The sequence below is a fragment of the Pinus tabuliformis genome, chromosome 4_2 (genome assembly GCF_031772625.1).
Source record: "Pinus tabuliformis cultivar Carrire ecotype Pingquan chromosome 4_2, CPIR1, whole genome shotgun sequence".
Taxonomy (NCBI): domain Eukaryota; kingdom Viridiplantae; phylum Streptophyta; class Pinopsida; order Pinales; family Pinaceae; genus Pinus; species Pinus tabuliformis.
In genome coordinates this window covers 1,091,091,264-1,091,235,442 of record NC_142304.1, presented here as the reverse complement: position 1 = coordinate 1,091,235,442, position 144,179 = coordinate 1,091,091,264, and the positions used below count along the sequence as shown (strand labels likewise).

General features: G+C 36.1%; 2 protein-coding genes across 4 annotated transcripts; both read left to right on the top strand.

Annotated features, from left to right (window-relative positions):
- Positions 1-42,091: 42,091 nt before the first annotated feature.
- On the top strand, positions 42,092-43,167 carry LOC149173441 (uncharacterized). Of its 3 annotated transcripts, none has more exons than XM_089427938.1 (3): positions 42,092-42,275; positions 42,381-42,450; positions 42,675-43,167. In XM_089427938.1, the coding sequence occupies exons 1-3, from the start codon at positions 42,207-42,209 to the stop codon at positions 42,776-42,778; spliced, it is 243 nt and encodes an 80-aa protein (XP_089284064.1). In that variant the 5' UTR covers positions 42,092-42,206; the 3' UTR covers positions 42,779-43,167. The 3 variants fall into 3 exon arrangements, with proteins under 3 accessions (XP_089284064.1, XP_089284063.1, XP_089284062.1); XM_089427937.1 differs by having other exon boundaries at positions 42,092-42,280; XM_089427936.1 differs by having other exon boundaries at positions 42,093-42,275; positions 42,381-42,549.
- Positions 43,168-65,830: 22,663 nt separating this feature from the next.
- Positions 65,831-138,385, top strand: LOC149173440 (SUPPRESSOR OF GAMMA RESPONSE 1-like). Its single transcript, XM_089427935.1, has 7 exons — positions 65,831-65,979; positions 75,913-76,051; positions 136,258-136,444; positions 136,581-137,053; positions 137,372-137,707; positions 137,805-137,902; positions 138,009-138,385. Exons 1-6 carry the CDS (start codon positions 65,972-65,974, stop codon positions 137,868-137,870), a joined length of 1,209 nt encoding a protein of 402 aa, XP_089284061.1. The 5' UTR covers positions 65,831-65,971; the 3' UTR covers positions 137,871-137,902; positions 138,009-138,385.
- Positions 138,386-144,179: the final 5,794 nt, after the last annotated feature.

The window sequence follows — 144,179 nt, the reverse complement described above, 5'->3', positions numbered from 1 at the left end:
GTATGAATAAAGCAGATCATAGAAAAACAGTTACAAGGCAGCCACAGTAAAAGTTTCAAAAGGCTACTGATCTTAAAGTTCTTGACATTTCACCAGGAAATGCCATCCCCATGTGAAGCCACTGTTAGGGTCCTCTAATAATAGGATTCGTAATTTTGAATTGGCTATGATTAGTCTTGTAATATTGTACATACTTTTTCTTTCTACAAAATGTTTTCCCATGTTAAAAATAAAATAAAAAATGTAAAGAGGGTAAGTCTTAAAAGAAAAATCAAAGGACTAAAAGAAAAGGATCAAAAAAGAAAACAAAATATGAACCCCACCAAAAGAGATAAAAATAGATTCTGAAAGTTATGCAAATTCAAATGCCACTACTTTTTACTTTGCCTTGCAGAATAAGATTGTGTGCGGCTTGACAAAAATGCCACAATCCATGATGGTCAAATAGTTTAATCTTGATTCATTCATGCTTTAAATTTTATCGTGATAGATAGAGAATAAATATCTAGCCAAACTGTTTAATCTTGGCAGATCAGTAGTTAGGTAGAGAATAATAATGAGATCGTCAATTTAATCTGAGCCATTGGAAGTTATAAGATTAGAATTAGATAGTTTGCTTATCAAAGAAAAAGAAATAAAGGGTCAGCAAACTTAAATGTACCCAATCAATGAAGATAAAATGCTAGGGTAAATAAAGGGTAGGTAAAAGAGGTTTTGGAATGCATAAGGTTGCAAGCTCAAATGCACCTTCATCATGCTTAATCCTATGTTTCATGTGCAGGAGGAACTATCAAAGAAAAAGGACATTCACAAAAGTCATATATTACTTTGGGTATTTACCCTAAAAAGTTCTATATAATTTTGGGCCTAAATACTAAAGCTTATTCACTAATTTCCCCTCATTTCATTAAACCCCTACATGTCTAGTTTATTAATTTCCCTTCATTACCCCTTCATTACTTTTCATTCCCTAATGTTTTTCCCTTCTTGATTCCTAAGGACCCTTCCCTTTCATTTCCTCTTATTCTAATACATTTCCCATTTCCCTTTACATTTCCCCTTTCCCTAGACATTTCCCCTTTAAAAATCATTCTCTCCTTATCAATTTCTCATTTTTCCTTGAAAACCCACTAAAACCCCCTTATCCTAAGTTTAAATAATGTATCAGGCCCCATTGAAAAACCCTCCCCGATACCCTTTTAACTTATGTCCCTAGTGTATTTCTTCCTGGGTCCCGCATTTTATTAACCCATCGCATATATTAAATCTCGTAATTGCTTTTTAATTAATTACATTTCATTGTAATTAAAGTCGAACCCACTCCCTGACTCAGCCCCTTGTAAATCCGTCGTGATAACCCTCCAATCACCCACTTCCAGATCCAACGACCCATACCCATATCACGTGCTCCCATCGTCTGACTGTTAAAATCCCAAAAGCACGTGAGATTCACGATTTTGCCCGATCACCATTTTGCTACGTGCCAGCCCCACGTTGTATCGTGTGCTCTGAAAAAAAATACCACCGTACACTGAAAAGCAATGCGATAAGCCATAATACCGCCTCCCCGCACAAAAGGAAACCGCCTAATGTTCATACATTAATCCCGCGCCCAAAAGTTAACCGCTATTGGTTAAAAACCAAAAAGCTGCCCTTTTTACCCTTTTCATTGTTATTCTGTTACCAAGCAACCTCTGTCAACCAATTCTAAACCCCAAAGCTCTGCTCAACCATTTTAACCCCACTTACAACCAGAAGACGCTGCAGACTCCAATTTGAAGCAGCACAAAGATAATTCAAGCCTCAGAAAGCCTCCGCTACTCCCACAGAACCCTGACTGCACACCAAATCTTCGATTTCCAGGTATTCTTGAAAGAACTAGAAAGGTCCTCTGCTTAAACTCTGCACAATATTTATTAAAATTTAATCAATTGAACTAATTTAAAAACCTTTCCAAACTAAAAGAACCCCACTGTGCATCCAAAAGCCCTTTTCTGCAAACTGTATTCACCTTCTGCACTATTCCAAAAGTTTTGAGCTTACTCCTTAAGCCAGATAAAGGTTAATTCAATAAAATAAGCAAAATTATGGCTTCCCAAAGCATTCTGAATGAAAAACTCCCGCAAACCCCTCACCTGGATATTGACCACCTCCCATTGGCCGACTGAGATTTTCAAATCAAAGACACAGTTTCCCCAACCATCTATTGAAACTCCACTGCTAGAGTAAAAACAAATTCCTCAACCACAGTGATGATATTTAGTTATGGGAATTTCCCAAATACTTGTTCCCACAGGTATACCAGTTCCCTGAAATCATCCACCTATGCCAACTCTGTTATATCCCAAGCCAAAGAGCCATAGTCTCTCCTAACAAGCAATTTTATTTACAATCACTGCAGAGTCAATAAACAAAATGTTGCAGGGCCAACCAAAGCCAAATGAAACCCCATTTTCTATTAAAAACCTACTTGAACTATACTTGAAGTTGGACCTTCCCAAGAGGTCTCAAAATTTTTAGGCTTTCATCCTCGAAAAGGTTCATATTCCTACAGACAGTCCTCCATACTCTGCCACCATTTTCTCTGAGAGGGCCAGACAAATTGTAACCATGCTCTCTTGTATTCTAGGATATACCACTAATGAGCATGTAGATGAGCCTATACTTGCTTTCCTCTCTATTTTTTTCCCAGGCAAGCCTCCAACTACAGTTTTCAATTTTGCCTAGTTCTTAGCAGACAAAATCTATGATCAATTGATCAGATTTCCAAATGAAAGAGTATTCAAATACTCTTCAATATTGTTCTACATGTTCCTATATTTCCAATCAGACAGGTTTCCATTTAATATCCAAACGTTGGACATGAAGGGCCATCCTAGATCTGTCATCTTTTGGACACCCTTAATCCAAAAGTATTCCATTGTTTTCAGCTACAAGGAGTTCATTGAATCCTTTGTTCATCCAGTTATTAATGTGCTAAGCAGTAGCAATCAACCCAAGATCAATGATGAGATAAAGAGAGTTTTGCAGTTGTCTAAAAGCAATAGAATAGGACACTGGTATTTATACCAAGACCACACTGAAATTATGATATATGGATGCCATCTCACTCCCTATAATTTGCCCCAATATCTCCCCATGAAGATATTTGCATTAGAGTATATCAGGCAGATTATAAATTCAAATGATGTGAATTTTCTATCAGCTAGGAAGAAAACACAGTTCAAAATAAAAAACTAGCTTGGTCCTTTTATCTGTAATAATAGGGAGGCTAGAGAAGAAGCAGAAAAATATTTATAGGAAATGAAGTTCAGTAGTAGTTTCAAATGGCAGTATGACCCTTTAGGAGTCATAAACAAACTAAGACTCAAGTTTAAATTGAGCCCTTTCATGCATGAGTCCAGGCCAGACATTGAAAAATATGCCAACCAGTCAGAGTGGTTGGAAAACACCTTGATAGATATGGAGAAACAGATGGATACTAGTTCCATTCTACATACTCCAGCCCTACAGGACAAAAATGCAAAAAGGACCAGGGAAGAAGGTTCTTGCTCCAACAAGGATACAATAGATGACAGATTTGAAATCATGTACAGGAAGAAGCCCAAGCTAAATCCTATAAATGAGCAAGAAGAGATAGTTGAGACAGTTGAGACACTTCAAATCATTGATACAGGTACAGTGCTCAGAGAGAACACAGCTCCAGCAGTTTCAGAGGAAACTCATCAGCCTTCCACCTCTAATACTCAGAGTATTCACAAGCAGCTTAGTATTGAAGTCTCTTCATCCAGCAAACTAGTGGATAAAGACAAAGATATAAAGGAGAAGTATAAAGAAATCAAGTTGAGAAATGAGGCATTGAAAGTTGAAACCTATGCCCAATATTTCAAACAGACTCCTAGCAATCAGAATAGGTTACTTTCAGCTTTTGACATTAAAACAAGTAAAATGCAAATGACCTTTTTGCAACCTACAGTACAACAGCCTAAGTCATTAGCAGATTACAAAAAGACAGAATTTGAAGTTTTGGCCAGGGATGTTCATCCCATAGATCAGATTGAATTTAAGCAGGAGAAATGATATACTCAACAATGACCAACAAGGCTATGAGTGTACAAAAATTTCAAAATTCTCTAGACAATATCACAACACAGTTTAAGCTAGAGAAAGCATCCTCACAAGCAAAGGATAACATAATCAAGTCACTAGAAGACTTGGTTATTGAGATTGGCTATAATCCAAATGACATCAAGGCAGCAGAAAAGCTCATAAAAAAGAAGAATGAAGACATCTGCATTGAAGAAGCAACTAAAATTGCCTCCTTCTGAACATCCACAGACCAAGGAAGTTCTAGAGAACCAAAGCCAGAAAGATGAGATGATGGACCTCATTCTTCAGTTAAATGCTCAGTTAAAATAAATGGAGAATGAAATGGACAAGTTAGTACAGGAGAAACAGGCTAGCATTGAAACAGCTATTCCTAGTGCTATTCCTATAGTTACTACAACAATTCCTTCTACTCTGGCAGCTTGATTGGCCCCAACAGCTCCAGTAGCTACATCACAACCAACTGCACCAGCAACTACATTAGCAATAGGTTCAACAACAACAATAGCTCATCCTAGCGATGAAGCAAGTAAATTGATCAAATCCATGGAAGATATGTTCGTCCAAACCACTAAAATAAATAGACTTGAGGAACAAACAAAAAGTCTAGAGGATGAAAAGAAACTGGCTCAAATCATGCATAAGAATGAAGCTCATAAATCAAACAAGTTGAATGAAAGGATACAGAAATTAGAGAAATAATTGACACTGAAAGAGCCACTAGCCCAAGCAAAACAACTTTTACAGGCCAATATTGTTGACTCAATCAATGATATTTGGCCATCCATACAGGTGATATTTGAGCAGAGTGATTTGGTCAAAGTGTTGGCATTATGATACAGGTGTTGTCCTTGATGGCAACTCACTCAGAGGTATGATACAGGTGTTGTACTTAATGGAAACTCACTCAGATGACAAATCATAGTGCAGCAGGTCAAGAGAGAGGTATACACAGGTTAACCTTGATGAAAGTGCATATACACGGGGGTGAGTAGAACAGAAGGCGCGTATACGTACACACGCAGGTTCACAAAAGGAAATGCACATACATGTTGGAAAACTAAGTTTTGGTTCGTGGCATTTGGTCCATGGTATTTTGGTATTGGTCCATGGTATTTGGTCCGAAGTGTTAATCCCAAGTATTGGGTCCAAGGTATTGGTTCTACATGGTTTTGGACCATGGTATTGAGAGAGGCCTAAACCTATATAAGGAGAAGATCATTAGGCCAAGGTGGGGTAAGTGTGCAAGTGATGAATATCTGATGAAGTGTGAGATCTAGTATGCTGGTTATGGGTTTGTGATGTTGTGCTTGATCTAAATCAAGGATGCACCTATGCGGTTGATGATGGATGATGGATCGAGATCATAAGGCTTGGAATGTATTATCATTATGTGGTTTGATCATGGATAGACTATATCTAAATTATTGACGCATGTTTTATTGTATGAATGTTATGATCTGGGTATGACTGACTTCTGGAATTGCTGCAAAGTTCTGAGTTAATATTTGCAGATGTGTACGCAGGTTCGCTTTGGTAAAAGAGCATATGTACGCCAGTTTGGTTCATCGTAGTAGCGTATACATTATGAAGTATGATATTTGAAGTTGCAGTTGGGTCTGGTTGTTATGACAGAGTTCTGTGTTCTGCTCTGTGCTCTAGTTACTGTGTTTTGACGACAGGGTTTCAGTGATTCAGTATTGGGTGATTCAAAGATTGATGATGCAAGTGTAGTTGATGATTGTATTGCAGTGGTGATTGTTTTGTATTTATGGATCCAGTATGAAAATTTATGAAACGTGGTCCCTAGAAGAAAAGAGAGGATTGTAGCCTTCTGTAGGCCAACGCCTATGTACTAGTAAATATATCGGCTAGTACAAGAGCCAGGGGGTTGGAGCTCCCTTCCAGTAGTAGCTGGAGAATGAGAGAAGGTTGTAGCCTTCTGTAGGTGGGTTCCTACATACTGGTATGAGTCTGCGCCAGTACAAGATTGTAAACAGGTTTTTCTTATACTAAAGAAAACAGCAGCAGGTGGTTTTTGTCCCGCATTGGGTTTCCACCTTATATCATGGTGTTCATGTGTGCTTCTTATGTGTGATGATCTGTTCTGTTTTTAATGCACTTATTTACTGTTTATATGGTTAATGAAGTTCTGATGCATTGATTAAAGGTCAGCATATAATGGATTAACTGAATCATAAGTTTACTGGATATGCGTTAGTTGCACTAAACACAGTTGCGTATACACGCGGGTTCCCTTAACTGAAGTAGCATATATGAATCTGAGTATGGAAATGAAAAAGTTATTGATTTTCTAATACTGATTCACCGCCCCCCCCCCCCCCCTCTCAGTATTATTTCCAACACAAAGAGGCTAGTGAGGCAATTCAAAGGGTTAGAGCCAAACTTGGAAATATGCTAGAAGAAGCCTCAAGAATAATCCATTTCCTTAACTCAAAGAATAAGTATGAACTGCAGGAGCTTGGAATAGCTGACAGAACTAGGACCATACTAGAGGTAAAGAAGGTAATCACCAAGAGGAACCTGATGACACAACTTGAGGATAAATGCCAAACAATGGAGCTAGAAATAGCTAGGTTTATGGTCAAATTTGATGCTTTGAGGCAGAAAGGTCTGCCTAATCCATTGGTAATTAATGACAGGTTGATGCCACATGAAGACTATGATAAGAAAATCAGAGAAGTGGCAAAGGAACAAGCCAACAATTCCTCTATGAAAGGGATGCCTACAGGAAAAGTCCTTTACCAGACTTTTGAGAACCTCTTTTACCTCCAGCATGAGGTAAAACATCTTTTTGTAAACAAGCCCACTTTTGCAAAATACATAGAAACTGATGAAGTCTACAGAAGAATAGTAAATATTAAATTACCAGATGCAGAGACTTGGGAAAAGTTGAATGATTTACTATAAAAGTCCAAGGTAAACAGTGAATACAGAGAAGTGAAAGTAAAACAACATATTAGCTCAATCAAAGAGTATCATTCAAAGGCAGAGTAAAAGGATAGCCAACGTAGAGCAACAGAAAAAGAGAGAAAGCAACCAAAGATCAAAACAACAAACAACAAAATCAGTAAAAGAAGGGACAACTAGCCTTTTAGTCTCCTAGGTGTCTCTATCTTCTTGCATGAAGATATTTTATTTTCCTTGAATAATTCCTAAAACAGTTTAGGATATTTTGAAACAGTTTTTTGTATAAATACTTCATAATTCGAAGTATAGTGTGTGGATTGTTGAAAATTTCTATAGTTATTATTGATCTGAAAACCTGAGGGTTTATTGTAACATTTAAAGTTAACAGACTAGACTGAGTAATAAAGGCATTGCATTATAGGATTCATGTGTTGGGCCACTTCAGTGAAGTATCTTTCATTTGTTAAATTGTTATTTTCTTAAGTATTTCACATACATACATGTTTTCCAATTTGAATGAAATAACTAGAATGTTACTATAGAATTTGTTTAAGTACACTCTGTCTTGAACAGTTATTCATTTTGATGTTTTCTTCTAATATCCAAGGTAGGGAATTATTCATTGCTCCCTAGTTTCGATTGACCTCTTTCATTTCCTTCATTATCTGGTTTGAGGAATCATTAACTGCTCCTTGACCCCGATTGAAAAACCACTTCACCATCTAGCCTAAAAGATCTGAATTTACTCAGTTACCTTGCCCTGTGAGCACTATCTTTAGAACTTGATTCAGTCATGTTTTCTTGACATTTGGACTCCATAGCCCAATGGCAAAAAGACATTTATCTATCCATCTAAATCAGTGATTCCACCACCAAATTAAATCAAAGACCAACCAAGCCTAAATAACTAGCCTAAGATCAATTAATCCAACAAAGTTAAATCATAAAGAGAGAACCCTCTTTGAGCATTAGGAAGGCTAGATCCTGATCACAAAAGTAGGTTTGTGGTTACCTCTATCATTTCTTTAAACAAAACATGACAACCCTAGGGAAATTTTAGAGTGATAACGCACTCGATGCATTTAAGGGCTATTTTCCTCCGTTGTAAACATTATGACATTTGAATTAACCCGCACAAATGTGTGTTCTGTGTTAGTTCTGGTTGACTCCTCAGTTTTTTCATTTGAAAACAAGGAATTTGTATTGATCCCATGAAAGTGCAAGCAATCATTGACTTGCCTGCACCTTCTTCTCTTGTTCAGTTACAAAGACTCCAAGGGAAAGCTAACTTCCTACGGAGGTTCGTTCCTAATTACACTGAGCTGACCCAAGGATTCAATCGATTACAAAAAAAGGGGTTCTCTTCCATTGGGACGACGTTGCTCAAAAAGCGTTTAATGCCCTGGAAGATGTACTGGTTCAGGCATCTCTTATGTACCCCCCTGATTATCAATGCGATTATTTCTTGTATCTCGTTGCTGCCATTTCTACTATAGCAATGGTATTGGTCCAAGAATATGATATAGGGATTGAACATCCTATTTATTATCTGAGTTGGAACCTTAACAATACTGAAATCAGATATACTCACGTAGAAAAGTTGGCTTTTGCGGTTGTTCAAGACATCCAAAGGTTTCGCTATTACTTCTTACTCATGAAAACTATGGTCATTTTGGATTGCAACCCTATGACATATATATTGTCACGTTAATTTATGGGGAGAAAGTACTCTAAGTGGATTGTTATTCTCCAAGAGTTCTACCTGGAATTCATCAAATCCAAGTCGAATAAATCCTTAGTTTTCGCAAAGCTAATATGTAGTCTTCCTTCCCCTATTTCTGAATATGCATCTAAAGATTCTATCCCCGATGAGTCATTGTTCCTGATATTGTCATCTAACCCGTGGTATGGATATTTTCTGATCTATCTCTAGACCCAGACTTTCTAACCTAATACCTCTCACTCCGAGCAGCGACGTATTCAATACCAATCCCTAAAATATGTTATTATTGGGGACACCCTTTACCGTCGTGGTATTGATATGATCTTACGGAGGTGCCTCAACCTTAAAGAGGTCAAGAAATTCCTTAATGAATTCCACTCGGGGGCATGTGGCAGAAATTTTTATGGTTGTGTTACCGCGCAAATTATCTTATGCGTTGGTTGCTTTTGGCCTACTATCTTTCGCGGTTGCATCCTCGCCATTGAAAAGTTTCGTGTGTGCTAGATATACGATTGTAAGGTCCATGCACTACCTACTCCATTGCATCCCGTTGTAGTTGTTTGTCGCTTTTTTAAATGGAGTATGGACTTTATGACATGTAACCCTCATTTGGTCGAGGGGCATGGTTATATTCTTGTCATTGTTGACTACTTTACTAAGTGGGCTGAGGCGATGCCTACATTTGAAAACACAAGCGAAAAGACTGCATACTTTTTATTCAATCGCGTTATTGCTAGGTTTGGTGTTCCGCAAGAAATATTTACGGATCACGGGAAACATTTTCATAATCATATGATGACTGAACTAATTTCTAAGTTGGGACTTTCACATGAAAGTTCCACTCCCTACTATCCTTAAGCTAATGGAAAGGTTGAGGCTATTAACAAAGTTCTTAAGACTATGCTTCAACGTATGGTAGGGGTCAACAAATCGTACTGGCACTTGCTTCTTTACACTGCCTTGTGGGCATACCGAACCTCAGTTAGGACTGCTACCAGATTCACACCCTTTTAGTTGGTTTATGGTCTAGAAGCTATCCTTCCCGTCAAATGTGAAATTTCATCATTAAAACTAGTTGTCGAACTTCTTCCTCCCACTTCCATAGAGGAGGAGCATCTTTTACATTTGATTTTTTTGGATGAAACTCGGTGTGATGCTGCTTTAGCCAACGAAGCTCATAAAATACGCATCAAGGTGCAATATGATAAAAATGTCAAGCCTCGTGTTTTCTGAGAAGGAGACCTGGTTCTCTTATATGACCAGGAGGCTGATAAGTTAGGTCCAGGGAAGTTTCAACCCATGTGGTTAGGTCCATACATTGTCAAGCGAGTCCTTGCAAAAGGGGCCTATGAGTTAGTATATTTTGATGGAGTTCCATTGTTTTAACCTCATAATGGGTTGTACCTCAAAAAATAATCTGCTTGATCCCATGCGTAGTACATTGTGTATATATTGTTTATAGGTGTGTTGAGTGTGTTTGTAGTGTGCCTTTCTAGGTTTCCTTAGGTTTCTGTTGATCCATTTTATGTTTGGTTTGTAGATGTCAACTTCTCTCAAACCATATATTGGTTATGCTGATGGTTCTAGTCGTAGTACTCAGAACCTATCCTCCACAGCATGGGCTATATTTTCTCCAAAAGGCAAGTTAGTGATCATGCAAGGGATTTTCATTGGTCTCTCTACTAACAATATCATTGAGTATAGCGCAGTGGTGGAGAAACTATATGATGTTATTTTACATGGTATCCATCGTATAGTCATCACGCTTGAATCACAGCTCATAGTACTACAACTTGCTAATATTTATTTGGTGAGAAATCATGTCGTCCTTCGCATGGTTTTGAGAGTACGTCATATGATATGATATGAACATATTTTGATTTCATATGATATGAACATATTTCTAGAAATATAAACACATTAGTAGATTCCCTTTCTAATTACATTTTAGATAGACATTTGCAACGAATGTAAATATATTTCAATTCACATCACATCATATTAAAAGCACAATAGGAACTAGGAAACACTGAATATATATATATATATATAGATAAAGTTTGGTTTTACAAAATTTGTGCCCCGAGACACATATGGCTACATCTCCCATATAAAAAACTACATGTAAATGACTAAGTAGACAAATCAATGGTGCTCATGATAAAATGACATTGCACGAGCTATCTTGCATAGTAATCGACCAATACGGCTAGGCACTCCGATAGTGTGTCATTAAAGTCGCATAGGAATATGGTCGACATCGGTCTCATCAATTCAATTTTTCAGCCCCTCCATGTGGCACTCCAACTCTAATAGGATCTCATCTACCTCAAGATCTCGTAGCGCATTCCATCCTACCACAACAACATGTACTGGTTCCACTGCCTCCTCATGTGGTTGTCTCTCTGCACGACGAAGATATGCAACACCCATTGGTCAAAATGATCCCACATATACATGAAAACATCAATAGTTTAGTCTCAAGAAACATCAAAAAAAAAATGTCAAACTTCCAAAAGCTTAAAATGGTTGAATTTTATATGTAGCATCCCATTTCTCGCCCTCAGGAAACATGAGCTCGCAATCATCACAAAAATCCATCCTTGCATAGGGATAGTCTCTAATCATCATGAATTGTTTACGTAGCCACCCAAAGAAGGTTGGTGAGAATTTGATCACCAACAGACCTGCATCTCAAGCCACATGATCTATCCACCTTTTCATCTGTGATACCCTCATATCGATAGGTTTGAGTATGATCTGTTGAGGTTGAAGTAATGGTACAAGTTCTAGAGAAAAAGAGACTAAGATCGAACCATAGCTGAAGTTCTTTATCTTCCCCTCTCTTGCTTTAGTCAGTTGTTCTTTCATATTGACCAGTTACATATATGATTTACTTGCCACATGTATTGTTGAGCTACTTGCTAAACTCTAGATAATGAATAGGATCATTATCAAAGGTAACTGGGTCACATATTTGATGACGATCTTTCCATCCTTAGTTGGCTGGGCTCGAGGTCTATAATAGGTGGTGATATAACCTTTCACTGTCTCCCCACCACTTCTTCCACCTACAAGAGAGATGGGGGCACCTCTTGTGGATAAACCCTTCATAAAGTAGATATCCTCTACCTTTATCTCGAGCAGTTGTTCCCCAAACCCGAATGCTTGTGCCTGAACATCCCATGAACGAACAAGGTATTTCAACAATTCCATTTGTTGCCTCATACTAGGAAGCCAAAATAATTTTATCAATCCATAGTTTTTTAGCACCTGGATGGTAGCAGGATCATTTGTTGCATTTAAATCTTTTTCCTCATATTCTCTTTCTCTCAAAATGAATGACATTTTGTGCTAATGAACACTTGAAACATCAACAAGAGATTCATTAGGCTCCTTTTCATGCAAAAAACTTGACAAAATTTGAGGGAAAACTCATAAACAAGTGGGCATTTTACGCCCAATGCACCCTAGTAGTGCAAGACAGAGCATTGCACCTCCCCCAGCAATGTTAGCCTGGCTAAGTGCATTGCATATTTCGATACTGGGGGGGTGCGTTGGTCCTAGGGCATATTCTTAAAACCCGAGGGCCCTCAAAACCTCAAAAAAATTGCATGAAATTACAAAATTGGACCATGAAAACAAAGAGAAGGGTTTTAGCTCCTACCTAGAAGTGACAGTACTTGGAATGATCCACCGGATTGGCTACAATTAGCTGCACAAAATCGAGGTCAAAAAGGGCTCATGACTCTCACTGATAGAGGTAAATGTGAAATGGTGAAATGAGTAGTCATTTTGAGTATTTATGGACATTTCTCGCATTATTTTATTCATATTTAAGCTTTTGACCTGAATATGCTTCATTTTTACTATGAAACATGTATGTTTAATCCTTTTTGTAATGTTTTGAGTAGATCGACAACTATTAACAGGTTTTTACCACGATTTAAATAGGTTATTTTGACCAAAGAGTATACTTTTATCTCTTTTCTGGCTCTGTAAACCTATTAAAAAGGAACCCCTTGGAGTCCTCTTTAAGCTCTTTTCAAGACTCCCAAAATATGAAAATATTGTCGAGCACTTGTCTTTTCAAACTCGTAAAAGTAAATGAAAAGACGTCTACTCAGTATAATTTTAACCCTTTTCTGGACTGAGATGAATTATTTACGAAAAGGGAATACCTTAGTCAAACATGGCTAAGAGGTTCTCTCGATTATTGTTTTCTACCTTTTAAAACTTGAGAGACTATCACGAAAAGGGACATATGGAGTTTTATTTTTCACCTCTTTTTCAAAATCTCTAAACATGAAAAAAATGTCAAGTTTTACCTTCATTGGACTCGTTAAAACATAAAACAGTGATGGACTTGTCGAACATGACAAGGCCAAACCACACCTTCTCTGGGTTCATTAAATATACTCTAAGGGATTCATCCGAAGGGTGAACTTATAGATCAAGCATATGTTATCCTCCTCAAGCTTGTTAAAAAGTAAAGAGGTATTGACCATGATGGTTAAGGAAATTCGGAAAATAGGGTATTCCATTTGTTAATGACAGCGAGTCACTCTTAAACAAGACACTCTTCCACTTCATATTCTCGGTTGTTGGGTTGGGTAATCTACTTGTCTTTTGGTTATCATACCGTTTTTAGAGCTTCCATTTCGGTTTTGGGTCAATGCCGCCAACTCCATTCAGTGTTGTTGTTGTGTTCAAGAGAAGTCATTCAGTTGATATCTGTTACAATACTCTTAAGCCTTCATTCCATGTTTGCCTTTCCTAATCCAGTTTCGTGATAACATCATTCTATCTTAATTATGATATTTGTTTCATGTCATTGATGGGGGATACATCAAGGCCCTCCTGCAACGGGTCGCTTCCTGTCGACATCAGCACATTATCCAAGAAGTTTACTTATAAACACCCCTTGGTATCTCGATGCTTGCATACATCAATAGCATGTTTCCTCGCTCTCGACGACAAGTTTACATCAATGGACTTCGACTGAAATATTTTGTGTGATGTTCACATCAAATCATTTATTCACACCATATGGATTGTACTGTAGTACCTTGAGAGCCATTACATCATCGGTGGTTTCTCTCGTGTCTGTTAACGGATTACATCATCAGCCAGTAATCAGATGGTTTCTACCATGTTCGACCTCAGCTCATTGATTCACATGGTTAGACTCATACCTTGGTTGGTCGTGTGAAGGAAATAGAAGAACCCAAATCTATTTTCATCCATCCAAGCTGGGATTTTAGGATTATACAGAGATCACAATGTATGATGGCCATGATCACACAGGAAATCATCTAGTCATGGTTCCACCACTTGTCATTTGTAGACGTGATTTTTTTATCCTTGTACATGTTATGTTAGCTTATGTGCTGAGTATATGCCTCCCTTAGCAACAAAGATGTCATGATGTAAATGTATTGTAACAAATGAAGCTTGCCAATTGTTATTGATCCTGACTTGTCACAAGGTAAAGCACTTCAGTCATCATTCATCATTTCTGAATTTATCCTTTAGGGGGCACTCTGTTATAGGCCATTTTGTCACATCCGATCAATAGGCCTCCTAATGGGATCAACCAATGTCCTATTCCCCCTTGTCATTATCATTGTACAAAGCCCTAAAAATGTACCTTTCATTTCCTAGATTTTATGCCCTAAACTGCATCATCTGAGTTAGTTTTAGGACCAACACACCCTGGCCTCTTACTGGACAGTGTTCACCTACAGGTTGCTCCACTATAGCCTGCATTGATCACCTACATGTTTCTCCCCTTTGCACTTGTATTGGTTCTAGAAATTCGGGAGAAAAAAAGAAATTTCAAAAGCCTCTTATTCCAGAAGCTTCCAGAATTTATTACAACTATTTACGTCATATAAACCATTTGGATCCTATCTTACTCTACTTTGGAGTTTCCATCCCTTATCCTTCGATCCCATCCTCCCATCAAAGGTGGATCTAAAACCTTAGATTGGTAATTGGATAAGAACTCCCAACTTACCCCACTCCTCTATATATTTACAACCTTCCATATGCAAGGGGTCGGATTTTGGAGAGTGATATTACCCTTATGTTTATGTGGTGAAAGTTTTCATTTCATGCATTTAGGATGATTGGAGGTGCACATTGTGACAAGGAAAGAACAAGTCAGCCTTGGACAATCTCTTCTACAAAATCAACACATATTTATGGTTGCAAACTCCTTCTATTTATATTAATGCAAAGAATCCTATGTTTTCCTATATGTGATGTTGCTATTTCATATATTTCAATACCATGTTGATCTACTAAATAGAGTATTTATAATATACTGCATAAATCTCATAGTTTCTTGGCTTGTGTCATCTAACTGAGCAAGTTCTAATTTTGGCAATCAAAGTTGTAATTGGAGCATTCAAGCTAAAGAGGGAGAGAACCTCGCGACGGATTCCAGGTAGGCTTCATACCATCATCTATTTACTTTAAGGAAAGCATTGTATTCCTTGTCGCTTTGTTGTTCTAGGTTAGCCACCAAACCTAGGGGAGATACTTTTGTCCGCAATCGTAAATCCTGCATAACATGCATATTGAAATATGTGATCTATGACACACATTAAACTTTTCTTTGTTATTAATATTTTTTAAATCTTATATACCAACTCCATTTTAAGAATGAAATAATTTATGCTTCTCCCTAGCAATGGAAAGTGAAAATATAAATAATTTTCAAATTAGAATTAATATGGATATTGAAATATTTTATTTATGGTTAATAGTAAAATATTTTTTGTTATTAATTAATACATATTTTTGATGGTGCTTCAAAAATCATAGCAAGAATATTCCAAGGGATCCTTGATGTTTACTTAGAGATTTCAAGAGGATTGGTAAACAAAAGAAAGATCTCTATGACTAGAATTGTTCTAATGTAACATTGCAGGAGATTGCATCATCTTTGGACTTCTTGGTTCAGATTGAGTGGAAATATTTCAAATATCTATGAGTACCAATATATTTAGGTATGAATTTAAAGGAAGATTAGGAGGAGATCATCCAAAAAATTAAGAAGAAAAGAGGAAGTTAGAGTGCTTTTTGGCTGAATATAAATGAGAAAATAATATTAATCAAGCGATTCTTATCAGCTCTGTCGATTTATTTTTGTTTTGGGGTTCTAGCTCCGAAAAGCATTCTCAACCAAATAGAAGGTGGTTCTTTGGATTGTCGTAATTGGTGCCCAAGCAAAACATTTCATTATTCAGTCAAAGAAGGATATAATCTTTTGATGCATAAGCTCTCACACCCTTCTCCCTCGAAGATTTGGAACAATATGGAATATAGATGTGTAGGAATTTACAGGGTAAGTTCCTCATACAGAACACCAAAGGAAATCACTCACAAACAAATCACGGATCAATACACCAGAATTTTTGATGTGGTTAAAACCCTCAAAAAGGGAAACAGTCCACGGCCTGAGCCAATGCCGCCACTTCAGGCAATTTATTAATAAAAGAATGAAAATTTACATAAGCTTCTCTCTTGAACGATTACCCTACAAATGACCCTCCAGGATATTTAAATAGAGATCATGGACCAATCTGGTGTTAAGCCACGGATCAAGTGTCGATAATACCGAGGAGAGAATGAACCGTCGGATCACTACATATCCTGACCATTGGATTGTAAGTTATAAAAGTACATAGTAAATAAACACACTTTACCTAACTCTACACTAGACCAAGTTATACTTAATTATTTCCTATGTGTCGAAATATCCTAACATCCCCCCTTAAGAACAACTTGGGATAGGATTGAAGGATGTAAAAATATGACACAATAGGAGAAGGAAGGAGGTATTAGAGCCTATCCCCCCTTAGTGACAACTTCCTGAACTCCAACCATAAATCGAAGCTCATTAAACTTCGCCTCTGTGAGAGCCTTTGTAAAGATGTCTGCAACTTGATCATCTGTTGAACAATATTGCACTTCAAGAACATGATGGTGAATGAGCTTTCTGATGAAGTGCATGTGCAGTTCAATGTGTTTTTTGCGCTGATGTTGGACTAGATCTTTGCATAGTTGAATGGCACTTTGATTATCACACCGAAGTGTAGTCAGATGTTGTTGCTGAAAGCAAAAATCTGATAGGATCTAACGAAGCCACAGGGCTTCCTTACTAGCTTCTACGACACCATGATACTCTGCTTCTACTGAAGAAAGAGAAACGACACTTTGTTTCTTGCAAGCCCGTGTAATAGGTCTTGAACCAAGAGTGAACACATAACCTGCAGTAGACTTCCGATCATCAGGGTCACCAGCCCAATCAGAATCAGTGAAACCAACCAATAGAGGAGATGCTTCTGCACTGTAATGAATCCCAAACTGAACTGTACCTCGAACATAACAAAGTATTCTTTTAGCTGCTTTCCAATGACTTTCATGTGGGTTTTGCATAAACCAAGCAATAAGGCCAACAACAAAGGAAAGGTCAGGACGAGTATGGGTCAGATACAAAAGTTTTCCTACAAGTTGATGGTATAAGGTAGCATCAACTTCAGGGGAAGTACAAGTGACTGAAAGTTTGGCTCCAGACTGAAAGGGAGAAGGGGTTGGCTTACAATCTTCCATGTGAAAATGGCGTAGAAGATCACATGCATACTTGGACTAAGAAAGGGAAATACCTTCCTTGGATTGCAAGACTTGAAGATCAAGAAAATAATGCAAGTGTCCTAAGCCTGTCATTTAAAACTTCTTTTTAAGGCTGGACTTCACATGGTTTATAAGGTTAGGATCACTACCAGTAAGGATAAGATCATCAACATAAAGAACAAGAATGATAAGAGACTTTCCCACTTTCTTGGTGTAGACATTATTGTCAAAATGACACCTAGAAAATCCAGTTTCTAAAAGAAAGCTATCCATTTTGGCATACCAAGCCCGAGGGGCTTCCTTGAGACCATAAAGGGATTTCTTAAGCCAACATACAACGCTATAGTATGTTTGTATAAAGCCAGTAGGTTGTTCCATATAGATTTCTTCATGCAAGTCCCCATGCAAGAACGCAAATTTAACATCCATCTGATGGACTTCCCATTTGAAAGAGGCAGCAAAGGAAAGAACAAGGCGGATAGAGTTCATTTTGGAAACAGGAGAGAAGGTTTCAGTATAGTCAATGCCTTCAACTTGTGAAAAACCATTAGCAACAAGATGAGCTTTATGTTTATCAACTTTTCCATTTGGTCCATACTTGGTTCTGTAAACCCATTTGCATCTAACAAGTTTTTGTCCCTTTGGAATGGGAACAAGATCCCATGTATAATTTGCTAATAATGAACGATATTCTTCATTCATAGTTGTGTCCCAATCTGGATGGCCTAAAGCTTCTGCAAAGGTGTCAGGACCATAATTAGCTAAAGCTTGAGCTAGTAAAGAAGAGGATCTATCGAACTAAGAATGTGTACGTCACTGATCTGTAGGATCACCGGTAAGAGCACCTACTACATCCCGAGTAGCACGAACCCATTTTGGAAGTTGAGGAGATGAAGGAGGATCCTAAGAAGGTAGGGGAGGATTGTCATCCTCCCTGTCATCATCTGAAGAAGAAATATTTTCAGAAGTAGAAGGGATAGAGAGAGTTGGCACATCCGCCAAACTAGGCTCGTAGGCCGATATATTTTCAGCAAACTTTACATCTCTTTTAATGATAACGTTTTTGGACTTAAGTGGGATAAGTCTGTATCCTTTGACATCTTCAGAATATCCAAAAAAAATACATTTTTCACTCTTAGGTTCTAAAGCTTTATGTTTCTCATCTAGAATATGGGCCCATGCTTCACTTCCAAAAACACGAAAGTGACTTACATCTGGTTTAATTGAGCCCCATGCTTCTTCTGGAGTGATATTATTTAAAACCTTAGTAGGAGTGTGATTTATTATGTAATTTGCACAGTTTATTGCTTTCGCCCAAAAATTTAGACTAAGTCCCTTAGATTGAAGCATATAATTAGCCATTTCCTTTAAGGTGTGATTCTTCCTTTCAGCTACACCATTTTGTTGTGGAGTATATGGAACAGTATGTTGCATTTGAATTCCATTCTCAGTGCAAAAGTTGATGAATTTGTCGTTAACATATTCTCCACCATTATCAGATCTTAGATTCAGAATTTGATGTCCAGATTATTTTTCAACAAAGGCCTTAAAGGCCAAGAACATGTTAAATACTTCACTCTTGAGTTTTAAGAAGTATGCCCAAGTGTTTCTGTAGAAATCATCAATGAAAGTTAAGAAATACTTGTAGCCAGAGAATGAAACAACCGGAAGTGGACCACATAAATCACTATGCACAAGTTGTAAAGGGGCTGAAGCGTGCCAAGAGGCATGCTTTTTTATATATTCAATATGGTGTGTGATGGATGATGTTTCCCATACTTCGATATTTCACGCTCAGTTGCTATCTTTTGGACGTAAATATGAGTTTTCAGTAGGAGTTGGGTCAGGTTTGATTGTTGTTCCAATAACTGGAAGTGAAGTTACGTTTGATCATTGAGAGTGCGATCCGACCTTTATGCGTTTCCGGAACTTCCATACTCCCGTGCTAGTTACCCATTGCTTATTACTATTTGTAGGTGCTTATACGGAGCTGTACCAGTGAGCTATTACGCTTGGATCGTAGAGACTACGCGAGCTACTTATGGTGTGCTTTTCAAGGTTATCCCTTTCTCGAGCCTATCAATCTCGTAAACTAGTATTATAATTGCTTTGATGAATTACTTTAGCCCCTTAGCCCCGATACATTCTAGGTACTATACAAACAAAGCTGGACCAGAAAGTGAAGCTATTGACGGGAAAAGACTATAACCACAAGACTACACCCTAAAATGATATGTACTAAAGCACTTTGTTTTTTCCATACCATCATATATGCGGCCATTGCCAATTACTGAGCCAAAATCTAGCACAATTCTAATGGCTTTATACAATAGCCAGCATGGTCTAAGCATTATGTGATAGTGTCCCTATCACTTCAGTGCATTAATACGTGTTCTTAGTAAAGTAATAGACAGCTTCAGTAGCACCAATTTCAGTAGCATTTGACCCAGAACCAGCAAAAGATCCGGTTTAAGGTGCAGAAGCCAAGGCGGAGTTATAGATATTTGAATCACCAGTGAATGTACCAGTGCGAGTTCTTGCTTCCCCGCGAGTCAAGTATGGGATCTGCACATGTTTCTATGCTCAGACTTGCCCCAGACGTATCCATTAATTGATACCGATACATCTATATCCGTATCTGCAGCACATCCAAAAGAAAAAGTACCTACCGTGTCCAAAACACAATGTCTATCATCAGGCATAAACTGGTTATTCAATTGGATAAACTGGATCTCGACCTGGAGGGAAGGGTGCTCTACCCCGGTGGTACCTATACCTCTATCCTTGCCTTTGTTGACGGAGAAACTGCTTTTCCACCTTCTACTCCAACTGGATCAGAATCTGGCCAGAACAGGATATGAAACTACGTGTGCATATGGGTCTGTTACTGGCTATGCTGCTTGCTTTAGTGCTGCTCTCTCAGGGTCAAAAGGTGGACAAAGTACTACGTATTATGCTAGTTTTCGAAATGTCATTAGTACTGGAGCCGAAACGACTGATGCTCGGTCAACTACTCCTCGATCCATAAATGCATATGAAACCCTAACTAGTGGGGCTTGAACTATGGACTCTACTATTGGATGATCTGGATCCTGGCGAGGTGCTGTCTATTCTACTGTTAGCTTCGAACCCGCGACTGGTGGTTATGGATCCACTGAATCAATGGTTGCTTCTGACTAAACTCGGTCAACTGCTGGCTATGCTCTCTGTGCTACCTTTGCTTCTGTCTCCGTCTCTGTAACCTCTGCTGGGCCCTGCTCCTGCTTATGTAACTTAGTAAGCTGCATCTCGAACTATTGCTGGTGGAACTACTCGCTTTGGTTCTGCACCTGACAAAATGGTTCCCCCCCGGAGCTACTGCTGCTGGAGATACTTTTAGTCTACTGCCGGTACTGGATCTGCTGGATATAGGTCTGGATCTGCTGGATATAGGTCTGGATCACGCTTACTAGCAGCAGGCTCTGAATCTCGCTTACAAAAAGCATAAACTGGCGGATCTCGTTCTTTACAATCATAATATCGATCTCGATCACAAGCATCATAAGTAACTGGGTCCCACTCATCATAAGGACCTTCCTCTCGAGAATCTAAGTCTGGATCTTGATCTTGTAATGCCTCTGGCTTTGGTGCTGGTGCTTTCACTGGATCAGCTACTTTACCGACTGCTTCTTCATCTACTGGACCAACCGCTGAACCATTTCAAGGGGCTACTTCTGCACCACGACTGCTGCTACTGAGGCTATTGGTGGATAAGTGGGATCTACTGCCGCTAGCTATGGGTATGGCCCTGGAACTACTGACTCTCGTACTGGTGCTGCTTATATAGATAGCTATGATGCTCCTATCTCTGCTACAACCTATTACCTATTACCTCGTACTTTAGGTAATAGGTTCACTTTAGGTAATAGGTGCTGATGGCTCTGTGCTGTACATCATAGTTTTCAGCACATAGGCGAATGATTTCAGGAAACACATTTACAGAGGGGAGACAGTAGTATGGCAGGTTTGACTCCCAGATGCCATATGTATCACGACCAGTCAGGTAGTCCTCTCTCAACTGTCTGAACGTCTGCAGAAAGTCTCTGTTTCCCACATAGTCTTCAATGAGGTAGTCTTGGTCAACAAGAGATAAGGACTGCAAGTCTTTATTGGGTGGATTCAGAGGAGCAACATTGAGAGCTGTGGGTGCAGGGGCAGCCATTATATGATTTGATTTTGGAGTAACAGAGTGCAATGGTTGACAAAGCTTTTTTAAGAGCTAGAATGATTGGTCAACTGTGGACACAGTCTAAAATGTTTTTTATAGTGAAAGAACAGGCTTGCTTCTGCAGTCTTGGTAGGTTCACAGAGATTGTGAATTGCTAGGGGTGAATTGCAGAGGGTAATTGAGATTTTCTTTGGTGAAAGGTTGCTGGTGTGTACACCTGGCAAAAGGGAACAATGACGGGCACCTCGAAGGTAATTTCACAGTTTTTACCCGCAAATTGACTGTTTCGATGTCGAATTATGGAGCTGGGGAAATGCAGGTTACCTTGGTTCACTTTAGGTTCAAAACTATCCCAATGATGTTTTCCGAGTACACATCTAGAACAAACACCATCTCTACAAAATACCATTGGAAGACCTATCACCATATTTTATTTACATAGATTCTGGAGGGAGCGATAGTTCAAGTGACCAAATCACTCATGCCAAAGTTTGCTCACTTCATCATTATGAGCAACAAATACCGAGAGAATATTTGGTGACCCAAAGTTGTTAAACTTATACAACCTTGTAGAATCATTAGCAATGCCAATAGCTAAAATCTGTCTAGGATCTCTTAGGTCCTTAATTACAACATCCTGAGGTGAAAATTCAATGATTTTACCTTCACCTGAATGAGTTATCCGATATACAGATAGAAGGTTGCAGGATAAGGTTGGAACACATAATACATCATTGAATTGACCATTGTCTATATGTACAGTTCCAGTCCCTACAACACTAAGAGATCTATCATCACCAACATATATATTTTTGGTGTTACAATCATTTAAAGAAGAAAACATGGATTTGTTTTTGGCCATGTGATAAGAAGTTCCAGAATCAATGAGCCACTCATGAGAATGAGAAGAAGAAGATACATTTAATGCATATCCAGACCGATATGCTTGACAACCACATCCAGAAAGTGTTATTCCTGAATATGAAGTTGAATTTGCTAAGTGGTCCAAATGGATGTTATGCTTCTTCATTGCTGCCTCCAAGGCTCCCATCTTCTTAAAGCATTTGGATTCTAAGTGGCCATCTCGATTACAAAAGTGGCAATGTTTATCAGTCTTCTTCCCTTTGTTTTTATTTGCCTTATCACTTTGTTGAAATGATTTTTCATTTTGAGACTAAAGTGGCTTAGGACCCTTGTTTGGTTTAGGACCATTCTTTTCAGGATACGACTTCTTAGGATTCTTTGAATTTGGTTGTTGTTGGGCGGCTAAGGCTTTCTTAAAAGAGTTTCCAAGATTAAGAAGACCAAGATGTAAGAGTTTTTCTTGTTCTCTTATTAAAGAATCACAAAAGGCATCAAAGGAAGGGGACTTGTAGTCCTGTCCTTGAGAAATGAAGGCTTCTCTTGTAGAATGGAAGGTGGAAACAAACACAGGGTAGGCTGGTCCCAACTTAGTAAGAATGGAATAGATAAGGTTACCATCTTCTTTCTTAACCTTAACACCTTCCAAGAGAAGTCTAAGGGTCTTGAACTTGGACAAAAAATCTTAAATGGAAGAAAAATTATTAGGGTCCAATGTAAGCAACTCATTTTCAAGTTGATGGGCTCTAAGTTCATTTTTAATTCCAAAAACTTTAGTGATTTGTTTCATTGCTTCATTAGGAGTATCAAGTTCTGTGATATGGAATCTAAGGTTTGGAGAAATAGACATCCCTATCAACCCATGTGCTTGATATTGCCTATTTCCCCATTTGACTGCCTTATCCTAACCTTCCGGTTTGGTTTCTTGGCCTAAGGCTATTCTATAAAGACCTTTACTTCTAAGTAAATCCACAATGTAGGACCACCATTGGAATTAGTTGGTGCTATCAAGAATAACTTAGCATGGACTTTCCATTTCAACAAAAAATGAAGCTATAGATGCCAAAACTAAGTGTTCCAATGGAAATATCTCGAAAATCTAGGCTGATTTAAAAAAAAAAACGGCTTTCGGATGAAGAAGTTATGGCTCCAGATCTTAAAAATGATGTAATTAGGGCTACCAAAAACCTTTTCGCGTCAAACAAAAGGGGTTCCTCACTGGAACAGATGCTCCTAACACAATAGAGCAGTCCTCTCGGCCCGAAAGTAGTCAGTAACAATAGATCTGGAAAACGACAGTCAGATGCAGTTCTACCGGCTTCAGATTTGGATCACCAACGGATGCAGCCCTCAAATAGCTCTAATACCATGTAGGAATTTACAGGGTAAGTTCCTCAGACAAAACACCAAAGGACACCGTTCACAAGCAAATCACAGATCAATACACCAATATTGTTGACATGGTTAAAACCATCAAAGAGGGAAACAATCCACAACCTAAGCCAACAAGGTCACTTCAGGAAATTTATTAATAAAAGAATGAAAATTTACATAAGCTTCTCTCATAAATGGTTACCCTACAAATGACCTTCCATGCTCTTTAAATAGAGATCATGGACCAATCGGGTGTTAAGCCACGAATCAAGTGTCGGTAATACCGAGGAGAGAATGAACCGTCGGATCACTACATATTGTGACCGTCAAATTGTAAGTTACAAAAGTACATAGTAAAGAAACACACTTTACCTAACTCTACACTAGACCAAGCTATACTTAACTATTTCCTATGTGTCGGAATATCCTAGCAAGATGCCATCCCAAAGGTCAATTCCTTTTGTTGGACATTGATACATGAGAAAGTTCTCACTGCAGAAAATCTCAGACACATAAACATTCATGGCCCTTCGAGGTGCGTATTATGTAAATGTGAAGAAAAATCAATTTATCATTTATTCCATGTTTGATCTTTCTCGTTTTTTGTATGGCAATTGGCCTATGAAAAAGTGCATTCTATATTTTCCATCCCTTTAAGTTGGTAGGAAATGTTTAAAACCTAGATAAACATTTGCCCAAATGATAAGATTCAATCCTCCATTGCCAAGCATGCCTAGGCATCTCTTCCAAAAAATTTGTGCTCGACTATCTGGTTAGAAAGAAATAAAGTCATTTTTAAAGATGAATCACCTTTAGTTATTTGACCAACTTCCAAAACCTTGTCTTTGCTCTCTGAGTCTATTTCAAAGAGAGGTCTTGAGGCTTCTGATATCGATGACTTATTTGATTTGGAAAAGAGTTGGATAAACATTTATGTCGCCAGTTCATGTTTTTAGCTTCAATGGTCAGTCGAATGCAGTGAAAGTTCAATGTTTAAGATTGGGAAATATGAGTTCCATTCCTAGAAAGGTAGTCAGTGTTCAACCATGTTATTTTTTTACAGTGCTTTGAAAGAGAACCTAGGGGTGGTAGGGGTGGGAAGGGTGATCTACTGCCCCGAAGAACATGAAGAGATGAGATTTGCTTGGGGCTTAGGTACAACATCAAATAATAGATTCGAATTTCTAACACCGTGGAAAGGCCTAGATATCACTAAAAATAAGGGAATAAGAGAGCTTAAAATACTAGGGGAATCGATTATCGTTATTAGAATGACCACTAAGGCATCCTTTTCTTGTGACTCTTCATTTCCTCCCCTCGTGAGAAGAATTGCGTTGTAGTTGAAAAAAATGAAGAAGTCTCTCTATTGCATATACTTAGGCATGTAAAAGGAGATGCTGGAAAAATGACAAATCTTGAGGTGGAACTCGAAATTGGAATTCTCTAAATTAATGAGGGGGGGAAGTGATTCACCCTGATGCCTTAACCCACATTTAGGTTTTAACCCTATACAGAAATTACCTGCATACGAATTCTAAAACAAAGAAAATAAACAATGCGAGAGCATAACACATAAAACACATATACACAGAGATTTTCCCCTGGATCCCAAAACCAGGACTACCAACTTGATTTTTCATTATGTTCCTTTCAATGTTGCAATACATATTTATACATGTCGAAGCATCCAATACCATGGACCAAAAACCATCGTGTCCAAAACCATGTGTGAAAATCATGCACAAAACCATAGGTAGGTCCGCCCAACCTAATATAGGGTCCAAAAAAAATAATTCCCGAGGCGCCACCCGGGACTCCGTAAAGGGGGGCTACCCGCCCCCTCAAACCCCCCAGTTCACTACGTCGAAAGAATATAACACAACCCAACACCACCATGAATTAATGTGGATAGAAAGGCCATTATAGTTGGAAACCTCATGAAAAAATAGTTTAAATCATTTCAACTCCACATGCACAAAGCATGTGTCACGTTAATTAAGGAGCGTCCACTTGGAGGTGTTAATAAAACTAGATCACTACGTGGTAATCTGTCGTACCCAGTGCTCTATTCCAAGTTTGTTAAGACCAGGATAATGGAAAAATGGACGACCTTGATCCTTGGTGCTATTGGACTTCACCTGGGCTCATTAATGTTGTAGAGTCGAACACATCTCCTTTCTTTGTCATTCTTAAATATGTTGGAAGGAATGTTGATCTAGTGCCTCGTGAAGATCAAGTTCGCAACATAATCATGCATCATTGGAGATTGATTTAAATGGAGACATGGCATTCATTCTTGGGAGAAATGACAAAGATCGGCTATTTAAGTAGGCATCTTTTGGAATATGGTCGAGCATTCATTCTCGGGAGAAATGACAAGGACTGGTTATTTAAGTAGGCATCTTTTGGAATGTGGCCACCTCCTCCTTGTTTATGTTAGTGTACTCATCGCATTTGTTCAAACCTGGAGCAATTGGCTATGGCATCGGAAGAGGGTCAAACCCCGAAGCTGAGTTGGTGCATTGGAAGAAAACTGTGGAGCTATTGTTCAAATTGTTGATGGGAAGGGTGGAGCTTCTCTCCAAAATGTTGGATCTCATGGAGAGCAAAAGAGAAGCAAGAGCCACCTTGGCAGAGGCAAAAATCGAAGGGCTAGAAGCAAGTGTTGAAAGAAAATTTGCAAGGCTGGAGGTAAAGCTAATTTCTAACAACATAGAGGTTTGAGGCTTCGATCTTTTTGCAGATGTCCAGGAGCTCGTGTTTGGCAATGCAGGATCTGGTCCTGAGGAGCAGCAAGAGCAAGCTGGTGGCGCTACATTAAGTGCCAGAATGAGCAAAGGAATAGAGGTGATTCGAATTGGAACAGATGAAGTTGGGCCTTTAAAACCCGTTTAAATTCCCGATTGTCAATGTAATGCAAATTTGATTTGTTTTTGGGTCAGTTTTTCAAAATCTATGGAAGGTTTCAATGTAGAATTATAGTGCAGAGGGCCCGTAGAGGCAAAAAGACTTTGTTATACATTTACTAAAATGTTGAAGCAACAAAGATAACATAAACAAGTTTTGTAGCCATATATGTAAATGGTTATGACCATGCAATCCAACTTATGTAATAGAAATCTAACCCTTCTGTTTAAAAAGTAATAATAACAATAGATTTGTATTTTAAATATTACATGTAAATTAAACATAAAATTAATTACACATCATGCAATATGAATAACATTATTTTCTATCACCTCCATATTAAGCAGTGAAGAAATTATTCTCATGTTAAAAAGTAATTTTTTTCATACTTTCAATTACTTTATTTCTCTATATAAAATTGATATAAAATTAAAATAAAAATTGAAATCTTTTATTTATGACCCACCTTCATTTTTTTATTATTATTATTTTTAATTTATTAATATAAATATTATTTCTAAATGTAATAAAATACCGACCTAACAAAAATTATATTAAAAAACCAACCATATATATGTCCTTTTTTAATTTAGAAATGGAAAACAATATACAAATTTTTAATATATGACAAAAAGTTGAACATAAATTTTAATATATGTAAAAAAACAATCTCCCTCCGATTCCGTGTCCGTACAGAATTAAATATTACATTTATCTGTCATTTGATTATACTTATTATTCCTCCGCGAAATAGTTATCAAAGTATCCCATTATCATGACAATTACATTGAAAGAAACGAGTGGAAAATAACAGCAGTTAACACTTTTCATGCTTTTATAGTCATTAGGACAAAGAAAGAAAAAATTAAAGTTTTGAAATAACACCAATAAAAAATTTCATGCTTTGAAATTTTGTGCTTTTATAGTCATTAAATATAAAAAAGTTAAGTAAAAATAAGGATAGAGTCCGGGAGGAAAATGAAATGGAAAGGAACATTGGTTAAACATTTTAAAGAAATTAAATAAAGGAAAATGGAATAATAATAAGTGGAAATAAAAGTAAAGATAAAAATAAACTCAAAACAAAGGGAAGGGAATCATCATTTGTGAAAAAGTTAGTGAGAAATCTTTTTATCTCCGGGAGAAAAAATAACAAACAAATGGAACCAGCCTTTTCAATCCATTATCATTAAATATTAAATTTTACCCTTTTATAAAGTTAAGTTGAGCCAACATGATCCAATTTCCAATAACAAGGGAAGCTTTACAAGTAAAGAGTGAGCTTACAAAGAATTAAAGTTTGATTGTGTTTATGATCAGATGAGTTTTGAGATGTTTAATTTACTAAAACTTAACCACCATGATGATAGATAGTTATATTTTATAATTTAAATAAATTAAAAATACAATATTTTATATTGTTTTATATTATATGAGGTTGTATTCATAAAACCTAAGGTTGATTTACAGGTTGGGTTTGTATTCATATAACACAAGGTTGATTTACACGTCTATCATTATTGACCAGATATAAACCTATTAAGTAAAATACTATGGAGGACTATTCCTATTATTATTTATAAATATATTTATTTAAATTTGTAATTTGTAATTATTAAATGTTGAGAGGATTAAGTTTGGAGTCAAGATAGATTTAAGTTGATATTCTTGTATTTCATAATAGACTTCTTTAAATTTTTAAATAGATTTTATCATAACAAATATTATGGGTTGTCAAAAATTGGAACCCAAAATAGCTAACAATAAATTCTTATTATAATATATTTGTCACGTGTTTCGAATCAACAAATGCGGTTCATCATCAGGACAAGTTGATATAGATCACTGAAGCCTCAACTCAATAATAAATTCTTAATTTAATTAATTAATTTTTATTTAACTAAATCAAAATGTTTAGATAACTTAACATAACATGCTATAACAACATTTCTTTCATATTCCAATGGAAAATGCCAGAATAAAATTATTTCGATTTTAAAATAAATAACAAAATTTAAAAATTATAATTTGTTTTTTAATTTAAATATTCTTATAAAAATATTAATAAAAACTTTGCTTAATTTATTGTGGATCACAAAAAAACCTAAATACCTAAAATATATAGTCATCATAACTGGGATAGTCATCATCCTTGTTCTCTATGCTGACGATATTGTTCTTCTCGCAAGGTGCCCATCTGATCTTAATAAGCAACTTAGGCTTCTTAAGGATTTCTGCTCTACCATGGGTATGATTGTTAACATTGACAAAACAAAAGTTATGATTATCAAATCCAAGAAGGACACTTCCGCTAATTTTATGATGACAATAATAACTTGGAGGAAGTGTATTCTTACAAGTACCTAGGAATTGATATTCATCACAATCTCAACTAGAATTATATCATTGAGAAAAGGATTAGTGGGGGGTGGAAAGCTTATTTTGGTCTTGAAAATAATTGTAAAACGGGAAACCTCGTAATGTGGGATAAAAAGAAGTTCCTCTTTGAAACTTTAGTCACTCCTGTTATCTTATATGGATGTGAGGTCTGGGGTTGCAGCGTCTCTAGAGAATCCTGGAGAAAGATTGAGCAAATCCAGAAGCGTTTCATAACGTATAACCTGAAAATTAAAAGCAATACACCCTATCTTATTCTCCTTATAGAAGTAGGTCTTTCCCCAATCGAGAGCCTAGCTATGACTAGGCTTCTGTTGTACAAGCACAAACTCAATAACATAGGAGATCATAGACTTCCTAAGCTAGCTTTAGAACATCGAGGATGAAAACCACTTCCTCTTAGAGTGCCCCGCGTACAACCACATTAGATCTCAGTTTCATAATCTTTGTCGCAATACTGACCTTCCTAGCCTTTTACGATGTCAAAATTATAGTGAGCTCGAGAGACTTCTCTCCAAGCTTTTTGAGCATAGGAATAAAATCTTAAATCAAACTAAATAATTTGTTTCTTTAGGCCCAATAGACCAAAGTTTGGTCTCAGTGGACGTTAACCATCATCATCATCTAAATTAACATTTTAAAAATTAATATCTTCTTCCAACCAATTATATAAAATTCTTCAAAATTTAAATATTTTTATATGAATATTATTAAAATTTCAAAAATTAATAAAATTTCCTAAAATTTTAACATAAAATTAAATTTTTCCATATTTAGCTTCTCTCTTTACTTCACACAGATTAATCTTTACGTTAAAAAAAATTATTCATCAATAAACATAGGAAAGTTTACCTAAGTTTATCTTTAAAAAAAGTATGCACACAGTATATAAAATTGTTTTTTAATCATACCACATATTTAAAATCCAATATTTTTATAATAGTTATTATAAAATTGTTTTTTAATCCTACCACATATTTAAAATCCAATATTTTTCTAATAGTTATTAACATTCACATATATATTTATTTATTAGACATTAAAAATTCATTTATTTGCTTAAATTTTCTCTATGAGAAACATTTTTAAATTATTATAATTTTAATGAGTTGAAACTTTAAGAATATTGGTATTGTAATAAATATTTTGCAATTGAAATTTAATGTGATATAATGTAAAGGACATTTAAAAAAATTATTTTTCATTTTCAATTTTATTTTTTAAGTAGATTTCTCTCTTCCTACTTAATTCAGGGAATAGGTATATAGTACAAGATATTTCAGGATAATCTACATATATCTTCAACTCTCTTACTGTCACAAAGATACACATTCTTTTGACCTAGTGCATTTGATGAATTTTCTAGCTCCTCGTTTCACTATGGAACTCATGAGAGTTTGTTCTTACTTTAGCAATGTCGATCACGGTTTATCTAGTGTCTTAATTCTTGCCTATTCTCTAATTTTTTTTATTGCACCACAGTGACTCTTTAAATTTAAATGCAATAATATTTTAAAAATTATCTTTATTTTGTAAAGTGATCTCATCCTCCATGCCTCGATGATTTAGTAAAAACTTTGCATCTTTATGACAACTTTGCTTGAACAACTAATGGTTTTGACTAGATTTTGAAGCAACCTTAGGAAGCCCCTTGTCTTCCATGTTGTTTATCTTATTCTTGTATATTAAGAACCTAGTCATAACCGTGCTCTTAATGGGGGAAAGAGTGAATTTTGTGAGGAAGATGGGATTGGTGTATTGAGTTTAATTTTAAGATTGTAAGTTATAAATCTCTTTTGGATTTATTTTATTCTTCTCCACGATTCTCTAGAGATATTGCAACACCAAATTGTACAACTATATAAGTAAAGGAGTGATAAGAGTTCGAAAAATGAATTTCTTCTTATCCGAATTGGTTTTCTAATTTTACCACTATTTTCATGTCCATAATAAGTTTATACACTTCATATATCATTTTTCTCAATGCTTATAAGTTTATATAATAATAAGAAGGATAGAAGAAAGAGAAGTGGAACATAGATTTAGAGGTAATGTTGGATAACAAATTTGAATTGTTAAAAGAGAAAGTAGAGAATATAATATTAGGGTTTGAGACTCAACAAACAGAAATGGAGGCTAGATTACAAGATATGGAAAAACATAAGCAATTAATGATTAAAGAAAACTACAGCTCAAGAGATGAGATTAAAGAGTTAAAAGAAAAACTAAATAACAATTTTGGCCCTAAGTAGTATTTAAAAAAATGATATCAAACTCATCAAAAAGGAAATAAATCAGCTAATTGAGCAAGAACATGAGCATGCCAAAAGGGTCTTGAATCTCATAATTACTGGTATGAAATAGCAAAAAGATGACAACACGCTGGAAATAGTAAAGAATAACTAAAAAATAAGTCACAAATTGAAACAACTTATCTCATAAAAGTAAAGAGATTGTGAAAGATACTCCAACCGAAAGATAGATTAATTCATGCCAAGGTAAGTTGTATTGACCATAAATTTGGCATTCTCAATAAATTTCCAACCTTAAAAGGGTCAAGAATATTTATAGACTATGACAACATTCCAATAGATCAAGTTGAGTTAAGGAAGGAGGTTCAAAAGGTAAATGAAGACACAAAGTAAGGAAAATGAGCAACAATTAGAAATAGAAAGCTATTATCAAGGATATAAACCATAATGATAATTTTAAATGGGAATTTGGAATACTTTGTATCCTTTTTGGAATTGCCATGGCTCTCCATGGAATAAAGGTCTTATGTTAAGTTGGATCCCAAGTGAAATTGATATTATATTTCTCGTTGAAACATGTGATAATTATGAGTATAAGATCCCCCACGTAGATGTATTTGTCTTGTAGTTAGCATGGCGCAAGAAATCTTATTGTGGATTAATTGAAGGAATAGTTTGTATAAAAAATAATGTTTCTCCTCATACTTGGCTTCACAAGATTGACCCCTTAAATCAATACATTTGGATAAAAATCTCTAACACTAATGCTAGAAGAATTTATATTACAATTTGTTATTTTGTGTCTATTAATTCTGTATTTTAAATAATAAAAGACAATCTAGATAAAAGAATGCCATTATAATACCTTAGAACAAGATATTCATAGTTTGAGGAATGAATGTAATATCCTCTTGCTATGAGACTTTAATGCTAGAACTACAACTAACTAAGTTATTTATCTAAGGAATTATTCCAACCCTAATGTTATATGGCTAAACGAGGACTTTGTTTTATCTAGTAGATAAAAAAGAAACTCCGAAGACCTAATTGAGAATTTATTTGGTACCGAGCTAGTCAAGCTTTGTAGTTCTCAAGACCAAATAATTTGAAATGGTGTCATTAAGTACCTAAACTCCAACTAAATGACTTGAGTTCATGGGCTTTATAGTAGCATCATGGATTGCATGGTATGTGGTATCTCCATTTCCAACCAAATAGTAAATTTTGACCTCATAAATGACCATGAGCCTAACTCTAATTATATACCTTTAACCTTAACTCTAAACTTTTTCATGCACAAAAACCCCATACATGAAAATGTTGAGAATCAAAGGCACCTACATTTTCACAAAGTAAAGTTGATCTCTAATTAGAGGATTTAAATAGGGATTTAAACTTCTTAACTTGTAAGGACAATATAGAAGACCTTTATCATAAATTTGTAGAAAATGTTAGGCATAACCCAGTTTTAGTTTCAGGAATCACATCAGTTTAATACCCAACCCAGTATAGATTTATGTTGTTGTTTTTAAACACGAATATTTGCTCATGAAACACATAATCCTACTCTACTCTTTCACTTTCACTAAGAATAAATGCAACAGTCACACAAATTTAACATAGTGAATTTTTTATCCAATGACCTTGGAAAAACCTCAAAGGCAAAACCAAGGGATATTTTATTTATTATTAGGGAATTTATTATATTAGTTAATGATAGTAAGCACAATGAACTTATCTCCTTGAATTCATGCCGAGAATTCCTTGGAAACTATGTTGTAGTTGCTCCTCGATTGTTGTGCCCCCTTGCTCATAAATTTGTGCCAACTTCAATATTGTATGGCAACAATGAATTCCATTGTCAATTCCCTCAAATATCATGCCCAATAACCTTCAAATTTATTTCCAAACTTTCTCAATTTTTGTGTTATTGTATCAGCTTTGATCACTCCGTTAGACACTCAAAAATCATTCCCATAACTTCTCAAAATTTATGCAACAATACCTCAATTTTGGTGCCTAGGATTTGATGCTTTGACAACTTGAATAACAACACCGCAACTTCTCAATTTTCATGCATGAGTCCCTTGAAAATCATGCAACTTTAGTCTGCAATAACTTCCTTTGAAATTTGCGCTAGTGCGATGGCAGTGTACTATAGGGTACCTTGAAATTCATAGTATTTATCCTTGCTCCTGTACTTGTTGTACTTTCCTTAATCTGCCAACTTTTTCCTATCAACCTCCTTTGCTCCTTCTCTCCAATTCTCATGAAGAAAATTTTTAAATGGTGCCTTCTCTCCTTTGTTTTTTTCCCTTTTTTTTCTCATTAAGAAGAGAGACCCTAACCCTAAGATCTAATGGTTTAGATTAGATATTGGCGAATTAGATCAAGGGTGGAGATCTAATTTCTCATTGACCCATGAGCTATCTTTTCCCCTTAGTCCCCTTTTCATTAATTACTCAAAAGGTACTTTATGACTTTAAGTTTATAAAGTCACTTTATGGCTTTAATTCTCTTAAAGTTGGTTTATATTTATAAAGTAATTTTATGATTTTATTTCTCTTAAAGCCACTTTATGACTTTATGCCTTATAAAACTCACTATAAATTTATTTCACATAAAGTTAAGTGAAGGGGGTCACATTAGGACACTCTTTCATAGGCTAGACACCAAGCCTTAGGAACACTAATCCTTGGCGCTCTTTTTCCAATGCTCCCTCTTACCAAGGAAAGTGTTTCTCATGACTCTGGTTACTTGTCTCTAAAATAGAAATGCTCACCTCTTGGCAAAGACTTCATGAGAATATCAACCACCTGCTCATTAAGAGATAACTACTCAAGTTGTACCGCCCCTCTGTGAACACAGTCATGAATGGAGCAACACCTGCTCCCAATGTGCTTTGACCTATCATGAAACATTGGATTCTTTGTGAGTTTAATGCAACTCTAATTATCACAGTAGATCACTGTAGGCCTCGACAACTGACCAAATAAACACATCAACATCTTGCGAAGCCAAATGGCCTCACAACTGGCTTGACTAGTTGCCATATACTTTGCCTCAGCAGAACTTAGTGCTACCTACTATTGCTTCCTGCTAAACCATGACACTATAGCCAAACCCAAACTGAAGCAACACCCAGAAATAGTCATCATGTCACCAACACATCCTACCTAATATGAGTTTGTGTAGCCAGTAAGTTTGACTCCATCCCCTTGAACATTGTCCAGACTAAAATCCATTGTTTTGTAGGTACCGCAACACATGTTTCGCAACCACCCAATGCAACCCCTAGGCTCCACCATGAACTAACTCAATGTATTGATTGTGAAACAAATATACAATCTAGTATTGACCAAATACATCAATAAACCAATCAACTGGTGATATAAAGTGGTGTCTACTAACTTGGAATCAAAAGCATACAAATTCTTCTAGTTGGTAATCATAGACATGACCATAGGCTTGCAATCCTCCATATGAAATATGCTCAATATGTCCACTATGTACTTACCCTATCCCAGGAAGATATTCCCATCCTCCTACTAAACCGCTAATCCTATAAAATAGTGCATTAGTCCAATATTGGTCATCTCAAACTTTGAAGTAAGGTCTCTCAATGCCCAAATGAGTCTCTCATGTCATGTAATAAACAAATCGTCTACATACAATACAAGAATGAGTGAATCCTCACCAACCGCAATGTAATATATGTTCATATATGCATCCCTCTTTTAAAACACATATATTTCAAGTAGGAATTAATCTGCGAATACCACGTTCTTTGTGCCTAATTTATCCCATACAAGGCCTTCTTCAACCTACATACATGAGAATCTCTCCCATGCACCTCTCCCATGAATCTCAGTGGACATCACTACTCTAATCGAAGTGTATCAAGCCACTGGTGTGAAGGTCACCTAATAGTCAACTCCCTGTACCTATGAGAACCCTTGTGCCAAAAATCGAGCTTTGGACTTCTTTGTACTGCCATCTGCAACACACTTGATCTTGTAGAGCCACTTGGATGTCACCATTGACTTCCCATCAGGTATCCACACTATCTCCCACACATCATTCTTCATGATGGAAGCATACTCTTCCACCATGGGATCCCGACATACCTGCTAACCTACGGCCTCCTCCTAACTAGATGGCTCGGTATCCACAATGCCGCTCACCATAGCCAAATAGCCACTAAATCTCTTTGGTGTTATGGTCTCCCTAATTGACCACTTGGGCTTTCCGACTATCTCTTGGGATTATTTCAAGGTATGATGAAGTCATCTTGGCTTCCTCTTCCCTGAAGTAGCCTCCAACATTGGGGTGTGAATATCCTCCTCATAAGTCTGAATCCTTGAGGATGATGCCTGTGTGGTTGGTGGTGAACCTATACCCTAAGAACCTATGCCTTGTGACCTTGTACCCTACGGACCAATCACCCCTAAAGCCTGTGATCCTACAGTACCCTGTGAACCTGTACTTAATGATTCCATACCTTGTGATGGACTTCCATGCTAAGGAGTTGGATTCTTTACCTAATACATGTCTCATTACATCGTCAAGTCTCTCTCTTCTTAAAATCTCACATCTTGCCTCGTAACAACCCTCCTCTACACATGAATACATATGTGGTAGGCCTTTGAGACCTCACTATACCCCACAAAAATTCCCTTCTCAGTTGTGGGTTCTAACTTTGTCCTATGCTCCTCACAGACATGTGAATATGTCATGCACCCAAAAATCCTAAAATGTCCAATCCTAGGCTTCTTTACATAAAAATCCTCCTTAGGAGTCTTGCTCCCCAACACTTTATGTGGATTCATGTTCCGTAGATACACTGCAATGTTGCACACCTCAAACTGTAGAAAGAATGGTATCCCTTGATAATGGAGCATGTCTCTCGCTGCCAAAACTAGGGCCATTTTCTTCCTCTATGCAACCCCATTCTGTTGTGGGGTGTAAGGAACTGTCAACTCCCTTGATGCTCACTATAGCATAAAAATCCTTCATCTCATTAGAGGCATGCTCACCCCCATTATCGAACCTTGACACCTTGATCTTCTTCCTTGTTTGGTTCTATATTAGAGCTTTAAGCTCTCTGAACCTCTTGAAGACTTAATCCTTGGTCTTCATGGAGTAGATTCATGTCTTCCTCGAGTAGTCATCAATAAAAGTGACATACTACTCACATCTACTTAATGATAAGGAAGACATCAGACCCCACACATAAGATTGAATCAAGTAAAGTATCCTGGCTACCCTATTATCACTATTTCGTAAAGTTGTCGTGGTTTACTTTCCCAAAGAACACCCCCTACTCACATCTTGGTGCTTTGTATTGAACTCTGGCAATCTTGCGACAATCTTCGTCAATACTCTTAGCTCCCCCTAGAGCAAGTGGGCCATCCTCTTGTGCCATAACTAGCACAAATCATTGTTGATAGTGGTCAAAACCAATGCTCTAGTAGGCTTAAACATGAACCTATAAAGTTTCCCATGGTGGACTCCAATCACTCTTGCAGAAGTGATAATGGATCCCTTAGGATACATAATAACTTGCCCATCTCTGAACACCACCTCATATCCCTTGTCCTCAATCTTGGACACTGATATCAGGTTCTTCTTCAACCTTAGAACATAGAAGACCTCCATCACACTCAAGGGAGGTTGTGACTCCCTCTAAAAGGACATGGTCCCAACACCAACTGCTTTGATTGTGGAGTCATCTCCAAGCACCACCTCTAGATCCACATCCCTCTCTATAGGACCTATAAAATGCTCCCTGATCCCTTTCAAGTGACATGAAGCTCCAGTGTCAATGTACCAAACACTAGAGGATATGACACTTGTAGCAAGGCCTACAACTAAGGAAAAATCCCTTTCAAATTTGGTGGAAAACTCATCCACTTCAACTAACACTGCAACACCCTTCTTCTTCATGTTGGGACACATCACTAAATAATGTCCCATCTTCTGACAAGCAAAGCATCACATTTTTCTCATATCCTTATCCTTATGTTTACCCTTGTGCTTGGCCCCACACGTGGATCCCTTCTTGGCCTTCTTGTTGCCCTTTCTTGTTAGGGCCTAATTTCTCCTCATCTTTCCCACCACGCTACTTGACACTCTTGGCATTCCACCTTATCTCCTCTTGATCAGAATCATCCCACATTCTTCCCCAATATGGAATATTCTCCCAAGAAGTCATTCCATCAATGAAGGCATCCCAACTCGGTGTAAAACCACTCATGGTTGATGTAGCTAGTTTCTCATCAAAGATGGTTTCACCCACAGTTGCCAACTCATCTCTTACTTGGGTGACCATGGTGAGGTATGAGGATACAATGTCGGCTTTAGTCATCTTGGTTGGCCTAAGTTTTTCCTCAAAGCCATCTTCTTGTTCTCATTGATGCTTTGGAAAAGTTTATATAAGGTCACCCACATCTTAAAGACATAAACCTTCCTTGAAATATGGGGAATAAGGTGGTCCTTAATAGCGTCTAGATGGAGTCTTTTGGCTCTCACATTCCTCTTGTTGAAATCATCGAGTAGTATTAGATTTGTGGGGGATTTATTGTACTCTCTACATCCCATAGTTCAAACTCTTAAAGCAACAATACAAATCTCTCCTTCCACAGGCTAAAAGCTTCAGCCCCACTCAGCCTATCTTCCACCCTCGACCTTGTTTCCATGACTTCCAAAACCCAACACGGATTTGTCCAAAGGGTAAACTCAACTCCCTCTCAACCACACAAACCTTTTTAAGCTTATTGTTTTGTCCTTGTTTCTCAACATTTTTCAATAGATCTGCTTACCACAACTATGATACCATGTAGAAAATTGTATGCCTAACCCAATTTTAGTTTTAGGAATCACATCAATGTAATGCCCAACCCAACATAGATTTATGCTATTGTTTTTAAACATGAATATTTACTAAAGCATGAAACACATAAGCCTACTCTACTATTTCACTTTCGCTGAGAATAAATGCAACTGTCACACAAATTTAACACAATGGTTTTTTGGTCCAATGACCCTGGAAACACCCAGAAGGGAAAACTAGTGAGAGAGAGGAATATTTTATTTATTATCAACGAATTATTTCAACAATTAATGAGAATAAGCATAATGAAATTATGTCCTCTAATTCATGCTCATAATTCCTTTGAAATTGTATTGTAGTTGCTCCTCGATTTTTGTGCCCTCTTGCTCAGAAAGTTGTGCCAACATCAATACTATCTAGCAACAATAAATGTTGTTGTTTGTCCCCTCAAATCTCATGAGAAATAACCCCTCAATTTTTTCCTATACTTTACTGATTTCCACGTTGTTGTAGTAGCGTTGACTGCTATGTCAGACTCTCAAAAATCATGCCCAAAACGTCTCAAAATTTGTACAATAGTAACTCCAATTTCATCCTTGAGATTTGTTGTTATGACAACACAAAAACAATGCTACAGCTCAAGAATCGTGCAACTTCAATTTGGCCTTCGAAATTTGTGCCGATATAGTGGAAGTCTGCTAGAGGGTACCTTAAAATTCTTATGGTTTGTCCTTGCTCATGTACTTGTTGTATTCTCCTTCCTCTACTAAATTTTTCCTCTCAACCTCTTTTGCTCCTTCTCTCCAATTCTCATGAGGAAAATGTTCAAATTATGTCTTCTCCCATTTGCTTTTCCATTTTGTTCTCTCATTAAGAAGAGAAACCCTAACCCTAAGAACTAATGGCTTAGATTAGATCTTAGTTGATTAGGCCAAGGGTGGAGATTTGATTTTTCATTGACTCATGAGACCCCTTTCCCCCTTAGTCCCCTTTTCATTAATTACTCAAAAGGTACTTATGACTTTGTGTTTATAAAGTCACTTTATGATGTTATTTATCTTGAAGTCACTTTATATTTATAAAGTCACTTTATGAATTTATTTCTCTTAAAGTCAGTGTATGAGTTTATGCCTTATATACACACTTTAACTTTATTACCCACAAAGTTAAGTAAAGGGGGTCACACTAGGACACACTTTCCTAGGTGAGACACCAAGCCTCGGGAACACTTGTCCTTGGTACACTTTTTCCTAAAAACAATCACTACAACCCTCTCTACATCCATTAACAAATTCCATATCGAGGTATCATGTGAAAAAAAAAAAACAACTAACTCTTATTATGATTATGATTGTAAAATTGCTAGAAAAGCAATTAGGGGTGCTTTTTAAGGAACCTTTGAAACTGAATAAGATAAATATGTACAAAAAGGAAGAAAAAGGTACCATATAAATAGAAAGAAAAAGTTGTTGTTGCACCTATCTAAATCAAACACAAGGAAGTTTTGGAGAAAAATCAATTCATAAAGCTCGGGAAATTAATATGATTCCATTTAAGAACTATAATTCCTACCTTAAAAAACACTATGAATCCCCTAACACCATGGACACCATTTTGAATGTTCCTATACAGGATGAAATCCTTTTAAGGAAGACATAGAGTTCGGAGTGATGCATTCATAATTGTAAAAGCTAAGAACATTGAAGGCTACTAAGATGACAATTTTAAAATACAAGGGCCCATCCTCATCCCTCACACACACAAGCTCTTCAATTTGGTATTGAAGTAAGGCTTCCTTAAGCCTTGGACACAGAGCCTCATTGTACCTATATTTAAAGTGGGGATATAAATGTTTCTTCTAATTATATGCCATTGTGATTAACCCCATTTTAGTAGCCTATATGAGATTATTTTGGTAAAGAAAATTAGCTTGTCGCTAGAAAGCCATGTTAAAATATTTAAAGGCCAAGTCGATTTTAGGAGATATCATTCTATGGTATACCACCTTATTTCTCTTAGCGTCCTTATGGAATAGTGTCAAAATCATTAAATTGATCTCCTTTGTTGTTTTGTTGACTTCAAAAAAGCTTTTGATGCCATTCCAAGGACAAACCTTTTGAAGAGGTTGGAAGAGACAAAGGTGACTATTGATTTGAGGGTTGTTGTGACAGAGTTATAAGAGAATGTTATATCCAATCTGTATTTTGTCAACAGGACAAAGATATTTGTATCATTTTGATCCCCCCATATCACCCCAAATATGGTCTAATCACAACAGATTTAGGTGTTTAGGACCACTAATGGTTGGTCAAAAGCAATTAGCTACAATATCAGAGTCTAACAAGGGTGACCCTTGTCCCATACCCTTTTTGAAATACACATTGATAAGTTAGAATAGTGTTTGGAAAAAGTAGGTTATTTTGTGCCTACTCTCATTGGTATAGTATTCACACTTCTTTACGTTGATGATATTGTTCTCTTAGCAAGGAGTCCTTACCATCTTGGAAAGCATATGAGAATCCTTCAAGATTTTCGTTCCAAGATGGGTATGCCGGTTAACATTGATAAAACAAAAGTCATTATTATCAAATATAAAAGACTCACATATGATACATTCATATATGACAAAAACAAGTTCGAGGAAGTTTCTTCATACAAATATCTTGGAATTGATAACCATCACAAGCTCAACTAGAATTATAACATTGATAAAATGATAAATGGAGGATGGAAAACTTATTCTGGACTTGAAAACAATTATAAGTCAACAAATATTTCGATAAGGGATAAAAACACTCATCCTTGAGACTTTCTTTGCCCCTGTTATTTTATATGGATGTGACTAGGTGTCTTATGTATAAGATGAGATCAATCAACATCAAGGAAAGAGGCTTCTTAAAATGTATTCTAACACTAGCTAAAACCACTTTCAACTAAAGCGAGGATGGCATAAGAATGCCCAATCTTAGGTAGACCACCAACAGATAAAGGAAGAGATCATTATGGAAAATAAGGGTAATGTTAACAATATTATTTCTTTAAAAATGTAAGGAGAAATCATAGGGTGATAAAGAGTTAGAGGGGAAAAAGGATACCAAGATATTATGAGAAGGTGATCAATTCAAATCTTAAAAATCAAAAGTATCTATCTATCTTGACAAATGTAAAGAAGAAAATAATCATTGCTAAAATAAGAGCAAATTCTCATGAGCTCCATGGCGAAATTGGGTGTTGGTTAATTCTCAAAACACCATAGGATGAAAGTGTTTGTCACCTTTGTGACACTAAGAGGGTTGGAGATGAAGATCACTGTCTCTTGGATTCTCCAGCTTATTCTCATATTAGATCTAAATTTCAAAGTATTTTTCACACTACCAACATTTTCAATTTTTTTAACTCAACAAAACAATTGTGATACTGGTATGCATCTCTTAATGCTTTTAAAGCATATAAATAAAATTCAACAAAGTCTAATCATTCTGCTTTATGACCTTTTTCATTACAACCATACAATTTTTCTTAAGATCTCTATTTTTTATTTCTCTAAATACAACTTATGGAACAGACATTTCTAAGCAAATCATTTACCCGATCATAAACAAAATAAATAACATTTGATTTTTACCACCATGCAACCAATGTAATTTGCGGAATTTATGGTTGATGTGACATTATTACATTGGTTTTATGGCACACAGTAGGAGAACCTCGAGATATTGCATTCCCTCCAATGTACAATACACATTAATCAACAACAATTTAATCTTTTTGGTACACGACTCTAGAAAGGTCATGTGACCCAGGACACTTGGCATCTCCTACGTTGTGCGATCAAAGCTTGTGGATTCAACGGTCCTCAGCAACAAGGGTTTGTTGTGGTAACCAACTCCCCTGCTCTGCCCCGCGGTCGAAGTCATTTGGTTTTTTCTGCTTTCTGGTTTGGTTGCTCTGCAACAGAGTGTGTGTTTCTCCATGACGATGAGGGTTTCTATTTACCAGAACCTCGCTCATTTGCAGGCTACTACATGCGCTATCCCTTGGGTAATGTATGCATTGTTTTTTCTCTAGATTATGGTTATTGTTATCAATGTTTTTCTTTTCCAGAGGTGCAAGTATGAGTTCTAAGTAGATTCTTGAACCTTGTAGGTGGTTCCTACTGATGTCGGCTCCTTACGTTTCAATGGAGATGAATCCAGAAACAAATGTCCTCACCCAGGTAAAGATTGTGTTTACTATCAGAGTTTTGGGTTATGTCTCTTTCGCCAGAGAGAAAGGGGTTGTGAAGCTAACCCGAAGTTCTTGGTTAACGGTGTAGGTGAGAATCACAACTCCATAACCACTTCATAGGTATTCTAGAGTTAATTGTTCATGTTTTATTTTACCATTCAGTAATAATGCTCGGTGAGGTTCCTCCTAACTCGGTTCTGAAACTGGTTGCAGGTACACATTCTCCCCAAACATTCCTTCTTAGCGATTCGGCCTCTGGAGCAGCGTTCTCATATCTCTTTTCTCTCTGCTGCCATTCAGGTTGGTTTAAAAGTTAACACTAAACCCTCCAGGGATTTTACCATTCAATAAGTCCTCTGGTTGCCTATCTACTTAGCATGTGGTTGTCTGGTTGTAACATTGCCCTGGTTTCCTGGGTTGTTGTGTTTTGGTGGCCTTCTCGCCTAGGACACGGATGGGTGACCCAATCTTTGTTTTAATATTAAACTTTGAACACATACTGGGCTTATAATTTATTGACTCCTTCTGTTATAAAGATTGTCGTAATACATTTAAATGTTAGTATGAACATAAGTTTTCCATCATTCCCCAACTGAAGTTTTTGTTCGTTCTTTCAAATTCTAAAGATGACCTGCAAATATAAACTTAATGTGTAATTTTCCTCAGGAGATGGTCTTTGTGTCAATGGCAAGGGTTTTGAATTTGTGAACATAATGGTTTCATGTATAAAATTATGGTGATGGTTTGGTTAATAATTATTATCGTTTCTTTATTTCGAATACCCTGCTTGAAATGTTATATGGAATGTTCGATTATCTCATAATGGTGCCTTCTCCTTGCAAGGTCTGTGTATTGTTTTTAAATTATGTTCTATATGCTTTAGATGTTGCAACATGCTTTCCTTCATTGTTTATATATGCATATCCAGTCCATCGATTTATAGTTGTGTTTATGCTATGATTATTGAGAATAACTAGGTTCGCTCTTGACTCTAATGTTCAAGGCTCACTCATTCTCTACTATGTTTTCAATTATGCAGTTGTTTGGTTCTTATGCGACTATTCAGGATCTTTCTGAGTTTTTGATTCACGTCTTCCACTCGCCATGTGAATTGTATCACGTCTGCCTTGTAACTAGCGCACACACCGCGTAGTAATTAACCTTCGTTTCAAGTACATAGTCTTATCAATTTTAATCTAAGCCATAAAAGAAATAAATATTGGTTGCGAAGCACATAATGAATTAACAATGATCTTTGTAGTACTCATTTCATCTGTTTATAGTAATCTAACAACACTAGAATTACCAATTTTATTAATCATTAAGACATAAAAAGTTTAGGTACTTATCTGTTCACTGTCTTGTAGCCAGTAGTTCCTCTTCGGGAAGATCTCACCACCCAGGCGCGAGTCTGGAAATTACATCCAGACTCTCCCCCGAGCTCTTCCTCCTCCAAATAGTAGTTATGAGGTTTGTCTCAGTCTAGGTATCTTGAAGCATCAAGACTGTCTGTCCAGCATCAAGTCACATACCCTTATGACTGTATTCCAGATTTCCCACTAGTTTATTCCACCCAGCTCAAGGAATTTTTGATGGCAACACTTTGCCCTTTTTGACCAATCTGATCCTTTCCTCTCCTAAATTCTCCATCCCCCTAGGCCTTCCTCGAATTCTCATTTCGAGAAGACAAGTGAGTAACCACCTTAACTGTCTCAAGAGGTTAACAACTATTTTTCAGTTCTTGCAAAATGTTTTAATTCTTATTATGCATTATTTGTAAAAATGTTCTGGGCAACCGAGCCATAGTTCTTTAATGTTCTTATGAGCATATGATGACAAAATCATAACAGTAAATAAAAGTAATAAATAAAATAGTAACACAAGTTAAATGTCCATATAACGTGAGGTGTTACAACTTATAAGACATGAATAGATCTAGAATCTCACAAACCCATCTATCTATATAAGTTTGAGTTGTCAAATTTGTAGTTCCATTTTTTTTTACCATATTTTAAACAAAATTAATTGGGGGTCTCGGGCCCGGGACCTTGCCTAAACAGCTGGGAGGGGCTGGCCTCCCTGCCTTCCTGCCGGTGAGGGCGGATCGAGAGCTTGTTCAATAACTAATGGTAGAGCTAGTTTCAGTTGTACCTAAAAAAACATAAAACATTTAAACTAAATTAATTCTCACATTTTAAAAATAAATAATAAATCACATTCAAATTCAATTTTAATAACATTAATTATCATCATTAAAAAATTTAAAAAGTTTAATATATATTTTATATTTCTATCTCTTAACTAAAATAAATGAAAATATTTAAATAATAATTAAAAATAGCCTTGCTCAACACTTCTCTTACTAAAGAATTTGAAATTTAATATAATTTTTTTAAGACAAATACTTTTACTCTCTACCACTTTTAATATAGATATTAAAAATATATAATATGAAACAAATTTATAATATATGAATATTTGGAAAAAAAAAAATATATATATATAAAAGAATGCAATAATATTATGATAAAATGAAACCATCTTAACTCTTCCCATTTTCTTTTTGAAAAATCAAAACACAGTCAAATTTCATTATTTATCACACAATACAATAACCCTAACCCTAACCTTTAAAAAAAATAAAAATAAAACAATCCCTTCTTTATCTTAGAAAAATAAATAAATAAAATCATAACGCATTGGATACACAGAGATCCCAAACCTAGCCAAATTGAGAAGCCTCTCCCACCACCCAAGCTGAAAATCAATTTAACTACCATCTCCACGTCGCTTTCTGATGTGATTAAAAAATTAAAACTTAAATTTTTAAAAAATGCAGGGCAATATAAGTAAGGACCTAAACTTAAATTTTTAAAAAATGCAGGGCAATATAAGTAAGGACAGGTCCAGGACTACATAAAAAAGGGGTAGGGTTGAGGAATAAAGTGAATTAGAAAGTGGTCAAGGTAAAACCATTTAAAGAATTTTTATAGAATTAACGCAATAAATGAAACAAAGTAATTAGCACGTATGGTTTAATTTAAATATATTTTAATTAAACTAAAAAATAATAAATACAAATTTTTTATCACAAAAATAAAATATTAAATAGCAGTTGTCTATAACGCGACTTTTTGAAAGCTTTTCCGGTCGGTTTTTCCGGTCGAAATCCGGCAGGAATTTATTGGAATTGCAAGTTTGATAGCTAGTTTATGCACAATGAAAGCGTCCCAGGGGTTTTCGAGGGCAGGAATTTATTGGAATTGCAAGTTTGATAGCTAGTTTATGCACAATGAAAGCGTCCCAGGGGTTTTCGAGGGTGCTGAATCCAAATATGTAGTTAAAAAACCATTTTAACTGCAACAAATTAAGATTTAACCTCAATTTCTTCCGCCGGATTCCGTCACCCGAATCTCCAAAAAGTCGCATTATAGACAACTCCTATTAAATATTGTAATGGGGAATGTTATTACTATAAATAAGAAAATATGATTAATTAATATTGTTTATATTAATCTATATATTTTAATATATTTTTATTTTGTATATATGTTTTATTTTTTTAATATATATAGTTTTTATAATTAAATTTATTAAAATAATTTTTAATATAATAATAAGTTATTTTAAATTAAAAATGCAGAGCAGAAATTATAATTCTTGAAAATAAAAATAATAGAAAAAGGAAAAGAAAAAAAATAAATTAAAAATTAGTAATTAATAAAAATGGAAATTACTAAACAATCCATAATAAAATTTCAACCAATCACTTTAAGCATAAATAAATTTACATAATAATAAAAAATACATCACAAATAATAATAAAAAATAACCAAAAATAAATTCTTAATATTAAACTTGCCATAAATGAAAAAAATAATATTAAAAAAAAAATAATATTATGAAACTTTAAAATTAACCAACTAAATGGAATAATAACATTAAAAAGTAATAAAAGTAAAGTAAAATATAAAATTACTAATCATAATAAATGAACAAAATTTTCTTTTCCAACGAAGTTAGTTAATTTTTTTAATAATTAAAAATAATATTTTTCTAACGGAATGTTTCGTAAAAATCATTGTAATTTTTTAATAGTATAAAAAGCTAACCTTTCCGAAAATTAAGGTCAAATTTCACCCTTTATAAATGTGAGCCGGGCCCCATTCTGACCTCAAATATCACTATCACATATACAAATTTCTATTAAATAGAAGTTAAAAGGGTTTTATCTCCTGTAACGAGTACCGGTAAATAATTTTTTTTTAGGACTTGCTTTGCGTCAAAATCGTAATTTTATAACTTGGGTAAATTAGATATAACCTATTTTATATATATTATATCGGGTAGAAATTAGTTTTATATTTTTATTGTAACTATTTTCATGGTCATTAATAAGTTTTTTACTAAGATAATAATTTTTTTTATTGTTAATATGATAATGATTGTAAAATTGTTGGGAAATTGATTAGAGATGCTCTTAACTAACCCTTAAAGCTTGAAAAAATAAATATGTACAAAACTCTTATCAAAAAACCAAAATATCCTATATAAAAGGGAGGCAAGAACATCTTCTTCAACTTTTTAAAGTTGAGCCCATAAAGTTTTGGAGGAACTTTATTATTTCTAAAATGAAAGAAAATGATTTGATCCCTAAAAAAACTAGGATATCTATCTTAAGAATCTTTATGATTCCCGTGACACCATGCGCATCATCTTGAACACTCTTATAAAGGAGGATATCTTTTCTTTGGAAGACTTTGGGTTCAAGATTAAGCAACTCACTAATGGGAGAGCTACGGACATTGAAGGGCACCAAGTTGAAATTTTCAAAATTGGAAGGTTTGTCCTCATTCCTCATATACACAAGCTCCTACACTCCTATAAAGGAGGATATCTTTTCTTTGGAAGACTTTGAGTTCAAGATTAAGCAACTCGCTAATGGGAGAGCTACGGACATTGAAGGCCACCAAGCTGAAATTTTCAAAATTGGAAGGTTTGTCCTCATTTCTCATATACACAAGCTCCTACACTCCTATAAAGGAGGATATCTTTTCTTTGGAAGACTTTGAGTTCAAGATTAAGCAACTCGCTAATGGGAGAGCTACAGACATTGAAGGCCACCAAGCTGAAATTTTCAAAATTGGAAGGTTTGTCCTCATTCCTCATATACACAAGCTCCTCAATTGGGTAGTGAAACAAGGCTTCCTTAAGCGTTGGAGGCAAAGCCTTATTGTGCGAGTCTTTAAAAGTGGGGATAAAAACATTCCCTCTAACTACATGACCATTATGATCAGGCAAATTTTAGCCAAGTTGTATCGTCTCATTTTGGAAAAGAAGATTAGTCTTTGGCTTTAAAGCCGTGGTAAAAGAGCTAAAGGGAAAGTTGGATTTAGGAGACATCACTCAACTATATACCATCTTGTTAGTATTAGGATCATTACTGAGGAATGTTGCAATAATAAAAATGATCTCTTTTGTTGTTTTGTTGACTTTAGAAAATCTCTCGACATTGTTCCTCGGGATATGCTATGGAAGAGATTAGAAGAGATAAAAGCCCCTCTCGAGTTGAGGGTTGTTACAACTAGGCTATACAAGAATGTTATTGTCAATCTTAGGTCCACCGAGGGTTGGTTAGAAGAAATTAAATGCAGTATTCAGATTAAGCTATAAGTTATAAAATTCTCTTAGATCTGTTAAATTCTCTTTACGATACAACTTTATAACTTTCTCTTAACTTTAAAACTTGAATATTGATATAATTTAATGACTAATGAATGTTTTTTTTCTGAATTGAGACTAATTCTATTAAGAAAAGACATATGGTACATACAGAGCTTACAAAGAAGCGAAGCTAAGGAGCATGGGAGCCGAAAATGATATGAGATCAACATCGGTCCCAGAGAGCAAACACGGCATGTGCATAAGAGAATAGAGAGAACAGAAAAACGAGCTGGTCTAGGGAGTCTACCCAGCATGGGCAGAATCTTCCAATCTACATTTTTTCCCTTTCTTTTTACTGACTTTGACCCAACCATTTTGATCTGGCTGGACCAGAACAACTTGTAGACAGATCTGAGCTGAAGGAGGAGACTCCTTATCTGAATCAGAAGGCGAAGACTCATGAGTACGTTTCTGCGACAATAAGGGCGCAGAAGGATCCTTGGCGCAGGCAGAGGGAGAGTCCTCTGGGTGCTCTAAATTCTCCTCTTCCGCTTCAATGTCATCCTCATCAGAGCTAGAGGACTCTATGTCATCCATAGGGGGACGAGCACAAGGTTTCCAACTCTTGGATTTGGATTTGCGAGTGAGATTCTTCTTTTTGTCGAGGAACGCTGCACATGAGTTCTGGAGATGCCCCGTTTGATGGCAGTGGCGACACCTGAAGGCTGTATTCTCATAATCCAAAGTTTGCGTCCAATGGAAGTCCCCGACTTTGAGGATGATCTGATCCGGCAGCCCTTTGCTAATGTCTATTTCCGCACAAATTCTGCCGTAGGTATAAATTCCAGTCTCCCCCCTTGAAGTATCTGTTGCCAGGAAGCGGCCTAGGGTGTTCCCGATTCCTTGAAAGACAGCGAAGTGCCAAAGATGCGCCGGGAGATTTGGGAGCCTGACCCAGATAGGGAGCTTTGAGATGACTGCAGTGGAGGGGTCAAAGTCTGGGAACCATGGGGAGAGGAAAAGTCCCGCTGAGCCCCAGAACCATGGGCCCCCCGTTAAGGCTTTCTGGTAATCTTCATTGAAGGCTAAGACTACAATAAAGAAGCCTTTCGAGCAGAAGAAGACTTTGCAGTATTTGGTCCAGTTAGAATGGATCCACTGATATAGATCAGCAGTGCGTGGCCAAAGGCCATTAAATCTGCAAATGAGGGCTGATTCTGCATATGTCTGGTGTTGGTCATCCAGAGATGGATGATTGATTTCAATGGCAGGGGTTTCCTCCATTTTGTCCACCAAGAAAGGTTTGGGAGCCTCGGTAGATTGGGCAGATTCCTTGGCCGGCTGTGCATGTACTGCATCTTTGTAGGAGAAGCCCTTGGAAGCAGATGATTGCCCAACTGCACCTCCCCGAAGTCGGAGTGATAGGATCACTGTGGCATTTCTTTCAATATTATAAAAGGAAAGAGGCATATTGTTGTCAAGCTGCCTACCTACAAAGAGGAGCCGCAGAAGGGAGGAAGGGATCCCCAACCTCTGTTCAAGAATCTTTGAGAGCTGGCGCACTGTAAGAGATGGCTGGACCTCCAGGAGCAGGGTTTTGCCTGTTAGAAGAATTATTTGAATTTGAAAACTCGCTTGCTGGAGATTGACGCCTTCATTAATAAAAGCAGAGATAGTCGAGCCCTGTTTTGAGAGAGAGGGCTTCACTCTGACAGATGGCACATTCTGTGCTAGTTCCTTTGGTTCCTGTTCAGAAGGGCAAGCTGTAAATCTCTCAGAATTTTCCTTGATTGAATGTGCAGCTCCCCTGCAGCGCACGTTTGTGAGATCTGGAGAAACATGCTCATGCAAATCCGCCCCTGAGCCGTGTGAGTTATGTCGGCGATCTGAAGCCTTTCCAGTACATTTCTTTTGGTCGGAGAAGGAGACCAGGACCCTGTTTTGATACAAATCTGGGGTAAGCATTTTGTCAAACACTTGCCCCTCATCCTTGGTGGTTCCAGATTGAAGAGGTTTTCGAGGTTGGTAATGGATATCCAAACTCCAAAGGACCCCTACTCTCCAGTTCCTTTCTCTGTGAACCTTGATGGTTGCAGCAGCTACAAGGGCAGTTATAGTCGAAACAGAGAAGTTTTGAAGGCGTAGGTTTGCCCTTATGCGCGGGAAGGCTCTGCCCACAGACTCGCCAGCCCCTTCTGTCTTCTCCCTCATCGATACAAAGATCTTCAGGGGTTCCCCGCCTTGATCCGCAAAGGTTATCGCTGTCATCTCCTTCAAGCCTGCAAAAGCCTGAAAGTTAAAAGTGTCGGCGTACAGAGAGGAAGCTTGCGGCATCCTCCAAACGACGCCGTTGAAAACATTTCGGTGGCCAATGGACCAGTCATCAGAGCTTCTAGGGCGGGGGAGGGGGCCAACAGGCCTTGGATCTTCGGAAACCTGAGCGGATGCCCAGAGTGCGACAGATAGGAAAGGGGCGGCGGCCATGGTTGTCGAAACCCTAGGTTCAGAAAAATCGCCGGGCGTCTTAATCGAGAGGGACCGGCCCAACAAGATGTTGATGTATATCTTAATGACTAATGAATGTTGATAAACATCAATACTTCGTTTTTCCCATGTAAAAATCTTTATACTTATTGTTTCATTAAAACCAAAGTATAAAATTATTGTTTGTTTACAACCTCCTAGACATTTATGCCAAGAGCTATGGAATTTTACCAAGGTGTTGTCTACCAAGGCCACAATTTCGCTCGGATGGTGAATTTATCGTCGGAATACGGTAAAAAAATATTTCACAAATCTGACTATGGTAGTGTTCAAATCGTTTTTTCATAGTGGGAATGAATTCAACACCTTCAAGAACCCCTGAGCACACAAAATTGTGAAGTGTGACAATCACAACCCAAATTTTCAAAAATTTATGCCGAATTTTCTCAAAATAATGTCGGAATTTTCATTGTGGCCTGTTTAGACTACACAATTCTACCAATCCAGAAACATAAAACAATCAAACACAAAAAGAACCTGCAAGTTCCCAACGATTATAAACACTTCAGTTTAGAAAATATTGTTGGCATCCACCCTAAGGACATCAATGACTTTCTCTATTGTAACAACCCTTGGTTGATTTTCCATGTAAAAAAAATAAGACCAAGGTCATGGGACACATATTCCAAGTTGAATGATGAGTGAACATCACGTTGGGGGTCACTTGTGGTTAATTAATGGCTATGGAAATTGGCAAAGGGCAAAGAAACAATCATTGACATTTAATTAAGGAAGTAAAGAAAAATATGAGAAAAGGGAGATGAAGAGACACAAATATGCATGCAAGGGAAATTAGAGAGAAAATGAAGGAAAATGATGAAAAAGGTAAAAAGGAAAGGAAGAGACTAGACATCAATGATAAAAGACACCTCATAAATAGTTGAAAACTTTTAGCTCAACTTTTTATCAGTATCAAAAATCAAACTCCAAGAGGAGAAGGAGAAAGCACTTGGACAAGCAAGCAAGGGAAGTAAGAGGAAGTTTGGACAATGGTAAGTAAGGACATAAATTAGTTGTGGATTGTAGGTAACAATGTTCATGTGAGATTTAGCATGTTGAGATTCGAATGCATGGTGCATGCATTGGTTATTTGTTTATGTTTGTTGCCATTGGCATGGGATTTGATAGGATTGGCAGTGGTTTCATCTTTTCCTTGCCATTTCCTAGATAGTCATGGTGTTGTGGGTTCCTTGTTTTAGTTTAAGCTTTAGATGGTCAATAGACTTGGATCCTGGTTGAGGTGCTGTCGGGAAAATTCCCAAGGGTCAAGGGTGGAGATGGGGTTTCTCTTAGAACTCTTGACAGATGGGTGGAGACACAAAAATTCCTTTGGAGTTGGGAAGGACATCAGAGACATCCAAGCTTGCTTTGATGTTAGTGATTTTTGGACCGTTTAGGTGAAGTCACTATGGTAGAGGGTTGACGTGGTTTGGCCTCTAGAAGCCTTGATTGGTTCTATTTTGCTTTAACCCATATGATCCCACATTCATGCTTGGAATATGGCACGAGGGTGATTGGTTGAAACAGAGATTTTGGTCCAGCCAAATCTATGGTCAGGTGGTACATGGAAGTCCCTAACTTGGTTGAATTTTGCATATGTTAATATCAATTATTCTCTCATTGTGATTGACGAGCACATATATTGGTTATTATGTTGATTTTATGGCTGAATTGTCATGGATTCTATTATGGTTATATGCATAGTTAAATGATGTGCTCTTGCTATGGATCTTGTTCATGATTTGATGTGTCATTGAATGGTTATATAAATGTAGGGCTAACAAGTGTTGTCGCAACTATCTTGAGAGAGCATTGAGCCTTCTTGATGATTCTTTGATGAAGTTCAAAAGTTTTTTATCAGAAATGCACTCATGACATGTAGCTACTATGTTTACCATATGTTTGACGATATGTTTATCATGTGACTGACGTGTTTTAAGCAAGGTCTAGCCCTAGTATTGATTGTTTAGACTTGTTATCATCTTAGACTTGATTCTGGAAAGTTTTAGGCAATGGCCTGTAGGCTAGCCCTGAAAAAGTGGCACAAATCTCCCAACCGCTAGCACAAAATTGACATATTTCATTCATAACCGCATGCAGGAAGGCTTTGGAGCCTTCCAACCGCATGCACAATGTGTCATGGGTGCAGTTGGGATGTAAAGTTTGTGAAAAGAAGTTCCTGCTTAGGGATTGATCACCGAGAGTGGTTATCAGACTCTTTAGTGATTTGGTGTCCTTGGGGGGTGGCACTATGTGTTTCGGATAGTAGGCCCCACTTCCATAGTTGGATCTTGGAGGTCGGGTCATGTCATAGTAACACTCAACCCGTGTTTACCATGGAGAGATAGTAAAAGCAGGTAAATGTGGGGGGAGATGTTGCATCTATAATCATTAAATGTCCTATTGGAGTAATGCTTCCGTCGATCTTCAATCCATAATAAGCACCAAAACACTTACTTTATCATACATCATAGATATCACATTATTAAAAAAAATAAAAATTATATGAGAATTAACTAAATTATAACTTTATTTAAAATAATAATTATTATACTATGTTAATGGTAAAAAGAATTAATATATAAGTTAAAAATATATACATTTAAAAAAAAATGTAACAAGGTTTTTGACCATAAAGCTTTAAGCCTCATGGAGATTCTTAATTTGTAAATAGGGTTTGTTACAATACCATGTGCCAATACTATGATTTTATCAATACCACATGCCCAAAAAATTATAAGGCATTTCATATGACACTTGTTGATATAAAACTTTTTTTTTTAATTAATGAATTTAATTATAAAAAAAATCAACTTTTGAGTTGTGTGTACTATTAAAAACATTTAGCTATGAAGATTAGTACAATTAATTGAGTCCCATCATTAAAACACTTTTACTATTGAAAAATCATGTATTCAATTTTTTCAACACTTCAAAAAAATTTCAACGTTTGAGTTGTGTATACTATTAAAAACATTTAACTATAAAAATTAGTACAATTAATTGATTCCCATCATTAAAACATTTTTATTATTGAAAAGTCATATATTCCATTTTTTCAACACTTTGAATAGATATACTTGCTAATACACATATTTTGTGAAAATATTTAATATAAATTAAATAACTAAAATAATACACATATTTCGTGAAAATATACCATATACATTAAATAACTAAAATATTGAAAATGCACCGCAATATAAGGATATGGTCAAGGAATAGACTGAAGCGAAAAGTAGTAAACGTGAAACATTTTAAAGAAATTAAATAAAATCATTTATTTATATAATAATATAAAAATAAACGGGATAACATTAATGAGAGTAAAAATAAAGATATGGATCAAATAAATGGATACAAGTTATTTTCGAGAGAAGTTACTTAGAAATATTTATAATTAAAAAATAATATTTTTAAATATTAAAATTATTATTTTTTAATATTAAAATTAAGAAAATAAATGAAATAATAATAAAAAAATGAATGGAAAAACAATAATCAAGTAAAAAAAATGTTGGTTAGAAATCTTTATAATTATTATAAAATGTTAAGTTTAGATTAAATGAAGAAAAGTTAATTTTTAATGAATTTTGTTAGAATATTTATAATTTTTTAATGTTACGAAAAGGAAACCCTTTCCATTCAATTATTAAGATCAGTTGTACCCTTTATTAAAGTGAACCGGGCCCATACTTGTCCCAAAGTTCGCTATCACATATACAATTTTCAACTAAATTTAAGAAGAAATTAAAAGGGTTTTTTCTCCTCTTCACGAGTACCAATAAATAAATTTATTTTATTATTTCCCTTTAGTCAAAATCGTAATTTTGTAATTGGGATAAATAAGAGATAAAATATTTTTCATATTTTTGGTAGAAATTATTTTTATATTTAATAAATATATATTTATGGTAAAGTGTTTGTTGGGATGTTTTAGCCTATTTATGTATGGTAATTCTAAAAATTTATCTAAATATCTTATTTTAGTTTTATATAATTAGGTTATAATTTATATTTAATTTTACCGATGACTGAGGATAAATCATTTTAGGTATTTTGGAGATATGATATAAGAAATTGAGATCACTAATTGAATTTTAATTTGGTTGAAAAATAAGGAGAGTTATTTAAGAATGAGATTTAAAACAAGTCTTTACTATGAACTTGTTTTTCTTAAACTAAAAACATCTCAATGGTCTAATATTTATAAACATCTAGCAAGAATGAAAGAATGAAAGTTTGAAGTTGACTAAATATTTTTGTAATATTATTTTTTATTAAATTATTTTGTATGTGAATGTGAAGGGACAATAACTCTAGTGGTAGTTACTAATTAGCTTAATTTGAATATCTTAATATTGAGGTGAATAGTGGCCATCGTGATTTGATTTTATGTTTTGCTCAAAATAATCTTCTAAAATTACCAACTCACTAATTACCATTATCAACCTTCTAAGTTAAGCAAAACAAAGCCAATAATCCTCAAAAAAATTATGGACAGTGATTAATTAATCAATTAAAAAAGTATGATGGTGTAATCATAGGCACATTAAATAAATAAATAAAATAAGGTACATGTCCTTAGAAATGATGATTTTATTTTGAAAAAACAAAAATTAAAAAAATTGGAAATTGGAAACGATATGAAGAATGAGGTGTAAAATAATTGGAAACATGCATGGAAAAGATGGGATGTCAATTGCGGTTCTATAGTAAAATGATGCAGGGGAGAGTTGGGGGAAGTAGCAAGAGGTGATAGTAAAATAAAGAAAGGATACTAGGGGAGGTTTTAGGGGAGAGTTTTCATTGAAGGTGGTGAGCTCATGTAGTTTGGGGGTTTTAGAGAAAGTTTTTTTTTTAAAGGTTGGGTGGAAAATGAGTTGATGTTCAACCATCATTAGGCAAGGTGGCCAAATAAGTATGCGACATTTTTTATGTTGTTTTAATTTTTATTAAATGTTTAATTAAAATTTCGAGGTATGGTTGTGTCAATAATAGAATATTTATATGAAATTATTTTGTACTCTTGAAATCATATAGATAGAGTTAATTTTATTTGTAGTTGATGTAGCACTTTGGATTTATATTTGTTGCATAGGGCATTTGATTTGACTTAAATGTTGTACCTTTTTATTTAGTAAGATTTGCATTTAGGTATCTGTTTTTTTTTACTGTGAAATCTTAATGCCTTGAGGAATATGGTAGGTTTGTTTTAAAGAAAAAAATAGTATTTTATGATTGTAAATAGAATTTTTATTTGTTTAATTAATTTATTTATTTTTAAATAAAACATAAAATATATTATTTAATTAATAAATAAAATGGTTTTGTTTTTCAGGTATTTTTCTCGGTCAATTTTCTCAAAATTTTATACATATTTTCAAGAAGCATAAGTTTAATGCAATTTTTATAGATATTTTTAAGAATTATAAGTTTAAGCTATATAATTTGCAAATCTAATTGCCATGGGTTTTTTTAGGGTGTTAAATTCATTTATGCATTTAAAAACACATTTTAAATAATAAGAAATCACAATCTCTATCACAATTTTACCATGGATTTTTACACCCCATTAACACAATACACCTTTATTTAAAAAAAAAAAAAATAATAAAATAGATAATAATAAAAAATAAAAAATAAAAATAAAAAATAATAATTGCATGAAAAGATGAAAATGTCTACTAATTGGAAATTTGCATTAACAAAAACCAGGTGCCAATTCTACTTGATTTTATAAATACAATAATTAAAGAGAGAGGAGGGGAGGAATTAGATCAAAAGGATATTTAAGGAAATTAGAATAATATCAAAAAGATGAGCTATAAAATATTGGAATTCTCTTTAAGACGAGAGGGTGAACTCATGTAGCTTAAGGGTTTTATGGGAGGGTTTTCTTTGAGAAACATTTGTTAGAAAACAAATTAGTATTTAACAATGGGTCGTTAGAGGGCAAAACAAAAAAGGGAGCTTGGTTTTTGGTGATAGGAAGCATTAGATATATAAAATATTCTTCTTTATTGTTTTTTGTTACCATTTATGTTTAATTGGCAAGGTACTTAGCAACAGAGAGTCCACCAACTGAGCTAACTCTTAGGATTTATGTGAAGTAATTTTTAATTGTTGCACTCATAGAATTATCTAGATTATTTAGTCTAAACAAAATAAAATTTGTACAACTTATATAAAACTCAAGACATACTATTAGTTATATATATAGAGAGAGAAATGATGTACCTAATTTATATAGTGGGGTTTGTGTTGAGGTATTTGTTTCCTTTTTTGTATTTAGCTTACAAAATGATAAGAGTCAAGTCATAATGACTATGGTCTTATTATGATTGGTTTAGGAAATACAAAAAATGAATACAATTCATTATTTTAATAGTATTTTGAGCTATTAAAATTGCTTTCTCATTATATGTTATATGTTATGTCTATTTTTTCATTTTTTTTTAATTGACTCAATATTGTCTAAAATTCTACATAAAACTTTAAAAGTCATAAATTTAAGTTGTTTAACCTATAAAGTTTGAGTGCCTCAACAATTTTTTTATTCCGATAAAAAAATCATTTCATATATTAGTTAGAGTGCATCAAATTCAAATGCCTAAATGAATTATCAATGCAAACAAATATCATGCAACTATGTCAGTAAGTAGTAAGTATTGAATATGCGTATCTAACACACTTTTTTTATTTTTTTTGAAGTTGTCAGTCAACCAATGAAGCTACTACAAAGAAAATGATTTCTTCATATTACAAACTTTACAATTTTTTTTCTTGATATTATTTGTCTTAGTTTCAATAAATAAATTAATTCTTGTTTTTTTTTTTTTAAGCAAGCCAAAATTCTTTATATTTTCATAAATTTACATAAAGTACACTCATGGAAAAACTATAGTAGAGAGTATCAAGGATGTGGTGTTGTTTGCAAAAATGCATTTATGTCATGAGAAGAGTGTAAGAGAGACCAACTGTGCATGAGAGGAAAACCAGGTAGTCTCTCAAATAGTTTTGAGCCCAAATTAAAATAATATTGGTCCATATCAAAGTAGAGATTACTAACAGTAAGGAGACAAGAACAACAAAACATCATGGAAAACTAGGAAGCGATAGAGGCTAAGTAAGCCTTTCTTGGGAATTTAGTGAGCCTAGTTGAGTTGGTTCCATGCATGGTTATGCTTGATATGGTTATGTGGAGCTTGATCCTTTTGAGCCTTGTCCCTTTGATCGTCTTCATGCTGGTCAAGGTAGAGGAAGGGGCCGTTAAATCCTTAACGAAGGCATGAAGGGCGCTCCCACTCAACATACACAGTCTTGGTGTAGGTGTATGTCTACTTTTGTGAGGTTTCTCCCTTGGTTTGGCACACAACATCAATCTGGTTGGCCAAGTTTTGTGCTTGCTCCACTTGTTCTAGGGAGTTGTGGTTGCTAGCGAGATTTTGTTTCTTTGCTTAAGACAATGGGTGGGCAGGACAAAATTGTATGTGTCCCTAATTAGTGGAATCAATGGCTTCTATCCTGTCATGTGAATTTGAGGAATCTGAAGGAGGGGGAGGAGGGGGAAATGGAACTCCCAATGCTTTGGACAAATTCCATGAGGTTGTGCGCGTATGAACTAGATGGAAGTTGATTTTTGTGATTCAAAATTCCTCCCCCTCCTTAGCTTCTTCCTCTTCCTGAATATGTCTGCCTTGTAGGTTCCGGACAACCCAATGGTCATTGCCAATATTATTTGCTCATGTGCCTCCATGGTAGTGACTAAGTGACGTATGTGAATCGACAAGTCTTTGTTGAATTGGTCTTCACCTTGACCATGCTAGGGAGGGAGAGGTTGATGCCCACGTCCTTTGCCACCTCTCTTGGCTCGACCTCTTTCACAGAGAATGGCCACCCTTCTCATTAATGAGTCATGCATCACTGACACATGAATTCTACCATGCCTAGGTTGATGTGAGGAAACCCAAATCCGAGGTTCTGAATATTTAATTTGATTATTATGACTTTTTATATAATTACGATTTATAATATTTTTAAGTAAAAAAAATGACTTAAGGAAACAAGTTTATGGTTCAAGACCTTGGTGCATTTGGTAGGAGTGAAAGCTTACCCACTTATAGACCATCGACTTAATAAATTCAAGTGGTGTAGTTTTCCTCTTTATAACATTTTGTGTTAATCCACATTAGTGGATAACTTTTTGAAATGACACATTCACTCACACACACACACACACACATATATATATAAACAAGTATTTTGAAATATTTTGAAATAACAATGATCTTGCCCAATATTGTTACAATTCTTTTAAAAAATGTGTTGCCAAAATTCTTTGAGGATTTGAGATTGAACACACATGATCAATCCAAAACCTTACTCGAGAGCTCTGCAAAACAAAAAGTTTGTTTCCATTCCAGCTAAAGATTTTGCAAAAGACCCATAATATCCATACACGTTTGAATCCCATTCTTAATTTTCTATCATTTTAATTTTGACTCGCTTCTTGTTTTTGTTTAGCTTCGTTTGACTTATTGTTTTCCTTGGTGAAGTATATATGTCCTTTTCCTCACTTGGATCCAACTTGTGTTATCTACTATATCCTGAGGATCATTTTTCTTCTTGTTATATCAAATTTTGTCTGCACCTTCGGGATTCTTATGTGGTTCTTCCTCTTCTGCCCAAGAAGTTGGCTTTTTAGTCATGATTTATGAAGAGACAAAGGAATTACCAAAAATCTCTGACTTGAACTTGGTCACTTTTGGAAGATTAACACAAGGAGTAATTTTTTTCATAATTTTCTTCAAGAGAAGCATTTGGGTAACTAGAGTTCTTAGGATTTTCATAGGTCTCCTACATACATTCCATATCAACTTGGCTTGCTATTGAGTTTTCATGAACCTAGTGGGGATCTTTCTTGGATTCTAATCTCTTACTCATTTTCCTCATTGCTGAGATCTAGGGGTAGTCTATCTTTAAAGATCGTATAATGTTCTGACTTGGCACCATCACACCACCTTGTTTTGCGGCTACTTTTCCTAGCTTTGGGACAATTTTTGAAGGGATGCCTTGTTTCGTAACAAGCTCTACAATGGAAAGAAATATTTTCACAATCCAACTTTTGCACCCATAAAGAGAGAATGGAGAGAGAATGGTGGAGGATTGGATAAGCACCTGAGACTGGTACTCCTTGAGGATAGATGTTCCTGTAAGTCTGATCTTGGTAATGACAAATATGTACTATTTTGTTTACCATAAGGTTGAGGCATTGACCAAATCATGATGATGAGTTGTTGCACCTTAGGCTAATTAGCTCGTATGTTGGTACTTAGGGTTGGTATTTTGGCAGGTAACTTAGACGATACCTAAATCCCTGTTAGGGTTGATGTCTTGCCAGGTAGCCTAGATGACACTTGGATCCCCATTGAGTTGGTGTCTTGACAAGTAGCCTAGATGACACTTGGATCCCTGTTGAGTTGGTCTCTTGGCAAGTAGCCTAGGCAACACCTGAATCCATATTGATTTGGTGTCTTGGTAGGTATTCTAGATGACACGTGAATCCCTGTTGAGTTAGTGTGTTGGTAGGTAGCCTAGATGACACTTGGGTCCCTGTTGGGTTGGTACCTTGGAAGGTAGCCTAGATGGTGCCCAGATCCCTTGATGGGTTGATACCTTGGCAGTTAGCGTAGATGGTATTAATATATCTAGTAATGTATATGCTAATTATGATACTCTTCTCAGAACATTTCAACTTGAGGTAATCCTTGTATCATTATTAATACCTCCCTAGTTAAGAGAGAATGTTGAAAGATGTAACTAGTTTCAGTCATCATAATTATCAATTTTATGTAAAAAGAAGCAAAAAGAAGAGACAAAAAATGGTTTTCAAGCATGGGTTTCATGCTCAAAAGAATTATTATTATTATTAAATAAGCATGTTCTTCATGCTTATAGGTTTTGTTGAGTCAAAGAGTAAAAGTCCTATTGGGACCGCTTGAAAATAATTTTTTTAATATGTAATTTTGGGTCAAAACCCCTCCAGATGCCAAGTCAGCCTTCATGACAAGTCAACCCTGCCCCAATGGACATGTTTGTTTGCCCCCTTATGGAAAATATAAATAGAATATGATATGAGCTCATTTGGACGCACACTTGGATATGTATTTGGTCTAAAATTTCGCAGAAGAAGAGAGATGAAGTGGAGGGACAAAGTTCGAAATGGAAGAAGAGTTTTTTCTTGAGATGGAATATGTGAAAATTTTCCCTTGGTATTTTTTTTGTCGTTGATATCTTGATGATGAATTTGTTAAGAAAAATGTAAGGTTTGACTTGTCATCTAGAGGTGGAAGTTCTTCTATGCTCATGGGTCTTGGATGTCTCACTTTGATATGATTTATAAGAAGACATTTTGGCTGGGTTTTCCCCTGGGAGAGGGGCTTTTCCCTGGCTGAGAGCCTATATTTTGTGTTCTTTTGATTCTGTGTTTTTCATGTTCATGCTATACTAATTGTTTGACGAAACAAAGTAGAATAAATATTATTAAGAAGCCAACTAATTCACAAGCAGTTACTATGAAAGAGAAAATATAATATAAAATTAATAAGCCTCTTGATTTCTCAACATATATGTTACAAAAATGACCCACCAAAAAAGAAAATTTACATGTCATACTATAACTGATTGACAATGCAATCATTCATAAATGTGTAATGCCAAACTATTTAACTCAAAGGAATATGAGAAGGCCTAATTAGGCCATTGATTTTTAAATCTGCCAATCTTAATCTACAACCTTCATTAGCACACAAGTCCACATCTTTATTGAGACCAAGGAGAACATGGAAATATGCTATTGAAGAGAACCCTTCCACTACTTTCCTAATTATTTTTAAGACTTTATAATGTTTTCTCCCTTGGAGAGGAGTCATTCACCAAATGTTGAATAAGAATGAGGGAGTCTCCCAAAATAGTGAGAGAAGCTACTTATTTTTCTTTGGCTAACTGAATGCCCTAATAGAGGGCATAAGGTTAAGCCTTGTTGTTTGTCATGCACCTTAAGCCCCATGAATATTTTGTAACTTTAACTTCCTCGAGGTTATAGAGCACTCCTCCCCCTCTTGTCATACCTATTAATTCTTCTTATAATTGATAATAATAATAATAGGAATTTAAATAAAGTTATTATTATGCTGATAAACATGCCTATTTTGAAATAGGGTTTTAAGTATAATTTAATTATCAATAATTATTAAGTGGATGGTAGGGATTTAACCTCCATAGAATATTTTGAATTTATTTCCAAAATAGTTATGTTTTTTTACCCTTTTAATTAAATTCATTAATAAAAAAAATGTTATATGAACAAGTGTCATATGAAATGAGTTATTATTTTTTGGGCATGTGGTACTGATAAGGGATGGTGTTATAACAAAGCCTTTTTAATGTGGGGTGAATCTCCATGGTTAAGAATCTTGTTACATGATTTTTTAAAATATATGTATGTTCAACTTATACGTTAATTATTTTTATCATTAATAATAATAATAATTAGATTAAATAAAGTCATAATCTAATTAATTTGTATGATTTTTTTTAACAACTCAAAATGTATGACGAAGTAAGTGTTTTGATATTTATTATGTATTGATGTTTCTAGACATTTACTATTCATTTAATTTATATGGGTGTTACTAATTTAGTTAAATTTTATGATATTATTGTGAGACATGTACAATGGAATGATGACTATTTAATTTAGGAGTAAGCTAACTTATAGACTAAATACTAAATATCCCTTTTCACCATAATTCACCAAAATTCGACCATACTATTTCAAGATTTTTTGTTATTTAAAATACATTTTTGAATGCATAAATGGGTTCAACAACCTTGAAAATCCCTAGAGCACTATGCAGACTAAACAACTTAAACTCAAGTTTTTAAAAACCTCTCGTCAGATTTTGATTAAAATTAACCAAAAAAGGTCGATGAAAAAGGTCATTTGGGCCATTTCGTTTATAAGTTAGACTACACCTTTAATAAAAGATCATTTCGACCATAAGTTAAACTGCACCTTTAATTTATGACTGCTCTAATAATTTTGTGTTTTTGTAAAGTGACCTTTTTCTCCGTACTTCAATAATTTAACTAAAACTTTACATCTTTATAACAACTTTTCTTAAGCAAAAAATAATTTTAACTATTTTAATGTAATCTTAAAAAATATATTATTTTTGTATATTAAATATTTATTCATAATAATATTTAAAAAACTTACTTAATAAATAATAAAATAAAATATTATAATTATAATTTATATATATATAAAATAATAATAATTTTACCACTTCCAAATTTCATAACCATAAAATAGTCTCTTATCTTAAATCTAAAAATTCGAATCTTTTAATATATTCTATATAACCTCCTAACAAAAATAAATGGAGAAACTAAAATAATGATTTAAAAATGCCTTCGCGAACACTTTGCTTCGTGGAAAAGTTTAGAATATAACTATGAGCATGGTAGTAAATATTATATATTATAATTTACTTTTCATATGTAAAAATATTATTACAAAACAGAGTCTTAATATATGAATAAGTTTTTTTTTTTCAGAGAAAAAAGCAGAAATGCATTATATTAAGACAATATAAAAGTCATCATAAGATATATAATGGTGGCATATGAAGCCACTTTTAGGATGTTTGAGAAAGCATCTGTGGGCAGATGATCAAAACAGTCTCAAAAAGCAGGCAGCATGTGGACATATTCCATCACATTTGAAGCAGTATTAAAACAAGTCTCAAAAATCAGGCAACATGTACATATTTGGAGTGCCTTATTGAAAGACAACAACATCGATTTTCAAAAAGCAGAAACCATTGAGATGAGACTAAATGGCCAGCTGTTTTGAAATTGAATCATAAATAGCAATGATGCGATGGAGGATGTAAGTATAGGGAACTTTGGAATCACGGAAAATTTTGTGGTTCCTCCATTTCCAGGCACACCATATCATGATGATGATGAGAAGACACTTTGGCTTCCGTTGGTTGCGCCACCAGTCGAAAGCTGCATGGATAGAGACAAAAACAATATGAGGAAAACCAAAAATAATGGCCAGATCATACCAGATTTGTTGAGAGGAATTGCATTGGAAGAACATGTGGAGGTTTGATTCTTCGTCAGATTCGCACATCGAACACCTGCTTGGGCCGTGCCAACTTCTCTTCCTTAGGTTGTCCCACGACAGGTTCTTGTTGTAATATACCAGCCACGCAAAGAAGATCATCCTAGGGGGGCATCCCGATTTCCAAAGAGACGAAGGAAAGATAGAGTTGATTAAGAAACAAAATTTTAATATGTAAATCAGTTATTTCAATTTATATCACTTAATTGGGGTGGGAACTAATGATTTCATATTAAGGAGTGCCTTAACAGAGCAACGGATCACCGTCTATCCAAGACCCTATGACTATTTCAAACATCTTTTAAATATGACGACACATTACAATTTGCATTATTTTATAGGTAAAATATTATTGAATTGAGGCTTCTGTGATCCATAATATTTTTAAGAAGAGTTTCAGCGTAAATCACATGTAGAAAACTTTTGTCTTGAGGCTTCTGTGATCCTTCTACATGTGATTTATGCTGAAACTCTTCTTAAAAAGGTAAAATATTACCGTGAAATAAAATTTAAATATATAAATGTATATTTTTTAAATTTAATATTTTTTTTTGGTTTAATTAATAAATTAAATGTTTGTTTGTTTTTTTATTTTATTTTTGGTTACATTCAAAATTTTGTAGAGATTTTTAATAATCACAATGATTAAGAGCATGTGTTTCCTCTTAAGAGCTCACAAACTCAAAACCAAAGGCGGTAGAGTATGTATGCCTTTGTAGACAGATGAGTCAAATGGCTGCGTTGGGTCCCTTGTCCCACAAAAAAGAGAGTCTCATACACCAATTGGTGTTTGGCTTGGGACAACAATAATAATAATAAGTTTAAGTTGTTTAATTTAAATAATTTATAGATTTTTCAGTGTGCATAATCCATTTATACATTCAAAAATTCACTTTAAATTACAAGAAATCACAATCTCCCAAAAAATTATATTACCTATTTCTTTATGGCAAAAAATACCAAATTCTAACAAAAAAAACCATTTCATCTATTAGTTAAACTACAAATATAACATAAAATTAATATAAATTAATTATTTAATAATAATAAAAATATAAATTAAAAAACACATAAAAACCATTATTAATCTCATAAAACAATATCTTGCATAGCACTCTTCCTTCCCTAACTTTTAAACCTTAAATATTTTAAAAAATCCAAACATAATAAAACTTCATAATTCCCAAAGCATTACATAATGTCACATAACAATTCCCTAAACCCTAAAATTTTTCAAAACCCCAAAAAATCAACAACATACATACACATCTACAATATATACATATGCTTACATCCCATTACCTTGAAAGTCACCCACTCCAAGTCATATATATATCACAAAATTATTCAAAATTCAATAACACATTGCATAATATCATATATAAAACCCTTTTCAAAACCTAAATGAAAAAACAAAAAAACAGAACCGATATATACATAACTAACAATACAATATATACACACATACTGTGTATATCCACGACATTCCATTGAAACTCTAACCTTCGAATTACATTGAAACTCTAACATTCGCATTCATCGAGATCCCAAAATTGGCCTCACTGAGAAGCCTCCGCTAACGCCCTCATTAAAAACCAAGTTAACTACGATAATATTTTAAATTAACTTAACCCGTAAATTTGTCCGATATAATTAAAATATTTGTATTGTTTTAATCCAAACCAAGTTAGCTACCATTATATTTTAAATTAAAATAATCCGTAATTATGTGTCAACCAATCAAAATATCTATATTATTTTAATCCCCACGTCGCTTTCTGATGTGGTTTATGACTAGATCCCCAAGTCAAGCCGCGCACCCGGGCCTATCCCAAGGCAACAGACCATACTTGGGGACTATGTTCTTACTCCCACGAGCCTCAGGTTCAGTATCCCCGAGCCTACTCAACGGCTATTAAGAAGCTCTTTCCCGCCTTCCGACATCACAATACTTGTCAAAGTGGAAACTCTGAGCAGAGCAAATACTGAGAAGTTTCACTTGCTTTTGCTGCGGGTTTTCAGTAAGGGTTCAACTTGTCCAAATCCCCCATTCCGTGCTTCTGGAGAGCTGGGCGTTCATACCGATTGCAGATTCCAGATCGCAATGGCGAGGTAAGCAAGTGCATTGATTCACATCCATGGATTGTTTAGTGTAGAAATGACTCATTTTGATAGCATTTCGACTGCGTTGTGATTGAATTTGGATCGCATTCATGCAATGTTTGTGCTGTTTTCGAATGTTTCTTGGTCTTCTAAAGGTACAGCGGTTGAATGGTTTCTCGGCCCCTAAAAATGTTGTACTAACTTGTTAATGCTCCCCAAAACTACGAAAGCTGCAAACACCTGAAGTCAAGCCTCTGGGGAAAGGAAGTATCTCAGGGAGAATCCCATTTGCTTCTGATTCCTTCAACATGCCTCGCTGTATTTCTGTGTTAATTGTTGTTGCAGGTTTCTCAATTTATCCTCATTCACTGCATGTCTTGCAATAAATGCTGCTGCATGAGTGGGACATGAGGCCTTCTTGAATTTCAGCTCTAAATTCCTCTTTGAAGTCCTCCTCGATCAATTCTTTCTCAAATCCTTTTAGCCGACTCTGCTGTTCCAACCCTCATTGATGCGACATGTATCCATGTCCCGACGATGCTCCTCGAAATGCAGTGCTTGAGCTTGAACTGCCGTGGGCCGTTCCCTGTAATGGGTATGCCTTCTGTGCGACATCCCTCTCCAATTAGTGGAAACTCTGCGCCGCTGCACCTTCTGCTGCATTCTATGCCAATGCTGCTGTCGTCTCTGTCACTAGACTGGTTGCTCTGAAACTGCTAATAAGTTCTACCGAGAGCTGGATGCGTAGTTCTCCGATCACTTCATTCTTATGGTATTCTGTTTAGGATTTTGCCCAAATGTTGCCGTGTTAATTATTGTTTGACGCTTCTCAATTTATTCTGAAGCTTTTGCTCATTCACCGCATGTGTTGCAATAATTTCTGCTGCATGCCTAGGACATTAGGCCTTCTTCAACTTCAACTCTGGATTCCTCTTTGAAGTCCTCCTCGATCAATTCTTTCTCAAATCCTTTTAACTGACCCTTCTTTTCCAACCCTCATTGATGCGCGTATCCATGTCCTGTTGATGCTCGTTGAAATGGGGTGCTTGGGCTTGAACTCCCGTCATCTGCTTCCTGTAATGGGTATGCCTGCTGTGGGAAATCCCTCTCCAATTTGAGGAAACTCTGCGCTGATGCACCCTCTGCTTTTCTGCCAATGCGACTGTCAACTCTGCTACTGCTGCTGTCGACTCTGCCACTAGCCTTGTCTGTTCTAAAACTGCTAATTAATGCCGCGTGAAGCTGGATGCGCAGTTCTTCGATCACTTCATTCTCACGTTGCTCTGGCTACGATTTGCCCAAGTGTCGCGAACGAGGCAGGAGACGGTGATAAATATCATCTACAAAGTAGAGGAGCTTTTCTTTTTTCCTTTAATAATATATGTGAATGGGTAACTTCTTACAGGGGAATTGGTAACTTCTAAATCCCTGGGCGAGGTTTAGGTTTAAAGTCCGAGGTTTTCATTATACCTTCAAGGTGAGATCTAGGTTTAAAGTTGGAGGTTGGTTCCAGGTGGTGGTTATTATAAGTTTTAAGTTAGTGTTAGTGTTCGAAATTTAGTGTATAATAGGTAATTTTTAAGTTAGTGTTAGTGTTCTAAATTTAGTCTATAATAGGTAATTTACAGTATAACAATAAATATGTGGGTTGTCAATAGGCATTAAATGAGTGGCTGTTATATATGTTTTTTCTTGGATAAAACTGGCCTGCTGAAATTTAATGGTGGGTATATCTGTGGACAACTGGCCTACCAAAAGCCTACCAAAATCTAATGGCGTGCCGAAATTTAATGGTGGGCATATCCGTTGGACAACTGGCATAACTTTTAGGTTATTGTCAGTGTCGGAAATTTAGTGTCTAATAGGTAACTTATGGTGTAGCATCGTTGGAGGTTGTCATTATAACTTTTAGGTTAGTGTCAGTGTTCGAAATTCAGTGTCTAGTGGGTAACTTATGGCGTAGCAAAGTTGGAGGTTGTTATTATAACTTTTATGTTCGTGTCAGTGTTCGAAATTCAGTGTCTAGTGGCTAACTTATGGCGTAGCAAAGTTGGAGGTTGTCATTATAACTTTTATGTTCGTGTTAATTTTCGAAATTCAATGTCTAGTGGGTAACTTATGGCTTAGCAAAGTTGGAGGTTGTCATTATAACTTTTAGGTTAGTGCCAGTGTTTGATATTCAGTGTCTAATAGGTAACTTACACGTAGCAAAGTTGGAGGTTGTCATTATAACTTTTAGGTTAGTGTCAGTGTTCGAAATTCAGTGTCTAATAGGTAACTTACGGCATAGTAAAAGTGGAGACATCTTTTATCGTGGGGACATTAACCCTTTTAATCTTATTATAATGGGCTTAACATGTTCCTTTGCAGGAATTGAACATTGGTGGAGGTGAAAACAAATCTTACTCCCAACAACTTGAACTAAAACCCAAAAAAAATATCATAAACTTTGTACCTCGAGGCAAAGGGGGTATCCGATTTATGGATGTGCTTATAATAGAATCATAAACTTTTTAACTTAGGGACCCTTTGTCCCAAGATCGGGATATCCAATAGAATCTGTCTTGAATATAGATTACTCTAACAAGTTACTATTATTGATTTAGTATAGTTAAAATTTTATAGATGTGCTTATAATAGAATTATAAACTTTTTAACTTAGAGACCCTTTGTCCCAGGATCTGGGTATCCAATAGAATCTATCTTGAATATTGATTACTCTAACAAGTTACTATTATTAATTTAGTATAGTTAAAAATAAATGCATTGCAAATACAATTTTTTCCAACAAAAAACAATTCACTATGGTTAAAAAAGATTGCCCCTACTCCCTCTCTTTTTTTACTTTTCTAAATGATGTCTATCCTCCATGACATTTTCAATGTTTTAATCATTCAGGATTAAGTTATTTGTTTAAAATTTTATTTTAGCATTTTCAATAATATTCAGGTAATGTTAAAAATTGCTATATTGTTTTATCTTTTACCGTAAAAACATTTACTTTTTAACTTTAATAATATTGACGTGAAGACATCTACTTTTTAACTTTAACAATATTTACATAATATGAGAAATCATTATACTGTTTTATTATTTATAATAAAGACATCTACTTTTTTAACTTTGTTACAGCTGATTAACATATTTCTTTATAAAATTTAAACACTAGTAGAAACAAAAACCAATCTTCAAACCATTTGAAAAACCAAAACCAATCTTACTACCAACAATTTGAAAAACCAATCTTACTCCCAACAATTTGAATTAGAACCCGGAAGAAAAATCATAACCTTTGTACCCGTGGGAAAGCGGTCCATCCTATTTATGAATGTGCTTATAACAGAATCATAAGCTTTGTACCTGAGGGAAAGCGGTTCATCCTATTTATGAATGTGCTTATAACAGAATCATAAGCTTTTTAATTGTTATAAGCATATCCATAAAATTCATATAGATTGCTCTATCAAATTACTGTTTTAACATATTTAAAAACAAATCCACTCTGAATACAGATTTTTCGGACCCGACACAATTTTCTTTGATTTATTATTTTTTTTTAATGATATATATACTTCGTGATAATTTTTTGATATTATGATATTTGTTTATTTTTAAGTTGCACTGAAACAGATATGGATAATGGTTTGAAATGGATACAACAAATTTTAAAAAAATTTAAATACGATAGGGTAAGAAAACGGTATATATATATATTTTATATTATTGTTTATCTTTTAGAATCTGGATTCTATATCTAAAAGTACATAATTATTATTATGAATTTAATATAAACAAATTATCATCATCATCAATTCAGTATAACATTCAACATATTATTATCATCATTAGTAATGTAATCAGAAATACTACAATCTTTGTGCTTTCGGGTCCAACTTTTTCAAAGAATGTGTCATGCATGGTAGATGGTATCTATCTTCATTGCATGACAATTAAAAGGCCCATGGGATCATTCGGATATTCTGTCAAGACCTATTTGAACATTTCAATTTTCTCAATGTCAGCTTGGTCTCTTAACTATATGCAGGCAGAAGATTGGCTAGAGAAGATTTGTTATATTAGAGGGATTTACGAAATCAAGAGCAAAATCAATGACAATTAACAAAACCTTAACCAAACTGAAAATTGCTCAAATAAATCTCTTTAAGAAAACATTAATCAAACCCTTCTGTTTGTACTTTTGAACATCTATCTTTTTCTGTTTGTATAAATTTTTGAACAAATTTTCATGCGTTTTAACATTTGAAGGGCCATTACAATCACGATTTTTTTAATCTGGAAATAGATCCAAAAAAAATTAAAAACCTTTGGAAACGTATCCAATTCCAAATGTGAAGTTTCAGATTTTTTGAAACGACACAAAAACGTTTTTATGAGGTTTCTGACAAAAATAATGTCCGAAACGAAAACGGGGATCCACATTTCCGACAATTTCTTCAGACCTTTCCAATATCTTAAGTTTATTTGGGTTTTACTCGCATTTAGCCATTTTAAAAACAAATCATTATATTGTTTTGAGAAAATAAATCATTATACTCTTTTGACAAAATTTTCATTTATATATATTAAATTTTTTATAAATATGAATTTTTAATTATATTTAGTCAGTCTTATATTTTTATTTCTTTTAATTTTCATTATTTTTTAGTAGAGAGGATTCCATTCCTTTTTACCAACAACCTAAAATAACACGCTTTGAATTTATGTTTTTATTTTACTTTTTCTGATCTTTAATATTTTTTTAAAAATTAACTATTTATATATTATATCTGTCTTTTTTGGATTTTTTTTCTTTCAGAATTTACTTTTATTAATAAAATAAGAATTTTTAAATTTTATTTTTTAGTTTGTTGTTTTCTTTTTCCATTCAAATATTTTTATTTTGTTTCATTTTGTTTCTTATGATTTTTAATGTGTTTTTTCAAATTAACTATTTCTATATTACATCTGTACAATAAGAAATATTTGTATAATAAGAAATACTAGTCCAGTCTTTAAGCTGTTCCTCGAAGGAAAAATGTTATGCATTGTTTACTGGTTTGTCTTTCCTTCATTGGGAAATTAGTTACATGCTGCAAACTGGAAATTAAAGCCTTAAATTTAGACGTAGACCCATAAGACCTAGATCATAACTGCTTTGAAAGATAGGCAGAGAGCTAGCTATCCCAGCCGTGTCCCTTTATTATCAATGGGAGTCCTGCCCACATCAAATTGTGATTAAACCATGGAATGGGAGGGCTGGTGTCGGATGAAGCGATGATGGCTTGACTCCCTGCTTTTGTCATCTCCATACGTGTCACTTATCCATCACCTTCCTATATGGTTGCTTAATGTTGTCATCTGTTTTCTTCGCTAGCTAACCCTTGTAAAGATAGACAGAGAGCTAGCTATCCAAGCCGCTTAATAGAAGTCCTGCCCACGTCAAATTGTGTTTAAACCATGGAATGGGAGGGCTGGTGTAGGATGAAGCGATTATGGCTTCAGTCCGTGCTTTTGTCACCTCCGTACGTAGTTTACCACATGGTTGTGTAAGAAGAAGAAGAAATTATTTTAATGTCCACGAGGCTAAAGATAGCTTATGGGAGAGATTGCTTCTTCCTCTGCTTGATGTATTCAGCCCTTTTTTTGTGAAGCTTCACAATAAATGCTCCCATCTTCTCGACAAACCCCTCGTTAAATAGATTATGCCAAGAGCTAGCTGCCAGCGTATCTGCATAACTTTCCCTGTTGTCTTTGAAGGCCTCACATTCTAAAATGAAATGATTTTTTGTTTCCACTTTTCCGGAAGAACAAAAAATGCATACCCTTTCCTCCCACACTTCCTTTGGCCTTTTCCAGCACCCTGTTTCACAACGGAGTTGATGAGAATTAGTCCTTAACTGAGTAATGTCCCATCTGTTTTTCTCGTTAGCTAACCCTCTCAAGATACATTTGGGATGTCCGGAGACCATGTGTCTGATGACATTTATTTCAGGCTCACTAAACTTCTAGGTAAATCTATGTCCGTTTATTCATGGTACACAATGTTATTAGAACCGAATTGGTGATCGAACTCATAAATCTTATGGAACTTGGTGGAACCAGTAAAAAAAATAAAAAATCAGTGTACCAAAAACACATATAATATTTAAATTCTAAAGAAAAAGATATATATACATGTGCATCTATATGAATCCAAACCGTTTATACTCAAATAAGTAAAAGTTCTCATTTATAGCATGTAAGGGCGCATATAACCAAAATAGTATTGAGTGTAATCCATCCCTAAACCGAAAATACATCAACAAATACATCATGCTACAACAAATACCTACATATCATCAAAATCAATGTCTATATTGAGATCTTCGTCATCAATATAACTCTCTAAGCATTAAAATAAGATAGAAAAAACTTAGCGTTTAAAGTCAAGATTTTGTTTGAGTGATGGGTACATTTTTAGTAGTCATGATAGAGGAGTTCGACAACCAATGCCACTAACATCAAAGTGTACATAGAGGGATTGATGCTCTTTAATACTAGTTCCTTACCATAGTACACGACAAAATCCAATGGAAAAGTTGCAATCCCTGCCATTTTGAATCCTGAAAAACTGTTAAAAATCTGTTGGATTTTGAGTGAAATCTAAAATTCTACTTTCTCTGTATGAGAAATCCAATGAGGTTGGAACCACTCTCAAACATCCTGAGTCATTTCATGGTATAGGACCATAGACTTGAATATTAAGATGAGAACCATAGAAAGTACAATCTACATGGAACGGTCCTGAACTAGTGGGTTGGGTACCAACCAGCTTATTCAGCTTGGAGGGCCCGGTTCAGACAGATTTTGGGCAAAAAAAAAAAAAAAAAAAGAGCCAGATTGACTGGTTCCACTGGTACCAGTCCAGTTCTGATAACATTGGTCCACAAGACTTTAAGGTAAATTTGAATCTCAAACCACAAGCTTTACAAAAACGAGACTTCAAGTCAGGGAGATTGCTAATATTTATTTACGATTATTTCAACATTTATTTATTTATATTTACCCTTTTTTTCTCTTATTTTCTATTTATATTCCAAAAGCAGGTTGAGCCAGACTAGGAGGTGGCACTCCCCACCACTCCCCCAGGTTCCAAATAGCAGGTCGGTTCCAAATAGCAGGTCACCTCTTCTATATAGAGAGACGTCCCTCCAGCGAGATACAGTTCTTCCAGCCAACCCTTTATTTAGAGCAGCAGATTCAGCTTCAGAAAAGGACAACACTCTTTTTCATCCTCTTGATGACATGCACTTGTACAACACTCTTTTTCTTCCTTTTGATGAAATGCACTTGGAGCATCGAGGCTCTTTTATCTGTTCCCGCTTTGGCAGCATTGTAATCCTCTTTGCCTGGGTGCAGAGCTTATATTTTATAGATCAGTTTTGCTTTTCGATTTTATGACAATGGCATTCTTACTTCCACTCCATTTTATCACTTATGCACTGAGCAAGTGTCATGACCTATTAAACTTATCTTATGTTTCAAGTTTATTTTATTATAAATAAAATTTTAAATTAATTTTGTGATGGATTGTTTCTGGTTGGATTAATTAAAAAAACTGACTCGGGTATGGACTCCTCGTCCATTATAATAACTTTACTAGATTCATAGGTGTTTAAAAAATCCATTTTTTAATTTAACTTCACGCTGGATTGTTTCTGGTTGTATTAATTAAAAAGCTCACTTGGGTATGGACTCCTCGTCCTCGTTCACAGGTGTTTCTAAAATCTATCTTATATCCCATTCCAAATGGGATAGGGATGATTCAAAATTTTCAGTTTTCCAACATAGATTCTTTCTTAACCTTAAAGTAGATCCCTATAAATTGGTGATAGAAATTTGTAAAAATAATATATCTGAAATAAAATCTTTGCCGGGATTTATTCATGTACTTGTAAATTCTTCTCCTTCTGGGATTTGTTCATGTAATTGAAAGTCAGTTTTTGATGTTTCTTAAATTTCTCATTGGTCCATTCCTCATGTTTATCCGGAAATGGAGTTCTTGGCGCATAGACAGGAGTAACAACTTCCTCGCCCATGTTGGAGTTTCCTCGCTAGATCCAATAGCTTCTCTTGCTATATTGATCTTGGCTACTACTTCTTCCCATTTTGTATGTCATCTCACTAGTTGCAAGATCTTGAGGTCCCAAGGTCTACTTGGCGAATGAATGCGAGTGTTTTTTCTGATTGTGTGGTGGTTTTCTTGCTAGATACCAAAATCTGTATTTCTGGTTGACATCTGTGATTATTCCCATAGAGAGCTAGAAACCTTCGCATCTTGCTCCTTTTTCGTGTTTCAATATTGATGACTCCTTCAATGGCAAAGGTGCTTTTTTTATTAATAGTAATGGTATTGTTAACATCCAGGTTCTCCTCCTTGGGTGTCTGTGTTTGCACAACGTGGTATTGCTCAGTGGCACTCTGCCACTTGGTAGGTCTTCGATTGCCCCGCTTTTGGGCATGAAGCCTTTTGGACTTTTGGTTAGCGTAGAGGGTTGTCACATGCCTTACTTTGAAACATGATCTACACTAAAAGGCAGTTTGCTCGTAATCGAGATTTTGTATCCAGAGATAATATTTAGCTTTTGGGCTGGGTCTTTTGCAATTCGACTTCAGAAAGTCTTTATCTACGCAGGTCTTTGAAAAAGTGGGGATAGGCCTCTTCACTATTACACGGTCGTTAAAAGGAAACCTAACAGGGTGTTGAAAGTTAAACTTAATTAATCCATCCTTGTGTGTTCTTAATGATTCAAACATTAAAAGTTAAGAACCCACGACAATGGTGAAAGGAAGTGATTCTGCTGTGGGGTTGAAAATAGGGTACCGAATTTTATCTTCTTAATTTTTACATTTAACTTTTTATATTAAAAGAGTTGAGATTGTTAATTTTACAATTTAAAATAAATTTATTTCATATTTATTTAATTAAAAATTATTTAATATATTTTTTTTTCTTATAATGAGGTAGCGCATTTGGTACGGTTAATCTTCATCCACATGTATTCAAATCTCATGAGAAATGATCATGTCAACACTGTTAGTTGACAAACCTGTGAATAAAAAACCCACATAATTCCTTTTGCTTTTCTAATTTTTTTTATTCACATTGCCGTATTTTGTTATTTTTAATCTCACTTCAAAAATATGTTGGGTATTTAAATTTAAACCCAAAATTCTATATTTTTAATTAGATTTTTTTCGAGATTTTAATTAGTTTTTTCGTAAATGATTTTTACAAATGCTTATTTCAAGTCCATTAATGTAACTGTCGGACTACATTATTTTTTGTGAATCGTCTTTGTTTTCCTGTTTTACAAAGGTATGTAACCATTATACATCCCGCTTCAATGAGAGCATTAAACAAAGGCATGTAATCATTACACATCCGGAGCATTAAACAAAGGCATGTAATCATTACACATCCGCTTCTATGAGCATTACACGTTTATTTGAACACCTTTGTGGTGGCTAAATGCCAACTGACATTGGAATTTGGTCATTCGCCACCATTTTGATTTGGTTTCTAAAACTTGGTCGGGATGTTTGTTGGGTAAAACTCCCACAACCTTCCATGTCTACTGAAACATGAGAGTTTTGTCTGCAATACAATGAAAATTAAAATTCCACTTGAGCACCTATATAGTTGCTTATGAGTTTGGCACCACGACAATCTTCAACGTCTCTGTGATGGTAAAATATCCAGCTTAAAACTGCTTTCTAGGAGTTGGCTTCCAATAATTTATGGCGACCAAGTTTGCATACAAATTGCTTGGTATATTTAATTGCTGTTTTCGTATTGTTTTAATGCGTAGCCAATGTAACTGGTTTTCAAAATTTGCACTTGTTTATGTTCAATTATGCTCCATAAAAGGGACTCTAACAATCCCTTTTTTGTAAATGCAGACCATGGATTACTGATGGTAGGAGAATCGCAATGAAAATAAGAAATCCAACGCAACTTCTCGAAAACGACAACGAGAACGGGAGAAATGATGTCAGGATAGCTTGCCCCAATTGCGATTATGAAATTGACAATAGCCATGTACTACACTGAGCACTCTACTTGCTGATGGCAATGGTTTTTGAATAACGATGCTTGTTCATCATTGACGTTATTTTCCTTATTTCAATCATTTGATGAAATAGCTTTACGAAGAGGTCTCTTAACTAGCTTGAGTACGAGTCTATCTTGTCAACAGTAAATTATCTATTTTGTGATGTATGATGTAGAATCGAAATTTAGAATACCCAGGTAAGGGGATTAATCAACTGTTGTGCTTTTTATAGAGTAAAAGGGCACTGCTTGATCTTTTAAATATGGCTAATTATTGACAAAATAAACTTCAATGCCATAAAATGACAGTATAACTAGCTTCAGTCATTCACACACATATTCTTACATGGAGTGCAAGTAAACAACTCCAATTCTATACATTTAGTGACATAATAGATCACAAATACTAGTTTCAAACCATTCATCTCGTTCTTGAATCGTCAGTTTTGCCAAATTGATTAAATAAATCACAATTTGAAACTTGTTGGGTGAGGTCGCTTTGCAACAAGGATATAAGCTTTTAGTGCTAGTGTGACTATGAAATTCCACCAGAGGTATATGTGGCTATTTGAGATTATTATTAGTTTGATATAACCTCTTTATTTGGGCTCACGGATAACGATGAGGGTTGCAAATTTAACTGCTCGTATTTCTCTTTCAACATTGAGGAAAATGTAAGTGGCATGCAGATTTTGCAAATGTTTTGATTCACCTCAACGCTATTGCCTATCTCAATTTGCTCGTTTCAGTAGTTTTAAATATTTATATTATAACTATTCAAATTTTAATGGAGAGTATTTTTAACTGATAACGATGAGGGTTGCAAATTTAAGCGCTCGTATTTCTCTTTCAACATTGAGGAAAATGTAAGTGGCATGCAGATTTTGCAAATGTTTTGATTCACCCCAACGCTATTGCCTATCTCAACTTGCTCGTTTCGATAGTTTTAAATATCTATATTATAACTATTCAAATTTTAATGGAGAATATTTTTAACTTAAGCGCAAAACTACAAATTTCAATTTCCATCCCGTATAAATGGCCTATCTAATGCAATATTCTAAGTTCATTTAGAGTTGCTTAGGGAGATGAATTATGTTCTTTAGTTCCAATACCGAATCTTGCATCTTTTTCTCTTAGAAAAGGGATTTTCTTATAATATATACAACAATGATCCTCTCTATCCTTGGAAATATCTGCTTATGCCTAAGAGTAAGATTGGCTTTCCGACCTATAGTAACCATAGTGTTGTACATAGAATATTCATCATGACTGTCCATACAAAAAACAACCATGTTCAAACTACCACCACGCATAGAGTGCTTAGCTACCCAACTTTTAGAGAACTCAGTGAACTACAAAAGATGTACATCAAAATTTCCACGCTCAAGATAGCAAAATTGAGCGTTGTTTGTAGACCAATTAGATAATCGAGACATCTTATTGGTTGTGATGATAGTGTTTTGCCATTGGGCAACTTGGAGGTTCCTCATCCTCCAATAAGATCTGAATTGAGGTCTCAACTTCGATTAGATCTTCGAAATTTTATCTTATCATAACCGACTTGGGCTAGGATGGTTATCATATTGAGCTCGTAAAGCTTCTAGGGGAGGATATTTTTTGTGGTTGAATTTTGGTCTAGATGTTCCCATGGGATCACTTATGGTAGGTTAGTCTTGTTTGAAATAATAATTTTTTTTGATACATAGCACCAGTTGACTTTGGATAGAATTGTAATTATAATTTTTTTTAAAACACCAGGAAATTGATAACTTGTTACAGTACTTTGGACCAGGCCCAGGATTAAACCAATTGCTTGCCACTACAACCCAAGAGTATATCCAAATATTTGCAACAAATATGTCGATAACTTATGATTTAGCAAGGGTCGAAACAGTTGAAGACACATCCACAAGGGGGGTCCCACTTTTAGGTGCATCTACCCCTCTAGTATTATCACAATGGGTCAAATGTCTCATTAGGGATTTGAACCTAGTTGTGGAGAGTGCTAGAACTAACTCCCAACAATTTGAGCTATTACAATATTGTAATTATAAGTCCCCAAAAGAGACATTTGTCTATTAAGGTATCTCGTTTGAATTACATTCCAAATACTTACCCCTTTGAGAAGAGGATTTTGTTTGATTATAAGTTTAGCTGGTGCATTGATAATGTAATTTGATCTCTAAATTTTACTCTAAAGCCTTGGATCCTCTAACATCTTTTAATACAACTTAGCCTCAAAAAATTTGTTTGCCACATCTTTTAGCACCCTTTAGGTGTTGTGACTTTTCAATAGTTTCCATCATTCCTTGCCATAGAAAGTTACCTCAAATTTGTCTATATTGAATGGGACACATCCCCACTTTTAAAACCCATCTTTCTATTGTTTCGACATATGGGGATTTTGGAACTTTTAAACATTTCAGAATGCTTAAGGACTTCGTTGGGTGCATGAGGACTTTTAGGTGAAGTTCTATGAAAAATTTAGGAAATTTTTAAGAGATCATCTGCATGCCCCTCATGTTTTAGCTCCATGTTATTGAGTGGATGAAACCTCTTTAAACAATATTGCTCAAGGTTAGCTGCAATCGTGTTACTATTTTGTGCAATATAATAATGGTGTTACTTAGACATTGGGGTAGAAAATTTTGCAAGTTTCATCCCATCCTAAAGAAGTGTGTACAATTTGCTTGACTTTTTTTAGTTATCTTTATTGATGGAGATATCAATCAAAATTTGCTTTGAATGGTTTGATTGGGAGGAATAAGGCTAGGAGTGGTTGGAGTCATGGACCATAAGCTTTTGATGGTTTCTCGTGGAATTAGGATGGAATGTTTAATCAATGTTTGGTTTATCACATTTGCAAATCTCAACCTTGATTTGATTCTCACCTCGAAGTGTAACCTTTTGAGACTTGTCATTGGTGATTATATAAGTGTAGGTTGCAATTTGTTTTATATTTTTGGTTTTATATATGTATATAATTCTTTTCCAAGGAAAAACTTGTGGGGAAACCTAAGGGACGCTTCCCCACATTCATTGATGACATCCATAATAAACTTGTTGACATAGACTAGTGGACCTAACTGAGGGGATTTGAATTGAGCACTTGTTGGCTTGAAACTAGTGAAATGCTTGGCAACATTGGTCACAGTTGATTGAGTTGACCCCTTGGGCATTTTTTGTTTTTTATATATATATATATATAGATAGATATTATTGTTGTCTCCTGAAAAAATTGAGGATGTGCTTTAATTAATCCAAATCCTTGTCCCCTTGTACCCTTGTTTTGTTATTTTGAAACTTTATTCTAATTCTGTCCATTTTAGCAAGAGTTGAAGTTGGAGCTATGATGATAAGGCTTTTGTAGATTAGATGAGATAAGATAATTTCATTAATGACCATGAATAACCCAAAAAAATAGGTCAATGGCAGTAAAAAAAACAACTAATATTAACAAACCATGGAAGTCCCAAAGGTACTCTTGATAAAAGAATAAAAATGTTAGCAAGAAGGTAATGTAAATATAAAAAAGATAAGGGATTGGGTGCGCTATTAAGGCACTCTTAGATCTTAAGTTACCGATTCAATTCCTCACCCTATTCAGGTGTTATTCTTGGACATGACCATGATGTAGCCTCAGCGATGCCAAATTTACAAAAAATAAAGGTGTTGATAAGAATTTAGTAAAAGTTAGGGTGCTAAACAAGTATTGGTCGATTTTTCCACATTAAAAGTTGGTTCCCCTTTATAGTCTTGTGGAAACAAGTTTGTTGGCAATTGAAGTGGAGGATGTGGATGGTTTCATTGATATGGTATTTCGTGTGTCTAAAGTCGGGGTGTTTGAATGATACTTGTTCCTAGTAAGCATTGAGATAGTTAGGAAGGAGGAATAATCCAAAAAAATAGGTCAATGGGACTAAAAAACAACTTGTAATAACAAACAATGGAAGTGCAGGAATTGCCCCCCCTCCCCCAAGGATCCAAAGGCAGATCCGCGTCCCGTACGGATCCGCCACCAATCCTTCAGCAGAACTGCGGATTGGAGAATCAGATTCGCCATTCCTCCTTTTTTTGGCGGTTCCTGCAAAATTGGATTCGTGGGGGCCTCGATCCGTGGTTCCTATTTCCCAATTTGCGGATTTGGAAAGGATTGGATGCGGATTTGTGGAGGTTCGGGCGTGTATCCATCGCAGATCACGAGCGGATCCGAGAGAAGGTGGACGGTTCCGCGAGGCTTTTTTTGTTTTTTGTTTTGGTTTTGGAAATTTTGAACTGTTTTGTAAGGAACTACACTTTCTGAATACTCCCAAGGTGCCCCTTGATGCTCCCTAGACGCTTCCTAGATGCTCCCTAATGGTAATGTTAAATTCTTAAAGTAAAAGTGACATTTTCCTTTATCTTTCATTTCCATCCTTTTACTTAAATTTTTAACATTACCATGAAATGACTCAGGATGTTTGAGACTGGTTCCAACTTCATCAGATTTCATATGGAGAAAATAGAATTTTATATCCCATTGAAAATTCAACAGACTTAACAGTTTTTAGGATCAATGGGATTTCATTGGATTATATCATGTATGAGGGCATTTGATTGGCATTTAATCAAGAGCAACAAGCCCTATATGTACCCCAGTGTTGGTGTTATTTATTGCTGAACTCCATTGTCATGGCCTTAACAATTATGTACCCTTCACTCAAGTCAAAATCATTGATCAGGCATGTTAAGCTTTCTCTACCATATTATAAGGCTTGGATTAAGCTGTTTGATTAAAATTAGGCAATGTTAACTAAAATCCCTATAGAATTGAAGTAGAGGCAAAGGCTAGACAAGAGAAGAGGAATCTAGATTATAGATGGTTGATGCTAGAATAATTAATCATTGATGTATAATGGATGCCATATCTATCTTGATTTATGTTGAAATATGCATGTTTTCATGTCTTCTACAACTAATTTGGTATTTTGGATTTTTTTTAATATAAATGCAAATATATATATATATAGAGTAGACTCTTCTAAGATGCTCCGCTTCCTAGATTTTTGGAAAATGACGCTTCTGCGTCCCCGCTTCCAAAAAATGTCCCCATTTCATCTTTGCTTTGTGCAACATTGGCTAAGGGTACTCTTAATGAAAGAATAAAAATGTTAGCAAGTAAGAAGGTAAAGTAAATATATAAAAGATAAGGGACTTTGTCATTAAGTATGATGTAGAAGTGTAGGATGAATGCTCACTCCCTTTGCTTTGCTAGGCACCTCTATTGTTGGCTTAATCATTGTGAGATTTGAGAAGGTCTAGCTAGGTGATCCTAAGAAGAAACCATATGCAATAAATAGAAATTCTTTAAACATGTGATGTCATTGAGAAGAATCTAGTAATAGAAGTTAGGGTGCTAGACAAGTATTGGTCGTTTGTTCCACATTGATTGTTGGTTCCACTCTATAGTCTTGTGGAAGCAAATTTGTTGGCAATTGAAGTGGAGGATTTGGATGGTTTCACTAATATGGTATTGTGTGTGTCTAAAGTCAGGGTGTTTGAATGATACTTGTTCCTAGTAAGCATTGAGATCAGTAGGAAGGAGGAAATCTACAAAATGGGATTGGGCTAGCTGGACCATGTGATATGTATTGTTTGTGTGTAAGCACCTAATACCCCCAATATTTGAGGGAATGCTTTGTTTCTTAATTTTGTTGAGGAGTTTCAATGCAAGTTGAATAACACAATTTTCCTTTGATGTGAGTTCCATCTTTACCTTCCAAAGTTTAGCAATCCTTTCTATAATTTTGGTTTTAGGGTGTCTTTTGTTTGGACTTATTTTTAGACTTGTAGATTTTCCTCACCTTTTGATCTTGGGCTTGATTGTGCTTTTGCACTAGTCATTTTTGGATCAAGTATTATGATGATGAAAAACCTCCCTTTTGGACCGTTAGATGTGTTAAATATTAAATGGCTTTGTTACTGTATCATTTACATTTTTGGGATTGTGTGGATGGTTGGATGGGTTGTTTGTGCCTTTGGTCGCCAAGGTGGTGGATTTCCAATGTTTGCCATTGATATCTTGTAATAGTTTGGGTCAAATGTCATGATGATGAAAATTGAAGTCATAATGGCTTCTTTGCTCTCTTGGTTCCAAAGTTTTGCACTCATTGCATTTTATAAAGTTTTGGGCTTGTTGATGGTTGGAGGTTTTGTTTGTTCCTTTTCTCCCCAAGGTGGCATATGTCTAATCTCTACCACTATTGTATCCCATAATATTTCATGTCCATAAATGCTTTGAGGAGCCTTGCTAAATATTCAAATGCATAGAAAGGTATGTTTGTCTGAGCAAGCTGCATCCTTTTGAAAGAACAAACTTGAAGGTACCATGAATGAAAGAACATTAGCTAGATGGCACTGACTCAACAAAGGAGATGGTCTCAATAGGACATGTGGCAATCCTAAAAGATGCCACATCATTATGATGGTGTAAACATGGATAATGGGGTAGGGATGTGGACCAGTTAGGTATTTATGCATGACCATATTACATCCACAAGTTACAAGTGAGGGAATAAGTGGCAACTTCATGTTAAGCCATATGATAGGAGGATTGAGCTTGACATGTTAACACTCTCAAGGTTTTCATGAAAGTTTCTAGGTGTAAGAACCCATCCCCCATGGGAATTTAAATTGCATTGTGCAATCTTTTGAGTTCATGGATTGTTGGACTTGGAAATGATGTCTTTACTTAACTTTATTTTGGAGGTTAGTTGTTTGATCAAGTTGCATTACGTAAATTTTCAAGGTTTTGGATTGTTGGGTAATTGAATGTTAGAACCTAAATTCTTCTTTTGGTTGGGTCATTTAACTTTGGAACTTGAACTCATCCTTTTGGATGACATATGTTTGCTTGAGTTCATGGATTGTTGGAGTGGGAAAGGGTGCCTTTACTTACCTGTATTCTAAAAGTTAGATGTTTGATCAAGGGTGCATTACATAAATATTCAAAGTTTTGGATTGTTGGGTAATTGAACTTTAGGACCTCAACTGTCCTTTTAGATGCCATATGAATGACATGTTAATGTCCTCAAGCTTTTCAAGAAAATTTCCAGGTGTTGGAGTGCACACCCCATGGGAATTCAAATTCCATTGCATAATCTTTTGAGTTCATGGATTTTTAGAGTTGGAAAGGGTGCCTTTACTTGCCTCTATTCCAAAGGTTAGCTGTTTGATTAATGTGCATTACATAAAACTTTAAGGTTTTGTATTGTTGGATAATTGAACTTTAGGACCTAAACTCTCCTTTTGGATGCCATATGCTTGCTTAAGCTACAATTGATAAAAATTTTAGATCCACAAGGCATTGTTTGTGTTCACAATACTTTAGGGATGCTTATGAAACATTCGAATGCACAAAGGGGCTGGCAAATTTGAGCAAGTGGTACCAAATTGAAAGCACAAATTTGAAAGTGTTGTGTGTGCATGAATACTAAGTAGGTTGTACCAAATTGAAAGGACAAATTTGAAAGTATTGTGTGTGCATAGACAACAAGTAGATGACATTGGCTTGATAGAGGAGATGATATTAGTATAACATGTGGTAGTCTCAAAATGTGTCACATACTATGTTGATGTCGAGATAGACCAACAATGTTGACGTGAGATTCCATGGCATCAATAGGGTACAAGTGAAGGGGACAAGCGGAAGCTTTAGGTTATGCCATTTGGCAATAAGATTGAGCTCGACAAAGGGAGTTCTTAAGGTTTTTGTAAAATTTATGTGTTGGGACTTTAGACCTTCTATCCACAATTTTGTCAGTAGTCTGAAGAAGCAGTGTACAAATTTTTTCAAGAATCAAAGTCATTAGCCAGCATAAATATATTGTCAGGCAAGGAGGTAACTCCTCAAAACGAATTGTGTTTTTGCATTAAGGTTGATCATAGATATATACATGGAGGGAGAGACTCTTGGGCTTCATCTCCCAATGTCTCTTCATATTCCAATTCTCCTTATTTTCTATTTACACTATTTTACATGGATTTACCTAATCCCAAAGATTAGGTGTCAACATTCCCTCCTTAATTTGAAGGGATGTTGGTGAGTCCAAGCATAGTTTTGAATCTTTCAAACTTTTTTCTTCTAGGTGCTTTGGTGAAGATGTCTGCAATATGCTCATTTGTGGAACAATGGCGTAGGTGAATTGTCTTGGCCTCAACATGATGTTGAATCAGATGGTATTTTGTATTGATATGCTTTGTTCGATCATGGAACTTTGGGTTCTTGGCCAACTTTATTGCAGAAGTGTTGTCAATCATGAGAGGAGTTGAATGCACTTGTTTCTCTTGCAAATCTTCCAGAATTTTCCTGAGCCACACAATTTCCTTTTTTGCTTCAGTTGCTGCCACATATTTTGCCTATATTGTGGAATCTGCCATAATTGATTGTTTGCGTGACCTCCGAGAGACAACTCTTGATCCAAGATTCATAGCATAACCTAAAGTAGATACCTCTCTTTTTCTTTATCTCCATTGAAGGCTGAATTAGAGTATCCAATCAAGTTGAAGTCGCCCACTTGTGTATACTTAAGTTTAAAGTCTTGAGTTCCCGTTGAGTGTTGTAGAACTATTTTCGCAGTAGACCAATATCCCTCACAAGGCTTTTGCATGAACCTTGAGAGGATTCCAACAACAAATGAAATATCTGGTCTGGTTGTAGTCAGGTCGTTGAGACTTCCTACAAGCTGTCTATACTTTGTTGCATCGTCAAATTCTTTTCCTTCAGTGGATGTGAGCTTTAAGTTTTGTTCCATTGGAGTAGTCAAAGGATTGCACTCAGCCAGTTCAACACATTTCCAACGTACTTCTTCTGAGAGAGGAATATAAACTTCGGACGTTGAGTTACTTCCATACCAAGATTGTAGTGAACATACCCCAAGATTGTAGTGAATATAGCTCTCATTGTTCCTTGTCATCAAAAGATCATCTACATACACCACAATATATACCACTTTTTTGCCAACTTTCTTGACATACAAAGTTGCATCATCAATATCATAATGTTTGAAGTTGGGTTTCAGAAGATGCTCAGTTAACTTCTCGTACTAGGCTCGCGGTGCTTGCTTGAGGCCATACAAGGATTTTACAAGCTTGCATATTTTATGTTCCTGACCCTTCACAATAAATCCTTCTGGTTGGGACATAAAAACATTCTCTTTCAGATCTCCATTTAAGAAAGTAGGTTTACATCCATATGATGGACTTTCCAACCGTTCTGTGCTGCCAAGGCAAAGTGTGTCCGGATGGTAGCCCATTTTGCTGTGGGGGCAAAAGGCTCCTTGTAGTTGACCCCTTACTTTTGTGCAAAACCTTTTGCCACAAGCTTGGCTTTGTGCTTGTCAAGTGAGCCATCAACTTTATATTTGTTCTTGTAGACCCACTTGTAGCCTATTGGTTTGGTTCCCAATGGAGGATCAACCAGCTTCCAAGTGCCATTATTTTTGCATCGCTTCTTTCCATTCATCATGAGAAGCAACTTCTTTGAAGGCAGTTGGTTCAAAATCTGTAGACAAATTCAGTTCACAATCATAAGAGACATCCATATCAATAGGTGAATTAGAATCGTCTACATCACCTCCATTCTGTCTGGTTGAGCTTCTTGTTCTTGTCTTTCCAACCTCATTAGAATGAACACTTTCCAGTTTCTTTGTCAGCCATTTTGGAGGACTTTTCTGAGATGGCCCAAGCTGCTTAGTGGTTGGAGCTTCATGTGGGGCAGAGAGTGCTTCAGAAGAAGATTCCACAGATTGATCTAGTATAGGAATCCCCGCTTCAAGGTGTGGAATCTCATTATCAAATTTTTGAAAAGATTTTACATGTCTGAATCTATCCAACCGATCACGCTGCCACTCAACAACATTGTTAGTCTTGGAAGATTAAAGAAATATCACATCTCTAGACAACACATAGAACAACATCAACCCAACACATAAGTTTAACATTCTTGAAAACAATCATGTAACATACCATATTTAAAATTGTCCTGTTCATTCTTTCAGCTACTCTGTTCTGTTGGGGATTATAAGGCATAGTTGTCTGATGTTTGATCCCATGCTGGCAAAGATAGCTTTCAAATTCATTTGAAGTGTATTCTTTTCCATTATCAGTGCGAATAGAGCCAATATGAGATTGTGCATCATTTTCAATCCATGCATGAAAATTCTTGAATATTTCAAAAGCATCAAACTTGTTCTTTAATAAATAAACCCAACACATTTTGGTGTAATCATCAATGAATGTCATCATATATTTATTATCATTTGTAGAAGGAACATATGCATTGGGCCACATAAATATGAATGAATGAGTTAAAGTTTTCTATGTGCTCTGGAATGAGAATCATGAAAAGATTGTTTGTTGTGCTTTCCTAATATACAAGCATCACATTGCTTAAGTTTCTTAGGAATTGTAGGCAAACCAGTAACACCATTTTTCTTTAACAAAAGAAGGCTGTCATAGTTCAAGTGTCCAAATCTAGTATGCCGTAAAAGACTTTATGGAAATTTACCTTCATCATAGTGAGAATTGTATGAGAAGTTCTGTGCATGAGCAAAGGTTCCTTGCATCTTCAGAAGTCTTTCTTCTTCTATCCCCGTCATGACATGTGAGTGATCTGATGCATTTTTGACCTCAACCTTGCCATCAAACATATGAATGGAGTGTCCTTGTTGGTGGATGTCGACCAAAGGCAGCAAGTTTCTCCTCAGCTTTGGGAAATATAAAACATCATGCAGAAGAAAGTCTGGAAGACTAGGCAGTTTGAGCCTGATGGTGCCAAGCCCTGATAGCTTGAGTTTTGAATTGTCTGCAAAATATACTGCTCCATCAACATTGTCAGTGAATTCTTCAAAAAAATCTCTCCTAAAAGTCATGTAGCAAGTTGCTCCTGAATCAAGCAACCAATCATCTTGACAAGAAGCAAGTGAAGCATTAAACATGTCTTCAGTTACTCCATTATTACAGTGTGCCACAACATAGTGAGCGGATACAGGTGCCTTTCCCTTTGTCATTGGTTTAACTGTTGCCTTCATTTCTTTCTTGCTCAATTCTATCCCAAGGCAACTTACATGTGGATGCATCAGGCCCATCTTTATTGAAACGTATGCAATGAAGATCAAACTTTTCTCCTTGGAACTGTCTGCCCCCTTGCCTCTAAAATTCCTTCTTCCTCTTCCTCTTTGGCCACCTCTTCCTCTAGAAGAATCTTGTGCATGATTCTTCTCTTTTTATGTGCAAGACACACAAATTCTTCAGAAGACTGAGGAGCTGTCTTTTTCCCAAAAGTCTTCTCTTTCTCAACAAACTTCTTTTCAAGGGATTCAAAGGTAATCTTCTTGAGATTTCCATATGCTTGCAATGACTCAAGATAATTTGAATAGGTGGGATATGGTGCCTTGACACAAGCTATGAGAGGAATGTCTATTTCAACGCAAGTGGTTTTTATATCACGCATAATGGACCTTACTTCCGATGCTAAGGCTAGAGGGTGATTATTTTTTAATTCAAGACTAAACAATTTAATCATCAATTGGACAACTTCAAGTTCATAGTGTGAGTCATACAGTTCCTTCAACTTCTTTAAGGCTTCAAAAGCATGTTGAGATTTTCTGTTTGGAGTAAAATAGGCAAAAATCTCTGTAGGTGACAACAATAGAAATTCAGTTCCTAGATTAGCTCCAGGTTGTTGAGAGATGATTAATGCCTCCTATATTTGATGTGAGTGAGTTAATGAGGTGGTTAGATTCTCTTTGCTATATAACAGGCAACCATTCGGATTGTTTGCTATGAGGGTGAGAGTTTTGTGAGGATTTCATTATGTAATCTCCTGTTTTGATTAATAAGATTGCCGATGCCTATGTTGTGTGGACGTAGCCCAGATTGGTTGGGTGAACCACGTTAATTCTTGTGTCTTATGTGCTTGATTAGTCTGCTGTTTATTTTGTTTAAATTTCCACTGTGCATCTGATCTCCAACAATTGGTATCGGAGCGTGTTGGAGGAGCAGCACTGCTGGAGGTGGAGCGCTAAGGCGTGGAGGCGCTGGTGCTGAGAAGGTTCTGTGCGTAGAGGTCATTTCTTTGCTGCCTGGAGGCGCTGAGTGACTGTAAGTGATCTGCATAACGTGGAGCGCTGGAACGGGAAGTTGTTACCTGGTTTTGCTGGAGTGCGTGCGTGTTAAATGAGTAGACTGCGTGCTGTGTGACGTATATAGCTGCGTGGAGACCAAAGCCTGTTGCTGGAGGCCGAGAACCGATTCTGTTCAGATTGCGTGGAGGCCTGTACATTGCTGTTGGTGCGTTTGTTTGGAGGTATGCATGCTTCATGTTTTCGGTGCTGCCATATATGCGAGTAGAGGAGCGCCCATACGCCATCAGGTACAAACTTATATAACATATTTTATATGCTCTGCGCGTATGTATTCTCTGCGCATGGATATATATGTGAAAACTGCGTGGCAATGAATTATAACAAAACTGTGAAAACTGCGTGGCGATGGAAATGGATATGCTTTAAACACGACGTAGTTTTACATATATGCGCTGTGTTTTACATATATATGTTAAAACAAAGGGATATATGCGCTGTATTTTACATATATATGTTTAAAAAGAAAAAAGGTTGAAACGCATATGATATATACCATGTTACAAACCATATGTTACACATATTGTATAAACCATGTTAACGTAATGGAAAGTGTAAATGGTGGATTAATTTAAAGTGGGTGAACGCATGTTAAATGGTGGATTAATATTAAAGTGGGTGAACGCATATGGTGGAGTAGTTTTTTGGTGGAGCGAATCAATCCTTCCATTGGTGATTCGAACTTTTTTGTTTTTTATGGTGTGCGGTGAGATAAATTGCCGAATTGGTACATTGTGATTCACACAGCAGAATATTGTTTTTTGTTTTATTTAAAGGCAAAGACAGAAAGGCATAGGCAGTTGGTTTTGCTAATTGCTGGTATTTAATCACAAACTTCATTAAAAGTTGGTTTTTTGGAGATTATTGTTTTTTGATTGATACAAATGGCGAAAACTCAAAGTGCCCGGTTCGAAATCGAGAAATTTAATGGCAAAAATAATTTCGAGATCTGGAAGGTAAAAATGCATGATCTGCTGGTACAACAGGGTGTGGTAAAGGCATTGTTGGGTAGGTCCAAACTGCCTTCCCCTGTGACAGATGATGAGTGGAATGAATTGGATGGCAGAGCCTTGAGCGGAATTCGGTTGTGTTTGGCTGATGATGTTTTATTTAACATCGTGTCAGAGAAGACTGCAGCTGGTTTGTGGACGAAGTTGGAGAAGCTGTATATGACAAAATCCTTGACAAATCGGATTCTCCTGAAACGACAGCTTTACGGTTTGCGGATGAAAGAAGGTACCTCGATTACTGATCACCTGAATGTTTTTAATACCTTACTGGTACAATTAGACAGTCTAGATGTGAAATTTGATTCAGAGGATAAGGCAATAACTCTATTGTGTTCATTGCCCGAATCCTGGGATCACTTTGTTACTTCCATAAGCTTTAGTACAGCAGACATTCTTGAGTTTGACGATGTTGTTGGAGCCTTGTTGTCTGAGGAGACGAGGAAGAGGTCGAATGCAGACACCTCTACGTCAGAGGTAATGATGGCCAGAGGTCGCTCAAGAGAGAGACACTCCGGGGGCAAGCATAGCGACTCTCGTTCAAAGTCCAAAGGAAAGAAGACAAAGGTGAAGTGCTGGCATTGTGGCAAGGCTGGACATCTGAAAAAGGATTGCTGGAAGCGAAAGCAGGCTGCTAAAGAAGGCTCTTCGACAGAAAAGAAGGAAGCCAACACCACAGATACAAGTTCAGTATCTGGTTCAGGTATGAGTGATGAGGTATTGTTTGTTAATGTTTCACAACATGATCAACATTGGTTGTTAGATTCCGGGGCATCTAACCACATGTGTATTCATAAAGATTGGTTTAAGACATATAGATCAGTTGATGATGGAGTCGTGTACATGGGTAATGATGTAACATGTAATATTGTTGGGATTGGGAGCATACAACTACAAATGTTTGATGGGACAACAAGAATATTAACTGATGTGAGGCATGTACCAGATTTAAGGAAAAACTTGATTTCATTAGGAGCACTTGATTCAAATGGATATAAAACTGTAATTCAAGGTGGAGTTATGAAAATCTATAAAGGTATTTTACTAGTGATGAAGGCTAAGAAGGTAGGAAATCTTTTTCAATTAGAAGGTAGAACTGGGTCAGATCATGTGTCTGTGTCTGAACATGACAATAGTTCCATTCACTTATGGCATCAAAGATTGGGGCATATGAGTGAAAGAGGATTGAAAATTTTGGCTGACCGAAAGTTACTTCCTAATCTAAGATCTGGAAAATTGGATTTCTGTAAACATTGTCTGTTTGGTAAACAAAGTAAACAAAAGTTTAAAACAGGCAAACATACTAGTAAAGGCATACTTGATTATATCCATTCAGATGTTTGGGGTCCAGCCCCTACAGCGTCATATGGTGGCTCGTCATATTTTGTATCGTTTATTGATGACTTTTCTAGAAAAGTGTGGGTCTACATGTTGAAAAGGAAGTCTGATGTTTTTACAGTTTTCAAGCAGTTTAGAGCATTGGTAGAAAACAGCTATTGCAAGGATGCAGGGATCGAGAGACATAAGACCACGGTTTATACTCCTCAGCAGAATGGAGTTGCTGAACGCATGAACAAGACTCTTCTAGAGAGAGCAAGGTGTATGCTGAGTAACGCCGGGTTGCAAAAGGAGTTGTGGACGGAAGCAGTGGCAACAACTTGTTATGTGATAAACCGATCTCCATCAACGGCGATAGGCTGCAAGGTTCCGCAAGAGGTATGGAAAGGACACCCTTGTGACTATTCTAAATTCAGAGTGTTTGGTTGTGAAGCATATGCTCTAGTGCCTAAACATCAGCGAACTAAATTATATCCAAAGTCTAAAAGGTATATCTTTGTTGGGTATGGTGATGGAACAAAGGGATATAGATTGTGGGACCCTACTACCCGCAAAATCATCATCAACAGAGATGTAAAGTTTAATGAATCCTCTCTTGTACAGTTAGATGTAGATAGAAGATTGAAACAGGATGATGTATTTGATTTCCAACACATTCAGTTTGACAACATTTCTAATGATAGTCATAACGACCATAGTTCAGATTCTAGTCATGAACAGGTTTCAGAATCAGATTATGAACAGGGTTCAGATGGAGGTCATGAACAGGTCTCAGATGGCGATCATGAAGAAGTTCCTACAGATGATAGACAGCCAATTGTGGAAGCACCAGAAACATTCTTAAGGAGGTCTACAAGGATCAAACGCCCTCCGAGAAGGTATGATGATCATGTTACTTCAGTTGCTTTGATCGCTAATGATGATGAACCTTTGTGTTATCAGGAAGCTGTAGAAGGTTCAAATAGTGGCAAGTGGAAAGCAGCCATGAAGGACGAAATGATGGCCTTAAGTAAGAATGGTACATGGGATCTGGTTGAGCTTCCGAAAGGCAGGAAAATTGTGGGGTGTAAATGGGTTTTCAAGCTGAAACGGGGTGTGAATGATACGGAAGACAGGTACAAAGCACGGCTGGTTGCAAAAGGGTTTTCTCAGAAAGCCGGTATTGACTTTCATGAGATTTTTTCACCAGTGGTTAAAATTGTTTCAATTAGAATTGTGTTAGCATTAGTGGCTTTGCTTGATTTAGAGTTGCAGCAGTTAGATGTTAAGACTGCATTTCTACATGGTGACTTAGATGAGGAAATATATATGAAACAACCGGAAGGGTTTGTTCAGCGTCGCAATGAGAAATTTGTCTGCAGGCTCAAAAAGTCATTATATGGCCTGAAGCAGTCGCCTCGGCAGTGGTATAAGAAGTTTGATTCTTTCATGTTGAGTCAGAAATATGTAAGAAGTGAATATGATCATTGTGTTTACTTTAAGCAGTTAAATAATGGCATGTTCATTATCTTAGTGTTGTATGTTGATGATATGCTTTTAGCAAGCAAAAGCATTGAAGAAATCAACAGGTTGAAGACTCAGATGGCAAGGACGTTTGATATGAAAGATCTTGGAGCAGCAAGACAGATTTTGGGCATGGAGATTTTCAGAGACAGGGGCAATGGTAAGCTGTGGCTATCACAACAGAAGTATGTTGAGAAAATACTTTTGAGTTTTGGTATGAATAATGTGAAGCCTGTTTCAGTCCCTTTAGCTTCCCATTTTAAGCTTTCTTCGAGTTTATGTCCTAATACAGATGAAGAAAAGGATTATATGTCTCGAATTCCGTATGCCAATGTAGTAGGGTGTTTGATGTATGCGATGGTGTGTACGCGACCAGATATTTCACATGCAGTTGGGGTTGTCAGCAGGTACATGGCGAATCCGGGTAAAGAACACTGGTCAGCAGTGAAATGGGTGCTTCGGTATTTAAGAGGCACAAGTAGTTATTGTATCACTTACAATAAGGGAAGTGAATCTGTTTGCGGGTATGTTGATTTTGATTTTGCAGGTGATTTGGATAAGAGAAGGTCAACTTCAGGGTATGTCTTTACTCTTGCAGGTGGAGCTATTAGCTGGATGTCAAAGCTACAAAATATTGTTGCTTTATCCACTACTGAAGCAGAATACATTGCTGCTTCACATGCTTGCAAAGAGGCGGTTTGGTTGAAAGGTTTGCTTGGTGAGTTTGGTAGGTTACAGGACAACATCAGATTACTTTGTGATAGTCAAAGTGCAATACATTTGGCTAAGAATCCGGCCTATCATAGTAAATCAAAGCATATTCCAATTAAGTACCATTTTGTAAGACAGGTTATCACTGAAAGGGGAGTCTCTCTTGAAAAGGTGCATACAAAGGAAAACTGTGCAGACATGTTCATGAAACCAGTTTTGTTAGAGAAGCTACGCTGGTGTTTAGCTTCTCTTGGCTTGCAGAAAAGATAAAATAATAATAACAGGGCATCAGGCTAATTGTTGTCAAGGTGGAGATTGTTGAGATTTTCTGTTTGGAGTAAAATAGGCAAAAATCTCTGTAGGTGACAACAATAGAAATTCAGTTCCTAGATTAGCTCCAGGTTGTTGGGAGATGATTAATGCCTCCTATATTTGATGTGAGTGAGTTAATGAGGTGGTTAGATTCTCTTTGCTATATAACAGGCAACCATTCGGATTGTTTGCTATGAGGGTGAGAGTTTTGTGAGGATTTCATCATGTAATCTCCTGTTTTGATTAATAAGATTGCCGATGCCTATGTTGTGTGGACGTAGCCCAGATTGGTTGGGTGAACCACGTTAATTCTTGTGTCTTATGTGCTTGATTAGTCTGCTGTTTATTTTGTTTAAATTTCCACTGTGCATATGATCTCCAACAAAGCATTTGAAAATGATGAAATATGGCGACTCACCTTTTTGTTTTCCCAAATGGAAATCTCTTTATTCGAAGTGGGCTTTGTAGTTGCATTTTCTCCTTCTCCTTCACAAACTCCTCTCCACAACTCATTAAAAATGAGTGTGTGTTTTATCTTCCTTGTCCATTCAAGATAGTTCTCTTTTCTAGAGAGAACTACTCCAATGGATGCATTGTACTCTGTTGGCAATATACTATAAAAAAAATTGCACTTCGATTGCTAATATGTGTAAAAAAATGCACTTCTAGTATGTGTATATATATATATATATATATATATATATATAGCAGAGTTGTTATATGGGGGAGGGTTATATGGGGAAGGTGGTATATGGGGAAGGGGAGGTGAGGCAGACATCGTAACTTTGGTAATATAACTATGATATATATGTGATATATTATCACTGTCAGCCACCACAAAATGTTACCAAAGGTAATACCATGGAACGTTATGTAATACCATTCACTGTATATTATGACTGTCAGAGTAATACGATACTGGGGAGGAGTATACCAGAGGTGATATGATATTGGGGAGTATACCAGAGGTGATATGTAACTACGTGAGCTATTTAATGTACGGGGGAAGGAGTGGTATGGTGGTTGATATGTGGTATGGAGGAGGTATTTTACGGGGTCATGATGGTGGTATGCAATGGTATATCTCGCGTTGCACCATAAGCTTGACCGAGGGGAAGACCAATAGATACGCCAATTACAACGTTCTTACACCAGCGGTCTTGCAACGTTCTTGCGGTGGTAACGGTGATAATTGATGCCGCAAGACAGAGGAGAGGAGGACGGTGGTAAGGGAAAATCGGTGGTAAGAGACACTGGGAGAGGATAACTGAAGTGGCGGTATTATTACGGCGTATGGTGGTTTGCAGTGTTATATGTTATAGCGAAAGGGGAGTCGATACAAACATACCAAATAGCGTGCAGACCAGCCACAACACCTTCGACTTCAACGTGTTAACTATCGAAACAAATGGACCCCTCACACACCATGTTCAAACTTCATCTCCACAGTGAAGCACCACTCTTATGAAACCCGAGGTTACCCGTGGGTAAGAACGGGTCATGAGCCAGGACGGGTGAACCACATAGAATCCACGGTCTTTACCCTTACCTTGCAGGGTTTATACAAGACCCGACTACTTGCATCAAACCTGCGGGTGGCCTATTAAACTCTTATAGGACCCCTATAAGACCCTCCGGGCATCAAAACACCCAAACTGTCCGGAAATTCGATTTTTTTTTTTTTTGGAAATGAAGTGGAAGTAAAGGGAAATTGGAGGGAAACAAAAGCTTTATAAGCACCTCTCTCCCTTCCATTTCTCATTCACTTGTCATTTGTGTGTTTGGCTAATTTGTGTGAGTGTTGAAACTTGAGAGTGAAGTTAAAGGAGCTGTTGAAGGAGGCTAAAGGAGGCTTCATCGGATCAGACTAAGCTTCAGGTAGGCTTCATGAACCTAGTTAGAATGTTTTCCATCTATTTATTTTTGTTTTGTTTTTTTTTTTTTTATGTTGTAAATTTTGTTGTAGCTTGCCCTAAAGGAACCATGTTCCTAAAATCCATTGATGCATCTGCGAATCTAAATGATGCACATTTGATTTTTTTCATTGTTGGTTGATGTGGTGGAGGATGTTGGGGTTGCAAATGTTGTCCAAGGAATCACGGACAATGCAGCAAATTATGTGGCTGCTAGAAGGTTGCTTTGTGCCAAATATCCCACCATTTTTTGGACTCCATGCGCTGCCCATTACATTGACTTGATGCTAGAGGACATTGGGAAGTTGGAGTGGGTGCAAGACGTTGTGCAAGAATGCAAGCATATTGCCAAGTATATTTATAATCATGCTTGGGTGTTGAACCTTATGAGGGAATTCACACAGGGTGAGCTTAGTCGCACAACTGTCACATGGTTTGCTACAAACTTTCTTCCCCTCCAAGGCCTTTTGTATGAGTACTTGTAGCTGGCAATGGTTATTTTGGAAAGATAGCACAAAACCGGAAGTAATGTCTGTGAAAACATCTGTCTTTGTTGATAGTTTGTGGGACAAAGTGACTGAGATTGTCCATTTCACTAAGCCCCTATTGAAAGTCTTGAGATTGATGGATGGAGAGAAACCTGCAATGGGATATATTTATGAGGGCATGGACAGGGCCAAAGAGGCCATCAAGACTTTCTAAAAGGGAAATGAATCTAAATATCTCCCTATATGGCAAATTATTGATTCTAGGTGGGACAGTGAACTACATTCACCATTGCATGCAACAGGAGCATATCTCAATTTGAGCTTATTCTATAATGAGGGGTCTAGCATTCAAAGAGATCCTGAGGTGATGAGAGGTGTCATGATATGCATTGAGAAGATGTTCTCGGATGTAGATATTCAGGACAAAATCAACTTACAATGAGATATGTACAAGGAAGCATTTGGCATGTTTGGATTCAACTCAAGCCAATGTCTCAAGGACAAGAAAAAGCCTTGTAAGTGCAAATTGTTAGAACTTAGCTTGTAATTTTGCCAGTTCTCTTTTATGTGTTTGGCATTGCAAATTGATAATCTTTATTGTTATTTTTTTACAGCTCATTGGTATCCATAGATTGTGGCACTGAGGCACCACAATTACAAGAATTTGCCATCAGAGTTCTGAGTCAACCCTGCAATGCTTCTTCTTGTGAGTGCAATTGGTTAGTGTTTGAGCACATCTACAATAAAAAGAGAAACAAGTTGGAGCATGAGAGGTTGGAGAAGTTGGTTTTCATCTACTACAACTTTCGAATGCTCACAAAACAAGTGCAACCAAAGGATACAGATCCAATTTTATTGGATACTATTGATTTAGAGTCTGATTGGGTTGTGGAGGAGGAGGCCGATGATTTGAGTTGGCTTGATGAAGAGACCAAGGATCTTTCCAGTTTGCCATCTCAAATGGAGACTCCAAATACACCTGCCTCACAGTTGCTTCAGTCTTCCGATGTTACCACTAGCTCCATGAGGGCTTATTTTAGGCGTGGTCGTCCATGAGTGATGAGACTCAAGATTGTTATGAGACAATCATTTATCATTTATGACATATGTATTTGAATTTTGAACTTGTTGACATTTTTTATTTTAGTTATGGAATCATGAGTCCTTTTCTTATTCAATATCTAAATGTTTTGCTTACAAAAATCGAATATGTTATGTTGTACTTTTATAGATATGAGATGATGTTATGAATTATTGCATATATTGTGGTTTTTATAACTTAAAAGGATTGGAATTGTCATTAGTTTCTTTTTTGTGCTTAAAATTTACCACATTTTTTTATTTGTTCGTTTTTCTTTGTTTTAATTCTTGTGTTTTTAATTTGTTGTTGTTATTCTTTATTAATTTAATCTTGGTTGGTATATATAAGTATTTATTATATGGTATTTTGACGAGTCATATAGGTCTTATAAGGGTCGTTCCCGAGTCTTATACGAGTCGATGCCATCACGAGTCTTATACGAGCACGAGTCGTGCAACATTGCATCTCTAGGCAACCATTCGACGCAACAACTGTTAGAATAGAATGCACGAAATTGGAATTAACGCACAATTAGATATAATACAAAGGGACAGAGGATAATGAAAAAGATTAACAAATATGACAGATTGCAAAAAAATGGCAGAAGGGAGTTACAAGGATAGAAAGGAAGCCAAAATAGAGGCTGGGACTTGTGCTCTGATACCATGTCAGGCCAGGAGGTAACTCCTCAAAACGAATTGTGGTTTTGCATTAAGACTGATCATAGATATATACACGGAGGGAGAGACTCTTAGGCTTCATCCCCTAGTGTCTCTTCATATTTCAATTCTCCTTATTTTCTATTTACACTATTTTCTGCTAGTTTATTATAAATGATGGTATTATGACCCTTTAATTATGTAACAGCACCTAGGTAGGCCTATGATTTTGGCAAAGAATTTCATCCTAGGAAGTTTTTTAACCTCTCCGAATTATGTGTGTTTATAAACACGCCTAATCGACATAGTTTTTCTTCTAGTTTAAACCCCAAAGCTAAGGTGGAATTCGTTGACAAGGTCTTAGGTGAGTCCTAGTGTTCTATTGAGTCTATTGTAAAAGTGTGTTATAATTTAGTTCATGGTCCCTCGCAGTCAGACATTATGGCTAAATTATTTTTATAAGCACATTTAGTTTCATACTAGATGATATCGTATCACAAAATTGGGTAAATTATTGAGGGTCTATGTCTAAAGGTGTTTCCCCTTTCAAGGGTTGAAATTCTAATATTTTGGATGTAAAAATATTTTAGTGCATGGTCCTTCGCAGTCAGACACCATGGCTAAAATATTTGAGGTTGGAAAAATGATTAAATCTCCTCTAGAGTCAATTAATTAATTTTTTTGGCTAAATTAAATTAAAATCTTAAGCTAGTAAATTAATTAATTTTGAGTCAAAAAATAATTATAGAGAAATTAATTTCTTTCCAAGTGGAAAATAATAAAATAATTTGTGGGTAAAAAACAAGTCAATTTTTGGACGTCCCCCACCAAAGGAAAAACTGCCAAAGGAAAAATGGATATTTTAAGAAAAATTGAGCCCTTGGACCTTGGTGGTTAAGTCAAAGTCAAATTTTTGAGGAAATTAATCCAAAATATTAATTTTTGGGTTAATAATTTTTTTTTTAGAAAATTCGATTTTTTCCTCAAAAATAAAAATTCGACAATGGAGATTAAAAGATGATCAAGCTATTTTTGACGGTCGAGATTATTTTGACGAGGATCAGGCCAACTAGCTGTTATTTTCCACTTGGAGGGGTTTTCTCTATATAAAGAAGCTATTGAGCTTCTATTTTCTAATATTTGGATGAGGTAATTTTGTAAAGGTGGTATTGAGCTATTGCTATGTTGGGAACATATTTTTTATCATAATAGAAAGACTTTGGGGTTCAATTCATGGTGTTCTTCTATCTATTGATTTGTGGTTTGTGTTAGCTATTTGTTTATCCTATATTGTGCCGAATAATTTTTAAACTGTTGTTTCATTTGTCGGTGATAAGAACATTCTATTGATACGAGTTATCTTAGGTGATCTGATTCACTATATGATCTAACATTTTATTTTGAGAAATTATAAATATTTATAGGTACGCTAGCCCTTAGGCTTCAAGCTCGTAGATTGTGAGGAAGAGCTGACCTTGTTTGGGCTCTAAGCTTTTGTTGTGGTGAATCATTTTGCAAAAGGGTTTTGGCCAATATATCTTTCGAAATTATTCATCCATTATAATCCATTTAAAAAAATATTTTTCAATTTTTTATTTTATCTTGGGCTAAAAAATGAATTATTTTGCTAATGAGAGTTTGTAAATTTTAAATTTGGGCAATTTTGTGATTGCAGGGTTCTGAAAATCGTTTGAGGCTTCTACAGCCTAACTGTCCCCTCCTCCATCCTAGCTGTGGTCCTTCTTCCTCCTTTAGGTCAATTGCTAGCCCTCATAGGATTGCCACAAGCCATTTTTAGCCATCTTCCTTAGGCTCGCAGGCCCATTTGGCCTTGTTCCCTTGCTGTCAAGCCTTTTTAGGCTCTTGAATTCCCTTTTTAGGGCCTTTTCTCTAGGTCACATCCCTTTGTGTGCTTTTTGTGCCCTTAGAGGGGCCTCATACCCCCCCGGCCCTCCTCCTTTGCCCTTGCCGTGGTCTCTAGAAGGCCTTTCCTTGTGCTGCAGCCCCTCTAGGGGCCTTCCCTTGCCCTGTGTCAGCCTTCTAGGGCTTGATGTCAGCCCTTGTGGGATTCTTTCCCTCATCCGAGGTCTTCTTAGGATTTTCTCCCTCCATTGTTGCCTTTCTTTAGCCTCTAGCCTCATCTTTTGCCTCCTCTAGCCTTATAGCCTTGCCCTAGCCCTATATTCAGTCATCTCTGATTTTTGCATTATTTTAGTAAAGTAACATCTTGTGTTGCAGTGATTTTCTTGCTAATATTGTGGTTGTGGGAAGTGGAAATCATCTCCAAGCCTTCTAGCCCTCAACTAGGCCCTTAGGCCTCTTGATTTGCTCCTCTATCCCTCCTTTTCTTCTCTGATTTTGTTACAGCCATCTATTCAGTCCCATAACATTAATAAAAAAATATTAAAAGTGACCAAAGATCATCAAATAATCACTTAATTTCACTAGCTAATCATTGGAGCTTATGTACCATTAATTTATTGGCACCTTGTTGGCTTTTTTTGAGGACTGAATCATTGATTTTCTGAGTTGGTATAGGTATGATATATGCTCTTTTAACGTCTGATCTGAATTTTAAAAGTCTGATCTATAACTCACAAGTAAACATGAAACTAATTGGTAGTCATTGGAAGGTCTCTTTCTTTGACTTTTTTGCTCATTCTTGACATCTCGCATCATTTTGTAAGGGCTGATATAATAATTTCAAAGTCTGATATAAAATTGCAGACCTCTGAATACAAGGTTGCAGCAGTAATAAATTGCATTAAAGGCTGTAAACGTAACTAAGAAACAAATGTAATTCATGAACATTCACTATTGAAGTGATTTGGACTTACAATTTGGTCAAAGGTTCATTAGTGTCTTGTGACTTTTGCACGAACATTTTGCATTCATCTTTGGCATCTTTGCAAATTTGCATGCAAGTACTCTCAAAGGCTAATTGAATTGGTGATTATTGGCAAAATTGCTCTAAGAAATAACACTATGGATTAATTTCTCTCATTGATAGCTAGCATTATTGTGACATTGGTTCTAAGGAATATCTTTTATTATTATTGCTATCACATAAAACAAATAATTGAGTAATTGGTTTACGTTGTTTCTTATGGTCATATGGAATAAGCATTTCTTGTGAAAGTCTTTCTTTTGTGACAAGTATAATTGATATTGTGTATCACAAGCGAGCTTCATATCTAAGTTTCCATTTTTGCTAATTAATTCAATTGATAATCTTAATCCTAATAAGAGTATTCTTGTGGTAATCCAAATATTGCTAATTGTTTAAGCTCTCTATCTTGTGTATCTAATTGACACATCGACACTTTATTATTAACTGTAATGCTCGCATTGTTGAGAGAAACATTGTATTTATGAGCAATTGTCTGTCTTGGTCTTGACAACACCTTTGGCACCTTCTATCTTATATCATTGAATATTTTTGCTTTTAGTGAAGATTTTCATTACACATTGATTTAAATACTTCATGTTTCTAAGATAAATATTGTTGTAATTTGTCTCTAAGTGGTTAAGACTTTTAACAAATCTCACTAAAGGTAATCTCTCACTTTGCATTTGCATCTTAGGATTAGCCTTGCATTTAATTAATTTACCTCCAAGCATAAGCTTGGTTGAAAGACTCTACGACCACCTTTCTCATTTAGCTTGCGAGGACTGGACCCTCCTTAGTGGTTAACAAGGTGACCTTGTAGTCTTCAAAGCCAGTCTCTGCAATGCTGGAGGCATCGAGTGGTTATATTTCCAAGGGAGGTATCATTTATATAGCCATTGCTATCTTTCCCTTGGCTTCCCTCCACAACCCACTCTAGATATTAGTTTCAAAATAGCAAAGGGAAAGGATTCATCTAGTTAGGCATCTAACTTAAAATTAATCAAAATCTTGCATGTCTCTTTGTTTTAGGTGTTACATTTCATATAAGATAGTGAAGCATCCTAAAACAACAACTGTTCATCTGGTGGCTTGCTATATAATTAACATAAAGCAACTATTTAACTCCATTAAGGGATTGATATTTCAAGATAATCTAATCTAATCATTAAACTTGCTAAGGTAACGAAGTTGCTAGCACTAGTCTTTCAGGACAATCTAATCTAATCATTAAACTTGCTAAAGTAACCAAGTTGCTAGGCCATTCAATTGTGTCTCCTGGACTTGTCGATTGTTGACGGGTTTTTCCATCTTCACATTCATAGGGAATACCACCCATAGCTTACTGTAGGGAGACAACTAGAATGGAGAGGGCGAGGATCAAAGTGACAACCCATGCCTTGATCGTTGTAGCATTTAGCTTGTACAATTTGAGCGATAACAAGACCCAATGGGAATTTAATTTGTAGTGTATAATTTTTTGGGATTGTAGATCATTGACCTGGATAAGGTTTCCTTTACATGCCTTTATTTTGGAGGTCAACCATCTTATCAAGGTACATTGAGTAATTTATGGGTCGATGAATACTGAATTTCTCCCATTGGGTACTAAATGTTTGTCGAGCTACAATTGATTAAAGTTTAAATCAACAAATCGGCAAAGTTTTAAAGGAAAGGCATTGTTTTGAAGAACCCCTACACCCTTGATTGCCCCTTCTATCTTTCATCCAATGAGTAAGGTGCTAATGTATGTAGATATGTGGCATTCTTATGGTGTGCCATGCGACAATGGATTCAATCCCAACTTAGTAATATCTTGAAACTTTTGAAGAATTTTTCCAATTCTTGAGGTTGTGGACCTTATCACACTTAACTAGAATTTACTAAATTTAGGGGTTGCTAGTTATTGAATGGAATTATTGTTTGGCTTCGCTTCCTCTTTGGACATTATATGTTTGGTCAAGCCCTATTGCATAAAGTTTCAAATCCACTTATCTTTGGATGTGAATGGAACCTAAAGTCTCACAGTGTTGTACATTCAACATTTTCCATTGCTAGAAATTATGAAATTTTGAGTCTATAAATGTGGGGATCCCTTGATATACCGAATTAGAACTTTTCTACATATACTCTTAGATTGCCAAAGGCTTGGATACATGTTCACATGGCATGATTTTTTGGCATAGTTTTAAATGGAAATCTACAGAATTTGACTTTCATTCTTCAAATAAAATGTAGTGAAATCACAAAAGTAATAATGCAATAATATGTGTTTCAAGATATAAGATACAAGGTACTAAAAGGAATAACATTGTTATCTATCATGTAACTTTTGTAAAGTAATAGTGCTTTGTCATTTTCATTGCACTTGAGCTATCTTGAATCTTGATATTGTTCTTGAGTTTGAATTGTAGTCTTCACTGCATTTATAAGTGAGTCAAGAATTCATTGTACTTCTCCTATCCACTATGAGCAACAACTACTAGGTCACGAAAGGGACAACCATTTGTAGGAGATAGTGAGAAGACTAGGAAAGGCTTTGATATGAATTACAACTTACAAGTTCACTGTAATGTTGTGAAGAGAGATGTAAAGAATTGCTTGTGGAGTTTTGGATTGGGTCATACTGCACGTGTCCTTGAAATCATTAAACACAAAGAAGTGGTGTGCTGATGTGTTCATTGCTAAAGTTGTACCACTAGAAGGATTCCTTCATTGGAAGGAGGTTAAGTGTGATATTTTGTCAACCTTGTGATATAAAATAGATGTCCTATCTTCCTTGTGCTACAAATCACTACTTTAGTCAAGCACCACATTGTTACATTTACGCTCATGGTATCACTATTATGATTAATATGTTGTATAGAATATCATGTGGGTGATGGCATGATCCTTGCCACGAATTTTGAGATGAAACAATTGGGGAATCCATATAAGGGGTTAGCTAGGATCATGGTAAAGTGCAATGAGGTATTTGGTCCACAGAAATGTTCCAATTGTATCTGACTTACATTGTTGAAAAAGTGGATGAGAGTTCTACTTCTCTGGAGGGAATTTATTTCTTAAGGAGCATTGGAGTAATCCAAAAGTGATTGCAAGCACCACCTTTTTATGCTTTTTCTCTCTAGAATGTTTATGAGGGTTTTCCTACAAAAGTTGGGGTGAGAGCAAAGAGAAACCCTATGTAGATTGTCACTTAATGTTGTGGAAGGAAAACACAAATTTTTGTACAATGCAGGATATGTTTATTTTTCTATCAAGGAAATGATAATTGGCCAATTCATTAATAGGATTATATAAGATGCCAAGAAATTCCTATAAGGAAGGGCAAATTTCTTTGTGGCTAACTAAAATACCTATACCACATTATATGGATCTTATGTCAATCCCTACAAGCTTCCTAGATTTGTTTGTGATTAATATATTCTTCTAGAACTTGCAAGTTTGTTTAAACATTTGCATGATGTAGCCTTCAAGAAGGGTAGAAAGAATTCATAGCCGTCCTATTTGGATTGAAAAGTTATCGTGTTGGTAACAAATGGCACTTGGATAATGTAACCAAGTTTGATTATTTTTTGAAGTCCATGTTTGATATCACATTCCAAAATTATTTTGGAAGGGAAGGTTATTCATTATATTATAAAGGAGAGGGATAGAAACATTGATGGCTATGAAATGGTCCAAAGTTGAAGGAGAAACCTCACCAAATTAGGAGATGAAGATGACAACCCTTGCAACCTCGAGCAACACAAGTGGAAATGGAGACAGATAAGCAAGTTATGAAGGTTGTAGGTTAAGGGATGAAGAAGTATCACAATAGCAATACGAGTACTCATAGGTGTATCACAATAGCAATATGAGTACTTATAGGTGCAATCCTCTACTTTTTCTCCTCTTATGATTGACTCTATTATAGTAGGAAGGTACATTTCCTAACATTCTAACTTGTCATTTGCCTACTTCCATACAAACACAACTGCCTTGCCTTTTAACATTCTAACCTGTCATTTGCCTAATTCCCTACAAACACAACCAACTATTTTTGCCACTATATCCAAGAATTCTTTAGCTAGGCTAGTTAGGCCAATCATTTTGAGGATGCAAGAAACTATCAATACTGAGATTTTTACAAGGAGAGACATCCTTGGCCCTACATTCTTAGGTAGAGCTACTCATGAGACCACTATGGGAGGATTGTTTGGAAGGTTCGCATGTTCTTTTAGTGATACTACTACTCCCATTGGAACATATAGTATGCCAATTAACATAATTCCATTCTTTTTGTTTAAAAATAGTGATATTTATGGAAGTCAGGGAGTTGGCAATGATGGTGATCCTAAGCACTCTAAAAGACCTAGAAGCATGCTATGGGAATTGTTGGTTTTTTGAAGAAGAGAAACATTGAAAAGATTAGTGACCTTGATTGACATAGCACCCATCAAATTAAAGAGAGTGAAACACATTTAGTTTATAACAATGTTACATTTGTTGTTATCGACAATTTATCGCAAAGGGTCCAAAATTTAAATTATTGGCAATATTGGGGAAAATATTGGAAATTATTAGGAAACTTGAAAAAAATACAAAAATAATCTTCTTTATTTTTCAAATTTTTATTCTTTTAAAGCAACATCAGCGTCAAACAAACACATTGTCACACAAATATGAAAATAAAACTACAATATAAAATTTTTAGGATGTCAAGTGGTACATCAATCATTGATAGTAGATAGTAGATGCTGAAATATGATATTTGTCTCGAATCTTGACATTTTTTCAAATTTTATTTCTTTTAAAGCAAACATCAACATCAAACAATTAACAAGCACATTGTCACACAAATATGAAAATAAAACTACAATACAAATTGTATAAGATGTAGATACTAAAGTCTGAAATATGATATTTGTCATTTTGTATTGACTCCTTAGTCATAAGTTTCGAGCCCTGACAAGATAATAGTTAAAACTTAATACAAAATCACATTAAAACAAAAATAAATGTATCTCATGAGATGATCATCACGAGGCATTCAAATTCTAGATACTATAAGTCTATAACGATAATTCGATAAGCTTGTGATTCCCATGAAATTCCTTAGTTCCTCCCTCTAATCCCAATTTCTAGTATTATCACGAATTGAGTTCTTCTTTGCAATAAGGACAATGTTTGGGGTAGCTCTAGGGAAAATATGCACATCATGCCTTGGGATTTTGGCAAGGTGGTATTTCAAGTGGGTGATTCTGCCAAACATTTCCATTCCACAGAGCTTGCACCTCAGCTTTGCTCTATTATCATGCTCACATGGCTCACTATACTCCCACATTTGGTCCAATGGCTTTGCCATTTCATAGAGCTTTGATTAAATTTTCAAGTTTTGGACCTACCGCACAAAACAAATGTTGAAATTCAAAAAAGGGTAAGAAGAGGTAGACTCTAAATTTATAGTATATACTAATCTTGGAAAACAAAGAAAAGGAAGGCATTTTTTTATATACCTGGAAATAATAAATATGGATATGGTAAATCTCCACTCCAAAAATGCTCAATTGATGGCAAAGAAAACTACGGATTTCCCCTTGTGTGCTTAATGAAAAGTGGTCACAAGACTCACAATCCTCAAAGCTCAATCTTAACACAAGAAAAAACAAAAACTCGGAAAAAACCCAAACTGCAACTTATATTCACGTTTTTTTCTAGCATGCCGATACTTTCCCATTGGCTTGGGATCGAAATTATCGCGATAATTTGACCAAGGCAAATTACCGCAATAATTTCTGACGATAATATTAGCATAGGGTCTTTTGGCGATAATATCACGATAATTCCAATATTATTGTAATATGTGCAACACTTTATATTGTTGAGGATGACCCCTTGGCTAGTGAGAGGGTCCATAGTGAAGATGATTTTATCCTATAGAGGATTGTGTTGAAAAGTAGTGAAGGAATGGATTCCTTGATTCGTGCCTTAATTCAAGGAATCGAATTTGTGATCTTCTTAATCATGCACGGGTTCCAATGATGAGGACGAGTTCAAGAAGCAGTTTGACTAGTGCAAGTTTGTGGAAGACCAAGTTAACTGTCTTCTAGTGTGAGTTAAATTTGGAACTAAATGCTTAAGTGAAGTTAGCCTCCTAAATTTTAGGAGGATCCAGTTAACTAAGTGTGTTGACTTTTGTTAATTAGAAAATCTCCAATTCAACTTCCCAATTTAGAAACTCACTAACAATAGCCAAATTGAATTGCTTATAAGGAGATCGAAGGCACACTTTTTATTCATAATTTCTTTAGCACGGGTTTGTGGGCAAGTGAGAGGAAAAAGCCAAGAAGTATTCTCTTGTGTGAGTTAGAGAAGGAAGGGAGCTTTGAGAAGTGTGCTGAAAATAGGAGGAAATTTCTATTTTTTAGGAACTGTGAATGTGCTAGGAAATAGGGATGTATTTCCTAAGGAATGCACACAGATTTGGAGCTCAAGTTTGCATAGTTTTCGACGAGCAGATTAGTATTCTAGCAGGTGTTTCAAGCCTAGTTTAAGGTAGACAAAATATTGTATTTTTTTTTGATTGAGACAAGTTGGTTGTAAGAGATCTGTAGCTTATTCTTCTTTATTAAAATTATGAAGCAAGCAAGGGTTTTTCCTTGTTGGGTGAGAAAAATTGTGTTGTTTTCTTGTGTGAATTTGTGCAATTATTTCTGTTCTATTCGTTGCTATTTGGTAGAGAAATTCTGTGACTATGTGAAAATAAATTTTGTTTTCAGATTGTTCATAATAGTCGATCAAAATTTCGTGGAAAATCTGCATGGTATTAAAGCTGTGAACAAAGATCAATCAGCACATAGTCTTCAAGATGAGAACTCACGCTAGACTAGGATTGAGGGGGCAGGATAGACTGGATGGTTCCTCCAATTTTGGTGTTTGGAAGGTCTGCACATTGTTTTTGTTGGACGAGTTTGGGCTGAAAGAATTTGCTAAGAAAGGTGTTGCAAGTCCCCTTTAGATCCAGACGAGTTGATGCTCTTCCAAAGATAGATGGCGAAGACAGAGAATGATCTTGGACGGACTTTGAGATCATGTAGTTCCTCATGTTGCAGGTAAAGATATAGCTAAGGACATGTGGGATGCCTTAATCAAGCTCTACCAAAACTCTTTAGAGAATCGAAAGATGGTCCTCAAAGAGAACCCAAGGGCAATCAAGATGCAGAAGGGTGAGAGTGTAGTTGCCTATCTCACCAAAATCCAGGAAGTTCGTGATAAACTAGCAACTTTTGGAGAAAAGCCCATGGACACAGAGCTAATGCCCGTGGCATTGAATGGGCTTACCAAAGATTGTCATACTTTTGTTCAGAGTATTACTAGATGAGATAAGTTGTCGGGTTGGGAACACCTATGGAGTGGCTTCATGTGGGAGGAGCTAAGGCTCAGGCTAGTTGGGACTTCTAGTAGTAATGGCAATGGTTCCAAGGTTGAGAACGAGGAATATAATCTTGCTCTTGCATGTAAAGTCAAAGGCAAGAAACGTAAAGGGAAAAGCGAAAACAATCAAAAGGGTGACAAGAAGAAAACAAATTTGAGTAAGATCAAATGCTTCCATTGCCATACTTTTAGACACTATGCTTCTAAGTGTCCTAAATGGAAGAAGAAGGGGTTGAATAAAGAGCATGTAGCTACATCAATTGAGGTAGATGAGTTTGCCTCCCAGTTTGAGAAGGATTTCTCATTGATAACTTGCATGGCAAGTTCGATAGGGAGCAACACATGGTATATTGATTCGAGAGCCTCTTTCCATATGACTGGGAACATGGAGTATTTCAGCCAGTTAGATGAGAAGGATATGCAAGTGAATGTCGAGCTTGGAGATAATGGCAGGTATGTGACCAAGGGGGTTGGTACTCTCAGCTTTGAGAGGGACTTTGGGAGCACTCTCCATCTCAAAAATGTTCTTTATGTTCCAGGGCTGAAGAAGAACTTGGTTTCAGTAGCTATCCTTGAGGATAAATGGTATGATGTCATCTTCAACAGAGGTAAGGCTTACCTCTATCACTTGGCTTCTGGATGTAAGAAGCAAATAGGTGAGAGGGTGAAGAATATCTACAAGTTGCAGGTAGAGACAGATGCAACCTTGAGCATCAAGGCAGTATGTGCAAATGTTGGTGAACTTTGGCAGAGGCGCATAGGACACTTGCATCATGGGGCGCTGAAGATTCTTCAACACATTGCCACATGATTACCAACAGGAGGCCTTGACAAGGGTGGAATGTGCAAGGGGTGCACACTGGGCAAGTATGCCAAGTCTTCCTTCCATGGTTAGGATAGCAGAGCCAAAGGTATTTTGGAGCTGGTGCATTCAGATGTGCGGGCCCCTCTCTTCTCCATCATTAATGATGGCATAGGTATTATGTTACTTTCATTGATGATTTTTCTCGAAAAACTTGGATTTATTCCATGAAAAAGAAAGATGATGTCTTATAGAGAAGTAGACTGAGAAGAAAATCAAGGCAGTGAGAAGTGACAAAGGAAGGTATTAGGAGAGAGTTGATGGCACCTCATAACCCTTAGCAGTATGGGGTGGCCGAGAGGAAGAACAAGAGCATTGTTGGAGCAACTAGGGCTATGTTGCATGATCAAGATTTGCTTATATTCTTGTCGGCAAAAGCATGCATATTGCAGTATGTCTGCAGAATAGGAGTCCACACAGGGTGCTTGGACGAGTCACACTAGAGGAGGCTTTCACATGCAAGAAGCTTGATGATTCACACTTTCAGATCTTCGGTACAAAGGTATACTGTCATGTCTCCAAAGGTAACATGAGGAAGTTGGATGCCACAACATAGAAGGGTATCTTTGTGGGGGTATAGTGAGACATCTAAGGCATACAAGGCGTATCTTCTAGGACTTGGGAATATAATTCTAAGGCAAGTTGTGAGATTCCAGGAGGATTAGGCTCTGAGAGTTTCTTTAGAGTGTGAGAGAATTGTAGTACCCGAGGAGTTACTTGCTCCCAAACAGGAGTCACAACAAGCACCTCAAAGTTAGCAACAACCACAATCCAGTGGCAAGAGGATTTGCAGCAAGATGAGGACACGCGAGGTCGAGAGCAAATAAATCAGCTAGAGCCACCCACCACAGGGAGGAAGAAGGTCAAGTGGGCTGAGATGTTGATTGAGGAGGCTTAGGAGCAGGTTGAGGCTCCTAGAACCATGTTTGAGCAGAGTAAACAACCACAAAGGTACACAAGTTATATGGCACTGACGACTAAGTTGGTGGACACTGAGCCTTCTTATGAGTAAGCAGCTTCTCAGCGAGTTTGGCAGGATGCAATGGTGGAGTATTCCTTTATCATGAAGAATGATGTCTGGGGGGAGGTTGTTCCATGACCTGGGGGGAAATCAATAATTGGATCCAGATGGGTATACAGGTTGAAGCATGGAGTAGATGGAGCATGGAGAAGTTCAAGGCCAGGTTTTTGGCCAAGGGCTTCTCACATATTGAGGGCATAAACTACGAGGATACTTTTGCCCTAGTAGCACGATATTCATCCATCAAGACTATTCTGGCACTTGCAGCACAGATGGGGGGGAAGATCCACCAGATGGACATAAAGACAACCTTTCTCAATGTAGTTGTCGAGGAGGAGATTTATATAAAGCAGCCAGAGGGGTTCAAGCAGTTCAATAGAGGACACACATGTGTGATTTTTTGAAGAGAGCTTGTTATGGGCTCAAGTAGGCTCCGAGAGCATGGTAGACTCGAACTGATAGTTACCTTCGAGGATTGGGCTTCACTAAGAGTGAGGCAGATGCTAACTTGTACTACATCATGGTTGGAGGGCTTTCGCTCATTCTAGTTCTCTATGATTGGAGATGAGAGCTTGATCCAAGATTGCAAAGAGGACCTTGCAAGGGAGTTTGAGATGAAGGATATGTGGCTTATGCACTGTTTCCTTAGTTTGGAGGTTTAGCAGAGTGATGGTGAGATCTTCATGGGACAAGGCAAGTACACAACAAATATTCTCCAGAGATTTCATATGCAGGATTACAGGCCCATGGCGACACCACCAGTCACAAATTGGAGGAAGATGGATGTTGGCGGAGCCTCGGAGGAGAACGAGTGGATCCTACAATATACAAGCAACTCATTGGGTCGTTGATGTACTTGGTCAACACAACTTTTGCAGTCAACCAGTTGAGTCAGTTCATGGTTGAATTGACCAGAGTGCATTGGGTTGCTGCAAAGCATGTGTTGAGGTACATTAGAGGCACAACGAACTATGGATTGTGGTACACATAGGTTGATGGAGTGAGGCTTGAGGGCTTCACATATGCAGATTGGGCAGGGAGCTCCAAAGACAAGAAGAGTACTTCAGGTGGCATCTTCAACATTGGGTCAACTACAGTTTCTTGGTACAGTAGGAAGCAGAGATCAGTTGCACTCAATTCAACAAAGGCCGATTAGATGGCTGCTAGTTAGGCAACTTGCGAGGCTATTTGGATGAGGAAGTTACTTGTTGGACTTTTCAGACAAAGGATGGAGGCTACCATGATACATCGTGATAATCAGAGTTGCATTAAACTCTCTAAGAATCCAGGGTTTCATGATCGTTCAAAGCATATCGAGATCTAGTATCACCATCTTAGAGATTGCGTACAGAAGGGGATAGTCAAACTACTATACATTCCAACAAGGGAGCAAACAACAAATATTTTAAGCAAGCATTAATAAGAATCAGTTTTGTTCATCACGGACATAAGTTATGAGTTGTACAAAATTCCTTCCTCGTTGAGAGGGAGTGTTGAAAAGTAGTGAAAAAATTGATTCCTTGATTTGTGCCTTAATTCATGGAGTCAAATTTGTGATCTTCTTAATCATGCACAAGTTCCAGTGATGAGGACGAGTTCATGAAGCAATTTGACTAGTGCAAGTTTGTGGTAGACCAAGTTAATTGTCTTCTAGTGTGAGTTAAATTGGGAACTGAATGCCTAAGTGGAATTAGCCTCCTAGATTTTAGGAGGATCCAATTAACTAAGTGTGTTGACTTTTGTTAACTAGAAAAAGTCCAGTTCAACTTCCTAATTTAGAAACTCACTAACAATAGCCAAATCAAATTGCTTATAAGGAGATTGAAGGCACACTTTGTATTAATAATTTATTGAGCACGAATTTGTGAGCAAGTGAGCTTGTGAGAGGAATGAGCCAAGAAGTTTTCTCTTGTGCGAGTTGGAGAAGGAAGGCAGCTTTGAGAAGTGCGCTGAAAAATAGGAGGAAATTCCTGTTTTTTATGAGCTAGGAATGCACTAGGAAATAGGGACATATTTCCCAAGGAATGCGCATAAATTTGGAGCTTAGGTTTGCACAGTTTTCGAGGAGCAGATCAGTATTCTAGCGTGTGTTTCAAGCCTAGTTTAAAGCAGACAGAATATTGTATTTTTTCTGATTGAAATGAGCTGGTAGTAAGAGATCTGTATCTTATTATTCTCTAATAAAATTCTGAAGCAAGCAAGGGTTTTTCCCTGTTGCGTTCTCTAGAAAAATTGTGTTGTTTTCTTGTGTGAATTTGTGCAATTATTTCTGTTCTATTCCATTGCTATTTGGTAGAGAAATTATGTGTCTATGTGAAAAACAAATTGTTTTCAGATTGTTCATACTAGCAGATCAGAGTTCTGTGGAGAATCTACAAATTGAAGAAGAAACTAGACAGAAGCTTGACTACAACATTAGCGAGTTTTGCATGCTTGAATATGGTGACAAGAATAAATTTGTTTTTACTGTAGCTACAAAATTGAAAATTAGGAAAAGTGAAAGCTAAAGTTGGAAAGCTTGAAACCTTTACTCAACATGTTAATGTCTTTAGGCACAAGATTTGCTTATATGTGGGTCATATCTGGCAAAGAAAATGAGATACACTAAAGTAAAAATGAGGAGTAACAGAGCCCAACATGACCACTAAAGAATTAAATGAAAAAATCAAACCTTGTGCATTTCTCACCTCCCACCCACATATTCTTTGGGTTGGATGGATGAATGAAGGGAAGATATAAGGTGCACTTGTTTGTGTTGGAAATATCAAGAGGGAGGGGGCGCGGGGAGGGTTTGAATCAATATTTCACTTAATTTTAATTTCTTTCAGAGCATTAAATACTATTACCACAAATCAAATAAGATAATGCATCACATCACATGAACAATACACAAGAATTTTTAGGTGGAAACCCTTTCAAGAGAGAAACCACCGAACACTTTTAATATATATCTTGAAAATTACATCAACAGGAAGTTCCTACTTCCAAGATTCTCCAACAATTAGGAGGAGGTTCCAACCCCCTCATTTATCAACTCCCACTGAAAGCATGCCCCAACACCTTGCTTTTATCAGCTTCAACTGGAAGGATATTCCAAAACGCTGGTTTTATCAGCTCCGACTGAAAGGATGCTCCAACACTCTGCAAGCTCAAACTTGCGCTAGCACCACCCTGCGACTTTGAAGTGTTCTCAGGCTCCAACTTGAGGAGACTCCAATCTCCGCCTTTGAACCACCCAAGCACCTTGAAAATAAAAGATAGTTAAATAAATGTGGGCTCTCGTACTAGGGACAATGACCCACTTACAATGATATACAAATAAACCCTTACTGTTGTCTCCGCTGATGTATGTCAGATATGTAATGGTATAATGTCAATCAACTTTGTCAAATTGTCAAACTGTTACACACTTATTACCTGAGAGATCAAATTTCAAAACTGGTTCTTGTATCCTGCTGTAGGTCTGCCTACTAATCTTTTATCCAGGTCTTGCCTCAACATTCAACACTAATACAAACTGAACAATTTACAAAAGCTTGTTTCATACCTCAATTTAGTTTGCTGATGAGAGGTGTGCCTTTTCTGCCACTGCTTGCTTCAGATTTTGTCAAGAGATCTGTCCTTCAATAGCTGTTCAACAAGTCCAGAGACAAGCCTTACATCTGCTTCAAATTGCACAGTCCTTGAGATGACCAAGACAGGCTTCAACAAGTCAAAACACTGCTCAAAGTCGGCCTTAAGTAACTCTTCTTGGCATGCTTGATTTTTAACACAATTACACATCCATTAGTTTCTGAAAATTCTACAGTTTTAACCTCACTAATGAAGGTGGCATAAATCAGTCATGTCAAAAACTAAGAACAAATCAGATTTTACCTTTTGAGCTATGTCAACCTCACTGTATATGCTGATTATGTCATCTACATAAACCAGTATAATCAACAAGTCATTGTCCATGCTTCTAACATAAAGGTTTGGATCAAAAGGATTTCTTTTGTCAAATTTTGTATACTAGGTTCTTGGAGCTTGTTTCAACCTCTAAAGGATTTTTATCGATATATTCAACAGATACTCCTTATCTACAATATCGAACCCTTTTGGGGCTGTTATGTTTTTGCTTCCAGATCACATAAATTTTCTAATCAAAGAAGGTTGCCATATTTGCCACCATTTAAATTGTAATCAACATTTTTGTTAATTCGCCTATGCCTACTAAGCAAAGCCTTTTGCACTAACTTGCATAGGTGCAGATACATTATATGAAATATATATGTTATTTCTTTAGAAAATTAGGATATATACTGGGACGGAGTCAAGGTTGTTTGTCTTTTGATCTAATGCTTAGATATTGAGAGAGCTCTCTCTTTTTATTTCTATTTTTACAGAAACTAGGATAGAATTCTATTAGATAAAAGGCTGTAGCTGAGGCTTAACAACAGATTTTACAAAAATTGCTAGTTGTAGATTTCAAGCAAAAATGCCTGCTCCTTATCATTTGCATACATATAGTTAGTCTGCTGTTTGTCATCTGCATACATATAGTTAGTCTGCTCTTTGTCATCTGCATACATATAGTTAGTCTTCAGAAAGAATATCCCAATTCTTCTTACTGGTATACTTTCATAGAAAGACTCCCAAGCCTAAAAATATTTTGTAAAACATAAAAATTAACAAAAGGCATGATAAGTCTGTGCCTATTCCAGCCACAAGATTTGATAAGCATCCGATGCATGGTGTCCTCCTCCTTGGCCTGCAAGTGAATTGAATTGGCAGAGATCCTGAAACTTGATGCCATAGATTGAGAACTTTTACTCAAATTAATTACCAATTTCCTGAGCATCTTGCACTCCCTTTCCAGAGAATATGTTTGCTGGTTATGTTGTGCTAGAGTTGTCATGATTATGGAGTTTTGAACTGCTCACTGATGTTCATTTTCATGAACTTTTGTGGTGATCGGAAAAATGGAAGCCCTGTTGCCATGAATGGTCTCTTCATGCTTAGGGAAGGCTCTTCAAAAGTCTTAAGCCTCCCTGTAACCTATGGCAAACAAATAGAGCTGCCAAGATTACTTAAAAAAGGAATTAAACCAGAGTGATAGGTACACCATAGTGTTCGCCCAGTCAACCAGAAACAAACACAGAGCAAAGAGCCCTAGGAAATTTAGGATGAAACTCCGCAGGAAGAAATTTCCAATTACAAATAGAAACACAATCCCTCCAATTCACAACACAGGAATAAAATGGAATTTATGTTCATAAATTTCCTCACATTAGAAAAAATTATAGAAAGGGGTTGTGGGATGAAAAAAACAACCATGGGCAGTTAAGAAAGAAACAAGCAAATGTTGTAGAAAGTAAATTAGAGAAGAATAGTTCTATGCCTTTGTTGCATCTGAAAGGAGAGGTGTTGCATTTGTTGAGGTGTTGCTCATATGGCGAAACTACTTAAATCTGCAATTCCTATCATTCAATCTTGGACCACCTATGGAGCTCCTATATTAGAGATTTTTAGATCTATGGATCCCACACTCCTTGTGAGAACTTGCATGGAGACGAAGAACTTAAAAAACATGTCGAAACATGATGGTTTTCAAAGACTTTGGGGTGTTTCCAAGGGACTTCATACCTGTATTGGCATTTCTCTGCGTTTTCTGTAATGGTATCTGGGTTGGTTGGGCATTTCCTGCAACTTAGGGCAATGCCATACTGTACAGTCTTTCCAAAGACTTGGGGATGTTTCCAAGGGACTTTATAGCTGTCTTGGCATTTCCCTGCGTTTTTGGTAATGGTATGTGGGTTGGTTGGGCATTTCCTGCAACTTAGTGCAAATGCTGTCCAAAGTATGCATGTACATTTTTGGAATTAGATCAATGAAGGTGGAGCTACGTGAGTTTAGAAGTTGTCTAGATTTTTTTAACTTTGATGATTTCCATACATGTATTTTCACTATATTGCAGAAAAGGGGAGGAAATCAAGTGGAAATCCATCTGATCTTGTAGCTTTGTTCTTTTCTAGATCAAATATGACCCTTTTCTTCGAGGGAAAGCGTTTCCAATGGACTTTCTAGCTGTCTTGGCATTTCTCTGTGTTTTTGGTAATTGTATGTGGGTTGGTTGGGCATTTCCTGCAACTTAGTGCAAATGCTGTCCAAAGTATGCACCTACATTTTTGGAATTAGATCAATAAAGGTGGGCCTACGTGAGTTTAGAAGTTGTCTAGATTTTTTCAACTTTGATGATTTCCATGCATGTATTTTCACTATATTTTAGAAAAGGGGAGGAAATCAAGTGGAAATCCTTCTGGTCTTGTAGCTTTGTTCTTTTTTAGATCAATTATTGTTATTGTCTATTTTTAAGGTCACAGCCAAGCCAGACACCAAATTTGTGTATGAGACCCCCTTGTTTGTGGGACAAGGGACCCACCTTCGTGCAGCGATTTCACTGCTAATGTCTACAAAGGCATACATACTCTACCACCCTCTGGTTTTGAACCTGTGACCTCTTAGGAGGAAGCACATGCTCTTAACCATTAGGCCCACTTAAGAAAAGATGACCTTTTCTTCTAGGGAAGCTTTTTCTCCATAACCTCAAATTTTGCTCGAGGATAACCAATATAGGGTCTCTTGCTGCATCTTGCACCTGTCATGACAACACCATTAGCATTCTGGATTCAAAATTTTGCATTCCGACCTCTATTTCTTAAAATAATTTTCTGGAAGGGTGTATTCTTTGTCTCCTTCCCCTAACCAAGTGACTCTTGATTTTTGTTTTGAGAATGTATTTTCTTTTTCCTTTTTGTTTATCTGCATTATCTTGAAACTCATTTTCCTTGACAAGTAAAGGAGCTGTAGGATCTTCAGTATTTCATCTTTGAGATATCTTACCTCTTTCTCTCTCTCCTTTTGCTAAAAAATGTTTTCAAGTGTTTCTTTTTTCCGATTCTTTTGTTTTTCTTTTTCCATCCTGAGCCTGTCTTTTTCTCTGCTTGATTGCTCTTCCTTCCACCACGCTGGGATGTAATCTTTTATCTGTGAATGGGTGAGACACTGAAGCCTTGGTTGAAATCTTCCAGTCTTCTAATCTTTCCTTTCGTGTCAAGAACTGTGTTAAAATCCCCTACACTGGTTGCATTTTCCCTTTTTCTTTGGGTCCATTTTCTTATTTGTTTTGTTTTCTCCTTTTCTTAGTTTCGTTAGCCTGTTTGTTCTGCCATCGCTCGTCATTGCTCTGGATGATTTGTATCTAGTGCGAGAGTCCAATGGCACTCCAAACACATTCCTGAAAACAACCTTTCAATCTTTAAGAATTTAAAATTCAGCACTTTTGTGTCTGCGATTTCTTTGCATTTCAAATTAATTCAACATTAGATATGCTAACAACAGTGTAGCAACATAAAAAATAGCAATAAGAAGTACCAATATCAATGACAACAATAGTGAGCACAGTTACTAATAGAACAACAGAAATTTGAGCTGAATAAAACTAGACATTTCATTGAGAAGCTTCTGTGATATACAAGATAACTATTTGTATTTTACTTACATAATTAACATTCCCCCAGTGTTTTCTGTACGTTCAAGCAGTGCCAATGGAAAAAACATTCAACTTTCTAGTGTTCCTCGGACCGAGGCTTTCTGCTATATTTTCTAACCACAAGAGAGACTACCATAAAATGGAAATTTTTTTGCTGAAGCTCTTCTGAGGTTTCCCTTGAAGTTTGGCTCTGCTAAGGCTTGGTGTTGTCTCTATTACCGCTCATTGGCTTTAGCACTGATTTAATTGGCATCTGGATTCTGAACAACCCTCTTTTCCCTGGTAAGTTTGGAGCTTTAGTTATTCCCAGGCTATCTCTCACGGTTAACTCAGTTAACCGTAAAAAAGGGATTGGGGTATATTTAATATTGCCAGGTTATGCGTTGAACTGGATTTAAGCAATGTACTGTTTGATAGAATCATCCTGGATGGTTTGTGGTGGATTCTATGATTGAATATGGGAATATCTCCTTTATATGTGGCCTATTTGGGTGAGTTCCAAATCTCTTCCTTCGCTTTTGGGTGAATGATGTCACAGTAGTAGTTAGCTCTATAGGCAAGCTGTTATTCCTAGATGGTAAAAATGGGAATGGGGTTATGTGTTGGCTATATATTGTTTGATAGAATCATCGTGGATGTGGATGGCCCGTGGTGGAGTCAAGAATTGGATTATGGGAATATCTTCTTCAGATGTAATATATGCCATGAGTTATGATATCTTATGGCATCTTTGCCCCCAAAGGATTTTTGAGTAGGAAAAGAAAGCCCTAAATGTGGGATATCCAAAAATGATAAAATCATTGGTAGAAAATCAAAAGGAAAACAAAGAAAAGTTGTACATGCTAGGGAACCAGTGTAAGGAGGAAAAGAATATTGTCATGGCAGGTTATTATTCCTAGATAGTAAAAGTGGGGATGGAGGTATATTTACTCTTGACAAGTTGTGTGTTGAATTGGATTTAAACTATGTATTGTTTGTAGGATCATCCTAAATGTTGATGGCTCGCAGTGGATTCAATGATTGTATCATGGAAAATCACCTTCAGATGTAAGATACGCCCATGAGTTGTGCTATCTTATGGAAGCTTGCCCCGAAGTATTTTAGCTCCAAAATGTGGGATGCCCAAAATGGTACAAATTGCTTGTAGAAAATCTATAGGAAAACAAAGAAAAAATTGAACAGACCAGGGAACCAAAGTGGGGGAAGAGGAAACCATAACAGATCAGGGATCCACCTATGTTAATTTTAGGATAACAATGGTGTGTTCTATGCTTAGAGCAATTTTACTTCAATTTTCTTTATTAGCCTAATATCATATCCAGTATAGAAATCACATCAACATGATAGTAAAATGCAGATAGAACATAAACAATGACAGTGGAAGACAAGCCAACACGAGGACATAAGATATGGCATCAGCGAGGGACAAACCCCAATGTGGGGAAACCCTTGATCAATTCTTATAATTCTTCAAAAGTTTAGCAGAGAGAGAGAGAGTACAATTTACAATATTCACTTGCCCAAACTTATCAGTCAAAATAGCAGAAAACAAAAAGCGCTAACCAAAAAGTCAATGCTGGTCAACAGGGCTGAAATTGACCAAAACATCTCGGTCAACTCAACCTCCAAAAGCAAGATAATGCAGCCCAAAAAAATCTGAAAATAACCAGTCAAATATGGTCAACAAAAGTCAATGCAACAACTTGAATTAGGGCAATCAACATTGGTCAACGCATGGGTCAAATTGCCTCAGGTTTTGTGCTCAGAAGAGCAACCTGCCCAAACAGAAGTCTCCCTCACAAAATTGAAGTCAAACAGGGTCAACGCTGGTCAAAGTTAGCCTCCTGAAATTTTGGTCAAATTTGGTCAACGCAGCAGCTAGAAAAGACAGCCTTCCTTTCACACGTGTGGAGAGAGAGAGGCCCAGAAATTCGTACCTAATCAAGATGAGCGAGAGAAAGATGAATGAGATGAGATGCCAAAATGAGGAGGAGGCACGTTGTATTTATATGTAACGTTGAACGTTGGAGGAGGCTAATTTTATGGCTGGCCGACCTTGACAGTTTGTCTATAACCAAAATAAATTCATAAATTCATTTTTACATGTCAGAATGGGATGATCTTTAGATCAATTCTACACCTCTTGGAAAGAGGAATCTAAGAAAAATATCAGTTGCCTCATGAGAGATGTCCAAAGTTATGTTTGGCCCTAGTTTCCACTAGGGAGAACATCACCTGCCAAACTGTCTGACAATCTACACCAGTGTTGTGAAAAGCGCGATTAAATCGCGCTTTTTTGAAAAATAGCGCTTTTTTCCCCTCGCCGATTTAATCGCGCTTTTTACACGAAAAAATCGGCTATTTTTTTTGTCGATTTTTTCCGAAAAAAGCGCAGGCTGTCGGGGCAACGCGATTTATAATGAGTTTTTGGGTTTTTTGTTTGTCATTTGGACAGTGGGCGCGCGCGGAAGGAGGAAGGAGGTGTTGGAGAGCAGTTGAAGAGGGTTTGTGACCAAATCTAAGTGCTTAGAGGACAAATTCAAGAGGAGACCACCGATTTCTCCATAGAAACGATATGTTGATTAATTTTTTTTTGTTTTCTTTGTTTAAAAACATTGTTTTTCTATGTTTTTCATTGTTTTTCGTTGGGGAAACTTCATATGGGCACCATTTTCCTTTTGTTTTCATTGTTTTTAAAGATTTTTTTGTATTTTTTCATTGATTTGGGATGGGTAACTTGGTATGACTATGGGAACCAATTTTTTTTTTTTTTTTTTTATTGTTGTGTTTTGTTCATTTTTTTTAAACATTGTTTTCGGCATTTGTCATTTGGTTGGGTAACTTGGGTTTGGAACTTTGGATTCTGGAAATTTGTAACTTGTAATTTTGTAAATGCTAAATTGTAATCCTAAATACCTATTTCCTAATCCTTATTTTCCCATAGGTATGCAAATTCAAAGTTCAAAAACAAACATGCCAAGGAAATTGGATCCTTTCTGGGAATATGGTGAACCTAAAGCTCCGAATGATAGACAAAACTTGAATTGCAAGTTGTGTGGAAAGGAGATACGCGGGGGGGTTTACAGGTTGAAGTTTCACCTTGCACAAATCCTAGGACATGATGTGGGGCCCTGTACAAATACAAATTCTGAACTTATCCAAAGAGCCATGAGAGCATTGGGAGAATTAGAGCACACTAGAGAGGCCAAAGAAAAACTCAAAAGGCAACTAAAAAGGTCAGCTGAAGGAAGTGGGCCAAGTGGCACTGGTTCTACTGCAGCATCAGTCAATCCGGTAGCTGCATCATCATTTTTTGTTCCTCGAACCACACCTGGTTCACAACCATCTATTGGTTCAATGCTAAAAAGAACTGATAAAGAACAAATTGACAGGTTGATGGCAAAATTTTTCCTCTGGAGTGATATTCCTTTCAGCATTGTAAGGAATAATCCATTTTTCCAACCTACTGTTGATGCTATTGCCAGTGTTGGCCCGGGGTACAAAATCCCTTCTTATCATGATTTCAGAGGCCGGATTGTTCAAAATGAAAAGCGTGACTGCACCCAAAGATTGGAGGATTTTAGGGCATCATGGGCACAAACAAGATGCACTGTTATGTTAGATGGTTGGACTGACCAAAAGGGGAGAACCCTTATAAACTTCTTGGTTAGTTGTCCCAAGGGGACTATGTTTATCAAATCTGTTGATGCATCTCATCAAATCAAAGATGCAAGAACTTTATGTGATTTGCTGGATGTGTTTATTTTGGAGGTGGGTGAACAACATGTTGTCCAAGTCATAACGGACAATGCTGCAAATTATGTTGCTGCTGGTAGAATGCTTATGGACAGGCATCCTACTTTATTTTGGACACCTTGTGTTGCCCATTGTACTGATTTGATGTTAGAGGACATAGGGAAAATTCCCTTTGTCAAAGATATTGTTGACTCATCAAAAAGCATCAAAAAATTTATATATAATCATACATCTGTGCTTAGCTTGATGAGAAGATTCACCAACAACAAAGAGTTGGTGCGCCCCGCCATTACACGGTTTGCCACGAGTTTCATATCTCTTCAATCCCTCTTGAATTCTATGTGGGATGTGAAGAGAATGTTTCTTTCAGAGGAGTGGCGTGCTTTGTCAATGAGCCGCAAACCAGAAGGAGAGGTCGTATGCAGACTAGTTTCATACCAGGAAGACTTCTGGGCGGGAGTGCAGGAGGTGTGCGCCGTTACTGAACCTTTGGTAAAGGTTCTTGGGTTGGTTGATGGTGAGAAGCCCGCAATGGGCTATTTGTATGAAGCCATGGACAGGGCCAAAGAAGCCATTCGGGCCTATTATGATGATAAGGGAGATGATGGGTTTCAGAAACAACTCCTTCTATGGGGAGTGATTGATGAGCGATGGAACAATACACTCCATCGTCCCATTCATGCTGCTGGGCTTTTCCTGAACCCTGCATTTTATTATGCATGTGGGTTTGATTTTGATGCTGAGATCATGGATGGATTCTTATCCTGTGTCCAGAAGATGGTGCGATCTCCAGAACAACGTATAGAGATCTCTAAACAAATTGAGACATATAAGATAGCAGGTGGCACATTTGGCTTTGAGATGTCTATCACTGATAGGACGATTAAAATGCCAGGTATTTTTTAGTTTGTAACTTTGTTTCAAATTTCATTGTCTCTTCAAATTCCATTTTTTTCTTATGTTTATTTAGAATTTTATTTGTAATTTTGTTGTAGATGCATGGTGGAAAATGTATGGTGGCAAGGTACCCCTTTTGCAAAAGCTTGCGATATGCATCCTCAGCCAAACATGCAGCTCCTCAGGATGTGAGCGCAACTGGAGTGTATTTGAAAAAATACACAACAAGAAGCGCAACAGGTTAACACTTCAACATTTAAAATATTTCAAATTTCCAAATAAATTTTTGAGTTCATTAAACAATATTTTTTTTATAATATTAATTATTAATTATTATTTCATGATCTTTGTACAGGTTGGAGTCCCAGCGACTTAATGACATGGTCTACGTCTACTACAATCTTCGATTGTGGGTGAGGCAACTTGAGAGGACACCTGATGTGGATGCCATCTCGTTGGATGGGATTGACACCACTGCTGCATGGAGGGTTGAGGCCGAGAGGCCTCTCATGGATTCTACTGATGATTGGTTAGTGTAGGATGTAGTGGAGGGGGAGGAGGAGGAGGAGCAGGAGGAGGAGCAGGTGGAGGAGGAGGAGGAGGAGGTGACACTGCCTACCCGGGCTACCACTGCCACCAGTAGAGGACGTGGTCTACCTCCTGTAGCCCCTACTTCTAGTTCTTCAGCTTCTAGAGCACATCAGACTCCACTGCCATTTCCACCAGCACAGGCACCAGCATCTACATCTAGAGGGAAAGGGAAAGCTGTGACATTTTCTCGCAAGAGGGGCAGAGGAAATCAATAGGATTAGACTTTCATTTTATTGTATATGACATTATGACATGATGAGATACATTATCATATTTTTTGTTGATATTTTGAGGCTGAGTTGGGACTCAGGAGTCAGGACTTACTATTCAGGACATGATTCAATGTTATGTGTGATTTTAGCGCTAGAAATGATATTAAACATCTTATATATTAGTTTTTTAATCATATTTATGTGTCAATGTATTTATTTTATGTTGTAGATGGTTTAGATATTAAAAAAAATGAAAAAAAATGAATATTTTTGTACCAAACGATTTTTTCTCGCTTTTTTCCCGATTTTTCCGGTTTTTTCCGATTCGTTCCCCGCGTTGATTTAATCCCGCTCGCGCTTTTCACAACATTGATCTACACCATCCCTGTCACTGCATTGCTTTGCTCTGTTGAACCATGAAAAAAGAAGAAATGATCAAGAATGTATCATACCATTCTCCACTGACCCGAAGTCAGTGTCCAACAACAAAGAGTGTCATACCACTCTTAATTGACCCATAGTCAGTTTCCATTGATCCCAGATCAATATCAACTTCCTAGCATAGGGTGTATGGTAGTACACAACACATCCATAAGTAGTACTATGGTCCCTATCCTCATTTCCCTGCTCATTGACCAGATGAGAGGTACTTCCCATGAGTCCCGGACTGCATGGGTAGGATGTGCCGACAGGAGAAGGTGAACCATTCATCTTGCTCATATGCGATAGGGGAGGGTGAACCACTCAGCTTATGCATATGCTACCATGGTGTATCACAGGGGAAAGTGAACCATTCACCCTGTACACAACGCACCACTAGGGGAGGGTGAGTCACCCTATGGTCGCTCATCGCTCTAAGAAGTACCCCAAGCCCCCCAGAGCTCCTAGAGCTCACTATCCATCTCATACAGGACTCTCATAAGAGGGTCTCTCCATGAGTCCAAGTCGTTCACAGAAGGTTAAGAATTTGACCTTCCCGAGGGACTTTGTAAGAATATCGACGACCTGCTCATCGGTCCCAATATGTTATTGCTCCTCGCTCCTGGATAAAGTGGTACCTGATATCAATATGCTTGGAGCGATCATGAAACATAGGATTCTCAGAAAGGCGAATCCCACTTTGGTTGTCACAGAAGATCACGGTGGTATCCAATACATGTCCAAACAACTCACTAAAGAGCTTCCTCAACCAGACAACTTCACAAGAGGCCAAACTAACAGCAATGTATTCAGCCTTAGTGGTGCTTAAAGCAACCGACTTCTGCTTCCTGCTCATCCATGATATTAAAGTAGAACTTAGAGAGAAGCAACATCCTGATGTGCTTTTTTGATCCACCACACTACCATCCTAGTCTACATAAGAGTAACCATGGAGCCTCACATTCTTGACAATGTATCTCAGTCCATAAGTGATTGTGCCCCGAAGATATCTAAAGAGATTCTTGGTAGCAATCTAATGTATATGATGAGGCGCGACCATAAACTGACTCAATGTGTTCACTACAAAACATATGTCTGGACGGGGGTTCACCAAGAACATCGGGGCCCCTATGAGTTGACAATACTCAGAAGGATTTCCTAAATCGAGCCCTACAACACTTCTGCATAACTTCTTGAAGTTAAATTCCAACGGAGTAGTCATGGACTTGCAGTTCACCATCCTAAATCTTTCAAATAGCTTCACAACATATTTTCCTTGAGAAAGGAAAATCTCCCTTGGCTTTTGCCAGACCTCAAATCCTAGGAAATAATGCATCAGTCGTAAGTCCTTCATATCAAATTCGGAAGCCAACTCTCTCTTACATTGATGAATAAGAGGGTTCGCACTTGTCAGAAAGAGATCGTCCACATAGAGTACCAAGATGAGAGGTCTATCATTCTCAACCTTAAAGTAAAGGTTGAGATCAACTTCACTTCTTGTGATTCCCATCTTCATCAGATAGCTATCGATCCTCTCATACCAAGCTCGGGGTGCTTGCTTCAACCCATAGAAGGCTTTTTTCAACTTGCATACATGTGTCTGACGATCTCGAACTTCAAACCCCTCAGGTTGTTCCACATAGACTTCCTCTTTAAGTGAACCATGCAAGAAGGCGGTCTTGACATCCATCTGGTGTAGATTCCATCCTTGCGAGACAACAAGGGCTATAATCGAACAGATGGTGGTGTAGCGAGCAACGGGTGCAAATATCTCAACATAATCTACATCTTCCTTTTGAGAGAAGCCTCGAGCAAAAAATCTGGCCTTGAACTTCTCAGCGCTTCCATCAACACCATGATTGATTTTGTAGAGCCATTTAGAGGTGACAACAGATTTGTCGTGGGGTCTACGGACCACATCCCAGACATCTTTCTTCGTAATTGACACCTACTCTTCGTTCATAACATCCTTCCATATTTTTTGCTTCAAAGCTTCTTCGAATGAGCAAGGTTCAGATTGAATAATGGTGCTCATAGCAGTTATGTACCCTCGGTACCTATTAGGCTTCTTGCTTTCATGAAATGTCCCCCTCAGTGCAACATGTCTCTCGGCATCTTTGAGAGTTTCCCTCAACCATGAGGGTCTCCTTTTGGAGGAGGGGGGCTCATGAGGAGGAAGATCAATCGGATCCATCGGTTCTCATCGGTTCTCATTGGCTTATCTTGCGAATATCCTTGGAATAGGAAGGTTGCTAATCTTCCTTAGGACAACATCCTCATTGAAGGTGACATCATGACTCAACTCTACTTCTCTTTGACCAGGCACACAAATTCTATATCCCTAAAAGTTTCACTATAGCTCACAAAAGTTCTTTTCTTTCCAGATGCCTCAATTTACCTCCCTTTTCTTTCGACACATGAAAGTATACGTGACTACCAAAAATTCTAAAATGAGAAACATCGGGATTTTTACTTGTGAAAACTTCTTCAAGAATTTTGGAGTCCAATGCTTGATGAGGGCATCGATTTTGAATGTACACAGCAGTGCTGACATCGTCTCTCCATAGGAACTTTGGAAGTCCTTAATCATGAAGCATGGCACAAGTGGCTTCAATAATGGAACGATTTTTCCTTTCAACAACACCATTTTGCTCAGAGTATATGCAGTGGTAGTCTCCCTCTTAATGCCAACTTCCCTACAATAGTCATTGAATTCATTTGACTCATACTCGGTTACATTATCGGTCCTAAATATCTTGATCTTCTTCCTTGTTTGATTTTCCATGAAGGCTTTGAAGACACGAAACCATGAGAATATTTCATCATTCTTCAAGAAATATATCGAAGTTTTGCTAGAGAAGTCATCCACAAAGACAACATAATATAAATATCCTCCTAATGATGTCACAGGCAACATACTAGAGAGATTAGAATGAACCAATTGCAAAATGTCCCCTTGTATGTTTTCCCTTGGGACATCCCTGACATACACCTTTATGCTCTATTTGGAATTCAGGCATACCTGTAACCATCTTCCTTGCATCGGGTCGAGTCTTATAGTGAAGATGAGCAAACCTTCGGTGCCATAGCTCGGACTGAAGAGATGTGTTGCAAGACATGGCTCCCAGTGGACTTCCTCCAATTTGATATAAACTGTCAACCCTAAATCCAAGAGTAAATGCTTCTTTGAAATTTCTTTTCCACACACGTACCTTTCCATCGATGAATGCCACCTTGAATCTTTTGTCTTCCATTGCCGAGATAGACACTAGATTCTTCTCTAGATCAGTTACATATAGTACTTCTTGAAGATGAACGATGTTACCTTGATTCAATTGAAGGGTAATATTCCCAACTCCCTTCACAAGATAGGAGTTGTTGACCACTACGTGTCAATGACCCATCGCAGTACACCCCCTTTTTTGCAAAAGGGATAGTCCCTGATCTATGTGTTCCTGCCATCCAGCTATCATCATCAGCGCAAGGATTGCCTTATAATGTAAACTCAGTTTGCATGTGTATAATGTAAATAATCTCAGCAGATCCGTGGCGTGTATGTAATCACCTAGGTAAACCTACTTTTCTGGTGACGGATCTTCATTCCGGGAGGTTTTTTTGTCTCATCGATCAATTCTCGGATGGTCGGCAGAGTTTTCCTTCAGCGTTACCCCAAAGCCGTGTTGGCATTATGATACAAGTGTTGTCCTTGATGGCAACTCACTCAGAGGTTGATACAGGTGATGGCAACTTAATCAGAGGACAGATCTTAGTACATCAGGTCAAGAAAGAGATATACGCAGGTTCATTGTGACAAATCAGCGTATACACACGGGTTGGACGTGCCGAAGACGCGTATGCGTATACACACACTTTCATGTAAGGAAAAGCGCGTACATGTGGGAAAACTTATGTCTTGGTCCGTGGTATTTAGTCCTTGGTATTTGAACCTATGGTTGTGGACCATGGTATCTCGTCAGAAGTGTTGACCCCAGGTATTGGGTCCATGGTATTGTTTCTACATGGTTTTGGACCATGGTATTGAAAGAAGCCTAACCTATATAAGGAGAAGATCATTAGGCAAAGAGCAGGAGTAAGGAATGGATGTCTGATGAAGTGGGAAGATCTAGTATTGCTGGTTATCTGTTTGTGATGCGTGGCTAGGGTTGGATATGACAGCGAAGGTATAAGTAATTATCTTTAGATCTGTACGCGGGTTGTCTCTGGTGAAAGCGCGTATACACGCGGTTTTGATATAGTCAAGTAGCGTATACATTATGAGATTTGGTGTTTCAGGTTGCTATTGATTCTAGTGGTTGTTGCAGAGTTCTAGGCTCTGGTTTGTGTTCTGTATTTTTGATGACAGGGTTTCAGTGATTCAGTATTGGGTGATTTAGAGATTTATGATGCAAGTATAAGTTGATGATTGTATTGCAGCAGTGATCGTTTTGTAGTTATGGATCCAGTCTGAAAATTTATGAAACGTGGTCCCTGAAGAAAAGAAGGTTGTAGCCTTCTGTAGGTCAGCACCTACGTACTAGTATATTAGCTAGTACAAGAGCTGAGGGGGTTGTAGCTCCCTTCCAGAAGTAGCTGGAAAACGAGAGAGGGTTGTAGCCCTCTGTAGGTTGAAGCCTGCGTAGTGGTAAAGGACTGCACCACTACATTGTAAAAGAAGTTTCTTATTAAAGGAAGAAAGAGACGAATTTTAGCAGGTGGTTTTCACCCACATTGGGTTTCCACCTTATATCTTGGTGTTCATGTGTGCTTCTTATGTGTGATGATCTGTTATGTTTTACTGCACCTGATTACTATTATTATGGTTAATAATGTTCTGATGAATTTACTGAAGATAAGCTAACTGAATCATAAGATTACTGCATGTATGCTAGTAGCATTTAACACAGTCGCGTATATATGCTGATATACTGAACTGAAGCTGCGTATATGAATCTGAGTATGAAAATTGAAAAGTATCTGATTTGATAATACTGATTCACCCCCCCTCCCTCTCAATATTATTTCCAACAAGCTAGAGTGGATTTTGTCACTGGGATCTTAGGAGAGTCCTAGTGATCTATATTGAGTCTATGTAAAAGTGATTTGAGAATAATCCTAACTATTTGGTTAGGTTATTTTATTACAAATTGCTTGATTTGCTAGATTATATTTGTGTCGCAGATCTGGGTAGTCTGTGAGGGTCCTTTTCAAATGGGTTTTCCCCCTTGAGATGTAAAAAATGTAAAATCACGATGTAAAGTGTCTGGAGGGTTAGAAAAGTAATTTATCCCCTTGTAGGTTAATTAATTAAATTTTTTAGACAAAATTAATTAAAATCCTAAGCCGAAAATTTAATTAATTCTATGTCTTAGGTAAATTTAAATTCTCCGAAGGCAAAATTCGTTGGTTCTTAAAAATTAAATTTTAAGAGATCCAAGAACTAAGGTCAATTGATTATTTTGTTAAATTTTAAGCCTTTGGTCTCTGGGGTTAAGTCAAAGTCTAAATTTTGAGGAAATTAATTCAAAATTTTACTTTTTGAATTGATTAAAATGCATCTAATTGAAAAATTTGAATTTTCTCAATAATTTAAAATTTCGACGTATGAGATGAAAAGAAATTTTGATCCTCATCAACGGTCGAAATTGCTTTGACGAGGATCACTCGAACTAGCCTTTGGAGGATTTATCTTTAAATAGGAGGTTATTTGTCAGTCAATTCATCCGATGTCTGGATTGTGCACTAAGCTCTCATGTTCTCGTATACTTTTTTGAATTAATGCAAAAGTGTTTGGGGTTTCAATGTGCTGTAGCATTCCTCTTCATGAATTTATGGTAACATTGTTTTAATTTCTGCTTAACGTTATGTGAAAACTATCAATCAATAGTTCTCTTAGAATAATCTAAATACATGTATCTTATTTAGTTTGTTGGATCTAGGGTAGCATTTTTAATTTTGATTGAAGTAGCAGGTACCTCTATTTCTTCAGAATTTTATTGTTGTTCTATTTCTCTACTTGATTTGATGGTTGATCTAGTGTTTGCAGAAAATCTCTCAGGTTTTCATTGAGCATTTAGGGATAGTTCTCGATTGGACCAAACAACTTTCAACACATATTTTCTGAAGAGCCTACTTCATATAAGCCGATTTATATAATGATATATTTTTTTTAATTTTTAATTTTTTTTAATTTTTTTTTTTTCTTTCTGCAGGTTGTTTTTGGGCTAGTACCTCTAAAATTTCAAAATCTTTTAAATATTTTGTGGAAATTTTGATAGAACTGGCTATTAAGAGCCTTAGATTATCAAATTTGGGAGCAAAGCTGGACTCATACTCAGATCTGATAGATCTATAAATTATTTGTATACATCTGTATTTTATTTGTATAGATCTGTTATTTACTTGTGTAGATCATAATTTTTGTAACATAATTTTGAATTTTAACACTTGGGGTATTTTGGGGATTTTCTCTATTTTTGTACATATTGGGTATTGGGTTTTTCTCGTTTCACTTGTGCATGAAAAGATCTGAGAAATCAGCCAAGAAAATTTTCAGATCTGAGCTAGTTATAGACCCTGGAGGGCAAGATCTGGGCTCACAGATTGTTTGCAGAAATAAATATGAGAAATCAGTAAAGAAAATCTTTAGATCTCAGCTAGATGTAGATCTTGGAGGGCATGATCTGGGCTCAAAGATTGTGTGCAGGAATAGATCTGAGAAATCAGCCAAGAAAATCTTCAGATTTGAGCTAGATCTAGACCATGGAGGGTAATATCTAGGCTCAAAGATTGTTTGCAGGAATAGATTTGAGAAATCAACCAAATAAATCTTCAGATTTGAGATTTTTGAAGCAGATCTGAGAGTTTTGAGACAGATCTAGGGCGTGGAGGGAAATATCTTATCCCAAATCTTCTTACAAAGCCAGCCATTAAAGATTTTGCAATAAATCTGAAGATTTGAAGCAAAATAATTTTTTTTTAGAACAAGGGTTTCAAGTTTTGGGGCTCCTAAGCCCAAATCTGCCTTCTCCTAACCCAACGCTAGTTCTATTGGGCCTAGTGTTAGCTCTCATTGGCCTTAGATTCCCTTGCTCCATTTCTGATTTGATTATTTGATTTTCTGAAGCTAATCATTGGTGGGTTTTTGCAGAAAGTTTGGTAAAAAATTGTGTTTCAAATATTGAAATTTTTTTGGCAACTTGGGCAAGTGATCTTCAAGGCCTAGGGCCTAAGGATTTGGTCTCTAAACCATTTTTTTCTCACCGTTTGCTACAACAGTCATATACCTTTTTAATAGTGGTGAAGAAACCATCTAAGTGGTTTGAAATTAACTAAAAAGTTTCTAGATACATTAATAAGTCATTTATGTTTGATGTGTATCAAGAATTTGGCCTAGATCTACATTTTGGGTCACTGTTATCTTTGAATAATTCTGTTTCTGAAGTCTGAAATATAACATTGAAAAAAATTCCTGTGGGTTATCCTAAAATCAGTGACTAAATTGTTTAATACATTAAGGAATTAATTTCTTGAGTTGGGCATTCATCATTAGGCTTATTTCATATTTTAATTGTTGGCTGTAATAAGTATATCAGATTTGATATAATTCTGGAAATCACATCATAACACGCTGAAAATTTTGATAATTCATGTGTGGGCAAGCTTGGAAAAATTTCGGTAAATTTTTGGCATAAAGATATCATTGATAGCTTACTTTTTTCATTGTCATGTTGCTACTGTCATAAAGTTTTTCTTACTGCTGTCCTAAAAGCTGATTTCTGAAAATTATGTACTCTGTCATGGAATTGTGATAAAATGCGTATCTTTTGTTTCATAAATTGAGTATTTTTTGAGCATTTGTTGATATTAATTGCAAAGAAGTTTTTGTTCTCTTTGAGCTATAACTGTATCAGAAAGATTTGAAGTAAGTTTGTGTTCTAATTATAATATCTTCAGGGGTTTAATTTTGAGTCTTCATCTAAAAAAAAGCGAGCATTTCATTTGGGTAATTGAGGGCTTTTGCGACATAAGTGTTTTCCCATTCTTAAGTCTAACTTCATCTCATATTCCGGTGCATTTGCATATAAGTTAACTTTGCAAAGATAAAATTTACTTCCAAGCATAAGCTTGGTCGATAGACAGATAGATCTCCATCTGTTTTTCTTAAGAACCTGTTTTAATAGTACTTAAAATAGTGACCTTATAGTGGTCAGAGCCACAGTTCTCTGCAGCGCCGGAGGCACCGGGTATGTTAGAATTTCAGGAGAGGTATCGTTAATTACACCTTAGTGTGCTTTTCCTGATTTTCTCTCTACCAATTACCACGAAATCAGGCTCAACATAGAAATGATTGACATTTAAATAGGCATTTAACTAAAATTAACTAAGATTTTTGCATCTCACATTAGTTTCAGGATCTACATTTCATATAAAATAGTCATCCATCTAAGCAGCAGTTGCTAATCGATTACTTGGTCTTAATTTCCCTAGCAAGATCTTTGACTCCACAAGGCACTGGTATCAATCATTTAAAATCTAATCAAATCCTATAAGTCTTGCTAAATTTTAATCAAGTACTTGATTACTTCACTGTGTCTCCCGAACGGGTTGATTCCCAACTAGTTCTTCTTCATTTCACTTTTCCATAGGATCTACCCCCCTTAGCCTACTGTAGGGAGACAACTTAAACGGAGAGATTGGGGATCAGGGTGACAACCCCTGATCTGAGCCGTTGTCGCGGTGCTTAGACATTCTGTGCGACAACAGGAGTTATTGTCTCCAAGGATAATTTCCAAATTTGTATCATTCTCTATCAAATTTGAAAGAGCTTCCTTGTACTCGGTGAAGTGCCTTGAGGCACCACTATCAATCAACCAATTTCCCAAGGTATTCGGAGGAGAGACAGTAGAGAGGGCAAATATAAGATAAGATTCCTTTTGCTTAGAATTTACAACATTAGACTCATCATACCTGGAGTTTCTTGTTCTTTTAGAAGCTCGATCATTTCCAAGTTGAGTAGCGGAAGCATTCCTTTTCCCTTTGTTGTTGAACTTGCCATTCTTTTGATTGTTGTTGTTGCCCTTGGAATGATTGTGATCATCATCATGAGATGTGTCCCTTCTATTTGGACACTCCCTAGCATAGTGACCAAACTTGTTGCAAACGAAGCATCTTTCCATTCTTCCATTTTTGAATCCCAATCTTCCTTGACTTTGCTTCTTTGAACCTGCATTGTTCTTCCTCTTGGCATGAGAGAGAATGCGGTAGGATCATTGTTTTACAACCAGACCGAGTTGACTCGGAAACGGCCTGGTCAAACCGAGCCGATAAAAAAAATTACGACCAGGCCAAGTAACTGGCTAGGTTGGCCGAGTCAACTATGACTAGGCCTAGTCATCCAATGACCAGGCCGAGTCATAGTTGACTCGGTCAACCAGGGCGAGTCCGTATTGACCAGGCCTAGTCATTGGAAAACGGCTGGGCAGCGTAAAAAATAAATTTTATTCACTTTTTTTTGGATTTGTGGTGTGAAATTAATCTGTTTGGATGTCTGTAATTTTATTATGAAGTACACAATGCATAAAGTATGCCATGAACCATGGTATGAAGCAATAATGGGAAAATGATAATTATAAATCTTACGAGCCATGTCTGAGAAATGTCAAATCTGAAGTTGATATTTTCGAAATATATCAGGACTGAGGGTCAGCTGAATGCCCTTCTCCTGCTCAGAATATTGGATCTGAAAATGAGTTATTTCAACTCAAAATGATCTCGGAAACTTAACAAAAATGCTGCCCTAGCAATGAAAAACTTGGTTGTGAAGAAACCAACGCTGAAAATATGCTTAAAGTGTTCTATAGCTGTGCTTTCTGGTGAAAAATCAGGTCTGAAAGTGTGCTCTAGCTGCCATAGTGATAGAAGTGACAAGATGAAGCTTGATTCTTTGAAAATCAGATCATAAAGTTTTGCCTTAACAGCTAGCTGGTGAAAACAGCCTGAGAAGTGCAAATTTGTGCCCTAGCTCCCCAAATTAGTTCAACAAAAATCACAAAATGTGCCTGAGATGCTATTGCTGTTGAAAATCTGCAGTATTTAGTTTACCCTAAAAATAGTAGAGGTATGTTGTAGTTGTGTCCTAGCTGCTTGTTGGAGTTTGGTCTCACCAATCAAAAATCCCTTCACAAAAACAGAAAAAGAGCTGAAATGGACAACTTTGGCATTCTACTGGAGAGTCTCCAGTTGACAGTGGTCTGTGGGTCAGACCACATATGTCTTGACTTGACCTGGTTTTTAGGTCATTTGTGTCTGAGTGCCAGCTGTGGTTTGAATTTTTGAATGACTTTAATCATTGCATAGAGGATCAATGGTAAATCTCTAGATACCAAGTTTGTGACCTTCCGTGGAAGAGATGGAAGGTTTAGGTATTTCACCTCTTGGAAATTGAAGCTCCATGAGCCTACTTTGATCATATGTTGTCTTCCATCTATATTATAATGCTATGTGTTTGGAAACATGAATGAAAATCTTTAAAATTATGTTTAAAATATTTAAAATTATGTTTTTTTATAAAAAAAATAAATATTTAATGTATTTTTTACAACGACCGAGTCATTGAAATCGACTAGGCCGAGTCATTACCGATTCGGAGTCGGAGTCGGAGTCGATCCTCGGCCGAGTCGGAGTCTTGGTCGGAGTCGTAAAACACTGGGTAGGATTATTCCTATTCGAAGACACCTCCAATTCCATCATCCTTGTTTCTTCTTGAGAACATCTAGTCATCAATTCTTCAAAACTTGGAATTTTGTCATTATTGAGAATAGTAGGTGTTGAACACATGCCATTCGGGAGGAAGACTTCCAAACACAATGAAAGTGAGCTCCCTGTCAGCAATAGTTTCACCAATCGAAAGAAGATCATTTTTGATCTTGGCAATCTTCATGAAGTAGGATTGAATATCCTCACTTTTCCCTTTTTTATATCCTTCAACTTGTTCTTGAGGAAAAGAATTTGATTTGCATTGCTAGATTTGAACATGCCAACCAACCTGTCATACATCTCTTTTGATGTATTCAAATCAAAGATGTAAGCGACTAAGTGCTTATGAATAGAATCCTTCATGATGTTCTTGGCTTTAACTTCACCCTTCATGTACTTTGTCTTAGAAGCAGCTGGTGCATTTGAAGGAGGTTCCAAAATCTTTTTCTACACATAATCCATGACATTATTTTAAAATCAAATCAAGAGACATCTTCCATGCATGATAATCAGACTTATCATGAAGCTTATCATCAGACTTGAAGTAGGATGTGGAGGCCGTTAAGACTTGTTCTTGATCAGTGATTGCTCCTCCTAGTGATTACTCTTCACTTTTGCTTGGGCTGTCTTCACCTCACCTCTGATACCATGTTAATTTTAGGATAACAATGATATGTTTTATGCTTAGAGCAATTATACTTCAATTTTCTTTATTAGCCCAATATCATATCCAATATAGCAATCACATCAACATGATAGTAAAATGTAGATAGAACATAAACAATAACAGTAGAACACAAGGCAACACAAGAGGACACAAGATATGGCACCAACCAGGGACAAACCCCAATGTGGTGAAACCCTTGATCAATTCTTCTTATAATTCTTCAAAAGTTCAGCAGAGAGAGTACAATTTACAATATCCACTTGCCCAAACTGATCAGTCAAAACAGTAGAAACAGACGGCCCTAACCAGAAAGTCAACATTGGTCAACAGGGCTGAAATTGACCCAAAACAGTTTGGTCAACTCAGCCTCTAACAGCAAGATAATGCAGCCCAAAACAGTCTGAAAATAACCAGTCAATTTTGGTCAACAAAAGTCAACGCAGCAACTTGAGTTAGGGCAGTCAACGCTGGTTAAAACAGGTCAAACTGCCTCGGTAATTCTTCAAAAGTTCAGTAGAGAGTACAATTTACAATATTCACTTGCCCAAACTGATCAGTCAAAACAGCAGAAACAGACAGCCCTAACCAGAAAGTCAACATTGGTCAACAGGGCTGAAATTGACCCAAAACAGCTTGGTCAACTTAGCCTCTAACAGCAAGATAATGCAGCCCAAAACAGTCCGAAAATAACCAGTCAATTTTGATCAACAAAAGTCAACACAACAACTTGAGTTAGGGCAGTCAACGCTGGTTAACACAGGTCAAACTGCCTTGGTTTTTGTGCCCAGAACAGCAGCCTCGGTTTTTGTGCCCAAAACAGCAGCCTGTCCAAACAGAAGTCTCCCTCACAAAACCAAAGTCAAACAAGGTCAACACTAGTCAAAGTCAGCCTCTTGAAATTTTGGCCTCCTGAAATATCGGTCAAATCTGGTCAACACTGCAGCTAGAAAAGACAGTCTTTTGCACATGTGGAGAGAGAGAGGGGCCTAGAAATCTGTACTCAATCAAGATGAGAGAGAGAGATGAATGAGATGAGATGCCAAAATGAGGAGGCACCTTGTATTTATGTGCAACGTTGAATGCTGGAGGAGGCTAATTTGATGGTTGGCTGACCTTGACAACTTGTCCATAATCAAAATAAATTTATAACTTCATTTGTACATGTCAGAATGGGATGACCTTTAGATCAATCCTACACCTCTCGGAAAGAGGAATCCAAGAAAAATATCAGCGACCTCATAAGAGCTGTCCAAAGTGATGAATTGGCCCTAGTTTCCAAATTTAACAACCTAGGTTAAATCTGAGACATTTAGCCCAGAGCTTAAAAAAGAAGTTCCTGAAATGAAGGAAAAGGTTCCTCCAATATAAATAGGCATAAATTTATAACTTCATTTGTACATGTCAGAATGGGATGATTTTTAGATCAATCTTACAACTCTTGGAAAGAGGAATCCAAGAAAAATATCAGCTACCTCATAAGAGCTGTCCAAAGTGATGATTGGCCCTAGTTTTCAAATTTAACAACCTAGGTTAAATCTGAGACATTTATCCCAGAGCTTAAAAAAGTTCCCGAAATGAAGGAAAAGGTTCCTCCAATATAAATAGGCATAAATTTAAAATGGTCCATCATCTCTTGACATTTTAGAATAGAGTTTACCAAGGCCCTATGCATTATGAGGACTGCAGACGTAAGAATCCCTTGTCATTCCAAATTTCAATGAAGGGAAGGTAGAGGAAACCAAAGCACGCTCAGATTTATAAGGTTTTGCTGATCCAATTTTTTTTGAAAAGCTGAAAGAGATACGCCAATTTGTGATGCACTTAATTGCTGTTCCTTTTTATCACTGTGCTTTTATAGCTGAATTATATTATAGCTCTCTTTCTTCTACAAAGAAGAAACAAATCGTGATTAAATAGTTGGAGTGCTATTTATTGAAAATTCATTCTTTGCATATGCTATGCTCTGACCCTATTATTTTCAGGTGACTCAAGAGTGGCCAGGGCTTCCCTCTGGTGTAAAGTTTGAGCCTAGTGACGAACAGCTTGTAGGACATTTAGCAGCAAAAGTTGGAATAGGAAATTCAAGGCCACACCCACTCATCAATGAATTCATTTTGACACTAGAGGAACGTGACGGCATTTGTTATACACATCCTGAAAATTTGCCAGGTGATTGTTGGCTATCTTATATATTTTATGCATGCATTTATTATGCACTTGTATAATAGGGTCAAACATTGCTCAATATCCCATTATTTTTTGATATGTAATATTCATTTGTACAATTGTCTTATTGGAAGAATAGGGGTCAAGCAAGACGGAAGCAGCACCCATTTCTTTCACAGGACAAGCAAGGCTTATACAACTGGAACTCGTAAGCGTCGAAAGGTTGACAATTTTCGTTGGCACAAGACAGGAAAAACAAGGAAGGTATGTGAAAATGGGGAACAGATTGGTTGCAAAAAAATAATGGTCCTCTATACGACTCCTGCAAAAGGCTCAAAATCAGTGAGAACAGATTGGGTGATGCACCAATACCATCTTGGGACTGAGGAGGATGAAAAAGAAGATGAGTTTGTTGTGTCAAAAATACAATTAAAGCAATGTGATAAAAATGATCCAGGCATACCTGAAGAGGAGGATGCTGGGACTTCAAACAGCAAAGGTGATCCATCAACACCTACAACAAGTACTCCTCCCCAACCATGTTCAAAGAAGCAACATTCTTGTCTTGATCGAATTGAGGAAGAACATATGTTTCGTGCATCATCACCTCAGGTATAATCATTGCTGAATAATACTAAATAACATGGTCTTGCTTCATGGTTTTGTTCCATGTTGGCATTTGAAATTGCCCCTTCAACATTTGATGGTATATATTTATGTTTGAGTTTAGAAAATTTGGGAATTCCATTGTTCATGTACTTCTAGGTCGTTGACACAGTGTCAATCCAAAATATTATACTAAAAAATAGGTTCTTATTTATAAATTTTAGTTGATTATTTCAAATCAATTTTCATTTTCAAATGGCCTTCAATATATGAATTTATTGATACAGTTGTTGTTTTGTGATTTCTTAAACTTTCTGGAAATAGGCTGAAGATCTTGATCCAAAATTTCATTTGCCTTCCAAACCTATTGAAGCAGAATGTGATGGACAGATCTATATTCCAGACGTGACTTCATGGTTGGCAGGGGAATCTCAGTGTTTTGAAGATTCACAGGAGCAGATGGTTGGCCATTTTTCTTGTGAGGAGATACTTGGAAACGGATCTTGTCAGGAGAATGTTGAAGAAACGAACAACATCCCTGGTTTGTCTGATTGTGGTCGGATTGGAGGGAATGGACATGAAAAGGAAATGCATCAAACTTCATATTCTGATCTAGCAAACTTAGATTTTGATACGCCACCTGATGGGCCCATTCCATTAGTAAGTACTTCGATATAACTTACTTGACGTTCTCATCTTCAATATCTAGTTCATTTTTGCCACTGATTTTTATTTTTTAACTCTCATTATTCTGTAGGATTCACAGTTCAGTTCCCAAGAAAGCCTTTTAGGATGGTTAAAGAACTTTGGTAACAGCCAATGAAGTATATGATGAACTTTTTCATGCATGTTAAGGTCAGAAGCCAGTCAAGTTCCCTTAACAAGATTATGTATTTTGCTAGATTCCAATTTAATCCATTCCAACTAATTGTTGTATCTAATAATTTGCGTATTTGTACAGGTCATGCTCGGAGGTTATTTTGTTTTGAAAGGAGTTGAATATCCATCTACAGATTTACTGTTTCGATTTACATCTGGAATCAATAAACCGTTAAAAAGATTTTTCACACCCTATTGATATTCATTTTTATCTCTAGTATATCAGCACTATTTATGGAGGAACAGAAAAATGGACTGATATAGTATGGTCACATGTGTGCCAGCATTTGCTTAATTATAATTTATCATTTATATTCCCAAAATGACAGTCTGCAACTTGGTAAAACACCGAAGTTGGGCCAATGAACTAATTAGTCTGGTGAATTGGGGTCTCTCAACTATTTTTGCCGTCTTCGGAAGCACTTAGCAATCTATTGATTTTCATATTTATCTCTATTATATGAAACTTTGTATATAGAAAGACAGAAATTTAGGACCCATCTAATATGTTCATGCCAGTTTTCAGTTATAATTTATATTTAGGAATGCATTACCACTCTGTGCAATTCCGTACTAGTCTGGAGAATTGTTGGAAACTTGTTACCTTGAAGGGTTCAAATTATTGTTGTTTTCTTTCTGCATGCCATAGACTACTCAGAATCATTTCAATGTTTGCAACGCATGTCTGAAATATAAAGTCGTAATGTTATCAATAACATGCATAGAGAACAGTCATTTCTTGAAACCCTCATATCAGTCTCATATTGGATGAAATGAAATTACTAGTTTCCAGAAATGGGCATAGAGAATGGTTTATGAAAGGAGTAATAACTGTTAGAATATGATAACAATATGTTAAAAGAAATTGTCAATGTAAAACTATGTTTAGCTATTTTGTTGTGGTAATTCTGATGGCTTTACTAATCATAATTATAAAAAATTATTGTAACAGTGCCTATATTTTTTAATGATTTCTAGAGATTAGGAGGCTGTGTGGGTGTAAGCCTAATTGTATTATTTCTCCCGCAATAAAACTTTTTGCCTTACATTAACGCAAGAAAAGAATGTCCAATTTCTGCACCAGAGTTTCGTTTTTACTTTACTTTAAAAATCGACGATAGAAACCAAGATTTACAAAAATGGGCCTTGATTTGGGTAAGAATTGGATTTTTTATTTTGAGTTTATTTCATTTCTATGTTCATTTAGACTATCCTATTTGGACAAGACTTCCCAGTCTTCCCTTCATATTGGGAGAATGATATTATGGAAGAGTTGGTTCATTGGGAGAGTGATATTATAAAAGAGGTGGACAATTTTTTCAAGTCTTTTCTTTCATTTTTGGGAGAAGGATATTATGGAAGAAGTTAATGATATTATAGAAGAGAGGTAACTTTAAAAACAGGTTATTATTTTTATTTTCAAGGTAGGTTATTATTTTTAGATAATAAAAATGGGGATGGAGGTATACTTTTTCTATATAAAATGTATTTATATATTAGAGAAAAAAATCAAAATTAATATTATATATATTACATTGGAAGATATTGAAATGACTTGAGTTTTTTTTAGAGTTTATTGAATCCAATGTAAATTAAAATAATAAATTAGATTTGTTGATTGGATATCTAACTATTTTCAAAACATAATGGCCTCCAAGTATGATCTATTCAGATAAACAATATACAACTCCTTTCAAAACATAACCGCCTTCAAGCATGACATACAGAAAATAAACAATATGGAGCTCCCAAAACAAAATGGCCTCCAGGAATGACCAATTCAAATATGCAAATGATTACATACAATAGTTAGTTTGGATGAATTAAAATAGAATTTATCAAAATGTATAATTTATTTATACTAGTTATGGTCTAGCTTCTTAAACTAATAAATGAAAAAAGCTCATTATATACTCTTGTGGCTATACTCAAAGTTCTTTAGCCATCACTATATGCTCTCTTGATAACTAAGCTATTGATCTTACAAAATAAATAAAATGAAGTAAAAATCAGAGGAAAACAATAATTTTAGGCAAGGGCATAAACCTAATTTAAATGTCCAAGTGCTTACATATTCAATGTACCCATCCAGTGGTGTATCAAAGTCTGGATCATAATAGGAAGGTTGATGCACTTCTTTTTCAAGTGCATTCGCACCAGTCTAATCACAATTAAACAATTAGAAGATGCCATTCCTTCATTCAACATTGTCCTCATAAGCTTGGTTTTTAAGTATTTGTCGACAAGGGCCCATCCAGTTGCTGCTAAGAGTCTTCAAAATATTGAGATTCCATTGCCCATCACATATTCACATCTACAAGGTAAGTTTGCCCATCACATTATGCTTCACTAGGTTTGGGAGGCCAATGAATGGTTGGTTTGTAGCCTATTTTGAGAGAGTTTAATGGGTCAAATATATTAAAGTATATATATTCAAATAGATAAGTCAACAAAGAAAATACTAACGAATTTTAATCTAATGTTTTGGATGAAGTTTGCGTAAAAGATCTAAACCATATAAAAATCGGAATTCCAAAACTCACCCATAAATGTATGCCATTAAATGTTAGAGTAGCAATTTCAAAAACACCGAACACAATATGAACTATTACCAATTAAAGCAAGACCATTTTTCAATCTGCACAATACCATTTTATTTAATATTTAATAATCTTGAGGTGATGATGCACAAAATAGATCAAAACAAGTATGTTGTTTTTATGAACATGGTATACTTGTTTTTATGAACATGGTGGCGGGAGATGTACTTGATGTAGATGTTAATGGATAACCTTACCTATTTGAATTCCCACCATCTTCTTGTGATATACTTAGATCATTATTATAACATTAGTTTAATTGTTATTAATAGAATATTTTAGATACAACAAACTAATCTTCCTTTTCATTCTCCAGATTGCCAAGATGATATTCACCTATCATCCAAATTATTTTCTCTGGGTTTGATTTCTTTTGCAAGTCACCTAGATAATCATTATATTTTTACATTTTATATGTTCTCTATTTTTATGTAAGTTCCTTGTAATTCTTGTCTTGAACCAATGAAAATGTTCAATTTTTGAATGCTTACTAGCACTAGTTGTATAAGTCTTGGTTGTTCTATGATAAAAATGAATGATACTTAAAGTTCGTGCAACAAAACAATTTCACAAATGAATAATGCATAACAAACATTAAAAATATATTGAACAATGTTTTATCATATTATATAAGTGCATAATAATACATATACATATAAGAAAGTTTCAAAGTACAATAAGGGTAAATATAGCCAATAATCAACTGGTAAATCTTAGGGTATATACATATTTAGATAAGATGCTAAGGCATCAAACTGCAAAAATGATTCACTAACACTCACTATTGTATTGCCAAACCCTAGTAAAAAAGTCCAAAAATAAAATATAATTAACAATAGAAAAATCAAGAATTTTTTTTAATTAAAAATATAATTGATACTTAAACTATTAAAACGAGAATAATAAAAAAATATAAAAAATACAAAATATATTTTGTAAATATTGATTGAATATACTTACCAGAGACGCATCATGAAAACTTTTTACTTAGACTTACCGTACAAACTTTTACTCCAAAATAACTTCATTCTCCTTGGCCAACATTACTGCTTCCGACATCTTACAATGAAGTATAATGAAATATATGAAATCTGTAAATATCCTTGGATCAGTATGTTACCACCTTATTCTCAGCTCCAAAATCAAACATTTGAAAATAACTTCATTCTCCTTGGGCCACTAGAATATAACTTCATTCCTACCAATATTACTCCCTGCAACATCTTACAATGGAGTATACAAAATCTTTATATACATTTCGCTATTTCAAATACCATAAGCCACTTACAATGGAGTATACAAAATCTTTATATACATTTAGCTATTTCAAATACCATAGGCCACTTATGGTAAATTACTATTTGCAACCTTTTTACAATGGAGTATACACAATTTTTAAATATCTTTGGTCATATTAAATATTATGGGTTAAAAAAAAAATATAGTAAATTCATTATAGATAGAATTGAATTGAATTTAATCCCTTTTAATAGAGTTAAAGGCTAAAGTAACAAAATCCACAATTATAACTTATTTATTGAGAACATTGTTAAAAAAGTAAGACACATATTAAGTTTTACAGTCAGCCTAGATCTATCTTTAACTCTGGATTTACCAAGTGTCGAGAGGGATCAAATCTTTCTTTAATCTAAAAGAGGTTTGTAGAGATTTGATCCCTGGTAGATCTAGAGTTAAGATGGATTTAGGTTGGTTTAATTTCCTCCTTTAAAAAGGCCATATTCCACATGAATATCATGGGTCAATACCATAGGTTCTCAATACCATTTTATTTTTATAAAGTTATTTTTATTTTGATATTTATATATTTTTTATTTTATTTTGAGTTAGTTAAAATATTTACATTACATTATTTTATTTTGTTATTTTTTTTTATTTTTTTATTATGTAATTTAATTTGGTCAAAATATTAAACATTACATTACAATATCTCTCCTATATTGACAAAAAGCTGCTTCTCAACACAATAATTATTAAAAAATTAAAAAAATCTACCTCAAAAATAAAAATTAAATTAATCACTTTTCAAAAAATCAAAATTAACTAATAAAAATAACAACGGTAACACATTTATTAAGATCATCATTAAAGAAAAAGCCAAATAAGTTTTGAATATTATATGAATTGTGTTTCACAATTTGTAGAGTAATGGGTGAACGAGTTTCTTGAGTTTTACCATATTTATTAAAAAAATAAACCGGAAATATATTTTTTTAAATAAAAAAATGTACCACCTAATGTCTCGAGATAGAAGAGTACATCTGAAGAATGAAAGTCAAATTAACCACTTATAAGAAAGTCCAGATTAATTAACAACTATAACACATTAAGAACATTATTAAAGAAAAAACGAAATAGGTAATGAATATTATTGTGTTTTACGATGTGTAGATTAGTTAGTGAATGCGTGTATTATGAAGATTTTCTTTATGGGATAATCAACATTTCGAAATATGTGAATATAACCTAATGTAACTTAAAAAATTATTTTAGATGATTTAAAATTTGAAATTTTATATTAAAAATATAAAATTGAATAGGAAATTTAAAAATTATTTAAAAATTTAAATTTTAAATTAAAAATATAAAATTAACTAGGAAATTTAAAAATTATTCAAAATTTTAAATTTTAAATAAAAAAATTGTAAAATTCAATATAATTTAAATTTTTTTGGAGTAAATAAAATTAATTATATATATATATATATATATATATATATATATATATATTCCTTATGTGTTGGAAGGTGAATGCGCAAGTTTGAAGGGAAATGCCAGACTCGAGAGACCGCTTTGGAGTGGACGACACTACCAGGCACCAATCGCTTGGGTCGAAAGCGACTTTCTAGTTTCACTCGCTCCTAGGCGTTATTTCGATGCTCTCGCACGCGCGCTTAGGCATAACATTTATGTAGTTAAATGTAGTTCAAAACTATAGCATTTTCAAATTTGATTATTGCTTTTAAACCTATCATTTCTTAAATTTTATCGAAACTAAAATATATAATAAATATGTTGTAATCCTTTAGGATTTCTGTATAGTTAGGGATTTAGTTATAAATTAGGTATTTCTAATTATAACTATTTCAGTTATATTTTTCAAGTATAAATGTAACCTTCATTGAATGAATTAATGCATAGATTCCAACATTTGAATCAATGGAATTCTCCAGACTTCTTATCAGTGATATTGGAGCTTGGATTGAACTCCGTTGAACTAGAACGCCTAGATCCTCCATTGTTGTAAACTAACAAAGAAGATGTGCTTGCTGACCTGAATACTTAACTGTCAGTAGCATTGGTAGAGGCGTGACCTGGTAGTGTGCGCAACAACATTGGTGGAGTCAGCAGCGTTGGTAAAGGTGTGCTTGGTGGAGACTCTGCTTTGGCAGTTTTTTTAATATTGGTGGAGACTCTACTCTGGCTGTTTTTAATATACAACCATTGGGTTGTTAATAGTTTTTTTAAGACCACCATACGGTGCCTTGGAGCAGACATATCGGTGGCTATTGAATCTGTAAGTTAATACATAAAATATTAAAAAAAAAAGGAAATTTATGCTGTAATGGTTGAAACATAATTTTTTTTAAAGAATTTTGTTCCTGTAATCATAACAGTTTTTTTTAAGAAGAATT

Bases quoted from the DNA above. Each gene is read 5' to 3' on its own strand.
- LOC149173441 (XM_089427936.1), top strand. From the start codon at position 42,207: ATGACGATGAGGGTTTCTATTTACCAGAACCTCGCTCATTTGCAGGCT. The intron at 42,276-42,380 runs GTAATGTATGCA...TGAACCTTGTAG, and splicing joins CTACATGCGCTATCCCTTGG to GTGGTTCCTACTGATGTCGG. The intron at 42,550-42,674 runs GTGAGAATCACA...AACTGGTTGCAG, and splicing joins GTTCTTGGTTAACGGTGTAG to GTACACATTCTCCCCAAACA.
- LOC149173440 (XM_089427935.1), top strand. The intron at 76,052-136,257 runs GTACTACACTGA...TATTATTTTCAG, and splicing joins ATGAAATTGACAATAGCCAT to GTGACTCAAGAGTGGCCAGG. The intron at 136,445-136,580 runs GTGATTGTTGGC...TTGGAAGAATAG, and splicing joins ACATCCTGAAAATTTGCCAG to GGGTCAAGCAAGACGGAAGC.